The sequence below is a fragment of the Plenodomus lingam genome (assembly GCF_022343315.1).
Source record: "Plenodomus lingam strain CAN1 chromosome Unknown contig_18, whole genome shotgun sequence".
Taxonomy (NCBI): domain Eukaryota; kingdom Fungi; phylum Ascomycota; class Dothideomycetes; order Pleosporales; family Leptosphaeriaceae; genus Plenodomus; species Plenodomus lingam.
Genome location: NW_027093935.1, coordinates 48,237 through 186,283, shown reverse-complemented (window position 1 = coordinate 186,283; position 138,047 = coordinate 48,237). Strand labels below are relative to the sequence as shown.

The 138,047-nt window shown below is 44.4% G+C and overlaps 36 protein-coding genes across 36 annotated transcripts; 23 read left to right on the top strand and 13 right to left on the bottom strand.

Annotated features, from left to right (window-relative positions):
- The first annotated feature begins 20,667 nt into the window (after positions 1-20,667).
- Positions 20,668-22,947, top strand: IAQ61_003527 (uncharacterized protein). Its single transcript, XM_003836942.2, has 3 exons — positions 20,668-20,916; positions 20,975-22,574; positions 22,620-22,947. Exons 2-3 carry the CDS (start codon positions 21,561-21,563, stop codon positions 22,731-22,733), a joined length of 1,128 nt encoding a protein of 375 aa, XP_003836990.1. The 5' UTR covers positions 20,668-20,916; positions 20,975-21,560; the 3' UTR covers positions 22,734-22,947.
- Positions 22,948-23,098: 151 nt separating this feature from the next.
- Positions 23,099-26,257, bottom strand: IAQ61_003526 (uncharacterized protein; the record flags this gene model as incomplete). Its single annotated transcript, XM_066096002.1, has 5 exons — positions 23,099-23,865; positions 23,913-24,991; positions 25,119-25,972; positions 26,030-26,127; positions 26,212-26,257. 5 exons carry the CDS (start codon positions 26,255-26,257, stop codon positions 23,099-23,101), a joined length of 2,844 nt encoding a protein of 947 aa, XP_065953878.1.
- A 626-nt stretch (positions 26,258-26,883) lies between these two features.
- Positions 26,884-30,064, bottom strand: IAQ61_003525 (uncharacterized protein; the record flags this gene model as incomplete). The annotated part of the gene is made up of 8 exons (XM_003836940.1): positions 26,884-26,950; positions 27,001-27,082; positions 27,188-27,462; positions 27,522-27,858; positions 27,925-28,731; positions 28,777-29,334; positions 29,595-29,716; positions 29,790-30,064. 8 exons carry the CDS (start codon positions 30,062-30,064, stop codon positions 26,884-26,886), a joined length of 2,523 nt encoding a protein of 840 aa, XP_003836988.1.
- A 757-nt stretch (positions 30,065-30,821) lies between these two features.
- IAQ61_003524 (uncharacterized protein) lies at positions 30,822-31,552 on the bottom strand (the record flags this gene model as incomplete). Its single annotated transcript, XM_066096001.1, has 2 exons — positions 30,822-31,233; positions 31,494-31,552. 2 exons carry the CDS (start codon positions 31,550-31,552, stop codon positions 30,822-30,824), a joined length of 471 nt encoding a protein of 156 aa, XP_065953877.1.
- Positions 31,553-32,191: 639 nt separating this feature from the next.
- On the top strand, positions 32,192-33,205 carry IAQ61_003523 (uncharacterized protein; the record flags this gene model as incomplete). The annotated part of the gene is made up of 1 exon (XM_066096000.1): positions 32,192-33,205. The coding sequence occupies one exon, from the start codon at positions 32,192-32,194 to the stop codon at positions 33,203-33,205; it is 1,014 nt and encodes a 337-aa protein (XP_065953876.1).
- Positions 33,206-34,087: 882 nt separating this feature from the next.
- On the top strand, positions 34,088-37,455 carry CHO2 (phosphatidylethanolamine N-methyltransferase; the record flags this gene model as incomplete). The annotated part of the gene is made up of 7 exons (XM_003836937.1): positions 34,088-34,268; positions 34,328-34,982; positions 35,044-35,629; positions 35,792-36,165; positions 36,216-37,187; positions 37,243-37,333; positions 37,402-37,455. 7 exons carry the CDS (start codon positions 34,088-34,090, stop codon positions 37,453-37,455), a joined length of 2,913 nt encoding a protein of 970 aa, XP_003836985.1.
- Positions 37,456-39,213: 1,758 nt separating this feature from the next.
- IAQ61_003521 (uncharacterized protein) lies at positions 39,214-42,076 on the top strand (the record flags this gene model as incomplete). The annotated part of the gene is made up of 2 exons (XM_003836935.1): positions 39,214-39,703; positions 39,768-42,076. The coding sequence occupies 2 exons, from the start codon at positions 39,214-39,216 to the stop codon at positions 42,074-42,076; spliced, it is 2,799 nt and encodes a 932-aa protein (XP_003836983.1).
- A 309-nt stretch (positions 42,077-42,385) lies between these two features.
- IAQ61_003520 (uncharacterized protein) lies at positions 42,386-43,657 on the bottom strand (the record flags this gene model as incomplete). Its single annotated transcript, XM_003836934.2, has 1 exon — positions 42,386-43,657. The coding sequence occupies one exon, from the start codon at positions 43,655-43,657 to the stop codon at positions 42,386-42,388; it is 1,272 nt and encodes a 423-aa protein (XP_003836982.2).
- A 930-nt stretch (positions 43,658-44,587) lies between these two features.
- RAS1_1 (Ras GTPase) lies at positions 44,588-45,600 on the bottom strand (the record flags this gene model as incomplete). Its single annotated transcript, XM_066095999.1, has 4 exons — positions 44,588-44,826; positions 44,939-45,214; positions 45,290-45,404; positions 45,589-45,600. The coding sequence occupies 4 exons, from the start codon at positions 45,598-45,600 to the stop codon at positions 44,588-44,590; spliced, it is 642 nt and encodes a 213-aa protein (XP_065953875.1).
- Positions 45,601-47,328: 1,728 nt separating this feature from the next.
- On the top strand, positions 47,329-47,691 carry IAQ61_003518 (uncharacterized protein; the record flags this gene model as incomplete). The annotated part of the gene is made up of 1 exon (XM_066095998.1): positions 47,329-47,691. The coding sequence occupies one exon, from the start codon at positions 47,329-47,331 to the stop codon at positions 47,689-47,691; it is 363 nt and encodes a 120-aa protein (XP_065953874.1).
- Positions 47,692-48,100: 409 nt separating this feature from the next.
- On the bottom strand, positions 48,101-49,877 carry IAQ61_003517 (uncharacterized protein). Its single transcript, XM_003836932.2, has 4 exons — positions 49,571-49,877; positions 49,448-49,465; positions 49,234-49,382; positions 48,101-49,169 (listed from the first exon to the last, which is right to left on the bottom strand). Exons 1-4 carry the CDS (start codon positions 49,757-49,759, stop codon positions 48,545-48,547), a joined length of 981 nt encoding a protein of 326 aa, XP_003836980.2. The 5' UTR covers positions 49,760-49,877; the 3' UTR covers positions 48,101-48,544.
- Positions 49,878-49,894: 17 nt separating this feature from the next.
- Positions 49,895-51,319, top strand: IAQ61_003516 (uncharacterized protein; the record flags this gene model as incomplete). The annotated part of the gene is made up of 4 exons (XM_066095997.1): positions 49,895-50,201; positions 50,476-50,578; positions 50,761-50,891; positions 51,128-51,319. The coding sequence occupies exons 1-4, from the start codon at positions 50,199-50,201 to the stop codon at positions 51,317-51,319; spliced, it is 429 nt and encodes a 142-aa protein (XP_065953873.1). The 5' UTR covers positions 49,895-50,198.
- A 1-nt stretch (position 51,320) lies between these two features.
- Positions 51,321-51,674, top strand: IAQ61_003515 (uncharacterized protein; the record flags this gene model as incomplete). The annotated part of the gene is made up of 1 exon (XM_066095996.1): positions 51,321-51,674. One exon carries the CDS (start codon positions 51,321-51,323, stop codon positions 51,672-51,674), a length of 354 nt encoding a protein of 117 aa, XP_065953872.1.
- Positions 51,675-51,763: 89 nt separating this feature from the next.
- IAQ61_003514 (uncharacterized protein) lies at positions 51,764-52,210 on the bottom strand (the record flags this gene model as incomplete). Its single annotated transcript, XM_003836930.2, has 1 exon — positions 51,764-52,210. One exon carries the CDS (start codon positions 52,208-52,210, stop codon positions 51,764-51,766), a length of 447 nt encoding a protein of 148 aa, XP_003836978.2.
- A 500-nt stretch (positions 52,211-52,710) lies between these two features.
- IAQ61_003513 (uncharacterized protein) lies at positions 52,711-54,442 on the top strand (the record flags this gene model as incomplete). Its single annotated transcript, XM_003836929.2, has 5 exons — positions 52,711-52,739; positions 52,847-52,970; positions 53,042-53,132; positions 53,195-53,375; positions 53,446-54,442. The coding sequence occupies 5 exons, from the start codon at positions 52,711-52,713 to the stop codon at positions 54,440-54,442; spliced, it is 1,422 nt and encodes a 473-aa protein (XP_003836977.2).
- A 295-nt stretch (positions 54,443-54,737) lies between these two features.
- On the bottom strand, positions 54,738-56,671 carry IAQ61_003512 (uncharacterized protein). The gene is made up of 3 exons (XM_003836928.2): positions 56,154-56,671; positions 55,672-56,036; positions 54,738-55,558 (listed from the first exon to the last, which is right to left on the bottom strand). The coding sequence occupies exons 1-3, from the start codon at positions 56,363-56,365 to the stop codon at positions 54,966-54,968; spliced, it is 1,170 nt and encodes a 389-aa protein (XP_003836976.1). The 5' UTR covers positions 56,366-56,671; the 3' UTR covers positions 54,738-54,965.
- Positions 56,672-60,721: 4,050 nt separating this feature from the next.
- Positions 60,722-61,810, bottom strand: IAQ61_003511 (uncharacterized protein; the record flags this gene model as incomplete). Its single annotated transcript, XM_003836926.1, has 1 exon — positions 60,722-61,810. One exon carries the CDS (start codon positions 61,808-61,810, stop codon positions 60,722-60,724), a length of 1,089 nt encoding a protein of 362 aa, XP_003836974.1.
- Positions 61,811-61,944: 134 nt separating this feature from the next.
- On the top strand, positions 61,945-64,012 carry ESA1 (Histone acetyltransferase; the record flags this gene model as incomplete). The annotated part of the gene is made up of 3 exons (XM_003836925.2): positions 61,945-62,183; positions 62,240-62,267; positions 62,439-64,012. Coding segments are annotated over 3 exons (1,668 nt in total), but the record flags the coding sequence as incomplete, so codon positions are not given.
- A 2,690-nt stretch (positions 64,013-66,702) lies between these two features.
- Positions 66,703-67,900, top strand: ALTA1 (Major allergen Alt a 1). The gene is made up of 2 exons (XM_003836924.2): positions 66,703-67,264; positions 67,324-67,900. Exons 1-2 carry the CDS (start codon positions 66,924-66,926, stop codon positions 67,466-67,468), a joined length of 486 nt encoding a protein of 161 aa, XP_003836972.1. The 5' UTR covers positions 66,703-66,923; the 3' UTR covers positions 67,469-67,900.
- A 49-nt stretch (positions 67,901-67,949) lies between these two features.
- Positions 67,950-69,816, top strand: ALG3_1 (dolichyl-P-Man:Man(5)GlcNAc(2)-PP-dolichol alpha-1,3-mannosyltransferase; the record flags this gene model as incomplete). The annotated part of the gene is made up of 4 exons (XM_003836923.1): positions 67,950-68,334; positions 68,534-68,778; positions 68,864-69,142; positions 69,199-69,816. The coding sequence occupies 4 exons, from the start codon at positions 67,950-67,952 to the stop codon at positions 69,814-69,816; spliced, it is 1,527 nt and encodes a 508-aa protein (XP_003836971.1).
- Positions 69,817-69,825: 9 nt separating this feature from the next.
- Positions 69,826-70,315, bottom strand: IAQ61_003507 (uncharacterized protein; the record flags this gene model as incomplete). The annotated part of the gene is made up of 2 exons (XM_003836922.2): positions 69,826-69,925; positions 70,005-70,315. The coding sequence occupies 2 exons, from the start codon at positions 70,313-70,315 to the stop codon at positions 69,826-69,828; spliced, it is 411 nt and encodes a 136-aa protein (XP_003836970.2).
- Positions 70,316-70,709: 394 nt separating this feature from the next.
- Positions 70,710-72,744, top strand: IAQ61_003506 (uncharacterized protein; the record flags this gene model as incomplete). Its single annotated transcript, XM_066095995.1, has 6 exons — positions 70,710-70,761; positions 70,809-70,830; positions 70,890-71,419; positions 71,500-71,728; positions 71,776-72,277; positions 72,331-72,744. 6 exons carry the CDS (start codon positions 70,710-70,712, stop codon positions 72,742-72,744), a joined length of 1,749 nt encoding a protein of 582 aa, XP_065953871.1.
- Positions 72,745-73,236: 492 nt separating this feature from the next.
- Positions 73,237-78,730, top strand: IAQ61_003505 (uncharacterized protein; the record flags this gene model as incomplete). Its single annotated transcript, XM_066095994.1, has 9 exons — positions 73,237-73,376; positions 73,661-74,328; positions 74,380-75,419; positions 75,479-75,679; positions 75,731-76,472; positions 76,506-76,662; positions 76,985-77,369; positions 77,424-78,300; positions 78,364-78,730. Coding segments are annotated over 9 exons (4,545 nt in total), but the record flags the coding sequence as incomplete, so codon positions are not given.
- Positions 78,731-79,426: 696 nt separating this feature from the next.
- On the top strand, positions 79,427-81,694 carry IAQ61_003504 (uncharacterized protein; the record flags this gene model as incomplete). The annotated part of the gene is made up of 1 exon (XM_003836918.2): positions 79,427-81,694. The coding sequence occupies one exon, from the start codon at positions 79,427-79,429 to the stop codon at positions 81,692-81,694; it is 2,268 nt and encodes a 755-aa protein (XP_003836966.2).
- Positions 81,695-82,386: 692 nt separating this feature from the next.
- Positions 82,387-86,664, top strand: IAQ61_003503 (uncharacterized protein; the record flags this gene model as incomplete). Its single annotated transcript, XM_003836917.2, has 1 exon — positions 82,387-86,664. The coding sequence occupies one exon, from the start codon at positions 82,387-82,389 to the stop codon at positions 86,662-86,664; it is 4,278 nt and encodes a 1,425-aa protein (XP_003836965.2).
- A 42-nt stretch (positions 86,665-86,706) lies between these two features.
- IAQ61_003502 (uncharacterized protein) lies at positions 86,707-86,919 on the top strand (the record flags this gene model as incomplete). Its single annotated transcript, XM_066095993.1, has 1 exon — positions 86,707-86,919. The coding sequence occupies one exon, from the start codon at positions 86,707-86,709 to the stop codon at positions 86,917-86,919; it is 213 nt and encodes a 70-aa protein (XP_065953869.1).
- A 3,876-nt stretch (positions 86,920-90,795) lies between these two features.
- On the top strand, positions 90,796-92,622 carry IAQ61_003501 (uncharacterized protein; the record flags this gene model as incomplete). The annotated part of the gene is made up of 1 exon (XM_003836914.1): positions 90,796-92,622. The coding sequence occupies one exon, from the start codon at positions 90,796-90,798 to the stop codon at positions 92,620-92,622; it is 1,827 nt and encodes a 608-aa protein (XP_003836962.1).
- Positions 92,623-109,204: 16,582 nt separating this feature from the next.
- Positions 109,205-110,101, bottom strand: IAQ61_003500 (uncharacterized protein; the record flags this gene model as incomplete). Its single annotated transcript, XM_003836913.1, has 1 exon — positions 109,205-110,101. One exon carries the CDS (start codon positions 110,099-110,101, stop codon positions 109,205-109,207), a length of 897 nt encoding a protein of 298 aa, XP_003836961.1.
- A 2,019-nt stretch (positions 110,102-112,120) lies between these two features.
- On the top strand, positions 112,121-113,137 carry IAQ61_003499 (uncharacterized protein; the record flags this gene model as incomplete). The annotated part of the gene is made up of 4 exons (XM_003836912.2): positions 112,121-112,312; positions 112,366-112,417; positions 112,475-112,747; positions 112,812-113,137. 4 exons carry the CDS (start codon positions 112,121-112,123, stop codon positions 113,135-113,137), a joined length of 843 nt encoding a protein of 280 aa, XP_003836960.2.
- Positions 113,138-114,190: 1,053 nt separating this feature from the next.
- IAQ61_003498 (uncharacterized protein) lies at positions 114,191-114,589 on the top strand (the record flags this gene model as incomplete). Its single annotated transcript, XM_003836910.2, has 1 exon — positions 114,191-114,589. The coding sequence occupies one exon, from the start codon at positions 114,191-114,193 to the stop codon at positions 114,587-114,589; it is 399 nt and encodes a 132-aa protein (XP_003836958.2).
- Positions 114,590-114,685: 96 nt separating this feature from the next.
- On the bottom strand, positions 114,686-114,964 carry IAQ61_003497 (uncharacterized protein; the record flags this gene model as incomplete). Its single annotated transcript, XM_066095992.1, has 1 exon — positions 114,686-114,964. The coding sequence occupies one exon, from the start codon at positions 114,962-114,964 to the stop codon at positions 114,686-114,688; it is 279 nt and encodes a 92-aa protein (XP_065953868.1).
- A 281-nt stretch (positions 114,965-115,245) lies between these two features.
- IAQ61_003496 (uncharacterized protein) lies at positions 115,246-116,022 on the top strand (the record flags this gene model as incomplete). The annotated part of the gene is made up of 1 exon (XM_003836909.1): positions 115,246-116,022. The coding sequence occupies one exon, from the start codon at positions 115,246-115,248 to the stop codon at positions 116,020-116,022; it is 777 nt and encodes a 258-aa protein (XP_003836957.1).
- Positions 116,023-116,134: 112 nt separating this feature from the next.
- IAQ61_003495 (uncharacterized protein) lies at positions 116,135-117,077 on the bottom strand (the record flags this gene model as incomplete). The annotated part of the gene is made up of 2 exons (XM_066095991.1): positions 116,135-116,557; positions 117,075-117,077. The coding sequence occupies 2 exons, from the start codon at positions 117,075-117,077 to the stop codon at positions 116,135-116,137; spliced, it is 426 nt and encodes a 141-aa protein (XP_065953867.1).
- Positions 117,078-118,035: 958 nt separating this feature from the next.
- Positions 118,036-119,214, top strand: IAQ61_003494 (uncharacterized protein; the record flags this gene model as incomplete). The annotated part of the gene is made up of 2 exons (XM_066095990.1): positions 118,036-118,345; positions 118,400-119,214. The coding sequence occupies 2 exons, from the start codon at positions 118,036-118,038 to the stop codon at positions 119,212-119,214; spliced, it is 1,125 nt and encodes a 374-aa protein (XP_065953866.1).
- Positions 119,215-119,490: 276 nt separating this feature from the next.
- On the top strand, positions 119,491-120,415 carry IAQ61_003493 (uncharacterized protein; the record flags this gene model as incomplete). Its single annotated transcript, XM_066095989.1, has 2 exons — positions 119,491-120,261; positions 120,317-120,415. The coding sequence occupies 2 exons, from the start codon at positions 119,491-119,493 to the stop codon at positions 120,413-120,415; spliced, it is 870 nt and encodes a 289-aa protein (XP_065953865.1).
- A 390-nt stretch (positions 120,416-120,805) lies between these two features.
- IAQ61_003492 (uncharacterized protein) lies at positions 120,806-122,512 on the top strand (the record flags this gene model as incomplete). The annotated part of the gene is made up of 1 exon (XM_003836906.1): positions 120,806-122,512. The coding sequence occupies one exon, from the start codon at positions 120,806-120,808 to the stop codon at positions 122,510-122,512; it is 1,707 nt and encodes a 568-aa protein (XP_003836954.1).
- Positions 122,513-138,047: the final 15,535 nt, after the last annotated feature.

The window sequence follows — 138,047 nt, the reverse complement described above, 5'->3', positions numbered from 1 at the left end:
TAAAATTATTATACTAATTCTATTAGAAAGCAAGGTTTAGCATCCTTAGGGAAGGTGTAATCTTTATCTAGAGGTAGTAATACTACTCTAATTAGGGTACTTCTCCTTTAATAGTAAGACTCTAGAATTATAACTTAAAAGTAGGGAATATCTCTATATTAGTTATTTATAGGCAGTTAAATATAGTATAACTCTTAGCTATCTTATTTCTAGTAATAAAGTAAGTTTAAAGGAGAGTAATTATTTCCTTAGCTTTTTAGAACTAAAGACTTAGGGAATTAGATAGGTAACATAGCTCTAAGTATTCTCTTGCTAGTCCTAAGTAGTGTCCCTAGACTAACGCTATCTAAGCTCTAGAAGAGGGGTAGTAATTAGTGTTAATCTCTAGCCTATCCTAAATAGATACTTGCTATTATCTAAAAGTAGGATTAGCACTATTACTAAGTATAGAGATATTTAGTATCTTTTTAGATTATCTCTTAGCTTTTATAGTATATACTATAAGGTTTAATATAGAAGCTAAAGACTAGCCTAGTTAGGTAGTACCCTATATCTTCTTATAAAGGGAGGTGTTATATAACTAATTAGTAAGTTATTTAACTTGTTCCTCTAACCTCTCCTTTTTATATAGGGTTAATATATATTTATCTTTAAGGGAGGTAATACTTTAAGATTTCCTAGGAGTATAAGGTACCTTAAGAGATAGATAGGAAGCAGGTCCTTCTAGGAGGGTGTGAAGGACTTGGGCTTATGCCTAAGCCTAGGTCTAACACAAGACAGACTAAGTCTAACACCACTACTAAGCGAACACACTAGATACCTATAAAAAGGCGTAGAGGGCTTATCTCTCCTTTAAGATACTAAATACTATTATTAACGCTTATTATATTCTCCCTTAAGGCCAGTCTATAATATTTTAGTATCTTCTTCTAAACATACTATAATAGTAATAAGAGATGGACGCGCTAGATGTTTAGAATAACTAGGTACAACCTAATATAGTAGAAAGGCTAATACAACAGGTCTATAGATTAATAGAATAATAGGCTTAAGACTCTGCTATAATAGCTATACTATATTAATAGAACAAGGAAATACGCAATTAGATTCTATCCTAACCCTCCTCTAAGCCCGCTAGGTTTAATAACATGCTACCTCTGCCCTCTCCTGCCTTACGTTGTAAACCCTTCCTAGTTAGCTTACTATATAATAGCACTAAGGCAAACTTCTCCTCCTAGTAAATAACTATAGAGTTTAAACTACGTGCAGATAAGGTCTTTATTAGGGATAAGGAGGTAAGGTTTATATATATTTAGTCCTAGTTATTACCTATAGTCTAGCGCGCTATAGCACTATACTTTAAGGATAGTGCACGTAAGCGTTAGGATATAAGCAGGTTTCTTAACTACCTAGTATTCTATTATAGCAACTATTACAGGTAGGAGCGCGCCTAAGTTACGTTAGAACACTTATATTAGGGCTAAAATTAGCCTTTTATAGAGTTCTTTGTAAATTTTATATAGCTCCTTATATAGTTAGGAGGTTTATACTAGAATAATAAATAGAAGCTTTTATAACTTTAATAATCTCTTAATAGCTATATACGCTTAGTTTCCCTTAATAGGGAAGTCTCTAGGATAAACTATAACGTAGCTATAGAGGAATATAAGATAATTATAGTAGATATTAAAATAGCCTCTCTAGAACTAGGCTTTCTTTAGGCTAGTAAGTCTAAGGAACCCTAGTAGAAGTCTAACTTAGATTAGGATAGCGACACAAATATAGTAGAAGTAGCAGCCTTATTAAGTGCACCTACTAAACTACTAATATTACGCCCTAACTAGATCCTACAGGACCTATTTAATATATAGAAACTAGTAAGGGTCTACACCTAGTGTAGATATAGTAGTTATTTTATACGTGCATGCCCTAATACTCTATTACTATAACTAGTAGGTGTTAAGATAGTTGTAGTATTAGGAAGCGGCCCTAATTTAGGAAACTAGCTGCTCCTAACTTTAGGCTAAGTTAGGGGTATAAGGAGGACACTATAATAGAGGAATTATTAATAGTAGAAGCTATTAAGTATCCCCTAGATATTAAGGCTAGGTTAAATAATCCTTCTTTCTTTATTCCCCTCCTCCTAGGTAGAGTAGAGAACGTGCAAGCAATAGTTAATTTAGGGTGCTAGTATTTTAGTGCAGTTAAGGAGAAGTTAGTAAGATAGATTAGTAGGAACTTTATTAATATTCCCCCGTGACCCTTATAACATGCCTAGGGAATTACTAAGGGTATAAGAATTTTATAGTTAGTAGTATTAGACTATAATTTAGATAGTTAGTAGTCTTAGCTTTTAGCTTATATAGTACCTAGTCTCTCCTATTAACTAATACTAGGTAGACTATAGCTATGTAGAGAGGGCGTTGTTATAGATATTCTACAAGGCAAATTAATAATTAGGAAGGCAGGAAATATAGTAGTATAAGAGAGCAGGAGACGCCTATATCCTACCTATATCTCTACTATCTTAGGTTTAGTTATAGCAGGGTTACTAAATTAAGGATCCTAATAGGAAGATATATAGGTATAAATTTTTACAATAAATATACTAGATATTTTATAGGTAATATATAACTTGCGCCTAATAAAATATCTAGGAAGTAGTAATAAGGGAGGTCCTAATAATATACACACTATCTATATTGCTAGTAACACAGTTTCCTATAAACCTAAGCATAAAACTAAAAAGACAAAGTTGCTACTAGAACTTTAAGAGTTTAAGGACGTGTTTAATAAAGAGTTAGCAAGCAGTTTGCTACCTTATTAAGGTAGTATAGATTACTATATTTAGTTAATAACTCTCCTAGATAGAACCTAGCCTAACCCCCTATAGGGTCCCCTGTACCCTATATCGCGTGACTAATTACTAGAACTAAGAACACAACTTACTAGATTAATAGACAAGGGCTAGATCTAAGTAAGCTCTTCTATAGCTAGAGCTCTAGTATTACTAGTAAAGAAGCTATTAGGTAGTTAGCGCCTTTATATAGATTACTAGATACTTAATAGCATAATAATATTAGACTAATACCTACTACTACTTATTAAGGAAACTTTACGCACACTATCTAGTGCAAGTTAGTTTATAAAAGTAGATATTTACGCTACCTTTTATAAAGTTAGAATAGTAGAATATTATAAGTCCTTAATAGCTTTCTACACCTAGTTTAGGTTATATAAATAGTTAGTATATCTATTTAGTCTTAGTAGTATACTATCTACTTTCTAATAATATATTAATACTACGCTTATAGAGTTACTTAGATTATATATAATAGCCTACCTTAATAATATCCTAATTTATTTAGAAGGAGACTAGGTTAACTATATAGAAAAAGTAAAGCGTATACTTACGCTATTAAAAGAAGTAGGACTACACCTAGACTTAGAGAAATGTGCTTTTAGTGTTAAGGAGGTACGCTACCTAGGCTATATTATTAAGGCAGGCAAATTACTTAGACCTAACCCTAAAAAGCTTAGGGTAGTATAGGAATAGGAATCCCCTAGGAATATAAGAGAGGTAAGAAGTTTTCTAGGTTTTACTAACTTCTACTATAATTTTATCGCGAAGTTTTCTAAAGTAGTAGCGCCTTTAAACTAACTAACTAGGAAGGACACCCTATTTTAATAGGGAGAGGAAGAATAGAGTGTATTTAATACAGTAAAAAAGGTATTTATATCTAGACTAGTACTAATATAATAGGACCTTACTAAAGAAATATTATTAGAAGTAGACTATTTAGGATACGCTCTTAGGGGTTGCTTATTATAAAAAGTTAGGGGCGTCTGGCGCCTAGTTACTTACTACTCTATAGCACTAACGCTAGAGAGACAAAACTATACTATATATAATAAGGAATTGCTAGCTATTATTAAGTATCTTAAAAGCTAGTTAGTAGAGTTATAGAGCGTTTATAAACTATTTATAATATTTATAGACTATAAAAACCTAGAGTACTTTACTAGCCTTTAAAGCTTAAGCAAGTAATAGTGCTGCTAGGTAGAGGAACTTTTAAAATATTAGTATATCCTATAGTATAGACCTAGCTATCTTATAGGATAACCTAATACCTTAAGTAGGTAACTATAAGACTTAAACTCCTCTAAAGCAATACTATAGTTAGTAATACGCCCTAAATTAATTTAGGTTATAGTGTTAGAAGTAGAGAAGGTGTCCAAGTTACTAAAGGGCGCTAGCCTTTTTGCTAACCTGCATATATAGACACTATAGGACAAAGTAGTATTAGAAGATAAGATATACTAAGTGCGTCTTAATGCAGTTTAGAAAGGCGCTAGGTCTTTCCTAGTTCTAGCTAACACAAAGTAATAGATTAGGGACTATATAATTAGCGCACATAGTACTTTGCTTTAGAGGGGCGTTATTTAGTTACTAATATAGGAACCCCTTATAACTACTATTATATAGCAAGTATATAAATTAGGTTTAGTAGGATATCTAGGAAAGAATATAATATTTTAAATACTACGCCGCGACTATTATTAGGATAGAATATTAGGAGACGTTACGTAGTATATTTAGAACTACTATTATTATAGTGCTTATATCTCCTAGAAGCGCTAATAGGGCCTGTTATAACCTATACTAGTTGCGTTATAATACTAGTCCTAAATATCTATAGATTTTATAGTTAACCTACCTATAAAAGATAATAGCAAACCTTAGTTCCTATTAGTTATTACTAATAGATTATCTAAATATATTTAGCTTAAAGTAATAGTCTCTATAGTAGCTAATTATTGTGCAAGGATCTTCTAGGATAACTAGTAGTAGTTCTAGGGCTTCCTATCCTCTATTATTACTAACTAAGGCTCTAACTAGTTAGGATCTTTCTAGATAATATTATACTAGATAATAAAGATAAACTAGTTACTATCTACTATATACCACCCTTAGACAGACAGCAGGACAGAGCAGGCAAACCAAGAAGTATAGGTAGTGCTGCGTATAATAGTATGCTTTAAGTAGACTAACTAGCCTAGCTACCTACTAGCCTACTAACTTGTACTTAATAATAAGGACTCTAGTATAACTAGTATTAGCCTAAATTTACTTTTAAATAGGTATACTATAGACACGCTATAAAAGTTAATATTACTACTAGTAAAGCCTAAGAATCCTTATAGGGAGGCTGTAGCGTTCTTATTACACCTGTAGAGGGGTGTAGAGCTAGCGTAAGCTACTATCACGTTCTAATAGCAATAATAATAGGAAGTAATAAACTAGTCCTAACGCCTAGCTAAAAAGTTCCTAAAAGGTAATATAGTTTAGTTTATAATACGCAATATAAAGATAAACTAACTAAGTAAAAAGTTTAACTAGCTATAGGTAAAGTATAAAGTAATAGAAGTTCCTACTATACTTATAGTAGTATTAGACTTACTAGGGAGCTTGTATAAGACTATATATATAGATCTACTAGAGAGAGCTACTAATAACCTGCTAATAAGCTAGAAGCTTTAGGACTTATAACTAGGTCTAATAGTTACTCTAGAAAATAAAGATATAATACTAGATAAATAGGAAGTAGAAGAGATCCTTTGTGCAAAGAATACAAGAGGAAAAGGGAAGTATTAAGTCCTAGTAAAATAGAAGGGGTATATTAATCTAATATAGCACCTGCTAGAGGTAGTATAGGATACTAAGGCTCTAGATAGGTTTAAGGAATAGTATAGGGATGCCACGTATAATAATAGGCTAATACGCATAAAAACTAGGAAGCAAGGGCAAAAGGAAACTAGAATAATAACTTAGACCTTTATTATAATTAAGAAGTAGAAAGGTATTAAAGAAATCTTTTAATTATCCTTATAACACTCTAAGTAAGTGCCCTACTACTAAAGTTTTATAATATAGCTAATAATTAGGTAGTAGTATCTATACTATTACTATCTATAACTAACCCCCCCCTAGCCCCCCCTAAACTATTATTTATATTATTCTAACACCTCTATATCTCTTAGTAATAGTAGTAACACTTACGCGTGGCGCAGGTAGGGGACAACTTAGTTAACAAGTACAAGTAGTAGTAGTAGTAGCGTTAGGAGGAGGGTAGTACTTTAATAGCTTGCTAACGCGCAGCACCCTAGGCCTAAAGAAAATAAATATTAAAATAGACATAAAGGGAATAAAGGAAAGCTAATACTAATAATAAGAGTCTTAATACCTTAGGTAGTGCGCTTAGCAGCGCTCTTAAGCCTATTAATACAAAGGTTAGTTTAGGCCTAGGTCTTGTTTATACACTAGTTAATACGCTAGAAGGTAACACTAGTAGCAGCAGCAAGCTATATAACGTTGTTATTACTATAACTACTATATAAATATATAATAGTAGACTAAAAAGGAAATACTAGAGTATTAGTAGTAGATAGAATAATAGCACTAAGCTAATACTAATTATAGGCGCGTAAGTAAGTAGTAGGGGCAAGTAGAGTAATAGTATTATTAGTTTAAGCCCTTAATATAAGATCCTTAAAATAATAGTAGAGCTAGTAGAACTATAGTATAAACTAGTAATAGGTGCCTTTAGTAGGTTTCCCTATAAAAGTGCTAAGGGTCCCCTTCTTTATAATATAAAGGCGATCCTTCTAGTAACTATAATAAAACTAAAGCTAGTTATAGAGGGCTTAGCAAATATTAGGATTATTAGTAAGGATAGCTTCTAACTAAGTACAAGTCTTATAGCTATAATAGTAGGACTTATATAAGCGCCCTAGATATAGTTAGAACTTGCTATAAAGGAAATAAAAATTAAGGGGAACTTACTACTACCCTCCTAATAGTTATACTTGCTAAAGAGATAAAGCTAGTTAATATACTAATTATAGGGAAGCAGCTTTATAAAGCTACTATTATATTCCTTATTATCTAAGTTACTAGAAATAATAAAGCCACTAAGTAACTAGGTTTAGGGAGATGTGTGCTAAATAAAAAGTTAGTGCAGGAAACATAGGGAGAATATTAGAAGTACGCACCTTATCTTAGTAGGCCTAGCGCGGGGTCTAACCACCTTGTAGTAGATCCCTACTACTAGCACTAGCAGTGGCAGACAAGGATATAATAGGGACTAGATAGGCAGGATTAATAGGAAAAGATTAGAGAAAGGGCTAATTAGTAGGGAAAATCTGTTATACAAAAGTAAGTTTAGGAAATTTATAGTAGGGTAGGATAGCTATATTAGAACTTTTATAGTAGGGTGCTAAAATAAGCGCATAGATACTACGCGCGCGTACCGCTTAATATATAGGCCTATTATAAATTAGGAAGGAATATAAAGATATAATAATAAAACTAAAAAATATAGTAATAAAGCCTAATATAGATTATAGAGGATAAAGATATAACCCTAAACCCCTAGAAAGACAATTTCACGATAGTTTATAGGGGAAGGTTAGGGGTATATAAAGGACTTAGGCTTATACCTAAGCCTAGGTCTAACACAAGACAGACTAAGTCTAACACCACTACTAAGCAAACACACTAGACACCTATAAAAAGGCGTAGAGGGCTTATCTCTCCTTTAAGATACTAAATACTATTATTAACGCTTATTGCATTCTCCCTTAAGGCCAGTCTATAACAGAGGGCGTTGTTAATTAAGTCTTCCTTATCTAATTTCTTTCTATTAGTAAACAGGCTTTTAAAAGTAGCTAAACTAGATACCCTTCCTTTACCTTTATCTAATATTTTGTAGTTAATAAGAATAATAAATTTTTTTTTTCTTTTAGGGGGTTTAGTTATAGGAGGATATTAGCTTTGCCTCTAATTCCTCTAGGCTTTTAGTAGTCTCTAGGTCTCTACCTTAACGCAATCTAACGCGATTTTTCTAAAGGTAATCTAGCACTACCTATAGGTCTAGAAGTCTAAGCCTATAGGCTTTAGTTATTAGAAGTTCTAATAGCTATTCTAACTATAGAGTTATATAGTTAGATAGCTACTAGAACTAAATTAGTAGCTTAAAATAATAATAAGTGTAATATTCTTAAATACTATTACTTGCTAGGATAATATTCTTCTTATAATATAATAACTTAGGTAGGTAGGGGATCTAAAAGGTATCCTATATAACTTAAAAGTATATAGGAGTGCGCGTCTATATAGAAAAGGATAAGATTCCTACACCTATAGGTCTTGTACAAAAGGACAAGAAGAACATGCCTATCCTAACTATAGGCGAGCTGTTCTCTATATATATTAGTAAGTCAGGCCTTTATTAGGCCTGACTTGGCATGGAATAATAGGCAGGCAATTCTGCCTTATTATTACACCTGGTACATTTAATTTAGATACTATGCCCTAACTAAAGGGATCTAGGTAGAGGTAGACCCTAATACTCTAGATGCTAAAAACTACTTTAGGAATAGACCTATTAAGCCTAGCATGCTAACAGGTATTACAGTATCTAATACAACAAGTAAGCAGTACAAGCTCTAAATAGCCTAGTACTAAGCTCGCTTATTAGATTAGGTATTAAAGTTATTAGCAATCTAGAACCTTTTTATATAGGTTAATAACATAGTAGATTAAGGGATTGTTACCCTAGCTTATATAGGGCTCGTTAATTAAGGAAGAGTAATACTTTAAGCACTAATCTAAGTGTAACAACTTAGGTAGGTAGGGCATCTAAAAGGTATCCTATACAACTCAAAGGCATATAGGAGTGCGCGTCTGTATAGAAAAGGATAAGATTCCTACACCTATAGGTCTTGTACAAAAGGATAAGAAGAACATACCTATCCTAACTATAGGCGAGCTGTTCTCTATATATATTAGTGAGTTAGGCCTTTATTAGGCCTAACTTAGCATAGAATAATAGGCAGGCAATTCTGCCCTATTGTTATACTACCCCCTCCTATAGAGAAAGGATAGTCCCTATCCTTAGGATTAGGTTTAGATCCCTTATAAAAGAAGGGCTTTTTGCAAAATAATCTACCTTTACCTATGCCTTCACCTTTACTTCTTCTTCCTAGGGCACAGACCCCTATCCCTAGCCTGCATATAACTAGCCCTCTACCTACTAACTTTCTTATTCCTATATCCCTAATTTTTTAAATATTTAACCTAATCTATCTAAAATCTAGTAAGTATTTAATCTATATAATTAAACAGTTACTAATCTAAATTAGAACCTTTAGCTATGCTAGTACTAGTACTACTAGGAGTCCTCCCTATTGCTTATCGCGCTCTCTATATAAGGGTACTTAGGGCTCTAGCTAGGGGCAGGTTTAATAATTTTAATTTTAAGTTAAAGAATTCTAAGAAGTGCTAGTACTATATCTCCTAGAATAAGTATTACAATCTAGTAAGTATCTAAGTCTAATAGGGTTCCTTTACTAATTCTAGTAGATTCCTTCTTTTATTAGCTAAGAGTACTTTGCCCTTAGGGGTGCTCTAGATAAGTACTATAGCTTAGTAGTAAACCCTGCTAAAGGGGATAAGGATAAGGAAGCTATAGTTACTTATTAGAAGGATATTAAGTAGTTTAAGGCTACTATTTAAGAAGCCACCTAAAACCTTACTAAGTATATTACTATTACTAATACTTAGACTAAGGGTATAGAAGCTACTAAGATCCTTATAGCTATATATTATACTACTATATCTAATTTATATTAGCTTTAGAATAGTATTTATAAGATAGTCTTAGTAGTTAGGGGCTTAATAAGGGCTATTAATAAACTTAAGGAGGAATTAGCACTAAATTAGGAGGCAACCTTCCTAGTGTAGGCTAAGATAAAGGCGTTCCACAAGAAGGAGTCTAAATTAGTCCTAGCTCCTATCCCTGCTGCTGCACCTGCTCCTACACCTGCTACACTAGTTATCTAGAAGCTAGCTAAGAAAGATAGTCTAGGCGCTATCTTAGCTAATACAGAGTCTAAACTAGGTTCTAATAGAGAGATAGATATAGAATAAAGAGGTTTCCTAGGGGTAGTGTCCTAGGAACCTTAAGGGTTCTAGGTTAGTTCTAAATAGGATATAATAATAAATAGCAACAAGAATAATAGTAATAGATAGTAGTTAATAGATAATACGTAGCTAAATAGGATATAAATTAGTTCTAATATTAGGCATGATTATTGTGAAGTAATATTAGATCCTCCTTGCCCTTTTCCTAGGCTTAAATCTATTTTAGTAAGCTGCGTAAGGGACCTAGCTAACTTAGATACTATTAGTAGAATACCTATAATTTATAGGGAGCACCTATAAAGTTAGAGGTAGGATACTAAATAGGATTAGGATTATGTCTAACCTACTTAACCTTATATTTTAGCTTAGATTAATATAATTTGCTAGCTAGGATTTCTTCTACCTCCTATGCCTCTACACCTTATATAGGGGTACTAGGGGGTTTTAGAGCCTCTTATCTAGGTAATAGGTCTTAGGGATCTTTGTATAGTATATTAGGAGGGAAACGTTATAGATCTTAGAACTAGGTAGTAATTAGAGGCGATACGTGTTTCCTACTTATTCTAATACCTTAAAGGGACCTTCCTATTATTTAGATAGTTTTTAGCTAGGTTATAAAATAGCAAGATTAGTAGTAGATAGATAAATATAGTTACTAACCTTCTAGTTAACTAGATAGTAATAGTAATTAGTAGTAGAGCGTATTTAGTTAAGCTCTTTCTATATTTTCTTTAGTAATATTCTAGGCGTTATATATCTAAGTAGTAAGGGATAAGGCGTCCTTATAGTTTAGTTTCTCTAGTATAGTAGATAGGGTCTTTTCTAGTTTCTAATACTAACTTTACTTTAGTAAGAAACTAAAGAGAAGCTAATATAGAGCTATACTAATAGATAAATATAAAAGAGTACTTTAGGCACAGTCTATTATAGGTAGTAGGTTACTCTAGTTATCTTAGTAATAGGATACAAAAGGCCTTAGTCTCTAATTAATATACTTATTTATAATCTTAGTTTATCTATTAGTTTATCTATAGTAGGTAGTAGAGAGCTTAACTTTAGTACCTATAATCTAATAGAATTTAGACTAGAAACTAGATATAAACTAAGGGCCTTAATTAGAAATAATAGTATCTAGAGTGTGTCTAAATTAGTACACCTACTAAATAAATAAAGTAGCTATACCTTAGGCGTCTATAGTTTTATAGCAAGGGATAGTAATAGCTTGCTTTAATAGGCAATTAATAATAACTATAATCTAATTATAACTATATTAATTCTAGGGAAAATCCTTAAAATTAATGCACAGGTGTTTTATTAGTAGACTAGGGATAGGAAGGGGGTAGAGCATGCTAGGGAGTTAGTGCTATCTTAGGTGCCCTCTCCTACACAGGATACAATTCTAAATATAGCGTTTACAGGTAGTCTCTATACCTTTCTAGTAGTAATGTTAGGCTAGAATCTAATAGGTTTTAGTAGCTAATAGGTAGGTAGTAGACACTTAATTATAAGCCTTATAAATTAGTCTAGTATATAGGACTAATCTAGTAGGCACGTAAAGTTAATCCTAGTAGAGAAGGAGTCTATTTTCTATCTAATAGTGCTTAGGCAACTCTAATCTTTCTATTAGGAATAAGGACCTATTTTCTTAGAGAAGAGTTTTAATAAGTTCTAGGGATCTAAGAGTTATAGGGTTCTAAACTACTATAATTAAAGCAAGGATTAGTAAGGAACACTTAGCTAGGTAGTCTTACGCTAAGTTAGAGTTAATTTAGGGGTATAACCTATCTAGGGCAATTATTACTTATAAATAATTATCCCTCTAAGTAGTCTTAAGGTTAATTAGATCCTATTCCCTTCTACTTAGGATATTAGCTTAGGCATTATAAGATCTAGGAGTATACTTAATTTAGAAGTTAAAGGGACTTATAACCTCTAGCTATCTAGCTTGCCTAGTACTAAGGACTTTAGTAGATATAAAGTACTCTAGTGCTCTATAGTCTATGTATACTGTAATAAGGTGCTAAGTACTTATTAGGTTAGCACGCTATTTCTTAAAGGCGTAGATTATTGCAAACAATTCTTTATTATAGATTTCCTAGTTAAGTTTAGAACTAGTAAGGGTCTAACTAAAGAAGGATATAGGGTACTATTTCCTATTAGAATGCTCCTATAAGAGGATAGCTGCAATAACTCTATTAGAGGTGTCTATTGTAACAATAAGGCAGAATTGCCTGCCTATTATTCCATGCTGAGTTAGGCCTGATAAAGGCCTAACTTACTAATGTATATAGAGAACAGCTCGCCTATAGTTAGGATAGGCATGTTCTTCTTATCCTTTCGTACAAGACCTATAGGTGTAGGAATCTTATCCTTTTCTATACAGACGCGCACTCCTATATACCTTTAAGTTATATAGGATACCTTTTAGATACCCTACCTACCTAAGTTGTTATATTATAAGAAGAATATTATCCTAGCTAGTAATAGCATTTAAGAATATTGTATTTATTGTTATTTTAAGCTACTAATTTAGTTCTAGTAGCTATCTAACCCTGCAACTCTATAGTTAGAATAGCTATTAGAACTTCTAACAACCAAAGCCTATAGGCTTAGACTTCTAGACCTATAGGTAGTGCTAGATTACCTTTAGAAAAATCGCGTTAGATTGCGTTAAGGTAGAGACCTAGAGACTACTAAAAGCCTAGAGGAATTAGAGGTAAAGCTAATATTCTCCTATAACTAAACCCCCCTAAAGAAAAAATTTATTATTCTTATTTACTATAAAATATTAAATAAAGGCAAAGGAAGGGTATCTAGTTTAGCTACTTTTAAAAGCCTATTTACTAATAGAAAGAAATTAGATAAGGAAGACTTAATTAATAACGCCCTCCTTAAAGGACCTGCTTCCTATCTATCTCTTAAGATACCTTATACTCCTAGGAAATCTTAAAGTAACACCTCCCTTAAAGATAAATATATATTAACCCTATCTAAAAAGGAGAGGTTAGAGGAACAAGTTAAGTAACTTACTAATTAGTTATATAATACCTCCCTCTATAAGGAGATATAGGGTACTACCTAACCTAGCTAGTCTTTAGCTTCTATATTAAACCCTATAGTATATACTATAAAAGCTAAGAGATAATCTAAAAAGATACTAAATATCTCTATACTTAGTAATAGTGCTAACCCTACTTTTAGATAATAGCAAGCATCTATTTAGGATAGGCTAGAGATTAACGCTAATTACTACCCCTCTTCTAGAGCTTAGATAGCGTTAGTCTAGGGACACTACTTAGGACTAGCAAGAGAATACTTAGAGCTAAGTTACCTATCTAATTCCCTAAGTCTTTAGTTCTAAAAAGCTAAGGAAATAATTACCCTCCTTTAAACTTACTTTATTACTAGAAATAAGATAGCTAAGAGTTAGACTATATTTAACTGCCTGTACATAACTAATATAGAGACGTTCCCTACTTTTAAGTTATAATTCTAGAGTCTTGCTATTAGAGGAGAAGTACCCTAATTAGAGTAGTATTACTACCTCTAGATAAAGATTACACCTTCCCTAAGGATGCTAAACCTTGCTTTCTAATAGAATTAGCACAATAATTTTAAGACTATAGTAGATTATCTTACTACTTTTAATATAGAACGCCGCCTATACTCTACCTTATCTGCTCCTACCTAGACTACTCTATTATCTAGAAAAGGACTAATCCCCTTCTAACACTCTAGAAACTAGTCCTATTTAGACGCTAATTAGAAACCCTATAATAGACCTTTAATAGCTAAACCTTATATACCCTACTTGTAATAATAAGGCACTATCCCTTAAACTACTTAACCCCTATCTGCTACTCTAGCTACTCCTAGCGCTACTATAATAGGAACCCTAGTAACTTGCTATAATTATAGAAAGCCTAGGCACTTCTCTAGTAACTACCCTAAACCCCCTAGGATTCAGGCTATAGATATAGAACAGGTTGCTAAGAATTCTAAGGAAGAAGATACTACTAAATTAACTAATTTAGATAGCTATTAGACAGGAAACAATAACGCCTAGGAGGATCCTCCTTCTTAGGCCTAACTTAATATAACCTATTAAACCTTTCCTTAACTAAATTGTTTTTTAGTTCCTATTTACTTGCACGTATAACCCTATGCCTTAACAGATCTAGTATTTGCCTAAACGCTTTAGTAGATACTAGGGCCTAAGATTATTTATTTCTTAATTTAAAAATTACTTATAATATCTCTTCTACACTTAGGGTACCTATCTAAAAGCTACTATACAAGCTTACTATTAAAGAGTTCTAGGATTAGATTACCTCCCTAGTTGCCTACTATATTTAGCTTTATATAATAGTTAGTAGCTAAAAGGTTTATAACTACCCCTTTATAATAGTAGACTTAGGTTCTTAGGATTATATTATTAGATAATACTAGCTAAAACAGTTCTAAATCCTAATTAATATAGATAAATCTTAACTAATCTAGCTAGACAAATATCCTCTAACCTACAACCCCGCACCTCCTATTCTAGTACGACTCTACTAGCAAGTGCTGTCTACTCTAGTTACCTATAATATCTTGCAAAGAGACGCCCTTTAGGATTAAGAGGAGAACTAGAACTAAAACAGTCCTAGTTTAATTAACAGGATACGTAGTATACTTAAAATTCCAGCTACTTATAGGGCTGCTACTAAACTAATTACGCCACCTACCCTAGTCTAATCGCTAACTAATACCCTACTTGTAAAATTCTAAATTACTACTATTTCTACTAATACTTTATATTTTAATATAAAAAAATTATCTAATAAATTCTTTACTACTAGCCTGTATAAGATTAAGTGTAGGATCTAAACCCTATCTAAACAGGACACTCTTAACTATAGCTTATTAGATTAGAAGCTCCTATCTAACTATAACTCCTATTAGGATATCTTTAATAAGGCTAAGGCTAATAAACTTCTAATCTACTAGCCTTATAACTACAAGATAGTCCTAGAGGAACCCCTTCTAAACTACTAGAGTCCCCTCTATTATTAAAATACTAAGGAACTCTAGGCTACTAAGGAATATATACAAGAGCACCTATAGAAAGGTTTTATTAAGACTAGTTAGAGCCTATTTACCTCTCCTATCCTATGCGTTAAGAAGCTAAATAGAGGCCTTAGGATCTATGTAGATTACTATAAGCTTAACAGCTTAACGCGAAAGGACGCATATCTAATACCCTATATAGATAATCTATTATCCTAGCTAGCTAAAGTAAAAATCTTTACTAAGCTAGACATTTATGCTACCTTTAATAAGATCTAAATAGACCCTAACTTAGAGGAGTACACTACTTTCTACACTAGGTATAGTGCCTATAAATACAAAGTCCTACTATTTAGGCTATATAATAGACCTGTAATCTATTAGTGCTATATAAATAATATACTAATAGATTATTTAGATAACTTCTATATTACCTATCTAGATAATATCCTTATCTACTCTAAAGACCTTGCTACTTATAAGGACTATATTTAAAAAGTCCTTAAGCGTCTTTATTCTACTAGATTATAGGCTAATATTAAGAAAAGTAAATTCTATATAACCTATACCTATTACCTTAGATATATCCTTACTAATAGAGGCTTAGAGGTAGATCCTAACAAAGTTAAGGTACTCTAAAACTAGTCTGCTCCTAAGATAATAACTAGAGTAAAGTCCTTCCTAGGATTTACTAGATTCTACTAGCAATTTGTGGAAAACTTCTCTAAGATAGCTAAGCCCTTAACCGCTCTCTAGAGTCCTGCTACCCTATTTATATAGACTTTAGAATACTAACAAGCCTTTAACTAGCTTAGGAATGCCCTGCTAGCAATCCTAAGCCTAGCTTACTTCTATCCTAAGTATCCTCTAAAAGTAGAGATAGACACCTCTAATAGAGTTATTGCAGCTATCCTCTTATAGGAGCATCCTAATAGGAAATATTACCCTATATCCTTCTTTAGTTAGACCCTTACTAGTTCTAAACTTAACTAGGAAATCTATAATAAAGAATTATTTGCAATAATCTATACCTTTAAGAAATAGCGTGCTAGCCTAATAAGTACTAAGCACCTTATTAGAGTTTACACAGACTACTAGGCACTAGAGTACTTTATATCTACTAAAGTCCTTAGTGCTAGGCAAGCTAGATAGCTAGAGGTTATAAGCCCCTTTAACTTCTAAATTAAGTATACTCCTAGATCTTATAACGCCTAAGCTAATATCCTAAGTAGAAGGGAATAGGATATAATTAACCTTAAGACTACTTAAAGAGATAATTGCTTATAAGTAATAATTGCCCTAGATAGGTTATACCCCTAAATTAACTCTAACTTAGCGCAAGACTACCTAGCTAAGCGTTCCTTACTAATCCTTACCTTAATTATAGTAGTTTAGAACCCTATAACTCTTAGATCCCTAGAACTTATTAAAACTCTTCTTTAAGAAAATAGGTCCTTATTCCTAATAGAAAGATTAGAGTTGCCTAAGCACTATTAGATAGAAAATAGACTCCTTCTCTACTAGGATTAACTTTGCGTGCCTATAGGATTAGTCCTATATACTAGACTAATTTATAAAGCTTATAATTAAGTATCTACTACCTACCTATTAGCTACTAAAACCTATTAGATTCTAGCCTAATATTACTACTAGAAAGGTATAGAGACTACCTATAAACGCTACGTTTAGAACTGTATCCTATACAGGAGAGGGCACCTAAGATAGCACTAACTCCCTAGCATGCTCTACCCCCTTCCTATCCCTAGTCTACTAATACAATACCTGTGCATTAATTTTAAGGATTTTCCCTAGGATTAATATAGTTATAATTAGATTATAGTTATTATTAATTACCTATTAAAGCAAGCTATTACTATCCCTTACTATAAAACTATAGACGCCTAAGGTATAGCTACCTTATTTGTTTAGTAGGTATACTAATTTAGACACACTCTAGATACTATTATTTTTAATTAAGGCCCTTAGTTTGTATCTAGTTTCTAGTCTAAGTTCTATTAGATTATAGGTACTAAAGTTAAGCTCTCTACTACCTACTATAAACAAACTAATAGACAAACTAAAATTATAAACAAGTATATTAATTAGAGACTAAGGCCTTTTGTATCCTATTACTAGGATAACTAGAGCAAGCTACTACCTATAATAGACTGTGCCTAAAGTACTCTTCTATATTTATCTATTAGTATAGCTCTATATTAGCTCTTCTTTAGCTCCTTACTAAAGTAAAGTTAGTATTAGAAAGTAGAAAAGACCCTATCTACTATACTAGAGAAACTAATCCACAAGGACGCCTTATCCCTTGCTACTTAGATGCATAACATATAGAAGATTGCTAAAGAAAATATAGAAAGAGCTTAGGACTAAATACGCTCTACTACTAATTACTATTACTATCTAGTTAACTAGAAGGTTAGTGACTATATTTATTTATCTACTACTAATCTTGCTATTTCACGACCTAGCTAAGAACTATCTAGGTTCTATCTAGGAGGGTTATTAACTAAATATAGTAATCTGTACTACCCTAATAAGGTAGCAAGCTACTTGCTAATTCTTTGTTTAATAGGTCCCTAAACTCTTATAGCTCTAGTAGCAACTTTATCTTCCTAGTTTTATACTTAGGGCTATAGGGAAGTATATTACTAGTAATATAGATAGTGTGTATATTAATATAACTTTTAGTATTAACACTTCCTAGGTACTTTACTAGGCGGAAGTTATATATTACCTATAATATATCTAGTATATTTATTATAAAAATTTATAACTATATATCTTGCTATTAGGATTCTTACTTTAGTAACCCTGCTATAACTATACCTAAGATAATAGAGATATAGGTAGGATATAGGCGTCTCCCGCTCTCCTATACTACTATATTCCCTGCCTCCCTAATTACTAATTTGCCTTGTAGAATATCTATAATAACGCCATCTCTATATAGCTATAGTCTACCTAGTATTAATTAATAGGATAGACTAGGTACTATATAAGCTAAAAGTTAAGACTACTAGCTATCTAAATTATAGTCTAAGGCTACTAACTATAAAATCCTTATACCCTTAGTAATTCCCTAGGTATATTATAAGGGTTATAAGGGAATATTAATAAAGTTCCTACTAATCTATATTACTAACTTTTCCTTAACTATACTAAAACACTAGTACCCTAAATTAACTATTGCTTGCACATTCTCTACTCTACCTAGGAGGAGAGGAATAAAGAAAGGAGGATTATTTAACCCTACCTTAATATCTAGGGGATACTTAATAGCCTCTACTATAAATAATTCCTTAGCTATAGTATCCTTCTTATTCCCCTAACTTAGCCTAAGGTTAGGGGTAGCTAGTTTCCTAAATTAGGGCTGCTTGCTAATACTGCAACTATCTTAATACCTACTAGTTATAGTAATAGGGTATTAGGACACGCCTATATAAAATAACTACCTTATCTATACTAGGTATAGACCTTTACTAGCTTTTACGTATTAAATAGGTCCTATAGAATCTAGTTAGGACGTAATATTAGTAGTTTAGTAAGTACACTTAATAAGGCTACTACTTCTACTATATTTATATTACTATCCTAATCTAGAGTAGACTTCTACTAGGGTTCCTTAGACTTACTAGCCTAAAGAAAGCCTAGTTCTAGGGAGGCTATTTTAATATCTACTATAATTATCTTATATTCTGCTATAGCTATATTATAGTTTATCCTAGAGACTCCCCTATTAAGGGAAACTAAGTATATATAGCTATTAAGTAATTAGCGTAGTTATAAAAGCTTTTATTTATTATCCTAGTATAGACCTCCTAACTATATAAGAAGCTATACAATTTTTTTAAAGAACTTTATAAAAGGCTAATTATAGCCCTAATATAGATATTCTAATATAACTTAGGTATACTCCTGCCTATAATAATTACTATAATAGAACACTAGGTAATTAAGAAACCTACTTATATCCTAATATATATATATACTATCCTTAAAGTATAGTACTATAGTATACTAGACTATAGGTAATAACTAGGACTAAATATATATATACCTTGCCTCTTTATCCCTAATAAAAACCTTATCTACACGTAGTTTAAATTCTATAGTTAGTTACTAGAAGGAGAAGTTTACCTTAGTACTATTATATAGTAAGCTAACTAGAAAGGGTTTATAATATAAGGTAGAGGGGGGTAGAGGCAGTAGGTTATTAAAACTAGCAGGCTTAGAGGGGGGTAAGGATAGAATCTAATTGTGTATTTCCTTATTCTACTAATATAGTATAGCTAGTATAGTAGAGTCTTAAGCCTATTATTCTATTAATCTATAGACCTACTATATTAGCCTTTCTACTATATTAGGTTGCACCTAATTATTCTAAATATCTAGTATATCTATCTCTATTACTATTATAGTATATTTACTAAAAGATACTAATATATTATAAACTAGCCTTAAGGAAGAATATAATAAGCGTTAATACTAGTATTTAGTATCTTAAAGGAGAGGTAAGCCCTCTACGCCTTTTTATAGGTGTGTAGCGTGTTTACTTAGTAGTAGTGTTAGACTCTGTCTATCCTATGTTAGGCCTAGGCTTGGGCGTAAGCCTAAGCCCTTTACACCCTCTATCTATACTAAATTTTTCCCTAAGGTGCTATATATCTATCTACTATATAACCTATAATTAGGTATATTATATAAACTATATTTAAATAGACACTAAAGTTAATATATATTATACTAATAATATATAAAGTAAAAAGTAGTTTACTTTTATAGAATATTATAACAATAAGGCAGAATTGCCTGCCCATTGTTCCATGCCAAGTCAGGCCTAATAAAGGCCCGACTCACTGATGTATATAGAGAACAGCTCGCCTATAGTTAGGATAGGCATGTTCTTCTTGTCCTTTCGTACAAGACCTATAGGTGTAGGAATCTCATCCTTTTCCGTACAGACGCGCACTCCCATATGCCTTTGAGTCGTATAGGATACCTTTCGGATGCCCTACCTACCTAAGTCGTTACAAATATATAGTATAGTATACCCTATTTAGGTTTACTTTTTATACTTAAACTACTTTATAGTCTACTTTAGATAAATATAGCTACTATAAACTAGTTTTGTACTATAGTGCTAAGAGTTATTAGGTTATATTAACATACTCTAAAAGCCCTAAAAGAGCCTTATAGGAGTTATTTTAGCTATTCCTCTAGTACCTACGCTTATATAGGTAGGAGGGTAGCTAAGGTAGCTAAAGTAGAAAGTAGTAAGTGATTTTTAATATAAGTTAGGCACTTATTAGAGGGTGCTATAAAATCTAGAAGTTAGTGTATATTACATAGCTAGGGGTACTAACAACAATAAGTCACAATATAATATAGTATACCTACTTAGCGCATAAACTTGCCTGTGGCCTACTTTGCAGTAAATTAGTAATTTATACAACGTCACTAGAGAAGTGCCCGCGTAATTTATTCTAAACGACTTCAAGGTCTAGCTTTAGGTAAGAGAATAACTAAAGCAAATTTACACGATTAGAAATTGGACAAGTCTACGCAAGCTTGATGTCTTCCCTAGCTTTAATGCTCTTCCACGGCCGCTTTTCTTTCTCGTCCTCTCCAGGTTCAGAAGAGGTCAATTTTTAAGAGAAATTACTTGTTTAAATTTTCTCTATTATCTAGAGCTAGAGCTTAAAGATGTTTATAGGAAAGCATACATTTGCACTTCAACCTAATTTTTTGACGCGGTGAACACATGGTCACACAATCATGAAGTAGATACACCGTCGAAATCTTTCAATGTGGACGATTTCACATATGGAGATCCTACTGTCAAACTTCTAAATTTGCAGATGCTGAAGGTGCGTAACACTCATTCTAATACACAATCTTCTTTCACTTGTACTGAAGGGCGAGGAGTTGCCAGAATTAGCGATTGTCATGGAGCAAGTCGGAGAGGTCGACAAGATCAGAGCATGTCATGGATTTCGCGAAAGGAACGCGCTGTTGAAGCGATGTGGAAAATGCTTTACTAGAGAACCGAGCAGATTTTCCTGTCGCTGTGGCTTTCGAAACGACAAACACAGGTCTATAGTAAAGGTGAGCAGTGAATATTGTTTACAAAATGGCAGATATCAGTCAAGGAATCTATCGCCTGGTTGTCCTAACTGAAATTAGGTGACACAAATTTGCAAATTCATTATAGCTTGTGCATGCTCCAACTTACCTGGAAAATAAAGTAATAGAAGTGTCAGAGGAAGAATATTGAAAGAATGAGAAGAAAAATAGGCAATAAGAAACTCGGGTGAGTAGCACTACAGCGTTAGATGTGATAGGCGTACACAGTAGACAGAGCCTCTGCGTGCGAGGCGTTGAAGGTGAAAAAAGACGCGACGCACAGACTGCAGTTTCGCACAATCTGGCCCGACGCGACTGGCGAAACATGGCGCATTATTCTACCAACTGACCAACCGACGCGACCACTTCCACCCTCAGAAAAAGCCTCATGCCTTTACATAGCCCCTTGGGGTTGTCAGTGCGCTTAGCATGGCGTACAAGCCGATCCTGTCGCACGAGGCTGCTTCCACTTGGTGCCCACCCAGCGCCCAGTCTCGTTCAGCGGCGAAATAAGTACAATCAGCGAAGCCGACCGCTTCGTCCATATCAACCACCATCAGCACTACCCGAACTGGGCCAGAACAACTTTCAAGGGGAGATCAGCGGCGGCCCTCAGAATGTGGATTATACGGTATTGCCCAACGGCAGAGTTCGTTATTTGCGCCCTGGGTTATGGGCGTTGGCCGTTTCCACGGGCATCGTCGTCGGTTGTGCTTACTTAGAGGCAAAGAAGCAAATCAAAGAAGAGAAGAAGAAGAAGAACAACAGCTGGCCCCAGCTCCCTCAGATACTACCGACGCCGCCACAGGGACCCCCAAGGTCTCTCGCAGAAGTGGCAACGAGGGTATGGACCAAACAAAACGAAATGATGAAAGTGAGCGTGAGTCTCACAGGCGCCAACCTTTTAGTACATGCAAGCCGTTTTGTCGTACCTCGGTTTTGGGATACTCTGTGGCATTTACCAGTGCGCAATGTCAACTATACCCAATTCACATGCATCTTTGTTCATTCGGGGGCAATCCACCTTGGCTTCAATGTGTTCGCCATCAATAATTTTATCGCGGCTGCAAACCACACGCCTGTGTTCGAAAGCAGTCCCCATCATATAGTCTCGTTCTATCTTGCAGCAGGTGTCCTATCTACCTTTGTACAGCATTTAGCTACACTCATACCGCCGCCAGCTCACCGGAAGGCCGTGCCCGAAATCTTCGTACGATGTGGAGGTGCAAGTGGTGCACTGTTTGCGATCTTCGGTCTGGTCTGCACGCAATTCCCAACGGCGGGACTGAAGATTTTGATGTTACCTTTCAGGTTCGAGGCGCAGTACGTTCTGCCCGCTCTCATCCTGTTCGACTTCGTTGGTATGGTTCGGCCATACAAAATCATAAATATAGGACATGCGGTATGTAAAAAGATCGATGAGATAGAAGCTCGCTAATCATCTTAGGCGCACCTGAGTGGTACCCTAATCGGCGTTGCTTATTCTTATTTTGACGGAAAGAACAACCTGTGGAATCCTTTAGTCCGCTGCTTCAAACGCCAATTGCAAGAAAGCTCTTGAGAGACGAACATCTTAAACACCCCACAATACGATAAACGTACTTGTGAGCAAGCAGTGTGGGCACCTTTAACATCAATCAATGTGAGAAGGGACACGGGGTGGGTTCCATCCAATGCTGATAGGGAAGATGGCATGAATCGCACAACTATTGAGTTGCTGGGTAACGTGCGAGCTGATGAAAACACAATAACAAAATAATTGACAACTCTTATGTGGAACCACGCGTGCAATGTTGCGATGCTGTATCGTGCTGGCTGATGCAGTGCTAGTTCTACTTATAACTTCAGCGGAGCTTCCCCCATCAAACTTAACCAGGGATGGCAACGTTGATTCCGTCTCGATTGCCGATCAGAACCCCCTATAATCTAGAAGTTCATCCCACCCATAGTTTGCACTCGCTTCTTCACCCTCTCAAACACGTCATCAGGTATATTCATCATTTTCCTGAAGATCTGATCACGGAGCTCACAAGAGTATCGTTCCTCGGCATCATGGTCGTAGTCACCTACAGAGTGCAGAGTATTGCGTGCCAAAGCCTTCATATTCTGCGAGCACCCGCGGCAGTACCAACGGGTGACTTTCTCATGGTGTCGCTTCTTGACACAGGCATTGTGGAAGAAAGTATTTGCACAGTCTCGGTGCGAGCACTCGATGGTATCTTCTGGTTTCAGTCCTGGCACAACCTTGGTGTGGCAGTAACAGGTGTAGGTGCAGTCTTTGGGTTCAAATGTGAGCTGCATCTTGTGAAGCAGCTGACTCGAGACTGGATGCTTGAGGGTCATATTCTTTGCTGCAAGGCGCTGGTAAAGTTGCTCCTGCTGTATCAGCGGGCCAGGACCCTTATGATTGTCAAATACCTCCGTATACTCTTGAACAAGGGCCTCTGGCATATTATCGCTGATCGGATGGCCACATTGTGCGCCAGCCGTCATAAGAAGGTAGTCGTACAGTACGTCATCAACAAGCATGAGACGGCCCTGTGTCCTACTGTCATTCTTGTACATCTCCATTAACTTCTCACCGTGTAGCCGATCGATAGGCCCGAAGGAGCATTCATCGATACCAGGATAGGTCAGGTGGCACATGTCCTTGCGATAGGCGCAACATGCGCAAGTTGTGGCGTCATCGAAGACTATTCCGATTAATTCCACTCGTCTCTTGGTTTGTTGATATGCTTACATTCATCGTGAAACGGGCAGTCCGGCTCGCTATAGCGCTCAAATGCGCAATGGACAGCGTTTTCCGGTGTGCCATTGTGAGGGGTATGCCAGTTTACCATAAGAGGGGTAGTAGGCTGATCAACAATGAGGTTACGGGTAAACCTGTGCCAATGCACATGCTTACCATGTTTGGTTACAGGAATCTCGAAAGGGAATACTTTAGCACTTCGCCTGGAGCAAACAGCATCTAGCTTCATCAAGCCGAAATTGTTCTCCCCTGAATCGTCTTCAGTTTGGTATGCCCCAGCTGATTCCATAACCTCATTTTCATCATTGGGGCACTCAGAGCTGGTGCGGTGAGAGAGTTCTTTCACTGTGGTAAGATCCACTTCATCCTCCACCAAGACTTTGGTGTCGGCATCTGGCGATCGATCAAAAATTTCTCCCAGTACTAGAACCTTTCTGGCTTTGCGTCTTGCCTCACGCTCTTTCTTTGCCTTCTTCTTGTGGGACAATACAGGCTCAGTTTTGAGCGTAATCGTGATGTGATCGACGGCATGATCAATGAATGATTCCGGCATCCTGGTCAAAGATATGGCCTCGTTTGGTGGTGACTGTACAAACGGTGACTTTTCGACTTTTGTTGTATGTTGCTGCTTCACTGCCAGTGGCTGGCGGCACCGCTTTGAGCTTGAATCTCGGTCTAAAACAGGAGGATACGTCCTTCCGCCTGCGAGCAGTCTGGGTGATTCAGCACTCACTGTCGGAGTCTCGGTATGCAGCGTGGTTTTCGAACTTCCTGTCATGGTTTGCCAACCATTGAACACAGGCTGCGGCTTGCTAGTTCTGCCAATACCAGCATTAATCGTTCGTGCGCCGCATTTTGAAGCATCGTCGAGAAAGACCTTCAACGAAATGGGCTTGATATTAGGCGTTGGATTTGTTGCCAAAGTCACAAGAGGAGCGTTGTAGGGCTCGATGACAGCTTCATGGAGTCCATCCTCGCCACTTACACGTATGTGGACGGTCTCAAGATGTCTTCGATCGGGGGCATGTGTGCGTGGTAGTTGTTGCGGTGCCAAGGCCACATTCTCTTCGCTGTCGTTTCGATTAGATGAATGCATGTGGTAGAGATCCGCCCGCAAGACATTAACACCAGCTATCAAAATGTCCCAACTAAAATGGCCACTCCAGATACTGTGAATAAACATACGTGTGAACTTACCTGTATGACATTTTGATCTCGTCAAGTGGAGTGTTATATCCACTGGAATCGCTCCTATTCACATTGATCTTCTCGCCAGTCTTCCAATCCTTATCAATGTAGCGGTCTTCCACATGAGTGACTGCTGCCTTGTTTGTGTATCTCATGTAGCCAGCGCGACGCATTCGGATCTCGAGTATATCTTTCTTGACTAACACGATGTCTTCCACAACAGTGCGTTTGAGCTCCTCTACCAATGCTTCGAAATGTTTCATGTCTCGACCCTGTAGGCCACGGTTGCGGCTGTTGCGTTGGACTAGATCGGTGATGCGTAATATCTCTAGGATGCGCTCCATCTCGGCGTCAAAGTCGACATCCGCGTCGGGAAACTGTGCCATATTCCGTAGGCCACGACGATCTGGCTGGGTGTTGTAGACTTGAGCATGGTAGCGCAAATGTCGTTCAATCTCCTCAATCTCCTCCGGATTGCATGGGCCCTCACTATCGTTCACGCCATCAGCCAGGTGAAGAACAGAGTCAATATACTTGGCCTCTTCCTGGGTAATCATTCTCGATCTACTCGCTGCTCTCGCGAGGTTCTTGGCGTTTTTCTTTTCCCGTCTGGACGTCGGCGTATCGTCCGAGGTAGGGCTGGGGTCACTTTCGCCATCATTACTGACAATTTGACGCTTTCCAGGTATTCTTGCTCTTCCACGTTCGCAAGTCTCAGACGGAATGAGGGTCCAGTCTATTTCGCCACAGCTCTCATACAGGCCTCGGACTTTTTCAGCAATTTCAATGTGTCTCTTGTAATGCGCTTCTTCGATTGTCAAGCAGTATGTGCAGGTGTGACCTCGCAAACGCATGAACATGGCCTGGTCTATTGTCAACACATGCCATGCATGGTGTTCGAGGTATTGGGAAGAGCGTACTTGGTGGTAGCGCACGCATGGTTCGCTGTGCTTCCCGAAGCACGAGGCGCGCGCACCAGGATGGTTGAGGGGGCGCTTGCAGGAGCCACAGTGGTGTTCTATTGGAGGTTAACCAGCACGACCGGTGAAGCATGCTTCAGGCACCTCATTCGCTCGAATCACAAAGAACACTATAGACCTACTCAGCGCCGCCGAATCCTCCCATTTGAACAATAGACCGTGGACCATCGCGTTCGAAAAAGAGAATTCTCTGCCCCAGATCCGTGTTTGCACAATCCCAGTGTTTGTTACCAACAAAAATAGCAGTTGAAGCACGGCGGCGGAGGCGGAGATGGGAGTAGCAGCAGGCTTAGATGGTGGTTCTGAATAGGTGACGTGAAGTGCAGCGAGTAGTTGTGGTCTCGCAGGTGGGCTTTGTGGTGAAAGGTTGGGGTGGGGCGGAATATATGCTGGTGGAGGGATGCCTTCACAATTCACTGCATGGGGAGCACCGACGAGCACCGACGAGGCTGAGCAAGAAGGGAAAGAGCGACTTGCGACTGTCCATTGACGACGGCAACAACAACAACAACGACAACAAAAACAACGACAACAAAAACAACGACACCACTAGAACATATCTGTACAGAGGGCACGTTACCAAACATGGGACCAACTATGTCAATAAGATCTTAGCAGACGACGAAAGAAATCGTTTCCTCTTGCCCTAGACAGTAGGGGCTAGTGTTGACAGTCTATCGCGCTGGAGTGAAGGACCTGCGGGTAACTGCAGCGTTCCGCGTTGGGCGTTTGTCGCTCGTTCGTACTGGGAGCCCGCACCCGTGATCAGCGTCGGACAGAGTGTCTTCATAGGCTCAGACATCGGTGACAATGCGGGCGCCAGCCCACACGTATGGATAGTTGCGTTGATACCAGTTGACGCTAGGAGACGTTAGACACCCTTCGGCTACTGTTGCCCTCAGCATGCTTACAATGTCTTACGCCCAGCAATGCGTGGATGGGTTGCCCACGATCCTCCAAGGGTGACGTTGTGCTTCCCATCGAAAAAGTCGGCTGCGAATAAAAGTATCAGTCATGCATTTCACACTGTTTGTGATGAATGTGCCGATCAAGATGAAAGGGGCAACCGGCGTCACCGCAAGACGGGATGAGACGAACCTGTGTAACCAGGGTACAATTCCATCGGCTCAAAGCCGTCATGCTTCTCCAACAAGGAACTGGTCCACTCCCATACGCCACCTAGATCTGATTGACCGCAGAGTTTGCCGCCCTTCTCTACGACCGACACTGGATGCCAGTGTTTGAAGGCTACATTAGCACTCGCAAGATCAATAAAGAGATCATGTGGGTTGGGTCCAGCTGATGTGCTGGAGTGGCCGTTGGATACAGGTTTAGATGGAGGTGTCTCATCGACGCCGTTGTTGATGAGATGACTGGAGTCTTAATTTAGTACCCATTTTTCAAATTTTCAATCTGAAGCCCTATCACTTACCCGTTGACCGCAGGAATGTTATTTCCCAGCGACTGCTGGAACTCCATCTTCATACTATCGACATAGTTGTAGATGCTACGGACTTCTTCCATAGTCGGAATTCGACCGCCCATCCATTTAGCACAACCCGCGAGTTCGTCATAGGAAGCAACAACAGGCCAGCCCAGGGCAAATTTGAGTAGCACTTTTCCATATACGGTGCGAACAAACTTATCATTGGTGATTGGGTGCATCGAGCCATTGCCTTCGTGGGTGTGACCGTTGACCACACTGTCCCGCTTCGGCATGCTCATGTCTTTGGTCGGAGTTGATTTTGCGCACCACGATGCAGGTATCGCTGAAGGCGCCACGAGATTAGCACGATGATCAATGATTAGGAGACAGGAGCGTTAGATCTACACACCTGTCTTGCCAGTCTTTTCCAGGTACATTGCGTACTCTCCGTTCGTTATTGGGCGTGCCTTTGCGCGGAATGGCCTTACATGAACGGAGCGATATGGCTTCTCGTTATCCCATCCAAAGTATCGGATTGTATTGTAGTCTTTGTCATCATCACCATAGATCCCAATGTCGACATTGGACCCTGGAATAGTGACCCACTCGTTTTCGACAGCAAGAGTCTCAGACTGTTTGGCCATAGCCGAGAAGTCAGGTGTGACAGTGCCTGGTGGAGGCAAGACCTTCTCGCTCTGGATCAGCATGTAAAGGAGGGTTTCTAGATGCATTCCTTCATGTTCAAATGCAAGCCACATTGCGCGAGAAACACGGCCATTCGACTCTGCGTCTCCCGATTGATAAAGCGCAGTAGCCCTGTCCCGAACAACTTTCTGATACTCGAGAACAGTAGACAATGCTGGCCATTCCGCCGGGATCTGAGAATGAGCGTGACATTTTGTGGGATCTTCAACGTCTGGGTCAATTCCTCTTTCGAATATGGTCCAGAAGTTTGCTGGTTCTGAGGCTTTGCCATTGGCTGCGCGTGCAAGGTGAATGTCCAAGAAGGTTGGTATGTGTCCGAGGTAGAAGATGCATTCGTTCCGCAGCTTGATGGGTTTCGACAATAACTCTTCTTCTGGGATCATCCTGAGAGTGACAGCATCCCATGCTGCCCATAACTCCCTCCATTCGGCCAAGGACGGGACTGGCTTAGCTGCAAACTCTTGAGGTTTTGTAGGAAAAGAGAATACTGGCTTAGTCACAAGGTGAAGACCTTGAATTGATTAGAAGAGGTTATCCAGTTTGGTGCACTACTTACCATAATCACCGCTAGAATTCGCCCAAACTGTGTTCTCTGCCAGCTTAGCTCCGTCCCAGAGTTTCATTATCTCTTGTCTACTGTACTTGTAGCTTTCTTCGATGCGTATTCTCTCTCCCTTAACAATCGTGATGCCATCCACGATCACATCCTTGCGTGGTGACACGAATGCGTGGTGACGTCCAGCCTCCCTATCGTATTCGCCAATGGCTTCCCAGTCATCGGGATGAAAAGCTTGCTCTCCCATTACTTCGTTCGCGTGCTTGAGTCCATTCAGTATGAACTGATGTGTGATCCCTTTGCTGTCGTTGTAGGCGTGGTAGACCCGATCAGCATCTTTGCAAGAATCGATACCGATAAGCATAGTATCACCAACTTGCATGACATCTCCAAAACGGGAAAGGAACGGCGGAACTTCGTGCCGCTTGAAGTTGCCCAGACTTGAGCCGAGCCATAGAATCGTCTTTGGTTTGACCTTTGCGTCAGACGTCTTTAGCCATGCAAGCGCGTCATCATAGGTGCCGTGGAGCCCGAAACATCTGACATGCCGATATCCCTCTGTTCCAGTGGTTAGCGATTGTGGGTTCTTCCAGTGCATTTAGATCTGATCTGCCACACAGAGTCTGCGCAAGACTGAAACAAGCAGTGAGGGAACGATGAATCACAGTCTTTCACCTTTCACAGGACAGCTTGATCTGAGCTACATTTTTCGTGGGATTTTGCAAACTTTCAGAGCTTCCTGTGCGCTGCTGTACGCTCAGGCTCAGGGGTCATGTGACCAGTGAAGCTACATGGTGTTCGGCAAAGGGACAGCTTACCTGTGGGAATTTGACCAAACGTTCGTTCCAATTCTGTCAGCGAGAGATCAACGGCATAATATTCAACATCTTTGCCAAGTCGATCAATTTCCTGGAGAAGAATGTTGACTTTACGAAGATTGCTGCACGTTGATCAGCTCTCCATATTCTAGCACAATGGATCAATTCCGCTCTTCGGGGGGGCCATGGTCCTACCCGCTCCCCAATTCGACAATAACCGAGCCGGACGGGATACGTTCAGCCATTCGACTGCCATAGGTCTCCAAAGTCTCGATTTCCGCATTTGTCAAATAGTATTCCTCGAGATAGGTGATCTTTTCAAAGAGACGCAGTCCGTTCGAATCGTATAGCAACAGCGTAGGCAACTTCTTTTCGCCGCCATCCTGGGGCCGCAGACCTTTTTTGATTTCCGCGAGGATATCAGACTTGGCGGTGTCGACACGAATGTCGATGATCTTGGTGCTCACCATTGCGGCTCTTGAACTCTAGTCGCGTGGTCGGCAGTTTGAAAAGAAGAACAAAAGGGCCAGTCTGGTAGACTGAACATGTGTCGCTTGAGCAGAATATGGTACTTATACCAGTTGCAAAGGTACGTAATGTGGATACTAGCAACGCTTACTCTATGCTGAGCAGTAACTAGCGGTTTGGGCTCGGCAGATGACCTAACAGACCGACAGACGGGAGCGTAATGCGCTCGTCGATGGACAGGTACCAATGGCCTAGCGGCCGTGAAGTAGAGACGGCACCCAGCCTTTCAATTTCGAAGCGGCTACTCTCACGGCCAGGAGGGAGAGAAGGGGATGGGTACAACCAATGTGCTTGTGTATCGTACCCGGTGTGACTGTACCGCCGCGCCTCAATGCGGGTCGCAGTGTGCCTTTTCCCCCATAGGTACTACACATTGGCCTGGCGCTGATGCAAGCAGCACCAGCAATTGAAGTCTTGTCTTGATGATGACGTCGTGGACAGCTTAGCGAGATGTCGATGTGAGGGGCACGTCTTTGAAAGCCCATCCTTGCCTTCCAAGCTTTGTTCCAACCAAAGCCCCACGTTGCGGCAACATGTGGAGAACACGGGGCCGAACAAGCCGATCACGACAGACAGGCAGGCACATGCAGTACTCTACCAAGTTCATCAGTGGAAAACTCGAGTAATGAGACTGACGAATGCCTTTGCCAGATACCATTCCATATGGCCCACGACCGACGCCTGACGCCCAGTCCTGTGTTAGACCTCATCAGAGCGCGGCCACGATCTTGAGGTCTCCAGGTCCCAGAGCTGCCATTGCAATGGTACGGGAACGCATGTCATGTCGTCGTCACTGTCCACGGGAGCGGCTGGGATACCGATACCAGGGTGCCATGGTGGTGTTTGGGCGCAAGGGGGGGGGGAATGCACGTCGGAAGCCATTTCAGAAAGTGGGCAATTGGCTAGGTAAAAGTGTGTAATCAAGGACAGTAATCGGTCATCCAAAGAAGAAAGAAGGCCGGTAGCCGAGAGTATATGGCATTCGTGGACGAGTTCATGGTAGGTACCGGTACCGTAGGCACATGGATTCGTGAATGCGGAATCTTCCGCCAGAACAGAGGGAGATTTGCATTCCACCAACACCAGCAGCGCATAGAGTACGACAACGATACTCTGATACCGTCAGCGCTAGTCCACCATCATTGATGGCATGAAACACGTCTGGACTCCTGTTGAGTCTCGACCATGGCACTGCCCAAATGGTTATATAGGCAATGGACGGATGGATGGGCCGCCGTCTGCTGCTGGCTCGCACACGTTCGACAGAACGCAGACCGTTGGGTATAGCACAAGGAACCCACGAAAATGCATCTACTCTATGTATGTGGGCTATTGAATTGGCCTATTTGGTAGCCTTGCAGCCTTTCATACGGTGGACCGTCCCAGTCTGGCAACGAGCTCAATGCACATTTTTGGCCCAACTCGTGCATCTTGGCGCAAGTTTCCCATGTGCCCTCATACCTATTCAGCAGGGCATTATCGACTTTTTCTATCTCCTTCACCTCATCTCGCAATTGACTGACTTTCGGCCTCGCCGCAGCGGTTAGACGCGTGTGGCGATATGTGTGCCTGAAAGCCCGCCCACGTTTAGGATTTGCCAGTTACGGAACGAGGTTGTTTTCGATATCACTCGTCTCCACGTGGTTGGTCAGGTAGTACAATGGTTAGGCATCCAAGATTTATTGTTGAAAGAGAATGCGTCCAAGCGTGGGGAATCCTCTGTTTGACAGCTTTGTTATTCTCGCTAATAGATGTCACTACCCCTCAGCGACCATAGTTAGCAAATCCCCTGATCTTTGAGAATTCCGCCACAAGTCTGAGAAATAGTACGAGGGGTCCCCGTTGTACCCATTTGTAGGAACAGGCTGCTCAATGGTTGGTTGAAGGGGCTCTGGGCTGCCATGGGGCCCAACGTCTAGACGCTGCACCGCATCTACCATCAAAGGACATGCGCAACAGCCAGAGGCTCTTTGGGAGCGTCTGTGTTATATGGCCCTGTGAATCCTGCATTATTTCATTCCCTAGGTGTGTTCCAAGATCGCCTGTGCCCCTTATACTATTGGCTGACAATGGACTACGGAATATATGCCTTGTCGCCATACTGGAATTATAACGGATTTCCATACTGCCACGAGCCACCCGTACAACACGCACCCGTTTCGCCTCTGGAAATCAGGAAACTCTATGCAGAGCAGGATCTCCTGGAAAATAACCTTGCAGATTGTATAACCTACGTACAAGTACTGCGCAAAAAGCAAGCTCGTAATCAACGCCGTCTCACCATCATTCCTTTCGCCACGCGTAAGAAGCGAAACCAAATACAACAGACGAATCGGGACTTGAACAGGGAGATTCTCGTTCGAGAGCAAGAGCAGTGTACGTTGCTCAGCAACCTCCAGGCTTGCAAAGCTAAGTTATATATCGCGGAAACTCTTTCGCCTCCGTCCACTGGTCTCCTGTCATCAGTGCCTGCCTTTACGTCAGGTTCTACACGATGCACTCTACCAGAAGAGTCAGGGCCGGAGTCGACTGAGATCAGCTGGAATGGTTGGACCGATGACGCAGTCATGTCCCCCTTTGCAAAGCACAGCAATCATCCGTTCTCTGTTGCGGAGATTGCCCCAGAAGAATGCTCAAATAAGAACATGCTAGAACTGGTCTCTAATGGCATCGGCCCGCTGGCTCCACTCACCACTACTTTTGAAGGCTTGAGTATTACAGTACCTGCGGCATCTACCAAAACGGACTCGCCGCAGACTATACATTCGTTCTTGAGCCCGAAAGCTGAGGTCTTTGAGCCACGCACGATCTCTTCTATTTCAAGACACGAACATGTCGAGAAGCGAGCTGATCAAGCCAGCATCTGCAAAGTACTCGCACTCGGTCACCTCGAGGATGCACCAATTTGGCAGGCCACAGACAGCGAGACTGGTTCAGAGTACGAGCGTATTTCAGTTCAGAGCAAGCCCTCCTCGAGCTACGCACGCAATTATACGTGGTGCCACAATACACCACAAGTCCGTCCTTTGAAGGATAGGCAAGAGAGACATTTACTCGGAAGAAAACGAACAAAGTCAATGTAACTGGGTCATTGGGTGGGGGAGCCTTCCCGAGCGTCGTTGCTGCGATGAGTGGGTCCGGCAGATGTCGACGTTGCAAATCCTCGATCCATTGGCCGAGTTTGACGCTACCATGTCGCTCTACTTCAACACTTGATTTACTTCTGATCGTCCTGTCCTAGGTACAGCCTATTTCGGCTTGTCGGGTGGTAGTTTATCACGCGGCTCCGCGATGAATTTTCGGAGGGGAAGACAGGTGGTGGGGCATCAGCAATTGGTGTGCTCGCGATGTTGTACATGGGGGGAGTCGGAGCTGTCCGGCAAGCCATACCGGTACGGTAGCCAAATGCATTCAGTTTTGCTTTTCAATATAAATTCAGCTTGCGTCGAGTTGCCATGTTTTGGCCCATTGCTCCCTGTATTGTGATTAGTAAGCAAAGCTGTCACCACTGCTGTCAGCCCCGGTGTAGGTAGAGAGCATCAGGTGCATTGTTAGGGCCCCACGTGCTGGCGTCATTTGGGTGCGGGGAGCTTCTTCTTCTTCTTCTTCTCCTTCTGCATCCTGGAAACAAACCACTACCGGTACATTCATCACGCTTCCTCCGCCATCTGATTCAACATTGGCGCGCTTCCGTGGAGTTCAACACTCTGTGTCCTCAACGCCCCCTAATCCGTCGTCGAATACGTAGCTAGTCTGCAGTACCTATCCATCAAGGAAGCTGGCTCGCAGCGAAGCTAGGCGCATCCACTGCATCCCGGGACAGCAGACAGCGGTACCACTGCACTGTGGGTATAGCGTGACGGCACGCACGCGGCATAGCCGTGGGCAAATATCTGCTAGAAAGCCCCCCTCCCAAGCTCTGCTCAACCACAGATTCCTTGCCAATTGCTATCCTCGCGCCAATCATGGCAGACATGGACAGTGCCGACGGTAGTCAGGTGCGCGAGCGGCCGTCCGCCAAACCGCTGCATCTGCACAATTCCAGCGACGCTAAGCAAAAAGTGCTGGAACTGAATGATCGACAAGGCCGAGGCCGTAAGAATAACGATAAAAAGCGTACCTACGGACGAACGCCAGATGGTACAGGTAGGATCGAACTGCAAGACTTGCTCGCCAACGCTCACTGCTGACCGCGCCGGATACAGTCTTCATCGTGCCGCAGACGCACGATATGGTGTCTCAGTTGCTTTCGCCCTCGCAGCCCAAGAACTTATCCGATCTAGCCATCCTCGCTGTGCTTGCTAGTCTGATCTTGACCTTCTTCGTGCTGCCCAAAAGCGCCCGCAAACCCGTCTTCGCAACCGTCTTCCTGTTCTGGCGCGCTGCCTATAACGGAGGCATCGGCTGGTTACTAGATGGACAGTCCAAGCACAACCGCTTGGTGCTTTGGGCCAAGAACTCGCACGTCTTCGAGAAGCCAGAGTCGGGCAAGAACCCACATCCTGCCATATACCACTTTCTCAAGCGAGAAATGGAGACCAAGATCCCAACCGACTATAAGTTCGATGAAGCACCAATCGAGTACAATACATGGCTAGTCTTCAGGCGAGTAGTAGACCTGATCCTGATGTGTGACTTTGTCTCGTACTGCCTCTTCGCCCTGGCCTGCTTCAACCGTCCTCAAGAGAGCGGGCTACTGTGGGCTCTCCGCTGGACAACGGGTGTTGCCCTCTTCCTGTTCAACCTATGGGTCAAGCTGGACGCCCATAGAGTTGTGGGAGACTATGCATGGTATTGGGGAGACTTCCACTTCCTTATTGACCAGGATCTTACCTTCGATGGCGTCTTTGAACTCGCACCGTACGTATCTCTGGCATGTGTCGGACCTGCAGGTAACTAATCTGAGAATCTACCCTCGTAGCCATCCCATGTATTCGGTTGGCTATGCTGGCTACTATGGTATTGCTCTGATGATGGCGAGTTACAAAGTCCTTGCAATTTCCATCATCGCACACGCTGCACAATTTGCCTTCCTCATCCTCGTTGAGAATGTCCACATCGACAAGGTCTACAACCCACCTGCACCACGCCGAACGCGCCACAACTCCGGACAAGTCGCTCCCGATGATTTCCCCAAGACCGGCCAGTCTGATGGTGCAGTGGGCGACATCGCACCCGCGCATGACCCCGTGCAACAACCTGCCCCAATGCACCGTATTGTAGGACCCCAGAACACTGACTTCCATCGCCTTATCGATGTCACCGTAGCACTTGCCTACTTTTATTCATTCTGCTTCGCGGTACTAACGCCCAACACATGGTTCGTACGCACGTTGTTTCTGATCAACGCCTTTGTGTGGCGATTGTGGCACACCCTGGGCTTAGGCTATATCTTGGATCGACAGTCGAAGAAGAAGAATTGGACGCGTCACTTCATCAAGTATGGAGATAGCAAGGAGGAGGCTTGGCGTCAGTGGAAGTATCTCTGTCATCTCAGTATGAACATGGTACGTACAGGTGCCGTTTGTGCAACTAACGGCATGCCTTGGTGTCTTTCTGGTAGTTCCGCAAACTTACGGACCACGCGCGAGAGACTTCTGGGGATTTCATCACTGTCCCAGTACTCTCACCCTTCTTTTTGAAGCTATTCGGCTAACTTCCGTATCTAGTGTTACGCTAGCTTCGTATCAGCCGCTTGGAAAACATACACACTGCCACCAGATTGGTTCTCCGGGCTAACTCTTTTGAGACATGTCGTTGGTAGTGCATTGATCGCACTGCAAATTTGGGTCGCGTTCAGCATCTACGACTCTCTCGGTGAGTTTGGCTGGTTCTTTGGTGACTTCTTTTATGATCCACCTTCAAGGAATCTCACCTACTCGGGCATTTACCGTTTTCTGAACAATCCTGAGCGCATTCTTGGTCTTGCTGGCGTATGGGGCATGGCGCTCATCACATGGAACGCACCCATGTTTTACCATGCGGCTACAGCACACATGCTCAACCTTCTCTTCTTGCAATTTGTCGAAGGGCCTCATATGAAGTAAGTCCATGTGTCTGTAGTGGAATTGTACTAGAAGTCTGACTGGACAGGAAATTGTACGGTCAAAAGCTTCGTGAGACTTCTGGGGTTAGTAAAACACTTCGGCAGGCGCTCCCTAGCCCGGTTCGTCATTGGCAGTCAGCAGCCGACGTCTATGTCAACTCAGTCATCGAGATCATTGAGAGGTTCCTGGATGATGCCAAGCCCCGGTTCGCGCATAGAATTGACACTCTCATCAGCGATGCTTCGGCCTTGTTGAAGTTGCCCTCGCCACGTATCCCCGTTTCACTACTCCCAGAAGACTTTGTAGGACTGGATCCCAAGCAGTACAAGATTGAGATCAGCGGCACACTATCACCTCCCACTGTGGAACAAGAAAAGAACGGCGGCCGCGAAGGCGAGCAGGCCAGGACTCCAGCTGTGCGCACCAGCGAGTTTAAGACTCTCGTGCTCGAGTACGGCGCACCGATCCGGGTTCGCTGGCAAGCCCCTCTTAATCACAGCAAAAAAGACTGGATCGGACTGTACATGGTGGCCGACAACCAAGCTCGGGAGGTGACGCGTATAAGCTCAAACGGACGATGGATCGCGACCCATCCCGGGGTTTACGATTCTACACGGGCCGAGGATGGAATCCTTGTGTCTGACAAGCTTGAGCATGCCAGCCCATCGGATGAGGAGGCGAATGACTATTACACGGGCGAGGTTGAATTTCGCGGAGACAAGCTCTGGTGGACGACTGGTGTGTTTGAATTTAGGTACCACCACGGCGGCAAGCATCACGTCATGGCCTTGTCTCAAGCATTTGAGACTCGCATCCCTCGATTTGACGAAGATGATGTGGAGGTGGACGGCAACGGTACTGTTCACCATGCTGTAGCACAGACCCTCTTACCGCTCGTTCAGAATTGCTTTGATCGCGACCCAGAGATTGCGCCCAGCACGGTGGATGAGAGCTTTGGGAGTTTGGTGGAGAGGGACGGCAAATTCGCCAAGCGGGTTGTCTTCGCCGTGCATCAGATGTGAGTTTGGGTACCGGTTCCAGTCTGCTCGGCCATGATGACTGACCGGTCCAAGGTTCGGTATAGAGTTCGCGCCCGAAGTTGTCCAAGCCGACGGCAATGTGAGAAACCTTGCGTGGCGGATTTGCAACGCAAAGAAGGTGCTGGTACGTGTTGGCTAGCTATTGTGTGTTTTATTCTTCCTCTCGAGGACGCTGATGTTGAGCGTTACTAGGCCCCATATAGCATGTCTGCTAGCCGCGGCAGGAACACACCAACGATGCGCTGACCGGAGTGTTGGCTTGCATTGCCACCAACATGCTGGGTGCTGCCCATGCAGCTTGTCTGGGCATTGTGCCTGAGGGGCGGGAGATGATGGATTGTGTACATGGGGAAAAGGCTCACCATCATGGAAGTTGGAGTACTTGCGAGCATGGATGGGGCAATGGATAGGTATACATGTACAATACGTCAGAAGAGGACAGTGTTGCCTGTGCGCTTTCCCTTGATGTAGCGCACAGGAGATGATGGAGGTGCGCCGTCTAGCCACATGCTTTCCCCATCTGCCATGTCCAGGACAGGCCCATCCGTCTTCGGAGACACGACGGTCTTATCACGCTGATGACGGCCATGGCGGGCGTGCGGGGGGTATGATGCTATCCAATCAAAGGAACGACGTATCCAGATTGCGCATGTGAAGAGGCGTGGACATTCAACCAAGCGGGCTCGGACAGACTTGCGGTGGGTGGGGGGAAAGGCTGATCTACTCTACAATCTGATGCAAGCAAGGCTGAGCAAGTGAGTACAAGTGCAGTAAGGTGATGTGATGACAAGGAGAGTGATGAGAAAAAAAGGGCCCAGACGACGAGAAGAGAGAGGGAGAGAGAGGGAGAGAGGGAGAGAGAGGGAGAGAGGGAGAGAGAGAGAGAGAGGGAGAGAGAGAGAGAGAGGGAGAGAGAGAGAGGTGGGGGTGGAGGAGGCACATGACATGAATTGATTGCCCATGTACCGGCAGGCACTTCCACCGGCTGAATCCACTAGCCCCCACACTAGCCGCAAACACCAACCCAAAAAACAATAGCAGCAAGCACCAACCTAAAAAGCACTAGCCGCAAACACCAACCTAAAAAACACTAGCAACAAGTCTAACCCAAAAACGGTGTGTGCGCTAACCAGTGGACCTCGGCTCGGCGTGAAGAAGCGCTACGGTACTTTTGTGCTCCAACCTCCCACAGAAGAGCGTAGAGTACGGTAGGAGGATACATGCTGATCATGCATGGCCACCCGGATAGAGCTGGAGGCTTCTGGAAGCATGGTGCAAACAAGCCAGGACCGAGAGGAGAGGAACAAGATGGGGGCAAAGACTGGCCACTGTGGGTAGGCGTCTACCTAGTACCGGTACATGTGGGTGCTATACGGTAGAGAGAGTACAATATTCACATGTGGTAAGAGGGAGTTGTTGTGGATGGTTTGCAGGACCATGGGATTTTAGTAAACGGCAGGTTTACTCCATCATGCCCTTTGTTTTGGTACCAAGCGACTGTGTATGACCGGTATACCCCCCGGTATCTGAAATAGATGATTCCAGCTTTTGGTTGACGTGCCCCGAGCTGCGGCTCCGGAGCATGGACTCGATAGCGACTATACGAACGCTGCCAGCTCACCTATCAGCGCGCGCCACCGCCTCGACCCTCTTCTCCATCTCGCCGCGTGCTCGGCCAGCATCACCATTCATCCCATCCTCTCTCACACATATACATCCCATACATATACACACACATACACACACATACACACACATACACACACATACACACACACACACATACACACACACACACACACATACACACACATATACGCACACACACATACACACACACACACATACACACACATATACGCACACACACGCACACACACACGCACACACACGCACACACACACACACACACACACACAGCAACAACAACAACAATAGCATCAAGAACAATAATAGCATCAAGAACAACAACAACAAACCTTACACGCTCATCGACACAGACAAATGGGCACTTCAAAGTCCAGCCCAACCGTCCTCCCCCTAATTCCGCTTGCACCCCCCCTCGCCGTCCTTCCCGGCACCACGCTCAAGATCCCCATTACCAACCGCAGCGATGTCGCGGCCATCCTGGCCAAAATCTACAGCATCAGTCCAACCGCACGTCCAGACGCTGCCATAACCGTCGCCTGCGTGCCCTTGTGCTCAAACACCCTGTCACCCGACGGACGACTGTTGATCACCAATGCCAACGACGGCGAGGGTGGCGGCGCAAGGGCAAAGGGAAACAAGGGCAACGTCTATGAGAGCGATCCGATGTTGGCGACGAAGAAGGATGTCTTTGGCTGGGCCTGTGTGGCCAAAGTCAGCGGGGTGCAGGGCCGACGGCAGGGAGATTTGAGTTTGGTCGTCGAGGGTCTGGAGAGGGTGAGGGTGGTGGGTGTTGTCCAGGAACGGCCGTACTTTGAAGGCGAATTGGAGGCCTGTGACGAGATGAGTACGTACACCCTGTTGGCCCCTCTTCCCTTCGAACATGTCTGCTAACAAGAGGGACAAAACAGTCGACGTTGCAAGCCAAGAATTCATCCATCAATTCAATCTGCTCAAGCAATTGTCACGCGAACTCCTCGCCCTCGTCCGCCTCTCCGCAATCCTCCCACGCGCCCCCACAGTCACACTCTCGCCCATTGTCGCGCGAAGGCTCGAACTCTACATCACAAGGAAGGATCTGGTCGAAGCTGGCGCGCTCGCAGACTTCATGGCGAATGTGGTGGACTGCACCCATGAGGAGAAGCTACGGGTGCTGGCCGCGGTAGACCCCAAGGAGCGCATCGACCGCGTCATTGAGATTCTGCAGCGGCAGATTAGCAATATCCAAGGCAGCACGAGGATCACGGTGACAACCTCCCAAGGCCCCAATGGCAGTTTCGACATTGATCAGCTGCGAAGACTGCAACAGGAAGCCCTTGTCAGACGGGGCAAGGCAGGCCTGCCAGCTGGATTCCCCGTCGGCTTCCCCGGTGGAGGACAGCAGGCGGGTGAAGAGGACGGCAATGAGATGGACGAGTTGAAGAAGAAGTTGCAAGATGCCAGACTGTCGACGGACGCAGAAAAGGTGGCACAGCGCGAGTTGGCCAGACTGCAGAAGATGAACCCGGCGCAGGCCGAATACCAGGTCTGCCGGAATTACCTCGAGAATCTGGCCGAGATTCCATGGACAAAGACGACGGCGGACCAGCTCGACGCAAGCACTTTGATGCGGGCCAAGAAGCAACTGGACGACGACCATTATGGGCTGGACAAGATCAAGAAGAGGCTGTTGGAGTACCTGGCCGTCTTGAAGCTCAAGGAGCAGGCAAACAGGAGTATCGACGACCAGATCCGCGCCTTGAGCGAAGCCCCTGGCGCTGAAGAAGCAGAGTCGCCCGAACGGGCTGTGGAAGAGAAGGCGCCACGTGAACAGTCGGAGGCCGAGCTACGATTGCTAGAGAAGAAGCGCATGGTCGACAAATCCCCCATCCTGCTCCTTGCCGGCCCACCCGGTGTGGGCAAGACGTCACTTGCAAAGTCTGTCGCCACCGCCCTGGGTCGAAAGTTCCACCGCATCTCCCTCGGCGGTGTCCGTGACGAAGCCGAGATTCGTGGTCATCGACGGACCTATGTGGCTGCCATGCCTGGCCTGATTGTCAACGGGCTGAAGAAAGTGGGTGTGGCGAACCCCGTGATCCTACTCGATGAAATCGATAAACTGGCCGGAAGCAACCACAACGGCGATCCCAGTGCTGCCATGTTGGAAGTGCTGGACCCAGAGCAAAATCACACGTTTACAGACCACTATGTTGGTATCCCGATTGACCTGTCTAAAGTGCTCTTCATTGCTACAGCAAACAGCCTCGACACCATCCCGCCGCCGCTCCTAGATCGCATGGAAACCATTGAACTCAGCGGCTACACTACGATTGAAAAACGGCACATTGCTTCTCGACACCTGATCCCCAAACAAATCACCACCAACGGTCTGCGCCCAGAAAACGTCAGTATCCCGACCGAAGTCCTGGACAAGATTATTACAAACTACACGCGCGAATCCGGCGTGCGCAACCTCGAGCGCGAAATCGGAAGCATCTGCCGTGGCAAAGCGGTCGAATACGCCACGGCAAAGGATACAAACACGCTGCCTACCTACTCCCCGGTCGTCACCATGGCCGACGTGGACGCGACACTGGGCATCGAACGCTTCACGGACGAACTCACCGAGCAGACGTCCAAACCCGGCGTCATCACCGGTCTCGTGGCCTATTCCTCTGGCGGCCAGGGCAGCATCCTCTTCATTGAGATTCTGGATATGCCAGGCACCGGACGGGTGCAACTGACGGGCAAACTGGGCGATGTGCTCAAGGAAAGCGTGGAAGTGGCGTTGACGTGGGTGAAGGCGCATGCGTTTGAGCTGGGGCTCAGCGGGAGTGTGGACGAGGACATTATGAAGAATCGCAGTATCCACGTCCATTGTCCGAGCGGGGCGATTCCCAAGGACGGACCGAGTGCCGGTCTCGCCCACACGATCGCCCTCGTCAGCCTGTTCTCGAACCAGCCCGTTCCGCCCACGCTGGCCATGACGGGCGAAGTCAGTCTGAGGGGCAGGGTGTTGCCCGTGGGCGGGATCAAGGAGAAGCTGATTGGGGCGTTGAGGGCGGGGGTGGAGAGGGTCTTGTTGCCCGAGGGCAATCGCAAGGATGCGAGGGAGTTGCCGGACGAGGTGAAGAGGGGGATCAAGATTGAGTTTGTGGGTCACATTTGGGAGGCGTTGGGGTTGGTGTGGCCGGAGCGGTGGGAGGGCAAGGGGTTGGGTGCGTGGGAGAGTAGGTTGTAGGCTTGGGTGTGAATCAACGGGGAGAGAGAGTTGGGATGATGGGGAGAGGGGTGCGGATGGGTAGGATTGCATGGATTTGTCGGTTGTTTGTTTTTTGGTTCAGCGTACAGTGTTTGGCGTTGTCTCTCCTCTTGCTTCTGGGGGACTGTTTGATGTAGCGTGTGCTGCCCGTCTGTAGCCTGGATGGAGGATGAGAGCGGATTGTCTCGACATGTCAAATTCAGATGCCGCTTGCTAGTGATGGAGACGACTAGCCAGATGTATTGCTACCTGTCCATCTTGACAGCATATACCTACAACACTCTTGGCCTACCCATCCACACCCTCCCCCCTCCGCATCACCCTTTTCGCCACCCCCTCTCTAAGATGACAATTCACACTCTGCAACCCCTCCCCCTCACGCGCAAACATCCTCTCCTCATCGTAGCCCAACAAGCCCCTCTTCGCCGCCGCCATCTGCAGCATCTGGCCCCGATCCTGCAACCCCATTGTACAGACGAATTTGTGGGCGGGCCAGTCGGCCGCCTGGCAGGTGCGCGAGCAATAGGCTGCTGTGCCGCAGCGAGCGCAGCGTTGGAGGGGGGCGGGCGATGCAGACGCAGACGCAGACGCAGGAGAAAGAGGACAAGAGGAAATCACCCTGCACCACGCACACCGCCCCAAATCCACACCCTCGTACAACCACCCAGGCACCATGGGAACCCCATCCCCCCAAACATCAATCACCCCGCCGTACTCGACCCAAAACCCATGCTTCCACCCCTTGCCCGCCGCCCACACACGCCGTGCCAGACAGTCGTCGATCCAGGCTTGTGCGAGGGCGTTGACGGCCGAGGCGTCCGTCATGTCCTGCTCGTTTTGCATGCTTTCTTGGGGGTTGGGGAGCCAGGTGCCGCGGGGGTGGGGGGTGGATGTCGGGGTGGATGTCGGGGTGGATGTCGGGGTGGATGTCGGGGTGGATGTCGAGGTGGATGTCGAGGTGGATGTCGAGGTGGATGTCGAGGTGGATGTCGAGGTGGATGTCGAGGTGGATGTCGAGGTGGATGTCGAGGTGGATGTCGAGGTGGACATGTCATAGGTGAGCATGAGGGACCAGGTGGAGCCGCAGGGGGAGAGGGTGCCAAAGGTGATTTTGGGGCCGATGCGGCCGATTTCCAGGCGGGGTGTTGAAGTGCTTGTCGAGGTCGGAGTCGGAGTCGAAGGGCAAGTAGATGTCAGCGTGTTGGTTATAGCAGTACCGGACGGAATCAAACTCCACGTCACACTAAACCAAGCATCCAAATCCATAAATGCGGCCAAGGCCATGGGATGCCAGGCATACAGTATACTTGCCACCCCAATCGCCGGCGTGACTGGACTTGTTTTTGTGGTGGAGGATGGGGGTTGATCTTGGTTTTGCTCCTCCTCCTCCTCCTCCTCCTCCTCCTCCTCCTCCTTCTCCTTCTCCTTCTCCCGCCCTCCCTCTTCCCCTACATCCACAACAGCAAGCGGCCTCGCATCCAACGCCAGCGCTTCCTCCGGATAATCTGGGATGCGAAAGGAAGGCAGGGCGAGGACGCGGGGAAGCTTTGTATTTCCCATGTTTGTGATTGTGATTACACGAATATTTCCATGTCCAATCCTGTCCCTCTTTCCGTTTTCTTTCTCTTTGCGTAGATGGGAGTGCACGTGTATACGAGGATACAAGGCGTGTACATGTTATTTGTCCGACTCGAAACTTGCCTCCTTCCACATCAAGACAAAGCGCAAGAGTGGGGCCAGACTATGTAATTTGATTGGCTTGATTGCGTGGAATTCGGAAATGTTACATGCACCTCCAATGTCCACACAAAACAACCACGAAGAACCCATCAGGTCCAACACGACCCTCTCACAAAAGACCAAAACACCTCACAAAACAAGTCAAAAGACAAAGAAAGAGCAATGCAAAACACAAAAACAGACAGCAAGAGCAAGGCATACAAAGCAGCGATCAAAGGCAAATTATACGTCCAACAAGGGTATCCATCCCGTACATGTCTCATTCTCGCCGGCTCCCATGTTTCCCCCTTCCCTCCGCCCACCGTCTGCCCAGGTAATAAACGTACGTACAAGATCAAAAGAGGTTTAAAAAAAAAGATCAAAATAAAAACCATCCAGGAGGTCGGAGGGATAACATCAAGATGAACATGCGAAAGGAATACAACATAAAGTTAAAAGTGAGATAGGAAAGAAAAAAGTACAACGTGAAAACAAATGGAAAAAAATAGAGAGCCAAACTGCTAATCTGGTCAAGTGTAAGGGTGAAATGGGCGTGAAAGTAGATGGGTAAAAGTGGTATAGGTATCTTTCTCTCTTTCTCCGTCCTTCCTCCTTCTTCCTTGTCCTCTCCCTCTTTCCCCCTCTCCCGCTTCCTCTCCCTCCTCCCTCTCCCTCTTTCCCTTCTGTGGCGCGTGCATGCATACGTGCATGCGACAACAATGCAAGAGTGAGGAACATGAAAAAAAAAGTATTCCCGACGTGCCAACCTGTTTACATTACTACGCAGCCACAGCATCCCTTCTTCTCTGCTTCGCCCTCTTGGTCAAATTGCTTCATGCCCGTCGTGCCGTTCTGGCCCTGCTGGGGGGCGCCCGAGTAGGAAGACATTTCCTTGTTATATCTGCGGATTTCGCGTACAATGTCGTAGAAGGCGTTGTCGACGTTGATGCGCGACTTGGCCGATGTCTCGATGAACTTGCAGCCAAACTGTCGTGCGAGGTCCTGGCCCTCTGTGATTGGATAGACGTTAGCAGGTTGCGCAGCATACGAGCTTCACATAGATGCAATGCGACGGGTCGCAACGAGACGGTTGGGGGGCGCAAACGGAGAGCACAAACGCACCTTGTGTTGACACCTGCCTCTCTCCATCGAGATCGCACTTGTTGCCCACGACAATCATGGGGAAGTAGTCCTTGTCCTTTACGCGAAGGATTTGCTGCTGGAACGTCATGATTTCCTCGAAGCTCTGGCGGTCGGTTATCGAGTAGACGAGCAAGAAGCCCTCGCCCGTGCGCATGTACTGCTCCCGCATCGCCGAGTACTCCTCCTGACCGGCGGTGTCGAGGACATCGAGCAGGGCAACTTCGTCGTCGATGACGCACTGTTTGCGGTACGAGTCTGCGCGCACACGGTTACTCGAGCGTTCCACAAAAGGCGCCCGGTCGGGACGGGGGGGGGGGAGAAGAGACTGACCTTCAATGGTTGGATCATACTCGTCTACAAAGTGGCTCTGGATCAGCTGGATGGTCAAACACGACTTTCCTACGCCACCGCCGCCGACTACGACCAGTTTGTATTCTCGGAGAAACTGGGGCCGCGCGTGTTAGTTGAGTGAGCCAGCGAGAGGGAGAGAGGGAGAGGGATGGGATGAGAGCGAGCGAGCAAGCAGGCAAGCGGACAGAGAACGAGGGAATGGATGCAGGCCTGGATGCATGCGTGCGTAGATGGGCGCGAGGATGTGGATGGATGAAATGCAATGAGCGGTGACGCACCTTTGATGCCATTGTGGATGTGAGGGAGGATGTCGCGGAAGATTGATGATCCGGCGATTAGGAAGGGATGGAGGTGTGCGGGTATGCGGTTGTGTGTGTGTGTGTGTGTGTGTGTGTGTGTGTGTGTGTGTGTGTGTGTGTGGTTGTATATATGTGTGCGGGTGTGTGTGTGAGAGAAAGAAGGACTGATGGGGCGGGTGTCGAGGGTGGTTGCAGCGGTGCAGTGCAGTGCAGTGCGGTGCGGTGTGGTGAGGTGTGGTGTGGTGTGTGTGTGTGTGTGTGTGTGTGTGCAAAGGGTCCAGCGCTCGCGCCAGTCTCGGACAATTGAGGAGGCGGGAAGGGTTCGCTCGTCTTCCTTGGGGGGCAGCGGCGATCAAGGGAGGGAGGCAGGCAGACAGGCAGGCAGGCAGGCAGGCAGGCAAGAACACGAGGACAAGCAGCAGGCTCTCGTGACAAATGCGATGTCGCAGCAGGGCCGGCAAATCAATGCACCCGTCAATGAATGAACCAAAGGAAGGAGTGAGTGTGTGGTGATCGGGGGGGTGGATGGTGGATGGAGGATGGCGATGGGTGATGGGTGACGGGTGGTAGGCCAGTCGGTAGGTAGTAGGTAGGGTTAGGTCGGTTGGTAGGTAGAGGAGAAAGAGAGTAGTCCCGAGGCGACTACGACGACGACGACGACAACAGCGACAACCGCGACGACGACAGCGGCGGCGACGACGACGATGACAACGACAGACGCTGGCTGGCTGGCTGACTGGCTGGCTGGCTGGCTTGAGACGAGAAAGCGACAGATGTGCCAGGAGAAAGCGCGTAAGAAGGCGGATTGGAGAGAGGCAAAAGACAAGGCCAACTCCTCACGAGCCAGACGGGAAAGCAGGTTCACGACACGGTCCACGACAAGCAAAAAAAAAAACGAGCTTGGAGCTCGTCTACAGCGACGGGGGGTGGGAGAGGAGGAGGGGGGGCACCCACTGGTTTGTTTAGCGCTGTGCAGGAGGCGGCCTGCGCTCCCAGCAAGCCAGGAAGGGAAGAGGAGGAGGAGGAGGAGGAGGAAGAGGAGGAGGAGGAGGAGGAGGAGGAGGAGGAGGAGAAAGAACAGGGCCCAAGCAAAGCAGTGAGCGTGATGGTTGCATGTCCCTCTCTATATCTACACTGTCCAGACTCTACCTACACACACATGTATATATATTTATATATATATCCATATATATATCCATGACTGTATACAGTGCTGTGTAGGTAGATACAATCACAGCCAGCATGGACCCGGCTGGCAATGGCGATGCAGGTCAAGACTCGGCCCGTCGACAGAGGCAGCTTTGGAATCTACTACTAGATGGTGGTATAGAGTCTATCCGTCTCCCATCATCGAACTGCTGGGGTACCATACTCCCTATGTGGTGCTCTCCTCCACTCTAGAGTAGAGTGCTAGATACAAGACAAGCAATGTGCAAGACAGGACAAGGACATGGCCACTACCCTCCCTCTACTAGTGCCTGGCAGCCCGCCGCTCCAACGGACTCTGCAGCGATCCCAGCGCCCGAGACGGGGGGCCATGTGGCACGGGGTGCAGGAATGCCATTGCGCAAACCACTGCCTTTGCCCCGTTTGCCGTTTGCCCCTTCACAAGGGGGGTTGAACGATGTTTTGTTTACCGAGTGCGTGAGTAAGTGAGGCCCTACCCAAGTAGAGACTCTGGACTACTTGGACTGAAGAGGAGAGAAAGAGAAGAGAAACATGACATGTGGGAGACTGAGTCGTGGTGGTGTTGACAACCCCATTCTGCATTCTTGGCCATTCCCCCATCCCAACCCATGCCGTCCAAACCCCTGGCCCCATCCAGTCATCCAGGTGACATGTGACCGTCTGCACATGCGGGCGCCAAAGCAGGCAAGGAAGGCAGTCCACCCACAGCTCTCCACCACTCTGCCACTCTACTCCACCACTCTGCCACTCTACTCCACCACTCTGCCACTCTACTCTACCACCATTACTCTGCCACCATTACTCTACCACCATTACTCTGCCACCATCACGCTACCACCATTACTCTGCCACCATCACGCTACCACACTCCCACTTGTAACTCTACCCCTCTAACCACTTCTCCTAGCGGCCCCCCCCCCCTTTCCCCTACTTCCCGCAACACACACCAGCATACACAATACGTTGTAACCCAAGCAGGACTAGCCTACCTGCAGGCCCATTGTATGCACCAATCCCTTAACACACACACACACACACGCACACGCACAGACAGTACCTGTATGGCCTGGATTGTAATGTATCATCATGTAGCCCCCCTCTCCTCTGGCCAATCCCCAATCTTCCCTCCCCTCCTCCCGTCCACCCCTTTGCCAGCTGCCTCATCCTCCGTACTCGCACCTGCCCTCGCACACACACACACACACACAACTTACATAAACACACACACACACACAACTTACATAAACACACACACACAACTTACATAAACACACACACACACAACTTACATAAACACACACACACACAACTTACATAAACACACACACACAACTTACATAAACACACACCCACACTTGCACCTGCACAAACATGCACATGCACTCTGCTTCGGGGGCCTAAGCGGGCGATGAATGCAAATTAGCCACGGCTTGGGCTGGCCTTGGCCTAGCAAGAAACAAAAGCCCAATTCAAATCTTCTACCGAGATTCGAGAAGCCCCTGACCCAACCCAACCCAACCCAACCTTCCAAGGTTGGAGGGGAAGCTCATACTGTATCGGGATCCAAGCCCTTTTGCCCTCTTTCTCGGTCTTTGTCTCTCTCTCTCTCTCTCTCTCTCTCCTTCCACCACATCAGGCTGACACTACATCTTCAAAAGGCTACCAATCAACACCTCCCATCCCAACCCGCATCACATGGCTTGATCTTCATCTTCTTTCATTCTTCCCTTCTTTTCCTTCCTACTCGCTACGACTCCTTGTCAGACGTATCCGCATCGTCTTCCCCCTCCACCGCTACCCGCCGCCCCTGAACCGCCTTCGCAACCTCGGGCACAAGACTCTCCATGTACTCGACATCGCGACCAACAAGCGTCACCGTGTTGTGATCCTTGCCCCACCGTGGATAACTCCCCACCTTGACCCCCCGCCCTTCCACCTTGGCTGCCAGCTCCGTCAGATAACCAGCCACCGCACTCTCCGCCATCGGGGTCGAGATGAGGATCCGCAGCACCCCTTTGCCCTCGGGATCCGTCAGGCGAGGCAAGATGCGGGGTTTCAGTCCCTCCATCATGGCCTCAAACAGCCGAGGCACGCCCGGTAAGATGTGAACATTGCCATTCACACAGCTCACAGGCACCCACAGCGATTCGTCTACAAAAATCACCTGGTCCTCGTCCGCTACCTTGTCGTCAATCGGCAACTCCACCATGCGCCTCTTGGCCTTGAGCGCAGCCGACTCGACATTCCAGTCAAAGTCTGGCTGCGACTTGTGCGGCTTCGAGAGCGCCTTCATTCGCTCAAAGGCGGCCTTGTGCAGTTTCAACGGCAGGCCAAACGCCTTGGCTATCGATTGGTACGTAATATCGTCATGCCTGAGCGCCACAAAGTCAGCAACTACAAACTGCAGGGCATGGCCAACGGGCCGTAGCAACCCACGTAGGACCAATGCCACCAGACGTGACCACCATGTCGTAATGGGTCGACATGCGTCGCACAGCCTCGATGATTTCGCCTTCGTCGTCGGCTATGACTTCTATTCTGCGTAGATTGATCCCAAGTGAAAAACACCATTTTGCAAAGTAGGCCTGGATACTTTAGTCGTCTTGCTGTTGTTGATGTCTGGTGCGTGCACAGTGGATGGGCTACTGACCGAATTGGTGTCGACCGTCTATGATTTGCTCGTCAGCCATTCTCTTCCATAACCAGACATGCTGCCGTTCTATAGGAATTGCAATTGGAATGCAACCGAATAGGGAACCAACTTCAAACTCACCTTTCCTCCCAAAACCTCATCTCCAATGATCAAACACGCGGCCGTGTGAATCAAACTCTTCTGCTGCGATGCCGCCATGCTTAATGACGTAAACGATCCTGGACGGAATCGCGCCGCTGCCGATGTATGCGTGTGACCTGGGGCTGGACGTGACAGATGTCTCACAACCTGATGGAGCCGCGCAAACATCTAACCCCAAGGCTTGAAAAAAGGAAACGTGATATTTCCAGACACGTGGAATTTCGCCGAATTGGCAAAGAAGAAAAAGAAGAATGCCAGGACAAGAGCTAATACAGGAGAGGAGGGGGGGGGGGGGAAAGGAAGGGAACACATGACACTTCCACTAGCGTCTGTGTTAGCGGGATCCGATCGTGCAGGCGGCACGCAACATTGAATCTCAGCCCCGCGCTTACCCAGCCACACACACACTGTGCTAAGAGTATGTCTGCCTCAGGCTTCAGCCCTAGCCAGGTGACAACCCCATCCCCACCACAACCACCTTTTCCCGCCTCCTATGAAAGACTGGGAAAACAGCGGCGCCGAACCTTGGACCACCATCTTCTTGTAACTGTTGTAGAGTACTAGGTAGAGTGCTCTATCCAGGTAGCGACCTTGTTTGCCTGTCACCATGGTATGTTTCCCTACTCCTTCACCCCTCTCCATAGCAAATCTACCCCTCATTCGCGCATGCACTTTGTCTTGTTGCTGGCTGTAGAGTTGGCATAGGGAGGGAGAGAGAGAGAAAACACCCCGAACATGCTAGCTGTAGAGTTGGCATAGGGAGAGAGAGAGAGAGAGAAAACACCCCGAACATGCTAGCTGTAGAGTTGGCATAGGGAGAGAGAGAGAGAAAACACCCCGAACATGCGAGCTGAACAGTCAAGCCAACAATACAAAACACCTAGTCATCCGAAGCCCGCCTCTACACCTTCTCCGACGAAACAAAGACCAAGCTACGGAAATTTCGCCTGGGCACCAGTCGCGCGCAGGACCCCCAGGCTGTCATATGTACGCTCCTTCACCCATGCACCCCCATGACCCGCGTCCGCACCCACAGTCGGGCTTGTTATCCACCACCATAAGCCCCGGCTGAGCACGCCCTCTTGTTTGTTTCCCAGTTCAAGCCGTGGTGGATAGGAGAGGGAAATCGAATGCGCGCTGATGTGATGCCCCCCTTGCGCGGCCCCCAGACGAAATCGACAAGAAGACGCTGGAGATACGGGCGGTGGACGATGAGGTCTACGCCGATGTAGAGAGTCTGGCAGATGAGCTGCCAGATCATGCGCCGCGCTTTGTGCTACTGAGTTATCCGCTCACCCTCGTAGGTCTTTTTTTTTTTTGGTTCTTATCATCCTCCCTCCAAACACTCTACCCTCCCTCCAAACACTCTACCCTCCCTCCAAACACTCTACCCTCCCTCCAAACACTCTACCCTCCCTCCAAACACTCTACCCTCCCTCCAAACTTTGCCTTTCTTCGCCTTGACACTTCAAAATACACTCCACCCAACCCACCACAACAGCGCCACTAACAATCTCTCTCCCACCCTACAAACAGGACTCTGGACGCCTCTCCGTCCCCTACGTCATGCTCTACTACCTCCCCATCACATGCAACAGCGAAGTCAAGATGCTCTACGCCGGCGCAAAGGAACTCATGCGCAACACGAGCGAAGTAGGCCGCATCATTGAGATTGACAGCCCAGACGACCTCGAGGATATTGAGAGATTATTAAAAAATCACGTCTGAGATGGGGGGGGGGGAAGTTATACAGTCGTACTCTTGGGTTTGGGCATGGGGAGACGAGGGCTATGGTCATGTTGTAGACTTGGGCAAGGGAGACGAGGGCCATGGTCATGTTGTAGACTTGGGCAAGGGAGACGAGGGCCATGGTCATGTTGTAGACTTGGGCAAGGGAGACGAGGGCCATGGTCATGTTGTAGACTTGGGCAAGGGAGACGAGGGCCATGGTCATGTTGTAGACTTGGGCAAGGGAGACGAGGGCTACGGTCATGAAGAAAAGGGAAAATTCAGGTTCAATAGAGACGAGAAACATGATAGACACAGGGTTGTAATCAATTCTTGTGCATTGGAAGAGTCTTGATTTCTTCCTCTTATTGTGTAATTTCAGTGTGTTGGATACCTCTTGCGTTCTTCCTCGTATTGTGTATAACCATCTCATGTCCCGTCATGTCATGGATCATCGCCCTTGCCCCAAGACCTACACACCACCTTCTCCACCCTCTGCATAATCCCCAATCTCTCCTTCTCCTCCTCTTCCTCCTCCTTCCCTCGCTCCTCCCCGACCCCCAACACCGTACCAATCAGCCCACCAGGTTTTGGCACCGGACACTCCCTCCGTGCGCTCAGCTTCTCCTCCAACGCCCATCTCTGTCTCTGCCTCTGCTCGTCACTTTGTCCATCCGTACACCCCTCCCTCTCTTCCGTTTCTACAATCCGTCGTCTCCGCCGCCGCCGCCGCCGGTTCTCGCCCGTGGGATCTGCAGAGTCGGCAAGTGTGCGCGGGTCCACAGGGCAGGGTATGAGATGGGGCGCCGCGACGACGAGGAAGGAGACCATGAGTGTGGTTGTGAAGAGGGAAGTCGTCATGCGAGAGCGCGGATGCAGGTGTGGAGGCATTGTGTCGTGTGTGTCGAGTCCTGTGGCATGGAATGGTGTGATGATTGGGTCTGGGAGAATTGCAGGCGCATCCCTTGACCTGGTGATGGAGTGAACTGTCAGTCATGCGAGTAGGAGATACAAGGACATGAAAAGTCCCCAGAACAAGATCAGAATTACACATACCATGCCAATTGGGAAGTCTCGAACAGTGTGTACGTTACGTCCGGTGGTGGACGGGGCGCGGGGGTTTACGAGGTGGTGGCCACTGAGCAGACTTTTGGTGGAGTGAAGTAGGAGTAGAGGGACGTGTGATCCCGGCACCGCCGCCCGAGCACCGCCTCAGATGCCTCGGAGCTTTGTTTCGCGACCACCAACACCCGACGACTTGCGCATTCAACCTTCCCCCACAACATCCACCCAAACCACCTTTTAGACACCTTTTAGACGGGCTCCCATTGCCCAACAGACGGCTCCGTGTTGCCTTGTCCGCCCACCGGTCGACATCGCAACCCGCCGTCATGAGCATTGGCGGTAGCGACCTCGACAAGTCCGTCTTACCCCATCTATCTACCCACCTATCCACCCAGCCACCCGCCTATCCCACGACCGTCCTCCCCACCCCGACATCTTGTACTAACAACCTATTGCTTACAGGGCGATCCAGCAGCTGCGCGCATGTCGGCCCATCCCCGAGAACCAGGTCCGCGAGCTGTGTTACAAGGCACGAGAGCTGCTGATAGAGGAGGGCAACGTGGTGGGTGTAGATGCCCCCGTGACGGTATGTACAGCCTGATCAGGGTCGTGGTGTTGGTCGTAGACCCAGCTGATCAAGATTGACACTCTACTCAGATATGCGGGGATATCCATGGCCAGTTTCATGATCTCATGGAACTATTTCGGGTCGGGGGAGACGTTCCAGACACAAACTATCTGTTCATGGGTGGGCAAATCATCCGAGCCCATGAGTCCAACCCCTTTTCCACTGACTGCCGTATACCATAGGCGACTTTGTTGACCGTGGCTTCTACTCGCTCGAGTCCTTTCTCCTCCTCCTCTGCCTCAAAGTCCGATACCCAGACCGCATAACGCTCATCAGAGGCAATCACGAGTCACGGCAGATTACGACAGTCTATGGATTCTACGACGAATGTTTGCGGAAATATGGCAGCGCCAATGTCTGGAGGTAGCTACTCCCCACGTTTCCATCCATGCGCCCAAGTCAGACAGCTAACCTCTCACCTCCTCCATCACAGACACTGCTGCGACGTCTTCGACTACCTCGCCCTCGGTGCACTCGTCCAAGGCGCCGCCACTTCTCTCCAGCCCACCGATGGCCCCATTGCCGAATCTAGCAATCTCGAAAGCATGCCCGACAGCGACCAAGACATTGAAATCGAAACGCTCAACGCAAATGGCGAAATCATGTACCGCTACGCCCGAAATTCAGACTCGCAGTCCAGCGCCGCCTCCCAAGTAAGCGCAAACATGGGCTCGTCGTCTCCCGTCGCGCCCACTCCTTCCCACGTCGGCCCCGCCGGCACAGCCGCCACCTCATCCTCCAACGGCTCCAGCCGCAACGACACAGGCGCCATTCTCTGCGTCCACGGCGGCCTCTCGCCGCTCGTCGACAGCGTCGACAAGATTCGCCTGCTCGACCGCAAACAAGAAGTCCCCCACGAAGGCGCCATGTGCGACCTCCTCTGGTCCGACCCCGACGAAATCGACGGCTGGGGCCTGTCCCCGCGCGGCGCAGGCTTCCTCTTTGGCGCCGACATTGTCAAGACGTTCAACCACAGAAACGACCTCAGTCTCATTGCGCGCGCCCACCAGCTGGTCATGGAGGGCTTCAAGGAAATGTTCGACTCGACCATTGTCACTGTGTGGTCGGCACCCAACTACTGCTACCGCTGCGGCAATGTAGCCGCCATCCTTGAACTCGGCGAGGATGGTTCCAACGCGGGCTTCCAGCGCAGAAGTAATGGCGATCGAGGCGGCGGTGGTGGCGGCTGGATCTTGGGTTCCAATGCCGGCCCACCGAATGGTGGTGGTGGTGCCGGTGGCGGCGGCGGCGGCGGCAGCGACAGGAGGCTGAGTTCTCTGGTCGGCGCTACGTCTGGCTATGGCGGCGAAGGGGGGTTTCAACAGAGGAATCGCGATGGGCCGGGGCGGAGGTACAGGGTGTTTGAGGCGGCGCCGCAGGATTCTAGAGGCATGCCGGCTAAGAAGCCTGTGGCGGATTATTTCTTGTAAGGAGAGGTTTCTTGTGCTTGGCGTGGTAATGCGGTTGATTGGTGTTTGTACGGCACTGTTTGGCATTGGAGTGAAGGGTGCTGGCTTGATTGAACTGAGCGGGGAATAGCGCGGATGATTGATGCGAATGTGAATATGGATATGGGTATGGATATGAATAGTATTGGTATGAATATGCATGTGGATGGATTCGGGCGTGGATATATGGCAAAAGACTGTGATGCTCAATGATGTCGAGATTATGCTTCTAGTCTTCTTTTCTATTGTGCACTGTCTGCTGTCTGCTGTCTACTGTCCTCACGCATAGGATATAGGCATCACAAGCTGACAGAGGGCAAGTTCACCTATTTCATATACAATTCTCATGTTTCTTGGAATCCATCAAAGGGGAAAGGTTGTAAGTGATTGTTTTTCCTCATTCATTGCTCAATCATTCTTGCACGCGAACTTTTCTACACTTGAACCTCTCCCCTCTCCCTCTTTCTTGTTCCACATCATCACTCACCCACCCACACATCCACACTTAATTCCCCCCAAACCCATGCAACCCATGCGGTCTCGGACCCTGCGCATGCGGCACACTATCCAACGAGCCCGCAAGCCTCAACAGGCCCACATCCGAACTCGTCATGTCGCTACGATACCGGGCCCCGCCAAACTCGAACAAAAAGTTCATGGGAAAGCCAATCTCAAACGGGACCGCGGCCTCGATTTCCTCAATGTCCTCATCCGTTAGCGTCAACGCGAGGGCCTCAATGTTACCCTGGAGGTGTTCAATCTTGCGCCCGCCCACAATCGGGTAGACATGGGGATACTTGTGGCGAACGTAGGCGAGTGCGACACTGGTGATTTGCGTGGCTTTGGACTTGGCCAGGCTCTCGAGCACCTTGGACACGGCAATGTGTTTTTGCGAGGCGGGGCCAAAGTTGCGGCCGCGCTCGTTGGCCGCCCGCTTGGCTTCGGTGGTGAAGTTGCCGCCGCCGAGACTGCCCCAGGGGCAGAGGGCCATTTCTTCTGATCGCGCCATGGGTAGGATTTCTCGCTCAAAATCACGTTCCGCGGCTGACCAGCGTCCTTGGTAGACGGAGAAGGGGCGGAGGCCGTGGTCGCGGGCGTCTGTGTTCATGGGGCATGCATGTCAGTAAAAGAGGGTAGAAGTTCTCCTTGGGGATATAAGGGTGGGTGGGGAGGAGGTTGGGAATAGGTAGGTAGAACAAGGGGCTACGTACATTGGTTTGCCTTGCTGACTACCCAGGCTGGTGTGTCGCTGATACCAAGGTAGAGTACTTTGCCAGCCTTGACCACGGCGTCGAGACTCTGCATGAGCTCTGGAATGGACGTGGTAAAGTCCCACCAGTGGACATACAACAGGTCAATGTAGTCGGTCTGGAGCTTCTTGAGCGACGCCTCGAGCGACATGCGGAGCGACTTTGTGCTGTTTCCTGCGTAGTTGATGCGTTGACGAGGTGAGTTGTTCGGGTTGGGGTAGCAAGTTGTGAACTTTGTAGCAAGCACGATCTCGTCACGGACACCGCGTTCTTTCATCCATTCACCGATCCAGGTCTCGGACTCCTCGTTTTGGTAGTTGTTGGCCCTGTGTTTCTCGTCCGTCAGTCTGCCTGGTCTCAAGGAAGATGGGACATGCATTGCAGAAGCGGGCTGAGCCCATGCATACCAAAAGCAATGACGGGTCAGTGTGAAAGAGACTTACGTATCGATGAAGTTTCCACCCATCTTGTGAAAGTAGTCCAGGATCTCAAACGTCGTCTTCTTGTCGCACTTGCCCATCGACTCCTCCCACGCATCACCAAAGTTCATGGCGCCGAGGCATAGCGGGGAGACGCGCACGCCGGCTGTTGGCGAGAGTACGCGGTGGAAGTCGAGGAGAGATGCCGCCTTGGGGGGAGCGCCGAATGGAGACATGATGGCTTCTGGACAGGCCGATTGTGTTGCAAGGTCGTGCAATTGGCGTTGGGAAAAGTTGGGGAAAGTGTGGAGTAGTTATTAGTCGTCCTTGTGTTGGCTTATATACACACTCTAAGCCGTGGACCGGGAATTGACGTATCAGAGTCGAGTGATGTGTAGACTAGGTACGATATCTCCGTTGACGCCGGCATGCGAATCTATTGCCGAAGGGTCTCGGTTGGCTTTGAGGCTGTGGAAAGGGAGGGGGAGGGGGAGGATTGCGGGGGAACTGTTGGTGGGGTCACGTCGCCACAATGGTGCCTTACGGTAGTACCGGTATATCAAGTGTTTGTGGTGCTGTATTTGAAAGGAATTGTATGTTACTACAAGTGGAGGACAATGTTAGCAATAGCAAGAGAATTAGTGACTGTGCGTAAGATATGGTAGTAGCAAATAGTTTAGTATATGTATATACCGTAGCTGCTAGGATAACAGCCTATGGAGCGGCTATACCTAAGAGCTAGTGTCCAGCAGATCTGCTCTCGGTGCAGGAAGGGGATAGCAAGCGTCTCGCTGGTGGCGAGTGCCAATCGTGATACAATGAGTATATAAGTAGATCCCGTCTCGCCAAGTCCAAGGGCAGCCTGGATGCCTTGGATTGTTCGAACCAGGGGTACACAACAACTGCTTTAAGCCACCATCTGCCTGCGCACGTCCTAAGTGTGCCCAACATCGTTGATATTTATCTCGTACTTTACCGGTAAAAGGATCGAATTGCGCGTAGTGACACTCGCAGTAACTACCAGGACCACAGTATTTAAGTTTTGGTTCAGCCACTTGACCATAAGTAACTGCGGCAGTGATGGCAAGGACGATTCTATGAATCGAGAGGTTAGCAGAGCTTTGATAGTTTTTGAATCCATCTTCTTACACAAGCTTCATGTCGATAATGTACACGAAGAACGTATGCGGCTTGCGTTGAGGTAGATGTTATACGAGGAGAGATGTTAAAACCTATAATAGATCAGACTATCGGAAGTATGGAGAAAGAGAATTGCAGAGGCGAAACAATGCGAGCGAGGAGATAAAGAGGAGAAGCGGTCTCCATATGTAAATCCTTATAGATCTATAATCCATATATATACGCTCTTAAATAGTTTATCAGCGCTACTAGAATTTGCAACACTAGTAGTCTGCTTATGTGGGACGTAGAGGACCTTGCATACGAACGATAAAATGTGTGCTGTCAAAATCCTAGCAAACATTGTAAGCATACCTCCACAGATGAAGGTAAGCAGCACTGATTATAATTGTGGTCACATGCGCGGGAATATAGTACATTATAAGAGCAGTAAATTGTCACGTTTTTGGTGAACAGACCCTACCATATAGAAGAACCGTGTTCCTCCCTGGCCGCTGTAGCTACCCGGTACTAATACCTTGGAGTTACCTGCGCACAATTTCCAACTAAAACTTGTCATGGGTTAGAGTAGACGCAGTAGCTGTTGCATTTTGTGGGCGTGAGGACGCCTGTGCTGTTAAAAGCAATTTGAAGAATAGAGAAAAAGCACCGGACACGGTTCTAGCCATTGGAGCTATACAGGGACAAGGATGCTAGCACATATTAAGCATGGGAGGTCATGGCAGTAGATGTTGATGAATTTGCACTCAAGCGGAAGAAGCATACATGGAAGAGACCTGGATATCGGCCTACACACTGGCAGCAGGAAGCATAGGAAGCGTTGGCCTGACAGTTAGAATGGGGGTTACAGCGGGAAGAGGCAGACGAAGAAGATAAAATAAACGAGAAGCTGAGGAAGAGCAGAGTTATGTAAAAGGTACTGAGCATATAAAGCCTAAGAAGTTGTTAAGAATTCACAAGGCGTGTTTAGGGGTTTGCAACATGTTGTTGAACTAGTCTATGAAGCGCAAGGAGTAGTTGTAATAGGCCGTTAGTGTGTGCGTTAGTAGTATTAGATGTTGAAGAAGTATAAGCAGTGAGAAGGGTCCTATGCAGTATCCACCAACATTTTTAGCAGTCATCAAGGCGGCCCGGCTTATGGTGGTGAATTTATTAGTTTCTACTAGCTTCCGTTCCGTCTAAAATCAGAATGTATCAGCCGGGTCTTCCACGTTGTCTTAGGACAAACAGCAAACCCTATTTGCTACCTTGGGTATTCGTACATGTAGCAAAGAAGGTAGCAAAGTTAGATTATTATCGCTTTTATAATCTCATCTGCCATGCAATACATTCAACAGCAGCAGGCATTAAAGTGCTTAGGGCTGTTGGTGTAGTTTTGGGGCATACCGGTAGTGCTCCATAAGAATTGATATATAGTAGGCAAGAGTAAAGCCGCCGAGCGGCAACGTTCGTCAAATGCTATATGCACTAGGTATTCTTGCAAAAGAGCACAACAACACTGTATTCTGTGCTCCCTTGAGTTAATAAACTAGAAAAGTCTTATTAGAGCTTACCGCTATCTCGTGATTGGCACAACAGCACGTCATGCAGAGCTTGATTTACTAAAAGACATACATGTACTTATCGTAAGCCTCTATATATTCAGGCTCTATCTTGATAATCATAGTTTATCAAATTGACTTTATTACCAAGCTTAGTGATTACGCATCTCTACAGCTGTTTTACTTGTCTGTAACACTGTCCTGCATTACTAAATCTATACTTGGCTTTTGTAACACTACAGTACAAAATTGTTTACAGTAGAATAATGTCCTAGGGATTTACTATATAGGTGTAAATACCTTGTTTTAAACTAGTATATATATCTAAAGTAGTAGTTTACTTTTATAGTAGGGGTTTAATTTAGGATAAAAAGTAGTTTTATTTCTTTTATACGCTATAATACCTAACTAAGACTAAAAGGGGTAGAGAGGATTAGCTTTACGCTATACGCATATATAACATAATAATAAGTTGTAATATTTCTACTAATAGGAGGCAGTGATAACGGAGGTGGTGGTGGTGCTAGAGGTGGTGGTAGAGGTTGTTATGGACTGGCCTCAAGGGAGAATGCAATGAGCGTTGATAATAGTATTCAGTATCTTAAAGGAGAGGTAAGCCCTCCACGCCTTTTTATGGGTGTGTAGCGTGTTCGCTTAGCAGTAGTGTTAGACTCTGTCCATCTTGTGTTAGACCTAGGCTTGGGCGTAAGCCCAAGCCCTTCACAGAGGTGGTGAAGAAGATTAAAGAAAGGAGGGGTAAAAATACTTGAATAGTTAGTAGGAAACTACTAGTAGTTATTCCTACGTAAAACTAGTAAATTAATAGAAGTAGAAATAAAAGTTGTTTACTTTTGTGTAATATATAGTATAGTAAACCCTATTTAGGTTTACTTCTTCTACCTAAACCACTTCTTAGTCTACTTTAGATAAATATGGCTACTGTAAACCGGTTCTGTACTGTAGTGTAAATACCTCAATATTGTACACATCTTCTACTTTGCTACCTAGAGCTAGTCTCTTGTCATGATAAAGCTCCCGTAAGAGGATAACGTTTACAGATTATTTGAATTAAGCTAGCCTAGCCCTTGATAGATCCCTTCTTGCGATGGCTGCGACAACTAGCTATTGCCAAAAGGCCTGTGGAACACTTGCCTACTGCGAATGTCCTTACAAAAACCCTTTCAATGCCGTTATTCAACGCTGTGTTTCAAGCAAAGGAGCACTAGTTCACAACAGGGGCTATATAGAGCTTTATTGTGACCCTAAATATAATTTCGTGCCAGGAAACGGCTGCCCTACAACATGGGGAGGCGGGAACTACTATTCTACCCATTGTATCAACTTTGTCACGACAATGAGGCGACATAGTTGCGATTAAAAGCTGTAAGCGGTGCAGGTTCGGTATCAATTCTGGCATAATGCAGCGATTCCAAGTCTATCTTGCACAATAAAATGCACGACATTGATTCTTCAAATAATTGTCACGTGTAGACATTCGAGTGCGGAACACGTCTCAAACAAGTCTTACATCAGCTGAAACTGTGTGGTATTACTATTGATATGGGCCTCATCTTTGTCGAACTTGGGTGGGAAGCATGCCCTCAGCAATATGCATCATGGCGGCTGGCCCAATTGTGTGTCACGACGTTTAGAAACCTTGGTAAAGGCTTCACCATGTCCTACTCTAAATCTGTCGACCTTCTCATAATAACTCACTCACATTGAGCCAAAGGTTTCGACGGCAGAAATAGAAGCAATGAAAGATATTTCAGGCTTGGTTCAGTAACATATACCATGCAGAGTAGATAGTAATAGATGTTATGTACCAACTTTTGAGGGTATCCATACCATAAAACTCCATACAAACACCATTAAAAGCACATCAGAATCGAGACGGAAAGTCGTGCATGACTATCTCTTGTTCTTCTTCTTCGACTTCTTCCTATTCCTCTTCTTCTTGACCTCATCATCGTCAGCAGCCTCCACAGCAAGAGCAGTGGCATCAAGACGAGCATTTCCATACTTCTGCCGTATCTCTTGTTCAAAGTCTGCCTTCTCCAGTCTGTACAATGCCATGGTGGCCCTCGCATCTTCGACCGAGCTATGCGCACCGACTTGAATCTGCACACCCAGGAGCTTGTCTGCCAGCATCTTCAGTCCTGGCGTCCAGCCTGGCTTCGCTGCTAGGGCGCGAAACTTGGTGAATTTGGAAGTATCGCGTATGAAGCGACTATCGTGCTTGAGTATGAGCACGTCAAGATCGTTCTTGACCGCATGACCAACGAGGATGCGTCCGGCGAGGAGGATTTTGAGGTCCTTTCGCACTTGATCAAAAGTTCGTGCGACGTCCGGTCGTAGGTGTTTGGGCTCGATGCCTGACACGGCTGTGCGGTAGTCTGTGACTTCCATCTTGTGCGGTACCTGGACGTATGAATCGTAGACTTGATGGCCATGGAAATTCACCAATGACACTCTGGCCAACGCCGAGTCGCGATTGGGCTCTGGCCCTACGCCAACCATCTCGCAGTCCAATGCGACATATTTGCCAGGAAGCGCCGTCTCAGATACACCTTCGTTCTCAATGTCGGGGAAGTCTGGATGGGGATCAAGGACAGAAGAGGCTTCGGCGACATCCTCTACGGCGGCCAGTAGAGGCTTCTTCTTGAGCGAAGGCATCGAAACACTTCTCGAAAGTGCTTTGCTGTCATGATGCTTCACCGACGCACCCACCGAAGTCGGCTCGTCCATTTTCTGTCGTTTTCTCGATGAAGGTGATTTTCGGGGTGTTCCTTTTTGTGAACCATGTGCACTCTTTCCTGTACCACCTGGCTGCTTCGATATCTCGCCCTGTGGTCTCTTGCGCTTCAGAGAGGGCTGTTCTTCTTTTTCTTCCCGCCTTTGGTGTTTCGGTGGTGCGGTTGGGGTCGCAGGCTTCAATCGCGCCTGTAGAATCTTCCAATTGCTAGACAAGCTATCGAGGTCTACTGGGATGGGGACCATGTTGAATCACCAGCAAAATAGCATAGCGGTGTGCCCGTCGTCCTAGGAGTGTTTGGTAGCCTGTAGCAGGTGTTGACCGCGTTTGCCTGCTGGCCTCCAATCCCTCGGTGAGCAAAAGTTCGAGAAGGCGCTAGCGTTGTCGGCGATTCAACGCGAAAAAGTGCCGACGGACAGGCGACAAACACGCGAACAGCGACAAAGGCGTGGCAGGTTCCAACAACATCACGACAGCAACAGGCACACTCGACCTGCACCGTCTCCAAGAGTCGCGTTATAGGTGTCGCATCATCATGGCACCTCGGGAAAATTCTCACGAGCCTTCCGGGACGCCTGTGCCCGTAGAAACAGGCTTTTCCACATTGGCACAGCTGAGGTAGGTGCGACACCATGCCCAAAACCTGGAGATGCATACTGATGCGCTGCGTTCAGGGTTGGTGTAAAGGCATGGGTTGAAAAGGTACGTAGATCTTGTGGTAGGCTATGAGGCGACGTGCCGTGCATGAACATCAATATGTAGCAACACGACTCTGCTTATCATTTCAATCGAGCGACATGCTCCTAATGCATTGCACTCCTCTAATCCTATTGAACTATGTATAGACCTTTGCATCTCACTGACGCTTGACAGGATGGCGAGAAACGCAAAGCTGAAATTCTGTCGGTAGCAGTTCGCAAAGGCGGTACAAAGTTCTATGTGCACTACGAAGAGTTCAACAAACGTCTTGATGAATGGATTGATGCGAATCGTATCGATCTCTCGAGAGAAGTCGAATGGCCAGCTCCAGAAAAGCCAGACAAGAAGAAGAGCTCTGCTGCTAAGAACGACAAAGCGCCTTCCAAGTCTGATCAGAAGAGTCTCAAACGATCCCGCAGTAAACTCGACCGAGAAATATCAGGAACGCCAGAATCTACTTCCAGCAATGTCCCAGGTAAGGCCCAGCGGCCGTCCAAAGCAGGAGGTAAAGAGAACCAAGAGCTGCTTGTCACGAGCGAAGTCACAGATGGCACGCCCAAGCCCGAAGATGAGGAAATGGACCTCGTCGACGTGCAAGACGCTGCGGCTGCTGCAAAAGCCATGCCAGACACAAACTACACGCGCGAAGACGAAATTGAGAAATTGCGCACCTCAGGCTCCATGACGCAGAATCAAACTGAAATATCCCGCGTACGTAACTTGGAGAAGATCCAAATGGGCAAGTTCGAAGTCGAACCCTGGTACTTTTCTCCCTACCCCATCGACTTTGTAGACTCGGAGGTGGTCTATATTTGCGAATTCTGCTTAAGCTATTACGGCGAAGTCACCCAATTTGAGCGCCACCGCACAAAGTGCACTCTCCTGCATCCTCCTGGCAATGAGATCTACCGCGATGACTATGTGTCTTTCTTCGAGATCGATGGGCGGCGCCAACGCACATGGTGTCGGAACCTCTGTCTCCTCTCCAAGTTATTCCTGGACCACAAGACACTGTACTACGATGTCGACCCCTTCCTCTTCTACTGCATGTGCACCCGTGACGAACACGGCTGTCACTTCGTCGGTTACTTCTCCAAGGAAAAGGAATCAGCCGAAGGCTACAACGTAGCCTGTATCCTCACGCTCCCACAATACCAACGCAAAGGTTTTGGCAAACTCCTCATCGACTTCTCCTACCTCCTATCCAAACGGGAGGGCCGTCTCGGCTCGCCTGAGAAACCCCTCTCTGATCTCGGGCTCCTAGGCTACCGCGCCTATTGGCAAGAGATCTTGGTCGATTTGTTAATGGAACCTGGGCGCCAGGAAGCGAATATCGAGGACTTGGGCGCTGCGACTGCCATGACGACAAACGATGTGTTGCATACACTGCAGAATCTGAATATGCTGCGGTACAGCAAGAATCAACATGTAATCGTGCTTACGGATCAGGTGATTGCCCAGAGGGAGCGGCAGAAGAAGAAAGAGGCGCTCAAGGGCAAGAGGAGCATTGATCCCGACAGACTCATTTGGAAACCCCCAGTCTTTTCGGCTGCGAGTCGGACGTGGAATTGGTGAGGTGGAAGTGGGGAGGTGGAGAAGTGGTTATACGATGTGCTGTGTATATTCGCGTTGTTGGCTGATTCTCGGGGTATGTCTGTGTTGGCATTCGGAGGATGGGTCATGGCGTTCATGTTGTTTGTAATTTAGTATACCCTGTGCTTTGAATGCATGTATATTTTTATCACTGGTCTGTTCGTTCTTCAGAGTACGTGGTCGGCTTGAGTGGGTGCAAACGGTCTCGATGTCTCTTGCCAACGCAACACAGGTATGGCGAAGAATTGACTGTCCCAGTCTTCATCCATGCATTCTCACCAGACGTTTCGTTCTATTGCCCCCATCCAGCCCGGAATTGATCTACAGAGCACTATGTCTACAAGATTCTTAGCTAGTGATGCAGTGAGAATCGAATATAGAGCTGTCTCACTGTCTCCGGCCCGAAGTCTGACTGCATATCTTCGTATTGTGTACGACTGGACCATCGTCTGGAAAGACATGGACAATCGTACCGGGAATATATTGTGTGGGTCTGAAATGTCACGTTGTCGTTCAGGACGGAGTGAAGGCATCCGAAGCATAGTCTGCCAAAGGGCACGTTCTGTAAGTCTATCGCAGATGGCAGAATGAGGAGGAGCGGCCTGCACATGTTCACTCCTCGCACAATCATCGTGCTTTGCCAACAGTCTGAAAACAAATCATCTTCCCCTCTCCAACTCTCCACTGTTGAGCGTTTGTTCTCAACTATCGTGAGAAGCCCAACAATCCCATCCTGGGCTTCGCCACAACTTTGCCTCCGGTCTTCTCATTCTCAACCGGTATCTAGCTGGCAAATAGAAACAAAACACGCACTCTCAGTGAGAGCTAAGTACAACGTGAGTCGTCACTGCAATGAATGATTGAATGTCTGCTTTGCATGTCTGAACCGTAGCTTCCGGTAGGCTTTCGGTCAAACTGTGCTGCGAGCTTGCCAGTACTCAAGCCTCAAATCCCAGTGTTGCTCCTTCACTCACCCAATTGACCGAGCGCGAGACTTTGCCGCGGCGCAGTACCGGAGATCCGCCTGTGACAACATCGATTGAAGCCTGTACTCTGGGCAGTATAGTGGCATGATGTCCAGTCCCAGTTCCAGTGTTCTGTCAAAATGGGTATACGGGTCCTGTGTACTCTACTGACGACCGTGTACAGTGGGCCTTTGGACCTTTACTTTCCATTTTCTCATTCCATTGCATTCCGTTGATAGCGTGTACGATGGGTCGAGTTTCCAGGTCTCATTCGTGGGATGCATGTACCGCCATGGTACCCACGGAATGACAACTCACTCACTGACTCGATGGCTCACTGTCAGACTGACTGACTCAGGAAACACGAGATTTCCATCCTTGCCTGACCCAGGAAAAAGAAATTTGGTAGAGATACGAGGCTGGATCGTACAATAAATAGTAACGTGACGATCATCCTGGACAATGGACGGTGATGGGCGGAAGAAGCAATCCATGACCATGGGCCATGGACAATGACGGGTTGAACCCTGCATTGCCAGCGATCAACATCGGCAAGCCACAACCGAGATGTAGCCAGTCATGATCCCTAGAAACCGATGACCTCATGTGCGACGAGAAGCTCTGATCAGAAAAAGGCTGCCGCCACTCTCTCGGAGGAAAATTGTCGCGATGCAAACCGTGCGGGTGCAGTGTGATGTAACTTGTACCGCCATCTTTCTGACTAGGGGGGTGAAGTCGAGATTGCAACAAGGACCCATCCATGGAACCAGAAAGTTTCATGAGACTTCTCGAACCCTCATTCTTGTAGGATGGCGTGTTTGCAGGGAGATAATGCAATACGCTGGCGGAAGGGGCCTGGGTATGGGCGTTGGTGCTGGGCCGAGAAATCATGTGATGGTGGATGGCAGATCCATGGGAGCAGCATGGTCTTGGCAAATTTCCCGTTGGCTATTTGTGGATTACACCCAGTACTACTAGGAGGACCATGCTGTGTATGTAGAGTAGGTATAGTTGATTTGGTAATTTGCTTGTCGTTGGTTTCGTGATGCTGGGTCACCTGTTCAGAATCATGCCCTTCGGTTTGCCCTGGTGAACTGCACGTACTCTACCAACAAGCTACATACTATAGCAAGTAGGCAAGTTACCTGCCTGCCGCGATCATCTCTTGACGAGCAAGGCCATGGATTTAGAGTACAGTGCTGCCAACCTCACAGACCATCTCCAATCAAAGGCTCTGTTTTGCCCCTCGTCACTATATGCTCAATTGAAATGAAAGGGCATCGGTGTCCGGATATGGTTTCGACGTCATTCCCTTGCAATCGGACCTCTCTCCGCATCTGCTACCTATCCGCTTCAACCGAGCCATTGTGCCAACGAGCGCTACGGTAACCTCCGTGGTAGATCTCTCCCCCAACGCGATGCTACCAATACATCGCTGCGCCCAAAAATAACAGCAGCCAACGTCGTTTTCTGGTCTGCTTCTGCGCGGTTGGCTCAAGGGAGCCCAGTGGTGTTGTGACATCCTTCGTACCAGTACCGCCGTACGATGGTATAGCCGAATCTTGGGCAGCGGTAGCCTTCTGTGCCGACAATACGGCAACCCACACTCACTTGTGCTTCCCGATTTGCTCTTCGCAAGCTGTGAGGATGATCGCATTGAGTAATCGTGGGGCAGATGATGACAAGGGTGCAAGGTTGCACTCCTTTTTTTGGCCATGTTTTGTTCAGCCTCATGACAGGCCAAGGGCAAAGGTTATTCTGGGGTACATTGTATTGGCCCAAGGTGGAGTGGGTGCCGGTAGCATTTCGGCTAGGATGTGGGCTATGGCGGATGGTCTACGGGAACGCTTAACGTCAACCTACTCGTGTTGAACCTCACAGTGGGGATAGGCTTTTGTCATGGTGGCGAGCTGGGTGGAACTTCATCATAGCTGATGGGCAATACGGTAGCTACCATGGTGGACTTTTCTGTGTATATAAAGACTCAGGTGTTCCACCCTTCCGATCATCATCCAACAAACAACCAACTCTACCACACAACCAGCACTTCCATCATTCTCAACTACTCCCACCACTACTCCAAAAACCCATCATCACCAAAATGCAATTCACCACCATCGCCGCCTCCCTCCTTGCCATCACCGGCCTCTCGGCCGCTGCACCTCTCGAGGCCCGCGCAGAGGACTGCCCTGTCGCGAAGACGGGCGACTCGGTCTGGAAGATCTCCGAGTTGTCTTTCCGCAAGCCTGATGGCAAGAACATCAACCAGATTCAATTCAACATCAAAGCCACCAACAACGGCACACTCGACTTCAACTGCGGTACCCAGGCCGACAATGTGGAGGACAAGAAGTTCTACGAATGCGGCGAGAACAGCTTCATGTGGTTCACCTTCAACCAGGAGGAGAACATATTGTTGCTGCAGCACAGTGTCAGCGACGAGTACGTTGCCCACCTCTGATCCCTCACCCACACAAGATTTTTGCTAACAACTTCAACAGCATCCAGTACGTGGGCGCTGTCACTCTTCCCAACTACTGCCGTGCCGGCGGTAACGGCATGAACGACTTCATCTGCACTGGAGTCGCCGATGCCTACATGACGCTTGCCCAGTACCCCGGTCTTGACAGGCCTGATGACAACTAAATCATCGAGTCCGGGATAGCATAATTCTACTGTACTCTTAGCGTGGATTTCGCATGGTTATTAATTGATGGAACGACTTTCCTTAATAGTGAATCTTAAATTCTTAACTGCTTACTTTTGATTTCTCTCTACTGTTGATATTATGTGACATGGTCGTTACAACGGGTAGCCCAAAGTTACAGCGCTTCAACTGCTCTTCGACTTGCGTATATCCTGACAACGCAGAACATACTTAGTTGCTTTTAACTTTCGCACTCGTCCAATTACACTGGCCTCTTAGGATAGTGGCTCTTGCAGGATACCTTTCAGCATGTTCGATGAAGCCAGGGCTGTTCAAGTTTGGGCGCGATATATCTATCGGGTGAAATAACATGGAAGGCGTAAACAATTCCATGTATTATGCTGAATCGCAAATGATCTGTTCTAGATAGGCTGTGTCGTGACTGTAGCGAAGACGAGAACAAGACACGCCCAGTGAAGCATGCAAAAGAAGGGCTTCAACCACAGTCGCCAACCACCAACCACCAACCACTCTTCCCCTTCCCCCACCAAAACCTCAAACCAACCACCTCAGCTCCCACCCCCTCGTACGAGGCTCGCAGCATCTGAAACACATCGTAAGCCTGCAAAACACGACTTGAAAACATCACGACCCCGTATTCACGTGACCTTGTCGCAAAACGCCGACCCAGAATGCGACGCGATCTCCATTGCCTCAACCATCAACCACCTTAATATTCCAGCCATGTCTCTTCTCTCGTACGCAAAAGACCTCGCATACAACCCCTCGCACACACAATGGCTCCTACCTCTTCTTCTCGTCGCCGACGCAGCCCTGTGCGGCGTTATCATCGATAGAATTCCATGTTCGTCAGCCCCTTCCATCTGTCCTGAACGAGAGGAAGATACCTGGGTAGTCGCGCAAAACCTCGGGGCCCATTCATCTCATATATCCCCTATCTTACACGCGCATCCAATGCATCGTGATGCATACATATATGCCTTGCCATTAAAGAAAAAAGTGGCAAATCTCATATGCTAACTAGACATGAAAATGCATTACAGACACGGAAATCGACTGGTCAACGTACATGCAGCAAATTGCCGTTTACCTCAAAGGAGAACGCGATTATGCCAAGATTACTGGGTCGACGGGCCCGCTGGTGTATCCTGGCGCGCATGTGTGGATCTACAAGCACCTGTATGCGTGGACAGACGAGGGACGCGATATCCAGCGCGCGCAGTACATTTTTGCGGTTGTGTATTTGGTGACGCTGGGAGTCGTGGGCTTGTGTTATAGACGGGCCAAGGTATGCATCAGACTGCCCAGACCAAAAGTTGTACAACTGCGTACATGCTTTCCCACGTGATGCTGATGGATTTCTTCTGCCACAGGTACCGCCATATGTTTTTCCGCTACTGGTCATCTCGAAGCGATTACATAGCATCTTCATGCTGCGGTGCTTCAACGACTGTTTCGCGGTCTTGGGACTCTGGCTCGCGGTTTACTGTTACCAGCGGAACCAGTGGCATCTGGGAAGCTTCTTCTACAGCACGGGTCTGAATGTAAAAATGAGCCTACTTCTCCCGCTACCAGCCATGGGCATCTTGATGGTGCAGAAGTTGGGTGGACGCGAGGCTCTCACGCAAGCTATGATCATTTTTCAGATGACGGTATGAAAGACCGAAAACATCTCATGTGAAGACTGTAGACTCATTGACTCGGGCAGGTTCTCTATGGGTACCCCTTCCGCAAGCGTGCGCCTTCCTACTTCTCCAAAGCATTTGAGCTTAGTAGAGTGTTCATGTACAAATGGACCGTGAACTGGCGCTTCGTGTCGGAGTCGACGTTTCTCTCCAAGCCATTTGCCCTGGGCCTCCTCGCGGTCCATGCCGTGCTGCTCCTCTGGTTCGCTACAACACGCTGGATAAAACCATCTAAGCGCAGCTTCCGCGACTTCCTCAAACTAGCCATTCCAGCAAAGGAACCCAGAGACCAAGACGACATGGCGCGAAGAATCACGCCAGACTTCATCACGACGACTATCCTTACGGCAACCCTGATCGGCATGCTCTGCGCAAGATCGCTGCACTACCAGTTCTTCGCCTATATAGCATGGGCCACGCCATTCTTGCTGTGGAAAGCAGGCTTTCACCCAGTCGTACAGTATGTGCTGTGGGGTGCACAGGAGTGGGCGTGGAACGTGTATCCAAGTTCACCACTCAGCTCAGCAACAGCCGTCGGCGTGCTCGCAATCACGGTAGTGGGCACATGGTGGGGTACGCGCAACGAATACGCAGGTCCGATAAACGGCATCATCGACGACAACCACGAGCATAAGGAGTGATTGAGCAGCTCAATCTTCATCCGAATCAGCTGGTGGCAGCTTGCCAACGGTTGATTCCTCCTCGTCGCTGTCTTCCATGTACGTTGACTTCTTGACGAACTCCTTGGGCCTGTGGGGAGAAGCGATTAGCATCTTGTACTATACCTAGACCGAGCGATACCCAGTGCTAGATTATAACATCGGCGTACCAATAGGGCATCTTCCTCCACTCCTTTTCCTCTCTGACCACATTGACAATCTCCCCATCCAGCTTGTTGTTCCGGTCGGCCATGGCGGACATGTCGACCACCACGAAGCCACCACGCCTGATCCACACAGTAGACCGAAACTTGGGCTCAAGCTCGGCAAGAACCTCTTTGCCGTCTGGTAGCTGGGCGCTATAGAGGTTCTTGCCTTCTGCCTTGATGACACGGGCGATGTGGTGCGATTCGGGGAGGGTGTCGGGCGGGGTAATGGTAGCCTCGATCGTCTCCATGACGGCGCGCTTTGGGCGAGGCATATCTGGTGATGTGTGGGGGGTTGGTTGCGAGTGTGACGTGTTGTTGGCTGGTGTCTTGGGTCTACACGTTCTAGACTACGAAGGTTGGTGGAGGGCTGGAGCACTGGAGTCTTGCATGTGAGTGCAGTTGGCACGTGACCTTTGACGCGTATCACGTGACGTTGGGTGGGACTGCGTTCCCTGTTCCAGGTCCGTGCTTGACTTGACTAAGCACACGTGCAACCCAAATCTACTCTAGAGTAGTAGGACTGCTAGGACTGGAGTACCAGAGGGCCCGATAAAGCCTGTCCACAAATTGACGCACATGGCTTTGAGGGGTTGCAGGTCCAAGGACTTGACAGGCTCACTGTCGGACCTTGCAATTCTTTCGTTCGCAAGCTGTACTCCTAACAGTATGCGGCTCTTCATGTATGACAACTACGCGGAATTCCAGGCCATCGATGACTGTTGAGGGTGTCATAAATTGGCTTAGTCACGTTACCGTACCCTACAGTAGGCATCTCGTCCAGCTTATCGTGGAAAGACTTCCATGCTCCCCACATTGACCGCTCAACAATTCTGACTTTCTTGCAAGGATTCTGCGAGCTGCTTTGTCTTTTACACATCTACAGGCAGGCACTCAATCGCCAGAGAAGGCTGAGCCAGGCTACCGACTAATTACTGATGCATCGTCTCCATCACAACACGACCTGAAAATTCAGCCACCAAAAGTCAAGATGACACCATCAACCTTCCATAATATCTTCGACATCCATCCCGCATCCAAAGTCGCCAGCCCACAGCCTACCTACCAAAAAAGCAAGAATAAGGCACCTGAGAATGAGCGCGACATCGGACTTCTTCCCGATATTGAACTGAACCACTTTGCCTCTGTTGCACGGCACAATGATACCAAATCAGCTGATCCAAGTACGCCAGAGCACCAAAACCCAAACGGTGCTCAGACCCCCAATACGCCTAATGAGTTGGAGATGAGTCGTCCACCAACACCACGGATGGAGGAGGCTGTCAGCCAGATCAGGACATGGAACGCTGACCCAATGACGAAATGGAGGATTCTGTGCTGTTGCATGATTTACCTTTCCAACGGAATCAACGACTCAGGTACGTCTGTCATCGAGGTGCAAAAGTGTGCACGACGTCGGGGTCGGGATCGGGGAGTGAAGACACTGACCTAAACACAGTGGTTGGTGCCCTAATTCCCTACATGGAGTCATGGTATCACATCTCCTACTCAATCATGTCACTAGTCTTCGTCGGAAACGCCGCTGGCTTCATCACTGCTGCCTTCTTCACCAATACTTTGTTGGGGAAATTGGGTCGGGCAAAGACTTTGATTCTCGCAGAGTTGATTCAGCTTTCTGCATACGTTATCCTGGTCTGCACGCCCCCGTACCCGCTGGTAGTAGTCTCGTAAGCTCCCTACCAATCTACAATCACCTTGATGCTGACTTTGACAGTTTCTTCCTTCTAGGCTATGGAGCAGCTATCAACCTGGCGCTCAACAACGTCTACTGCGCGCACACCCATCCACCTAGTGTCATCCTTGGTCTTGCTCACGGCTCCTATGGTGTCGGAGGCATCGTAGCGCCCGTCATTGGAACAGCGATTGTTTCTCAAGGCGTACTTTGGTCTCGCTTCTACTTCCTCACTGTCGGGCTTCGTCTGTGTTGTATTGCTTTCTCCGCATGGGCCTTTTGGTCCTACAAAGAAGAATCTGAGCATACACTCCTCACTACTCTCGAGATGACGGCTAGTAGGCAGACGGCTGCTGGAGAAGCAGTGTCCAAGTTCAAGGATCTGAAGCTCGCGCTGAAAAACAGGGTCACCGTCTTTGGAGCGCTCTTCATCTTTGCGTATCAAGGGGCTGAAGTCAGCATTTCAGGCTGGTTCATCTCGTACCTAATCAAGTACCGGAATGGTGATCCTACAAAGGTCGGATACGTCACAGCGGGCTTCTGGGTATGTCGCATCTCGCTTGAGTCGCAATGATGAGTGGCTAAACATCAGTACAGGGAGGCATCACACTTGGTCGCTTCGTCCTAACACACGCCGCACCTAGGATAGGCGAGAAGAATTTCGTCGTCATGCTCACACTTGGGACTGTGGTCCTCCAGCTCCTAGCATGGCTGACGCCCAATCTCATCGGCAATGCGGTGGCCGTCTGCCTGCTGGGCTTGCTGCTTGGACCGGTGTACCCATGTGCGCAGACCATTTTCTCGAGACTCATGCCCCGACACGTCCAGACAACGGCGATTGGCTTCATTGGCGGTGCAGGCAGTAGTGGAGGAGCCGTGGCGCCCTTCACCACTGGTATTCTTGCACAAGCTGCTGGAACCTGGGTGCTGCATCCCGTGTGTCTTGGGCTGTATGCAGCCATGTTGGCCTGCTGGTTTGCACTGCCTAGGCTGCATAAGAGGAAGGATTGATTGGATCAATGTAGATTATTGACTTTTCAGCCTTTCAACGCGGTTTGGAATCTGACACTGACAGTTTAGCTACCGGTAATGATTGGTGGTTGGTGAACGGATCTCGCACATCTATCGTTGCGACCACCGGTTCATTTCACAGGTAAAGAGACTAGTTACACGAGTAGATCGCCCGGAAATTCCACATTCGCAATATCGTACGTGGCTTGCGCATTGCGTACTGTATGTACTATCCTATCGGTTTTGCAGTGTAATGAGGGACTCCCGAGGACGGGACGGGAGATGGCCGGCGGTGGGCACGTGTGGCTTGGCAATACGCCCAATGCGCATGCAACTTTAAGCTCAGCCTTGAGGAACCACCAGACACTTCACATTCCCACGCCACACGGGACGGCTTTGTTATCACACTCGGGCTGTATTTACCTAATCCGTCGACACTTGTGATGCTTGTGAGCGTGAGATACCCGACGCCACCAGGCCATCTTGGAATAGGCAGCGCTACAGACGGAAACAACCAGTTCGTGCTACGGAAGCCAATACGCTGTTTCGTTCTTTAAACGAAACTTTGCTATAGTCATGTCGACTACTCTATCCCGACAGAAACCCGATGCCGCAACCTGTGGTGAGCAAAAGTAGGAGGGGGGCCAAGTTTTTGTTTGCCTATCGTGAATGGTCTTTTGGTCTGTTGCAAAGAGTTGGCATTCCCTCGCCTTTCTCAGATTGGCTGACCGGCACACAATGAGGCTCCAGGGGCCGGTTTGGGAGCGTTCCGCGAACCCGTGCTGTACAGTAGGTGTGCATGTATTTGATGTGCCACACCACAGGCAGCCACCGCAAGAAATGCGAATTTCCGCCCCCAATCGTGCCTGATAAAAGCCGAGGCACCCACTACATGCCTAATACCTAGTCCATCCAGTCACTGCGGCCTTTATTATATTGTCCTTTTGGTGGCGATGTTCGACCGCATCGATCTCGATGAATGCCATTCAAAATTTTCCGCAAACACTTCTCTGCACGAGTTGTGGGGTTGGCGTGGACTGACCGTTGGTTTTGCACACAATTACTCAACACTGATCTCCCGAGAAGGATGCAAGGCAGTGTGTGGCACAGGCACAGAATACTACTCATGGAATGATGTATCTAGTACGATCACAACATGGATCTTGCCTGTGATTGGAACATTGCTACAGGCTCCGTTCGAAAGCAATGCAGCTCGGCGTACTTTGCTGGCCATTGCACGCTGGGTCGGCTCGCCTATTGCATCGTTATCCTATGTTCTGTGGAATATCAAGGTTTCTGCGAAAGCAGCCGTCATGGTTGATATGGCGGTCAAGTATGACCAGACGCCGGATCGCAGAACCGACTTTGGCAGCATGAGAGATTCCATGTACCTATTACTTGTCATGAATCAGTACTCCATCAAGTCCACAGCAGCATTAAGCGGAAAAGAGGCAGAGGGGCTCTTACGCATCGTACTGTTCAGCAAAGATCTCAAATTAACAGACACGGACAAAACTTTGCGCCAGATGAGACGTATCCTGGCCCGAGAGCTGCGTGATATGAGACGGCGGGGAGTAGTGCCAGGTGAGTAATCGTGTTCAGGAAGGGCTGCAGCATCAATGCTAACTTACACAGTCTTTGTCTCAATTCTGTGGTTTGTCTTTGCTTTTGCGCTGTCAATCCAAGCGGCATTTGGTGACCTGGGCGGGAACACTACTGCCCACGATCTAGCACTGGGCTGCTTGCTAGCTTGGTTCCCCATCCTGATAATGGGCTCCATAGTCGACCGGAATCCCATTGCTGCAGAAGCGATTCGGAAAAAGCTGAACGCTATCGTGGATCACGTACGGCATGCGTTGCGCGATAATGAACATCGCAAAGAGTTCATAAATACATTTCAAGACCAGGACGATTTTGAACAACTTCGGTCCTGGGTCAATAAGGTCACATCCAAGGGCGAGCACATGGACGACTTTTTTGTCGAATTTGCAGGCCAAGCACGTATACGTTGGCATTACGGTGTCGCACACCCTATTCTTTCCGACATCGAAAATTGCTACATTGCGGAAAAAGGCCGCAACTGGCTAGCGAAAGAACAAGAAGCCAGATCGAAGCTCGTGTTGGGACCAGTGAATGACGAGGGGCTTATATGGTTCGATGTGCGTGAGTTCTGGCAAGTCATGAGCGCCATCATCATTGTTGGGGGAAGCTGCGGAGGTGCTTTCGTCATCAGCTACTTCACACCCACAGTTGGGCTTGGATGCCGAAGCGGTGGATACACTATCTTCTTTTCTGTCGCGTTGGGTCTTCTGATCATGGAGATGGCCGTTTGGCTGGCACTCTCACCATACCATGTCGAGGCACAATGGCTGAGGCATACGGGGACTCGCTTGCATACCATTGACACTTTCAACCGCTTAGAAGACGATGCTCACAACCGATGGAGAACGTTCAAGAGACGGGTATCAGGGCTGGTCACAACTACTAAGAGGGGCCTACTCCGCCTCGTTGTCCGCATGGCAATGAGCATACCATGCGGAAACATGAAAGCTCGAAAGCAGCGCGTGGAAAGCGCGATAACGGACTTTTTTGTGGACATATGCTCAATGAGCCCGCAAAGAAAGTGGGGAGTCTTCTTCTTTCGGCCTGCTGAGGGTTTCAGCACCATTTGGCTGGTAGGTACATTCAGCGGCAAGCGTCTACATGTTGCTAAGCTAACCTGCGCATGCAATAGATCTACATAGTACTTGCCCAAGTATTTGGAGTGTACACGACCTGTGATTGTCTCACCAGTAACTGGGCTGGTGGTGGTGGCTATCTCGACTTTGTCGTCCAGGACACATCAAACCCCAAATGGGTGTTATGGTACTGGACTGCTGGAACGCAGTTGACTGCACTTGTCATGATCTTTTCGATGTTTTACATTACGGTTGAAGTGAGTACTGTCTATGCTATACCTTTGCGATGCTAACACACACTTTCAAAGTGGTGTCAGCAATCCTTTCTATCGACCGAAGACTACGAGGACGCAATGGATGGACTGCGTATGACACGCAAATACAGGCACTGGACCTACATCTTTCGCCTCTTGTCTCGGTTGCTCTCAAGCATCACTCTCACACCTCTAGAGAAGCTGGCAATATCCATTGGCCTGGTAAGGAAACCGCAAAAGACGCTGTTGTGGACCAAGGATCATAGCTGGAGTCCTGAGGTTCCCCTGGCACACTCAGAACCTGCAGTCGCGACCAGCTACGCAAGCCCATCGCCTTCCTTCGAGCTCACCGATAAGTCAGGTGTCGCGGCAAGGGATGGGACCCAGGTTGCAAAGACACCCGCGATGGCGCATTCACTGTTCCGGTCTGCTTTTACCACATGGCCCCGCAACGAAAGTGACGCCTCTATACAACCTATATCAATCCATGCTCAACACCAGGCGAGTGGCGAATCACACCAGCCATTGATACGACGACCGACAGAGGCCCATCATACTCGTGGCGAGATGGGAAGCCGAAGTAGTGGCGATGGACGTGTGAGTCTCGAGGACAGCTACCTCTCTGCATCGCCGCCCGAGAGGAGCAGTTTGCTTGGTCCCAATGTGGCATTGCATAGTAGACAGGGGTACCGGCGGGCCAGCTCGGATCCTGGGATGCCGCCGAGCGATCTGATGGACACGAGCCAAAATGCTCGGGAGATTGGGGTGCAAGATGTAGATTTGGAGAGCGGGTTATGTTAATGTGTGATGGTTGTAGAAGTACCGGTAGCGTTATCTGATTGTCATCCATCTTATCTACTTTGTCATTCAAGCATACCGGTACATGAGGAGGTTGATAATACCACCGTTTGGCAAGCAGCCCGATGGAGTGCCCCTGAAATCTTGAAGACGCCTGGTAAAGTACCTGGCATTTCAATCATGTTTTCGTAAGCAATGTCGTCAAGACCAGGCCCAAGCTACCTTCTCTGGCCCGTGCGGAACCTTGCTCGCGTCACGTGCACATGCACGGAACCGGAAGCCTTTCACCTTGCGTCACAGCCTATCACGTCTCCACTCATCGATCCGTTCCGCCTTGTTATGCTAATTCCGCAATCCAAGACGCAACGACACCCCGCAACAGTCGGAATGGGTTGCAGGCACGCCTGGAGAGTCCGGGGTCGAGCGTGTATAACATGAGAGTGGGCGTTTGTGGGATGCGATGAAAAGAGTCATGAGGGCCCGCTCTCCTTGACAATGTTACCGGTATAGTCCCGCACGACCAGGCACGATGATTTCCACAATTCTGCCCCTTCTCTTGCAGCAATCTGCAGATCATCCTGTTCTCTCGCTGCTACTCCTCCTCATCGCAGTTCCCATTGCATACATTGTCGGTAACGAGTACGTTCGCTACGCAAGACGCATCAAAGACTTTTCTGGACCACCCAATTGGCCGCTGGTGGGTAACATCCCCGATATCAAGTACAACGCGGCAGAAAAGTACAGGGAGTGGAGCAAGAAGTATGGCGCGGTCTATCAAATCCAACTGGGCAATGAACCAGTGATTGTGGTGAACAGTGCGGAGAGCGCAAGGAAGATCTTTGGAGGAAACAGCCAGGCGTTGAGCTCGAGGCCAGTGTTCTGGACGTTCCACAAGGTAGGTTCGATCACAGTCTTCTATTCTGGTGGCTTGCTGATGACGGTATGGTAGGTCCTCTCGAACACAGCAGGCACAACAATTGGCACATCACCTTACAACGAAAGTCTGAAGCGTCGTAGAAAGGGCGCAGCGTCTGCACTGAACAAGCCGTCCATTGCAATGTATATCGACCACCTAGATCTAGAGACCAAAGACTTTATCAAAGAGGGCTTCGAAGATGGCAAGGCGGGTACGGTCGGCGTGAATCCCATGCCCATGGTCGAACGCCTCTCGCTCTCCCTCGCTCTCACACTTAATTGGGGAACTCGAATGGGCAGCCGCCACGACCCCATGTTCCACGAGATCTGCGAGGTTGAAGCAGCAATCTCCAAGTTTCGCAGCACCACGGGCAACCTGCAAGATTACATTCCCATCCTACGTCTCAATCCATTTAGTTTCGGTACGAAGAGCGCAAAAGAGCATAGGAATCGTCGAGACGTTTACCTGACTCGTTTGAACTGCGATCTGGACGACAGAATGGAAAAAGGCATCCATAAGCCCTGTATCCAAGCCAACATCATCCAAGACAAGGAAGCCGCGCTGAACAAGGAGGAACTGACCAGTATCAGTCTGACCATGTTGTCTGGTGGCCTAGACACAATCACAACGCTTGTGCAGTGGAGTGTAGCGCTCCTAGCCCAACGGCCAGATATCCAGAGAAAGGCGGTTCAGGAGATTCGAAAGTACTACTCTGAGAACGAGCCTCTGGCAGACGCATATGATGACCAGAAGTGTCACTACGTGAATGCGTTGGTGAAGGAATGTTTGAGGTACTATACCGTGCTGCGGTTGGCGTTGCCGAGAGCGACAGTCAAGGATGTCATGTATGAAGGAAAGTTGATTCCTGCGGGAAGCACCATCTATCTCAACGCATGGGCGTGCAACATGGGTAAGCTGTCCCCGTCCCCTCGTCTTTCTTCACCACCAACTAACCCGCCACTCAACCCCACAGACCCAGAGGTTTGGGCCGACCCCGAAACCTTCCGCCCCTCGCGCTGGCTCGAACAACCCGAGGCCCCGCTCTTCACCTATGGTCTTGGTTACCGCATGTGTGCCGGCTCGCTCCTGGCCAATCGCGAACTATATCTCGTATTCCTGCGCATGTTGAATAGCTTCGAAATCGTGCAGGACTCGGAGGTGGATGTGCATCCTGTGAGGGGCAGCAGCGATCCGACGAGTCTGGTCACCATGTGTAGGCCGTACAAGGTGCTGTTCAAGCCGAGGAATGAGGGGGCGTTGAGGGAGGCGTTGAGGAGGGCGGATGAGCGGTTGGATGGGAAGGCTTGAGGGAGGGAGGGAGGGTTGAAGTAGTACGATTTGGGAATGTTCATTCAGCACAATGCCATGGAAGAATATAACATTGAACATTTCAGGTCATAGTAAGACCTGCAGACAAACATGTAGAGTAGTAGGCCAGCAGATGTGAACATATACCCATGCGACGCGTCCAAATTGCCACCATGTGTTGGAGTCAACCAAGGGATCATGTAGATGGATCTGTCTTTTTGAATGGCGGATACCGTACTGGATACTAGAGGCAGGCTTTGTCTATTGCATCTGTACTCTATGCAATGCCTACCTGAAGTGTGATGCCACTAGCATTGACTTAGTTGCACGCCAGACGAGCGGGAAGGGCGGGCTGCAGGGATCTCTTGACCCGTTCAAGTTCCGAGATGATCTCGACAGGGTTGATGATTACTGTGGCCCCAACTCCCACATGATCCGGCAAGTATCCTCGTTTGACAAACAATGTGTCGCATAGTCTCACCCGCTGCTCAGCGTGGCCAGTCTTTGCCATCGACTTCTCCTTTCCTTCCTGTAAAGTACCTCTCCCCTCGAAGGTCGAAGTGTCCGCCCTCCCCACTCCCAAGACCACGCATGCCCCGAGTCTCCCTTACTTATCGCAAATGACGGCGCATAGCGCGCCGTGCAATGCGTAATCTGACCGCATGGTAGCAGCAAGAGGCCGCTCCACCAGTCGCGGGTGGTTGCAACAAGGCCTGATACGGAGCAACATGCTGGGAAAGACGCTTCTGCCCGGTGACGAAGAGTTGGGCAAAAAAGACGACGACCACAGATTTCTGCCTGTGCGGCGTTCCGCATGGTCAGGCTGGAACCACACGTTTCGCTGGAGACGGCGGAGGAACGTGCTGTTGGCCATTGCCGCCTTGTTGCTGTGGTTCCTCTATCGCAGCACAGGAGCCACGCTGAGCGTTGGGGAATTGGGCGGTGCGAGTGAGTATGCCGACTTGGATTTTCGCCCGAGGAAGCCGCATACGCCGTCTATCGTGGCATTCGAGAAACCGGCGCACGACAAGGACGAACCCAACGGTGCGCCCCCGGGCATGGTCAAACCCCAGGCTGGAGAAGCCGTGCCACACACATATGATGGCAAGGTCCGCTTCTTCCGACTTGCGCCCTCCCTTCGGTCCGCGTCTTTACAAACAGCCGGGGAGGATGAAAAGAATCGCAACATCCTGTTCGCCATGTCAAGCCTGCAGAGCGCGGCGAGGCTGATACCGATGCTATGCGAGATGAGCATGGGGAAAGACGTTCATGTACATGCTGCCCTGATGGGGCGGGAGGACATGGGGCTCGAAGACTTGCTCGAGTTGAATGGTGTCAACGAGGAGCACTGCACGGCAATATGGCATGATGCGCGGGCAGACTACTCAGAGTATAGCAGCGATAGGAGAGCGGAGGGCGTGGTGACGGGGGCCATGGGACATATCAACACATTTCTACACCCACAGGCCGTCATCACAGATGATTCTCAATCAGAGGATGCCTTCTTCGTCAGGGGCATGAGGAGCAAGACGAGTTTGCTGAAGATGCCGTTGATCGAGGTGCCAAAAGATCGGTTGGCAGACCTCATGTGGCTCACGCGCCTCGATGCTAGGTCCCTGAAGCACTGGCATACGCCCAAGCTGGATATCCTGATCCAAGTCCCGCCCGCATCCTCAAGCGTACTGCGACTTTTGAAATCCCTCGAGGACGCCGACTACAGTGGTCTCACACCGCCGCGCATCATCCTCGAACTCCCTGCCAACCTCGATGCGTCTGTCAAGAGGCGCCTAGAGAAGTTCGAGTGGCCACCCCACAAAGATGCAGACAGCCCGTCTGCGCCCCGAGGTCTCATCATCAGGCGTCGCATCACGAAGCTCTACAGCACACAGGAAGATGCTGCCATCCGCTTCCTCGAGCTATTCTATCCCCACAACGACGACTCTCATGTGCTCCTGCTATCTCCCCAAGCACAACTTTCGTCCCAATACTTGCACTATGTCAAGTACACTTTGCTCAAATATCAATACTCCACCTACGAGCAAGGCGGGAGTACCGACACCACATTGATGGGTATCAGTCTCCATCTTCCCACCACTCTTCTCGACGGTCAATCGCCCTTGACGCGGCCGGGGCTGGGTGACATGCACACTGAGCGGTACATGAGGCGGTTTCCAAACGTCAAAAAGGTACCATTCTTATGGCAAGCACCAGAAAGCCACGCGACGCTCTTCTTTGGTGAAAAGTGGGCAGCTTGGTACGACTTCCTTGGAAACCGTGTGCTCAAGCATCAGTCTGATGCGAAAGCCAAAGCGCGGAAAAAGGAAGTCAGCGAGACGATGCCGAGCTGGGCAGAGTATATGCTCGAGTTTATGCGTGCAAGGGGCTACGCGATTCTGTATCCAGCCACTACCTCACAGGCATTGGTCACGGTGCATAATGAGCTCTATCATGCACCGGATGAATATACGCCGCATCCAAAGGAGGAATCCACTGAGCCACCATCAGATGTCCAAGAACCATTCCTGAAGGGTGATACACAGCCACCTGCTCCATCTTACCAGGAACCACCCTCCCTCGCCCCATCCACCCCGCTCCTCGATGCCCTCCCCTTTTCAGGAGAATTACCGGAAATCCTAGACTTGCCCTATCTCCTGCACACAGGCCAACATCTCGTACACGACCAAGTTTATAAGACAGCAGAAGACTACGCAAATGTATTCCGCGCAGAGGTTGGTGGATGCCCGAAGTTGAAAGAGGGCAAAAAACCAAACGTCTTCTTGGGCAAATCGGCAGACTTGTTTTGTTTCGGCGACGAAGAGGAGGAGGATTGGGAGCAGAGTGAGGACGAGCTTGGGGAGTTGAAAGAGGAGTTGGACGGATTAATGGCCGAGGAGGCTGGGCTGCATTCGACGAGTGCGACTGTGTCGAGTTCGACGAGTACGAGGATGCCGGATGTGGGCAAGGCAACTGGCCCAGCCGTTGCTGATGTGTATTGAGACCTAAACGGCGCTGATGAAGAAGAGCATTGCTCAACATGTAGAATTATGGGGCTCATTGCACGTGGTTTCATGGTGCCTAGGGGATGGGAGGTTTAGTTTATTCGTTGTGTCGGATGGACACATTGTAAGGGCGCATAGCGTATTGTATTTCTTCTTATGGAGAGAGCATGGAACTGTACATTTTTAAATCCATGGCCAGCTGCAAGGTGATATACTGGATTTGCTTTGGAGATGCAAGCATTCATGTCTTGCTGCTGTCAGAGTCACGTGTTCGAATCGTCTCTTTTTTCCAGTGATTGGGTGGCGGCGGCCATTGAAGTCTTGGCGACCGAGGCTGCTTCACGCTAACCACGAATGACGGAAACGAACTTTTGCATTCGCCGCGTACGAAACATTTCACATTTCACCTTCTGGACAACAACACGACGACGAGAGGCCTGTTCCGGTCAGTCAGCCAGCTATACTCGCCAACAGGACTGTTCTGCTCAATCGTCCTCGAGCTGTCTGTTGTGGCGTAGCGTATTATTTCATTTCGAGGAGTTTGGCCTGGATTGGGGATTTTTTTTTCTTGATACCCCCAATTAGACAGACTATCCCACACACGTCGTGAACATCCAGACGACGGTCATAGCCTCCCTTTCGACTATCGTTAGCCCGGCGGCAGTCCACGCATCCCCACCACTCGCACCATGATGCTCACGCGAGCAGCCGGACGGAGGCTACGAAGAGATGCCTTTAGAACATCCGCGACAGTAACAGACCAATGGATGCTGTCACGGCTACGGCCATCACAGCTGCGGAGGAGCTCCAATTTCCCCTCCTTGGCCACACAGACAACCGAATCCAGACGGCAGCGGCGACCGTCCCTTTCGTCGAGGAATGAATTACGACGGCTGGCGACAACCGCCGAACTCCAGCCAAACCCCTCGTCACCCGCCTTTCATTCCTTTCCTCAACAGGCATGGACAGCTCACAACAACCCTGCTGTCCTCTCACAGCTACCTTCCTGGGAGAACATGACACCCATCGTCATTCACGACTCTGTGGCTGCTGCGCCACCCGTGCGAGATTTACACGGATACGGTGCCAATCCGCTCGAACTGCACCAAAACCTTTACGCTTGCTTACGAATCGGTCGGATGGAACGGGCGTCAGTGATACTCGAACGTCTAACGGGACTTTATAATATATCTGCGGCCGAGGTCACGGACGCACACAATGTCTATCTCATGGCTCTGCTCGAGACGGTCCTGCAGGAGCCCAAGGAAGATTCCATGACCGCTGTCGAGAAGTGGTACCGCAAACGCATCCTCGGCAAAGGCGTAATTCCCAATGCACAAACCTACGTCAGCTTGATACGAGCGGCCATGAACCTACTTGACGGGGGTGCCAAAGAGGACAAGATTCGGGAGATATTACAGGCAGCCGAACAGCAGGGTCCCGAAGTGGTGGATGGGATCAATGGGTCGCCCGAATTCACCGATGAGGAATGGGACGCGTTGATCCGCCTACAGCCTGAAGCTTACGAAGACCCCCCGGCAGTGGAAGAGGTCCAGCATCTCAACACCAGCACCCCATCTGCACGTGACAATATGCGCGACCATGGCCTGGAAGAGGCCGCTACTCCCTATATCAATCCAGTTGCACAGAAGGGGCTTGGTCTAGAGTCGCTCAAGCACGCGCTTGGCATGTTTGAAACGTTTGAAAGCGCCGTCCCATATCCACACGACATGGAAGGAACAGAAGAAGAAAAAGATCGGGCACATGCCTATGCGCGGCAATTGCGCATGGAGCAGGATTCTCTGGACGCCGCTGTGGACCGATGGAAGCGAGAGGACGAGAAGATGCAAGAAATGGGCATCCATGGCGTACTCAAGAGCAAGCCTATTCAGGCCATCATGCATAACTGGTATCAGGCTCTCGTACCACTCTTCCGCCAACGCATATCTCATGCCACAAAAGTCTTAGCCGCAGGCCCCAAGGACTTCGTCCGCGAGGATGCCTCTGCATACGGACCCTGGTTGACACAAAGCAAACCGGAAAAGCTCGCTGCCATCACTGTCGCACGCGGTATCAATTCGTGCATGCGCGGCCACAAGGAGGACGGGACAGCTATGAAAATCTCCGCCCTGTCCGTCTCACTCGGGACGGACATCCAAGACGCTCTCAATTCCGAGGTTGCGGTTCGAAGAGCTGCCTTTATCCGGAAACAGCGCAAACAGACAAGAAAACAGCTTGTCGAGAAACTATCTAAAAATTCACCCGAAGAAGCATCCACAATCTCTGCCACACAGTCGACTACAGTCCCCGAAGTTTTGCCTGATTTCGCCAAGCGTGAGATTCCCCTGTCTATACGAACGAAACTCGGGGCCATGTGTTTGGAACTACTCCTTCGGGCAGCAACCATGACAGTTGTCGCGGTAGACCCAAAGACAGGAGAAGAGGTCTCAACCAACATTGCTGCATTCCATCACCAAGTCAGTTTTCACCAGGGCAAGAAGGTAGGATACATTGTCCCACACCACGATCTTATGGCGAAATTGCGAAACGACTCGGTTCGCGCCATTGCCAATGTCAAACTGCCCATGGTTGTAGAACCAAAGAAGTGGACGAGTTACGAAGACGGTGGATACTATACGACACCGCAAAAGGTTGTGCGTCAAAAGCTTGGCGACAGTGCACAACGGGCCTATGCTCAGTCGGCGATTGACAATGGCGACATGCAAAAGGTTCTCTCTGGGCTGGACGTGCTCGGCAAAGTCCCATGGCAGATCAACAATGCCGTTTTCGACGTCATGGCTCAAGCTTGGAATAACGGTGAATCTATCGCTGGGCTTGTATCAGAAGAACTACGCGTTCAACGCCCCCCGGAGCCACCTGCCGACGCCCCTTACCGGGATCGAGCAGAGTGGAGCAAGAAGCTACAAGAGTATGAGAACGAGAAGGGCGGTCTGCATTCGCAAAGATGTTTCCAGAATTTCCAGCTGGAGACGGCGAGAGCATTTGCCAGGGAAAAAGCAATATACTTCCCGCACAGTGTAGACTTCCGTGGTCGCGCGTACCCGATACCCCCCATTCTCAACCACATTGGCTCGGACATTTCCCGTGGCTTGCTGAAATTTGCTCATGGTAAAGAGTTGGGGCCAGTTGGCTTGCAGTGGCTCAAGATTCATCTGGCCAACTTGTATGGATTTGACAAGGCTAGTCTGCGGGAGCGGGAGCAATTCGCCCTGGACAAAATGGACGAGATCCGTGATTCCGCCACTAATCCCTTGACCGGCCGACGGTGGTGGGCTAGTGCAGAGGATCCGTGGCAATGTCTGGCCTGCTGCATGGAGCTGAAGAGTGCTTTTGATCTTCCTGACCCAACTCGATATGTGTCTCAACTACCGGTTCATCAAGATGGAACTTGCAATGGACTACAACATTACGCCGCTCTAGGAGGTGATCACGCCGGTGCCCGTCAAGTCAACCTTGAACCGTCCGATCGTCCTCAAGATATCTACACGGGTGTTGCTGAGCTCGTCAAGGAGGAGGTGGCAGAGGATGCTGCTAAAGGGAAGTCCCACGCCAAGTTTATCGAGGGCTACATCACCCGCAAGGTTGTGAAGCGGACGGTGATGACCAATGTGTATGGTGTGACCTTCATGGGAGCCAAGGCGCAGGTCTATGACGAGCTCAAGAACATATTTCCCAACTTTGTGCCAACCGGAAAAGTCTTTACCCTGCAATCAGTCGCCATCTACATTGCAGCAAAAATCTTCAGTGCATTAGGCAAGATTTTCAACGGTGCACAAGAGATTCAGTACTGGCTCGGCGAATGCGGTGATCGTATCACGACCTCCATCTCCCCCGATCAGGTTCAAATGATCAAGGCCCGTGTTGAAGGAGACGAGAGTATTTTCTACGATGCGAAATACAAACCGCCAAAGAAGATTAATGATTCCATGAAGAAGAGGCTGTCGAAGAATATGGAGGCGTTCAAGACCAGTATCATTTGGACAACGCCGCTCAAGATGCCAATCGTACAGCCGTACAGAAAGGACAGCGTCCAGATCATCCGGACCAAGGTTCAAGATATCACAGTCCAAAAGCGAACCATGGCTGACCAAGTCGACAAACGGAAGCAGCTCCAGGCTTTTCCACCAAACTTTATCCACTCCCTCGATGCCACCCACATGATTCTCTCAGCACTCAAGTGCAGCGAAATGGGCCTCGATTTTGCCGCCGTGCACGACAGTTTCTGGACTCACGCCTCCGACATCCCCACCCTCAATGTCATCCTCCGCGATGCCTTTGTACGCATGCACTCGGAGAATATCGTCGACCGACTCGCTGCCGAGTTCGCAACACGCTACGCTGGCCACATGCACCGCGCCTCGCTCCTCGCCAGCGCACCTGTCAGTAGGCAGATCACAGCCTGGCGCGCCAGGCATCGTAAGATGACTGGTACAACTATCAAAGCAAATGAATCCCGCCCAGGCGCTGCATCTTTTGATGAGGTCGCGCTCGAAGCCAAACGCCAGGAGCTTCTCAACAGCAAAGACCCGGCAGAACGGGCAAAGGGCGAAGAGATGGTAACTCCAACGTCTATATGGCTCGCGAACCCAGATACCAAGGCCTTTGCCTCCTTCCGCATGGCTTTATTGGGTGAGACCAAGGGCAGTAGTTCCACCCGCACAGACGAAGTCCGCGACAAAGTTCGCACTGCGGAAGCAGAAGCCACTACCGATGATTCCGCTACGTGGACGTCTGATGTAGAATTTTCGCCCGAGGAAGACCTGGAGCAGGAAGAACTCGACGCTGATGCCAGCCTCGATGAACCAGTACCCAAAAAGGCCGCCTCCAAAACCGCAGCCGAGCGCCAGCAAATCCAAGTCTGGATCCCTCTGACTTTCCCGCCTGTTCCGCAAAGGGGAACCTGGGACGTCAGCCGTTTACGAGATAGTAAATACTTCTTCTCATGACTCAGTCCGGCTATTCGTGGGGGTGACAAGGAGAGGGACTACATGGCTCCGGATGATACCGACTGGCCGATTAGGACAAATAAAAAGGTACGCCAGGCTAGTCTGCGTGGAAAAATGGAGCCCTGGGGTGGGGTGGATGTGGAGGGATACCGCATGTGGAGGGCAAGCAAAGGGGATGAAGGGACTACAGTGGAAGGAAGGAAGAGGAAGGCCGGGGAGACGAGAGGACGCAAGACCAAGGGATATGGGGATTAGGAAGAGCAAAAGGCCGGAATTTTAAGGTTGGAATCTTGATCGCATTGCGTTGGTGTTTTCTGGGCAAAAAGGTGCATTTGTTTTGGTGGCGGCTATGTGTGGAGACGTGATGTTGACGTACGTCTGTCATGTTTTTCCAACGCCATGTGATGATGCATTTATTTCTTCTCATTTCATGTACGACTATTTGCTTAGGTGCAGTGTGATGTACTTGTCGCTTGTAGATATACATGTATACTGTGTACCAAGACAAAATACAAAATACAACCAACCCCTCGGTCAGTGCGTATGATGGTCTAGGCCGCGTGATTTGCAAATTCTACATTCGCATTTTGCTGGCGCGGCTCATCTTGCTCTAGGAGGTGTTTGGAGAGAGGAGAGAGGAGAGAGGAAAAGAGAGGAGGAAAGAAATGGCAAGAGTAACCCGGCGCATTGCTAGGTCTCGAAAGTCGACGTTTAAAAACCAACTTGTGCTCTTGATATCCCCTCTCCTGCCTCTAAGCCTCTAATGTGGATTTTCTCATGCATACATATGTACATATATACCTTGGGCCGACTTTGATCCTAGATTTTGCAGTGACTTTAGCATATCATGAGCGCAAAATCTGGGGCTACAAGTTGTGAATGGTAATGAAAAACCTTCATCCCTAGATCAAAGTCATGCTTTGTCTGGCGCGAGAATCAAGACCGAGATGTGAATCAAGGCTGTTTGTGGTTCTGTTGGGAAGTCTTTCTGACAAGTCAAGAAGAAGAGTCTTACTTGTCGGATAAATACCATGGCAGATATGCGTGACGTGGAGGCCTATTGGGGACTTGTGGTGTCTTGTGTATCTTTATTAGAATTTCCAGCTATACTGTATATAATCCAAGTCCACAATATGCCCTTGAAAGATGATACCAGCTGTATGACGTCTTTATAACGCCACCAAGGTGTTTTTTCTAGATCTCATACAGCCGTCAGGCTTGCAACATGGCCCGGGTGGTCATTCCCATGACGCAGTACTGGATAACTACTCCGTCAGAAGAACAGTTGGTAGAGATTGAACAGCGCACAAACCCCAGTCGGCATGTGCTTTGAGTATGAGATGCAAACCTAGAGCCCTACTACACTGCAGTACACGACAAAGCAGGCCTGATGGTCCTCCGTAGCGCCAGGTATGACTTGTGATACCGTGAATTTGCATTCCATTGTACTCTTGCCTTCCAGCTCAAGGCTTCATTTCCTAGCTGTCGCGTTCGAGTCGCCACGTTGTACCGTCGTCGAAGCTTGGATTTAGGATTATAGGGAGTCGAGCACGATACTCATGCATGGCTGCCTGGAGAAGTAGCATGGTATGCTATCATTTTGGTATATCCCGCTGCATTGCAAGTTTGTGGAGATGTTGATACTGTATAGGATAGTGTCGTTTTGATTGTACGGGTTAGTGCAAAGCAGTTGTGGAGCAGTTTGGTTTGTCACGTTTGGTGGTTTGATTATTTGACCCTCAGATTTTGATGATAAGAGTCCGGTATCATAGTGTAGTTATTTTTTGTTTCTCTCATTCTGCATACACTACGGTACAAAACCGGTTTACAGTAGCCATATTTATCTAAAGGAGACTAAGAAGTGGTTTAGGTAGAAGAAGTAAACCTAAATAGGGTTTATTATACTATATATTCTATAAAAGTAAACTACTTTTATTTCTACTTCTATTAATCTACTAGTATTACGTAGTAATAACTAGTTTCCTACTAACTATTTAAGTATTTTACCCCTCCTTTCTTTAATCTTCTTCACGACCTCTATCACCACCTCTACTACTACCTCTACCACCACCTCTACCACCACCTCTATCACCACCTCCACCACCTCCACCACCTCTATTATTACTACCTCCACCACCTCCACCACCTCTACTACCTCCACTACCTTCACTACCTCCACCACCTCCACCACCTCTATCACCACCTCCTATTAGTAAAAATATCATGACTTATTATTATATTATATGTGCGTATAGTATAAAGCTAATCTTCTCTACCCCTTTTAGTCTTAGCTAGGTATTATAGCGTAGTAGAAATAAAACTACTTTTTATATTTAATTTAAACCCCTACTATAAAAGTAAACCACCACTTTAAACCTATTTATAGGTATACACGAGGTTAGTTTACACCTATATAGTAAACCCCTAGCGTACCATTCTACACTAAACAATTTTTTACCGTAGTGGTAGTCTATGGAGTCGTTACCTTTTTCCCTGAGTGCAGATACTGATCTACTTCCTAAAAGCCCTTATTATTCTTGGTGGTATCCCTGTTATTCTTATTTTGTATTATGGAGCTTTAAATGTTGCCACCATTACATGGCCTTGCGCTGTAGTGTTTGCAGTTTGGGGCGCTGTTTAATGTTGATTACAGTTACTGATTAGTGATTGTTTCTGATGCTCGCTGCGCTCGTAAAAGTCCAGCAGAATGGTTATTTATTAGTTTGATACATATAACACTCGCTGAAACCTTCCGCTCCTTATTTGAGAGCATCCATGGTGCGTTGATTTGCCTTTGAAAGCAGTGTTGTCAGGGCCCGGCGCGAAAGCTGCGGGATCTGCCATCGCTTAAGCCTATCATGCTTAGATATCGCCCTCATCTACGTAGAGGCATCTCGCAGTGCTGAGGGTGCTTCCTTTCGTTATACGTGTGGCTATCATAGTATCGGTGGTGATCGTCTTAGGAACGTGATCCTTATGGTCTTTTTAGCTTGGAACTTAACACCTTGAAATTGGCAGAAGCCCTCTATACTTTCCATCTTCTCGCCTCATCGGGCCCCAAAGAGAGTGGCCGTGGGGTGTATTGTCTCTTATGATGTACAACGTGAAGTCCGCCGCGGTAGTCACTGGCCACTTGTTGGAACCTAGCGCGAGGCTCAAGCAGTTTCCTTGCGGTTTTTGTGTGTCCTCGATCTCTTCGCAAACTGCCTTTAGTCATTTAAAAGCCTTTCTATCTGTGATTTGGCGTACTTAGATCTCCAAAGCCTCGAGTACCACAGTGACGACGACGATGCTTCACCTCGTCAACATCAAGAATTCAGCACCAAATCGACAGGGTTTCGCCGCGACTATTTGCCCTCAACCTTCTCAACATTGTGGAAATCCCTAAGATGTACCTATATATAAAAGATTGCTTGAGACGCGATTCGTGTGGTTTCTGATGTGTTGTTGCCTGCTGGACGTCAGAGCTCGATGCAAGACCTCCGGGTTGCGTTCTGACAGTCGCAATGTTTCCAGTGGTAGGTGTAGCAGACCCATCCGTCTCTTGACCAGGAAGGACTAGTATGAATTTCCAAGGACGATGAAGAGCACGTAATAATTGTCGGGTCAGACGCTGGACACTGAGGTGTCATTGGCGAATGGCGAGGGCGGAGGTAAGGAAGCCTGCCAAAAATAGCTTGACAAGATCACGGGCTGTACAGTTGGTAAACATGCATTGGGGCATACCAGGCTTCGAAAGCGTGACTAGGGGCAACATGACCACTGAGGCAAACGAAACGTACTAACTCGAGGCTACGACAGCGAACGCGGGTGCTGACCTCCAAGGACCCCCTCATCTTGCTGTACACCATTGGCCGCAGGTTAGGCGGCACGATCGTATGAGGCTCAATATCTACAGCAATTGCAGTTTTTTGTGACGGATATGGTGTGTTAGCTGTGAATATAAAGTGTCGTGAATCTCTACAATGAATGGCCTGTCACCAGGGACCATCTCGTGCAATTCACATCGCTCTTCACCACTTCCACGACGAGCAGCTATCAAAGTCAACACCAGTATTTCTTCAGCCACCCTGACCTTCAAACCGCACACCAACATACAATCCTTACCACACAAGCAGCACTGGCGACCGAATGGATCAATCTCCCCGCCCGACGGAGCGCGGTCTCTGCCACGACGGTTACAACTTCAGTAACCCCTCAGTCGATTCCCACGATGCTCCAAGGCCTATTGGCAAGCTCCAAAAATCAACCATACAGAGAATAGCGGCCTTTGAACCCCTGCATAACCCTGCCTTCGGCCAGCACTGCGGGTACGCAAACGACTACAGTCACCCCTATAGACCAAACGTGATCCTAGACGTTCAAGGAAAACCCAAGAATGACCCATACTTTCCAGAAAACAACTTGCGATTCGCTGATCGGAATGACAGCAATTTCAGGTGCGCTGTCGAGAATCATGCAGTCGCTTCTAGCCCAGGCGGGTGGAACCGCAGCGCAAGAAGAGAGATCCAGCACCTGCACGAACCTCCAGCGGAACCACATAACTCGCATCACAGGTCCTTCTCCTTTCCGCTGCCTACCATTGCCCCTATGCATTCATCAACTCACCCTGAATCTCGACACAGTAGCGCACCCCCCCAAGCCGCGGGATACTCCAAATATGATTGCTTCCGCAATCGCTTTGAAAGCTCCGAAACGGCAAAGGAGTTCCGGCACACTTCGATGCGATTCGATAGGACGCCGTGCAAGGCCCCACAGGATGACCCAACGATAGAGGAGGTGGAGAGCGACCGAAGAAGGAACGTTGAGCGCATCTACAACGCCATGACCCGTGGTGACATCGCCAAGGATAACGAGGGTTCTACAGCCATGAAGAGGTGGGTGTACGACGCAAATTACCCATCAGCTCTTGTGGAGGCGTATGCCCACAAGGTTTTCGATGCGATGTTGGAGCAAGTCAAGCTGGGATTCCGTGGCTGGAATCAAAATGACTATGTCGTGGACGAGCGCAAGGGCGAGGACGACGATCGCGATGTTGACTGTGCAGGTCGTCTGGACAACATCATCAGCGCTCTCGAGCATGAGAAATCCATCTGCGAGAATGTGATGAGCTCGTCCAACCAGATCCGGATGTTTGTTAATGCACCAAAGGCATACTCCAAGCGCAAAGATCAGAATCGAGTTGGTAATGGGAAGAGGCCGAATGCAAAGGGCTTAGTCGCCGGCAGCTCAGAATCCCCAGCGAAGAAACGAAGAACAGGAGGACACACCAGAAACCGCTCTTCCACGCTCTCCGACCTACCATCGTCACGAGGCACAACTCCACGGGAATCATACGATAAATTAGGGCTGCCCTTCTGTGCACCCCAGTTCCAAGGGAGAGGCAATGTCAGCTCCTCTCCACCATTTTCCTTCGCGCCGCTGGCGCCTGCCTTCCACCGGCGAATGGGTCTTGCACACAGCACTTCTTTCGGCCAGCTTCTCAGCAACACAAGGCCGCCCTCGATGATGTCGCACATGGCCCCTGTCACCCGCATGGCTTCGGTGCCTGCTACTCTTCAATCCCCTTTCATGTCGCCGTCTAATCAGTCGCACAGTCACTTCTCAACACCCGTCATGCCTGACGCACCAAAGCGCTCAAACAGCTGGCAAAATACTGATATCTTCGATCCACCAATACAAATCGATGTTTCATGCCCTGAGAGGAACGACAGCCCTCTCTTCAACGACATGACCGATTGGGATTCGCGAGACGTGGTCTACACACAGAGCTTACAGGACGCCAATCTTTTTGTTCAGCACCCGGAAGCCGGCGTGTGTATGGCCGACCTGGAGAGGGTAGATTCACACCAGGATGGTGACATGGCCAGTGGTGAAGACTTTACGACTTTCTGGAACCAACAGCGAGGTGTCCAACAATTCCCGTTCGACGACCCGCCATCCAACCAGCAACAGTGAAGATATGATGGGCGCCTTCCTGTAGCCTTTTGGGAGGACTTCTGCCTACCTTACTTGCTTGGAGTTTATCGTCCAGTAGTTCATTGGGCACTCTGAGTATTTTCTTGGCCACCCATTTTTACGCTGCACATTGTCGTTGTCGTCTATCTGGAAAGTGTGACGACTAGACTCACGTCTTCCTTATTTCGTGCATGTTTTTGGAATTTAAACTGGGACAATTGTAACTCCATGCGAGCGTTTGATCTGCATTTCTTTCAGCGCAGGGCTTGTAGAGTGGTAATGGCATGCGATTGGAAACTGCTTGGAAGGAGATCATAACTTAACTGCGAATATGATGAGGAGAGAAGCGTTCGTTATGTGGAGTCTGTATCTCTAAACAATGCATTAGAGTCTAATCACTGGCATCATGTGCAAAACTTTGTGATGGGATACTACTGATAGTGGTACTGGAAGGACGTGGGCTTGCTGGTACGCGGAGTCAAAACAAGCCGAGGCGCTAGTTAGTCATCGCGGGGGGCCAATAAGGTCTTAACGTGATCCACCACCGAGCGCCCACCCCCACCGAGCGCCCACCAACACCAAAATCACCAAATTTTCAACACCAAATTTCTTAACAACTATAGCACCTATTAATAACGCGCTTGCAGCAATTAAATCCTTAACTCTTAGAGAAGATTTTACATACTTAGAAATAGTAGAAAAGTATAGTTACTTGCAGTTAACCTTATCTAAACGCTACTAGAAAATTTAGTAGGCACACACTACTACTCTACTAAATAGTTAAATACTTAATACCACGTAAGAAAGCAAGCTTATAGAGTATATTAAAGAGCTTTATAGGTAAGGATTACCCCCTATATAGACTATTATTTAAAATTTTGCAACTAAAATAATAGGGAATCTAGTAGGTAAAAATTAGGTGTAGCGCTTTATTAACTGCTATAATATTAATCTTATCTTCTATTAGGCTACTAGGCTTAATCGCAACTACTTTAAAGCTAATTCTACCTTTAAGTATAGCTTATACTTTAAGCTTTTACACTAAAAAATAGAGTAATATAATATTAAGAGTTAGTATATCTATAATATATATAACAATAGGGTAGAATTGCCTGCCTATTATTCTATGCTAAGTTAGGCCTAATAAAGGCCTAACTTACTAATATATATAGAGAACAGCTCGCCTATAGTTAGGATAGGCATATTCTTCTTATCCTTTTGTATAAGACCTATAGGTATAGGAATCTTATCCTTTTCTATATAGACGCGCACTCCTATATACCTTTAAGTTATATAGGATACCTTTTAGATGCCCTACCTACCTAAGTTATTATATTATAAGAAGAATATTATCCTAGCTAGTAATAGTATTTAAGAATATTGCACTTATTGTTATTTTAAGCTACTAATTTAGTTCTAGTAGCTATCTAACCCTGCAACTCTATAGTTAGAATAGCTATTAGAACTTCTAATAACTAAAGCCTATAGGCTTAGACTTCTAGACCTATAGGTGGTGCTAGATTACCTTTAGAAAAATCGCGTTAGATTGCGTTAAGGTAGAGACCTAGAGACTACTAAAAGCCTAGAGGAATTAGAGGCAAAGCTAATATTCTCCTATAACTAAACCCCCCTAAAGAAAAAATTTATTATTCTTATTTACTATAAAATATTAAATAAAGGCAAAGGAAGGGTATCTAGTTTAGCTACTTTTAAAAGCCTATTTACTAATAGAAAGAAATTAGATAAGGAAGACTTAATTAATAACGCCCTCCTTAAAGGACCTGCTTCCTATCTATCTCTTAAGATACCTTATACTCCTAGGAAATCTTAAAGTAACACCTCCCTTAAAGATAAATATATATTAACCCTATCTAAAAAGGAGAGGTTAGAGGAACAAGTTAAGTAACTTACTAATTAGTTATATAATACCTCCCTCTATAAGGAGATATAGGGTACTACCTAACCTAGCTAGTCTTTAGCTTCTATATTAAACCCTATAGTATATACTATAAAAGCTAAGAGATAATCTAAAAAGACGCTAAATATCTCTACACTTAGTAATAGTGCTAATCCTACTTTTAGATAATAGCAAGCATCTATTTAGGATAGGCTAGAGATTAACGCTAATTACTACCCCTTTTCTAGAGCTTAGATAGCGTTAGTCTAGGGACACTACTTAGGACTAGCAAGAGAATACTTAGAGCTATATTACCTATCTAATTCCCTAAGTCTTTAATTCTAAAAAGCTAAGGAAATAATTACCCTCCTTTAAACTTACTTTATTACTAGAAATAAGATAGCTAAGAGTTAGACTATATTTAACTACCTATATATAACTAATATAGAGACGTTCCCTACTTTTAAGTTATAATTCTAGAGTCTTACTATTAGAGGAGAAGTACCCTAATTAGAGTAGTATTACTACCTCTAGATAAAGATTACACCTTCCCTAAGGATGCTAAACCTTGCTTTCTAATAGAATTAGCATAATAATTTTAAGACTATAGTAGATTATCTTACTACTTTTAATATAGAACACTGCCTATACCCTACCTTATCTACTCCTACCTAGACTACTTTATTATCTAGAAAAGGACTAACCCCCTTCTAACACTCTAGAAACTAGTCCTATTTAGACGCTAATTAGAAACCCTATAATAGACCTTTAATAGCTAAACCTTATATACCCTACTTATAATAATAAGGCACTACCCCTTAAAATAATTAACCCCTATCTACTACGCTAGCTACTCCTAGCGCTACTACAATAGGAACCCTAGTAACTTGCTATAATTATAGAAAGCCTAGGCACTTCTCTAGTAACTACCCTAAACCCCCTAGGATTTAGGCTATAGATATAGAATAGGTTATTAAGAATTCTAAGGAAGAAGAAACTACTAAATTAACTAATTTAGATAGCTATTAGACAGGAAATAATAACGCCTATAAGGATCCTCCTTCCTAGGCCTAACTTAATATAACCTGTTAAACCTTTCCTTAACTAAATTATTTATTAGTTCCTATTTACTTATATATATAACCCTATACCTTAATAGATCTAGTGTTTGCCTAAACGCTTTAGTAGATACTAGGGCCTAAGGTTACTTATTTCTAAATTTAAAAATTACTTATAATATCTCTTCTACACTTAGGGTACCTATCTAAAAGCTACTATATAAGCTTACTATTAAAGGGTTCTAGGATTAGATTACCTCCCTAGTTACCTACTATATTTAGCTTTATATAATAGTTAGTAGCTAAAAGGTTTATAACTGCCCCTTTATAATAGTAGACTTAGGTTCTTAGGATTATATTATTAGATAATACTAGCTAAAATAGTTCTAAATCCTAATTAATACAGATAAATCTTAACTAATCTAGCTAGAGAAATATCCTCTAACCTATAACCCCGCACCTCCTATTCTAGTATAACTCTACTAGCAAGTGCTATCTACTCTAGTTACTTATAATATCTTGCGAAGAGACGCCCTTTAGGATTAAGAGGAGAACTAGAACTAAAACAGTCCTAGTTTAATTAATAGAATACGTAGTATACTTAAAATCCTAGCTACTTATAGGGCTGCTACTAAACCTATTACACTACCTACCCTAGTCTAATTACTAACTATTACCCTACCTATAAAATTTTAAATTGCTACTATTTCTACTAATACTTTCTATTTTAATATAAAAAAATCTTCTAATAAATTCTTTACTACTAGCCTGTATAAGATTAAGTGTAGGATCCAAACCCTATCTAAATAGGATACTCTTAACTATAGCTTATTAGATTAGAAGCTCCTATCTAACTATAACTCCTATTAGGAGGTCTTTAATAAGGCTAAGGCTAACAAACTTCTAATCTACTAGCCTTATAACTATAAGATAGTCCTAGAGGAACCCCTTCTAAACTACTAGAGTCCCCTCTATTATTAAAATACTAAGGAACTCTAGGCTACTAAGGAATATATATAAGAGCACCTATAGAAAGGTTTTATTAAGACTAGTTAGAGCCTATTTGCCTCTCCTATCCTATGTGTTAAAAAGCTAAATAGAGGCCTTAGGATCTGTGTGGATTACTATAAGCTTAATAGCTTAACGCGAAAGGACGCGTATCTAATACCCTATATAGATAATCTATTATCCTAGCTAGCTAAAGCAAAAATCTTTACTAAGCTAGATATTTATACTACCTTTAATAAGATCTAAATAGACCCTAACTTAGAGGAGTATACTACTTTCTACACTAGGTATAGTGCCTATAAATACAAAGTCCTACTATTTAGGCTATATAATAGACCTATAACCTATTAGCGCTATATAAATAATATACTAATAGATTATTTAGATAACTTCTATATCGCCTATCTAGATAATATCCTTATCTACTCTAAAAACCTTGCTACTTACAAGGACTATGTTTAAAAAGTCCTTAAGTGTCTTTATTCTACTAGATTATAGGCTAATATTAAGAAAAGCAAATTCTATACAACCTGTACCTGTTACCTTAGATATATCCTAACTAACAAAGGCTTAGAGGTAGACCCTAACAAAGTTAAAGTACTCTAAAACTAGTCCGCTCCTAAGACAATAACTAGAGTAAAGTCCTTCCTAGGATTTACTAGATTCTACTAGTAATTTGTGGAAAACTTCTCTAAGATAGCTAAGCCCTTAACCACTCTCTAGAGCCCTGCTACCCTATTTGTATAGACTTTAGAATACTAACAAGCCTTTAACTAGCTTAGGAATGCCCTACTAGCAATCCTAAGCTTAGCTTACTTCTATCCTAAGTACCCTCTAAAACTAGAGACAGACGCCTCTAATAGAGTTATTATAGCTATCCTCTTACAGGAGCATCCTAATAGGAAATAGTACCCTATATCCTTCTTTAGTTAGACCCTTACTAGTTCTAAACTTAACTAGGAAATCTATAATAAAGAATTATTTGCAATAATCTACGCCTTTAAGAAATAGCGTGCTAACCTAATAAGTACTTAGCACCTTATTAGAGTATACATAGACTATAGAGCACTAGAGTACTTTATATCTACTAAAGTCCTTAGTGCTAGGCAAGCTAGATAGCTAGAGGTTATAAGTCCCTTTAACTTCTAAATTAAGTATACTCCTAGATCTTATAACGCCTAAGCTAATATCCTAAGTAGAAGGGAATAGGATATAATTAACCTTAAGACTACTTAAAGGGATAATTATTCACAAGTAATAATCGCCCTAGATAGGTTACACCCCTAAATCAACTCTAACTTAGCGCGAGACTACCTAGCTAAGTGTTCCTTACTAATCCTTGCTTTAATTATAGCAGTTTAGAACCCTATAACTCTTAGATCCTGTTATAGACTAGCCTTAAGGGAGAATGCAATAAGCGTTAATAATAGTATTTAGTATCTTAAAGGAGAGATAAGCCCTCTACGCCTTTTTATAGGTGTCTAGTGTGTTCGCTTAGTAGTGGTGTTAGACTTAGTCTATCTTGTGTTAGACCTAGGCTTAGGTATAAGCCTAAGTCCTTTATATACCCCTAACCTTCCCCTATAAACTATTATAAAATTTTCTTTCTAGGGGTCTAGGGTTATATCTCTGTCCTCTATAATCTATATTAGGCTTTATTATTATATTTTTTAGTTTTATTATTATATCTTTGTGTTCCTTCCTAATTTATAATAGGCCTATATATTAAGTAGTACGCGCGCGTAGCGTCTATACGCTTATTTTAGCACCCTACTATAAAAGTTCTAATATAGCTATCCTACCCTACTATAAATTTCTTTAACTTACTTTATTATATAACAGATTTCCCCTACTAATTAGCCCTCTCTCTACTCTTTTTCTATTAATCCTGCCTATCTAGCCCCTATTATATCCTTATCTATAGCTACTAGTGCTAGTAGTAGGGATCTACTACAAGGCAGTTAGACCCTGCGCTAGGCCTACTAAGATAAGGTGCGTACTTCTAATATTCTCCCTATATTTCCTGCACTAACTTTTTATTTAGCACATATCTCCCTAAACCTAGTTACTTAGTAGCTTTATTATTTCTAGTAACTTAGATAATAAGGAATATAATAGTAGCTTTATAAAGCTACTTCCCTATAATTAGTATATTAACTAGCTTTATCTCTTTAGTAAGTGTAACTATTAGGAGGGTAGTAGTAAGTTCCCCTTAATTTTTATTTTCTTTATAGCAAGTTCTAACTATATCTAGGGCGCTTATATAAGTCCTGCTATTATAGCTATAAGACTTGTACTTAGTTAGAAGCTATCCTTACTAATAATCCTAATATTTGCTAAGCCCTCTATAACTAGCTTTAGTTTTATTATAGTTACTAGGAGGATTACCTTTATATTGTAAAGAGGGGGACCCTTAGCACTTTTATAGGGAAACCTACTAAAGGCACCTATTACTAGTTTATACTATAGTTCTACTAGCTCTACTATTATTTTAAGGATCTTATATTAAGGGCTTAAACTAATAACACTATTACTCTACTTGCCCCTACTACCTATTTGCGCGCCTATAATTAGTATTAGCTTAGTGCTATTATTCTATCTACTACTAGTACTCTAGTATTTCTACTTTAGTCTACTATTACGCCTTTATATAGTAGTTATAGCAATAATAACGTTATATAGCTTGCTGCTGCTACTAGTGTTACCTTCTAGCGTATTAACTAGCGTATAAATAAGACCTAGGCCTAAACTAACCTTTATATTAATAAGCTTAAGAGCGCTACTAAGCGCACTACCTATAGTATTAAGACTCTTATTATTAGTATTAATTTTCCCTTATTCCCTTTATATTTATTCTAATATTTACTTTCTTTAGGCCTAGAGTGCTACGCGTTATTATGGACTGGCCTTAAGGGGGAATGTAATAAGCGTTAATAATAGTATTTAGTATCTTAAAGGAGAGATAAGCCCTCTACGCCTTTTTATAGGTGTCTAGTGTGTTCGCTTAGTAGTAGTGTTAGACTTGGTCTGTCTTGTGTTAGACCTAGGCTTAGGCATAAGCCTAAGTCCTTCACATACCCCTAACCTTCCCCCACAAACTATTGTAAAATTATCTTTCTAGGGGTCTAGGGTTATATCTTTGTCCTCTATAATCTATATTAGGCTTTATTACTATATTTTTTAGTTTTGTTATTATATCTTTGTATTCCTTCCTAATTTATAACAGGCCTATATATTAAGCAGTACGCGCGTATAGCGTCTATGCGCTTGTTTTAGCACCCTACTATAAAAGTTCTAATATAGCTATCCTACCCTACTATAAATTTCCTAAACTTACTTAGTTATATAGTAGGCTTTCCTAACTAATTAGTCTTATCTCTACTCTTTTTCTATTAATCTAGCCTATATAGCCTCTATTATATCTCTGTCTACTACTACTAGTACTAGTAGTAGGGATCTACTATAAGGTAGTTAGACCCTACACTAGGCCTACTAAGATAAGGTGCGTACTTCTAATATTCTCCCTATATTTCCTATACTAACTTTTGCTTAGCACACGTCTCCCTAAATATAGCTACTTAGTAGCTTTATTATTTCTAGTAACTTAGATAATAAGGAGTATAATAGTAGCTTTATAAAGCCGCTTCCCTATAATTAGTATATTAACTAGCTTTGTCTTTTTAGTAAGTGTAACTATTAGGAGGGTAGTAGTAAGTTCCCCTTAATTTTTATTTTCTTTATAGCAAGTTCTAACTATGTCTAGGGCGCTTATACAAGTCCTATTGTTGTAGCTATAAGACTTGCACTTAGTTAGAAGCTATCCTTACTAATAACCCTAACGTTTACTAAGCCCTCTATAACTAGCTTTAGTTTTATTATAGTTACTAGGAGGATTACCTTTATATTATAAAGAAGGGGACCCTTAGCACTTTTATAGGGAAACCTACTAAAGGCACCTATTACTAGTTTGTGCTATAGTTCTACTAGCTCTACTATTATTTTAAGGATCTTATATTAAGGGCTTAAACTAATAACGCTGTTACTCTACTTGCCCCTACTACACACTTACGCGCCTATAATTAGTATTAGCTTAGTGCTATTATTTTATCTACTACTAGTACTCTAGTATTTCTACTTTAGTCTACTATTACGCCCTTATATAGTAGTTATAGCAACGACAATGTTATATAGCTTACTACTACTACTAGTATTACCTTCTAGCGCATTAACTAGCGTATAAACAAGACCTAGGCCTAAACTAACCTTTATATTAATAGGCTTAAGAGCGCTACTAAGCGTACTACCTAAGGTATTAAGACTCTTATTATTAGTATTAAATTTCCCTTGTTTCCTTTATATCTATTCTAATATTTATTTTCTTTAGGCCTAGAGTGCTACGCGTTAGCAAGCTATTAAAGCACTACCCTCCTCCTACTACTACCACTACTATTATTTATACTTATTAACTAAGTTATCCCCTACCTACGCCACGCGTAAGCGTTACTACTATTACTAAGAGATATAGAGGCGTTAGAATAATATAAATAATAGTTTAGGGGGGGCTAAGGGGGGGTTAGTTATAGATAGTAATAGTATAGACACTACTACCTAATTATTAGCTATATTATAAAACTTTAGTAGTAGGGCACTTACTTAGAGTGTTATTAGGATAAATAAAAGATATCTCTAATACCTTTCTACTTCTTAATTATAATAAAGGTCTAAGTTATTATTCTAGTCTCCTTTTACCCTTGCTTCCTAGCTTTTATACGTATTAGGCTATTATTGTGCGCAGTATCCCTATACTATTCCTTAAACCTATCTAGAGCCTTAGTATCCTATACTACCTCTAGCAGGTGCTATATTAGATTAATATACCCCCTCTATTTTACTAGGACTTAACGCTTTCCTTTTCCTCTTGTATTCTTTGTATAAAGAATCTCTTCTACTTCCTATTTATCTAGCGTTATATCTTTATTTTCTAGAGTAACTATTAAACCTAGTTATAAGTCCTAAAGCTTCTAGCTTAGTAGTAGGTTATTAGTAGCTCTCTCTAGTAGATCTATATACACAGTCTTATATAAGCTCCCTAGTAAGTCTAATACTACTATAAGTAGAGTAGGAACTTATATTACTTTATACTTTACCTATAGCTAGTTAAACCTTTTACTTAGTTAGTTTATCTTTATATTACGTATTATAAACTAAACTATATTACCTTTTAGGAACTTTTTAGCTAGGTATTAGGACTAGTTTATTACTTCCTATTATTATTACTATTAGAATATAATAGTAGCTTGCGCTAGCTCTACACCCCTCTGTAGGTGTGATAAGAACGCTACAGCCTCTCTATAAGGATTCTTAGGCTTTACTAGTAGTAATATTGTCTTTTATAGCATGTCTATAGTATACCTATTTAAAAGTAGATTTAGGCTAACACTAGTTATGCTAGAGTCCCTATTATTAAGTGTAAGTTAGTAGGCTAGAAGGCAGTTAGGCTAGTTAGTCTGCTTAAAGCATACTATTATACGCAGCACTACCTGCACTTCTTAGTTTGCCTGCTCTGTCCTGCTATCTATCTAGGGGTGGTATATAGTAGATAGTAACTAGTTTATCTTTATTATCTAGTATAATATTATCTAGAAGGATCCTAACTAGTCTAAGCCTTAGTTAGTAATAATAGAGGATAGGAAGCCCTAGAACTACTACTAGTTATCCTAGAAGATTCTTGCACAATAATTAGCTATTATAGAGACTATTACTTTAAGCCAAATATATTTAGATAATCTATTAGTAATAACTAATAGGTACTAGGGTTTGCTATCCTCTTTTACTAGTAGGTTAACTATAAAATCTATAGATATTTAGGACTAGTATTGTAACGCGACTAGTATAGGTTACAACAGACCCTATTAGCGCTTCTAGGAGATATAAGCACTATAATAATAGTAGTTTTAAATATACCACATAACATCTCCTAATATTCTATCCTAATAATAGTTGCGGCGTAGTATTTAAAATATTATATTCTTTCCTAGGTATCCTACTAAACCTAATTTATATACTTACTATATAATAGTAGTTATAAGGGGTTCCTATATTAGTAACTAAATAACACCCCTCTAGAGCAAAGTACCATATGCACTAATTATATAGTCCCTAATCTATTGCCTTATATTAGCTAAAACTAGAAAAGACCTAGCGCCTTTCTAAACCGCATTAAGACGTACTTAGTATATCTTATCTTCTAGTACCGCTTTGTCCTATAGTGTCTACATATACAGGTTAGCAAAGAGGCTAGCGCCCTTTAGTAACTTAGACGCCTCCTCTACTTCTAACACTGCAACCTAAATTAATTTAGGGCGCATTACTAACTATAGTATTACTTTAGAGGAGTTTAAATCTTGTGGTTATCTACTTAAGGTATTAGGTTATCCTATAAGATAGCTAGGTCTATACTATAGGATATACTAATATTTTAAAAGTTCCTCTACCTAGTAGCACTATTATTTGCTTAAGCTTTAAAGGCTAGTAAAGTACTCTAAGTTTTTATAGTCTGTAAATATTGTAAATAGCTTATAAATACTCTATAACTCTACTAACTAACTTTTAAGATACTTAATAATAGCGAGTAATTCCTTGTTATATATAGTATAGTTTTATCTCTCTAGCGTTAGTGCTATAGAGTAGTAAGTAACTAGGCGCTAGACGCCCCTAACTTTTTGCAATAAGCAACCCCTAAGAGCGTATCCTAAATAGTCTACTTCTAATAATATTTCTTTAGCTAGGTCCTATTGTGTTAATACTAGTCCTAATATAAACGCCTTTTTTAGCGCATTAAATATACTTTGTTCTTCCTCTCCCTATTAGAATAGGGTATTCTTCCTAGTTAGTTAGTTTAAAGGTGCTACTATTTTAGAAAACTTTACGATAAAATTATAGTAGAAGTTAGTAAAACCTAGAAAACTCCTTACCTCTCTTATATTCCTAGGGGATTCCTATTCCTATACTGCCCTAAGCTTTTTAGGGTTAGGTCTAAGTAATTTGCCCGCCTTAATAATATAGCCTAGGTAGCGTACCTCCTTAATACTAAAAGCACATTTCTCTAAGTCTAGGTGTAGTCCTACTTCTTTTAATAGTGTAAGTACACGCTTTACTTTTTCTATATAGTTAAACTAGTCTCCTCTTAAATAAATTAGGATATTATTAAGGTAGGCTATTATATATAATCTAAGTAACTCTACAAGCGTAGTATTAATATATTGTTAGAAAGTAGATAGCGCACTACTAAGACTAAATAGATATACTAACTATTTATATAACCTAAACTAGGTATAGAAAGTAGTTAAGGACTTATAACCTTCTACTATTCTAACTTTGTAAAAGGTAGCGCAAATATCTACTTTTGTAAACTAATTTACGCTAGATAGTATACGTAAAGTTTCCTTAATAAGTAGTAGTAGGTATTAGTCTAAGGTTATTATACTATTAAGCATCTAGTAGTCTACACATAGACGCTAACTGCCTAATAGCTTCTTTACTAGCAACACTAGAGCTCTAGCTATAGAGGAGCTTGCTTAGATCTAGCCCTTATCTATTAATCTAGTAAGTTATATTCTTAGTTCTAGTAATTAGTTACGCAATATAGGGTACAGGGGACCCTATAGGGGGTTAGGCTAGGTTCTATCTAGGAGAGTTATTAACTAAATATAGTAATCTATACTACCTTAATAAGGTAGTAAACTGCTTGCTAACTCTTTGTTAAACAGGTCCTTAAACTCTTAAAGTTCTAGTAGCAACTTTATCTTTCTAGTTTTATGCTTAGGTTTATAGGAAACTATATTACTAGTAATATAGATAGTGTGTATATTAATAGGACTTCCCTTATTAACACTTCCTAGATATTTTATTAGGCGTAAGTTATATATTGCCTATAATATATCTAGTATATTTATTGTAAAAATTTATACCTATATATCTTCCTATTAGGGTTCTTAATTTAGTAACCCTGCTATAACTAAACCTAAGATAATAGAGATATAGGTAGGATATAGGCGTCTCCTGCTCTCTTATACTACTATATTTCCTGCCTTCCTAATTATTAATTCGCCTTGTAGAATGTCTATAATAACGCCCTCTCTGTAAAGCTATAGTCTACCTAGTATTAGTTAATAGGAAAGATAAGGTACTACATAAGCTAAAAGCTAAGACTACTAACTATCTAAATTATAGTCTAATACTACTAACTATGTAATTCTTGTACCCTTAGTAATTCCCTAGGTATATTGCAAGAGTCGCGGGGGAATATTAATAAAGGTCCTACTAATCTATCTTGCTAACTTTTCCTTAACTGCACTAAAATACTAGCACCCTAAATTAACTATCGCTTACACGTTCTCTACTCTACCTAGGAGAAGGGGAATAAAGAAGGGAGGATTATTTAACCCTGCCTTAATATCTAGGGGATACTTAATAGCCTTTACTATTAATAATTCCTCTGTTACAGTGTCCTCCTTATACCCCTAACTTAGCCTAGGGTTAGGGGTAGCTAGTTTCCTAAATTAGGGCTACTTACTAATACTATAACTATCTTAACACCTACTAGTTATAGCAATAGGGTATTAGGATATGCACGCATAAAATAACTACCCTATCTACACTAGGTGCAGACCTTTGCTAGTTTCTATGTATTAAATAGGTCCTATAGGATCTAGTTAGGACGTAATATTAGTAGTTTAGTAGGTGCACTTAATAAGGCTGCCACTTCTACTATATTTGTGTCGCTGTCCTAATCTAAGGTAGACCTCTACTAGGGTTCCTTAGACTTACTAGCCTAAAGAAACCCTAGTTCTAGAGAGGCTATTTTAATATCTACTATAATTGTCTTATATTCCTCTATAGCTATATTATAGTTTGTCCTAAAGACTCCCCTATTAAGGGAAACTAAGCGCATGTAGCTATTAAGAGATTGCTAAAGTTATAAAAGCTTCTATTTATTATTCTAGTATAAACCTCCTAACTATATAAGAAGCTACACAAAATTTATAAAGAACTCTATAAAAGGCTAATTTTAGCCCTAATATAAGTGTTCTAACGCAACTTAGGCGCGCTCCTGCCTATAGTAGTTACTATAATAGAACGCTAGGTAGTTAAGAAACCTGCTTATATCCTAACGCTTGCGTGTACTATCCTTAAAGTATAGTGCTATAGCGCGCTAGACTATAGGTAATAACTAGGACTAAATATATATAAACCTTGCCTCCTTATCCCTAATAAAGACCTTGTCTGCACGCAGTTTAAACTCTATAGTTATTTACTAGGAGGAGAAGTTTGCCTTAGTGCTATTATATAGTAAGCTAACTAGGAAAGGTTTGCAATATAAGGCGGGAGAGGGTAGAGGCAGCATGTTATTAAACCTAGCAGGCTTAGAGGAGGGTTAGGATAGAATCTAATTGCGTATTTCTTTGTTCTATTAACGTAGTATAGCTATTATAGCAGAGTCTTAAGCCTATTATTCTATTAATCTATAGACCTGTTATATTAGCCTTTCTACTATATTAGGTTGCACCTAGTTATTCTAAATATCTAGCGCATCTATCTCTTATTACTATTATAGTATATTTAGAAGAAGATACTAAAATATTATAGACTAGCCTTAAGGGGGAATATAATAAGCGTTGATAATAGTATTTAGTATCTTAAAGGAGAGATAAGCCCTCCACGCCTTTTTATAGGTGTCTAGTGTGTTTGCTTAGTAGTGGTGTTAGACTTAGTCTATCTTGTGTTAGACCTAGGCTTAGGTATAAGCCTAAGCCCTTTACACTAACTTACTAATATATATAGAGAACAGCTCGCCTATAGTTAGGATAGGCATATTCTTCTTGTCCTTTTGTACAAGACCTATAGGTATAGGAATCTTATCCTTTTCTATACAGACGCGCACTCCTATATGCCTTTAAGTTGTATAGGATACCTTTTGGATGCCCTACCTACCTAAGTCGTTACAATATAGATAAGAAGGGTTTTCTTATTAGAGTACTATTAAAAACTAAACGTGTGTTTAATAAGAGCGCCTATAAGTAGAGAAAGATTAGAGCTATACTCTAGGATAGTAATAGGGAGTGGATTACTACTATAGCTTGCATATGCGCTAATAGTACTACTCTTACCCCTACCCTTATTTATTAGTCCTAATCTAGAGCTCTATAGGATACCTAGTTACAAGATTTTAACCTATTACAATACTAAGCTTTCTTTGCAGGATTACTAAGTAGGTGGATAAGCCACACCCTAGGGGTATCCTAGCTTAAGGAGGTGTTTAATCGCAAGACAAAAGCTAAAGCTTATACTTTATACTAGCTCCTTATCCTTAATAGCTATAGATCTTACGTAATAATAGAGTTTATTAAGTACTATAATAAATATAAGATCCTACTTATAATATATCCCCCTTATAGCACTTACACCCTTTAGCTACTTAATATTATAGTATTTGCTCCCTTTGCAGCTTTATATAAAGCTTAACTATCTAGTTTTCTAGATAGCTCCTAAGGGCTTATAAGTATTATGTCGCAATATAATATCTTATCAATATCCCACCATATATATCAACTTATCGGGGTGGGGTAACAGTGTTCACTTTTGCCCTATTCTTGGTTTGCGACATATTACTAAGAGGGATTTCTACTAGTTATTTAATACTGTATAGAGTAATACCTTTAAGGAAAAGCTAATATTAATAGCTTTTAAAGTGATAGGTATCTTACTACTTAACCCTAATATTATCCTTTTAAGGTTTAAAGCACCTATAAATAATAGCAACTAGCCTTCTTTAAGTAATAGTATAACCTTAATATTAAGTATAAGTAATTAGAGAAAGATAGAGTAGTTACTCTATAATACTATAATTAATATCTATAATAAATAGTTAAAGAAGCTTAGCTAGATAATCTATACTATATTAGTAAGAAATACTCTACTTAACTACAAAAATAAACACCTAAGGGCTGCCCTAGCTAATAAGAAGAAGCGTAGGAAGCGTGGTAAACCTCTATTATTACCCCCTAATAATAATTATAGTAGTAGTGCCTAATTTATTTTACTATTAAAGGTAGAGTAAGTATTTAAGCTCTAGGAGTAAAAGAACCTTAAAGAATAGGAGCTATAACACTAAAAAAGTAAGGTAATTAAGCTTTATAAGTAATAGAAGCTTACTAAAGCTTAACTTATAGAGGAGCGTTGCCTAAATTAAGTAATTACTAAGAAGGAGCAGGAGGAGAAAGCTACCTAAAAAGCTACTGCACGTAATAAGCAGAAAACTACTAAGCAACTAGAAAAGTAACTCTAAAATAATATTAAAACGTCCTAAATAGGCAAGAGGCAAATCCTTAAGCCTCCTACTATTATACTAGCTAAGGTGGTTAATAAGGAGCTAGTAGAAGAGGATATAGTAGTAGAGGCAACTTCACAGCGTGGGCGCCTAATTAGACCCCCTAAAAAGCTGCTTACATAATCTAAAATATTTAATCTACTCTAATAGATCTAATAATCGCGACTCTAAGAAATCTCGTAATAATAGCTATTGTGGGTGGCGCAATATCCTCATTTAGTGGGTGGTGGATTTTGGTGTTGGTGGGCGCTCGGTGGGGGTGGGCGCTCGGTGGTGGATCACGTTACAATCTAACTCCACACCCGGACCCTGGCTTTGTGTAACCATGCGGCGCACCCTCACTTGTCGCGGCAAGACTATACTCTACTACTTGATCGGCATTGCCTGTGTAACTTCACAAGTCTGAAGCCTCACCGCCTTCTAGGCTTTCTCGGTTACGCAGCTGCAATTGAAGGCAGTGACTTAGTGCAACAGCCAGTCTCCCAGCTCTGCCATACTGACAGATTTATGATGTAGGGTGTAGGATATGTGCACTCCTTCTCACTCTTCGCTTGGACCATTTAGAACAGTGATACCGACTATTCACCTCGTAGTCTTAGGATTGTGTTGATTAGCACATGTACATGTAGCTGCAAAGTCTGGCGCTTTTGTATGTCGCCGCTTTGTACGATTAAGCAAGTGTTACAGACAGGTGGGATCTCGTCACAGAAAGACAATCCTTCGTGTATGTTCGTCCTAACTGTGTATCATGAGTAAACCTATTATCCTGGTGACAGTGAGTACTCGCTATTTTACCCTATTACAGAACATGCATCGTCTTCACGTTCAGCATCCAGGTACCAATGTATCAGATGCTGTCAGCATAGTTATTGGTTCCCACCAGTTCGTGTCACTTGAGCAAGCTAATGCTCAAGTAGATGCTATGCAAGAGTCCTCGGGTAGTCCTGGACTGTGTGAGATGTTCATCTACTGGTATATCAACACATTCATCTTGAAAGGCTGCGTTTCTTTCTCAGTCAGTCATAACGGTCAAATCATGCATTGCTGAGAGTCACCATGGCTAGCAAAAAGAAAGCGTTGCGATGTCTCTGCAAAAAGCAGGTGATAATATATATGCATCATTGAATTGTATATCTACAACAGAATTGAATAGCTATTCGACTTGCCAGCAACACCTCGAAGTTATTTTTGCCAGGTCTAGCAGGCTCCACTCCTGATCATGTGAGTAGCTTAGACCTGGAAAGCACGGGGGTGAGGGCGCGTAAGAGCTACCATGCGGCGGACCTTGTTGGCAACATCAGAGCCAGCGTTGGTCTTGAGCCAGCTGATCAAGGTGTCCATTGTGAAGGTCTCGGGGACATTGGAGCTAGACTTGAGCCAGCTGACGAAGCTGTCCACGGTGAAGCTCTTAGGAACGGTAGAGCCAGATCCTCCAGACTCAGTAGACGGGGCAGCGGCAGTGGCAGGCTTGGCTGGGGCAGGACTGGGCGTAGCAGCGGGTGTGGAAGAGGCCGGAGGGGCAGAGCTGGCGGGAGCGGGAGAAGTACCGGAGCCGGAGCCACCGCCCATTGTGAAATCGATGCAGGCCTCGTATGTCTGATTGATCGTAGGGGCGTCCCAGAACCACTGAATGACACATTCACCGGGGGTGGTGCATTCGCTGCTGACATCAGGCATAGTGATGTCAAAGGAGAGCCATTCGGGACGGGAGGAGAGTGGGACCGAGGTGAGCCCATACTCGTCCCAGCTGATCAAGGGAGAGCCGATGACCGTGTCGGAGCTGGTCTTGACAATCGAGACGTTGGCGTGACCGTCGTGAGGCGCACGGATTTCAACCTTCATGGGGATGACTTGGCCGGCTGTGTAGGAGAACACCTCGGCAGAGTCAGAGAAGGGAATACCCTTGCACTGCCACATCCTGCAGTTTGGCTGGCTGCCCTGCATGTTCTGGAGAGCAGCTTGGACATTGCCGAAGTGGTCGGAGAACTGGTTATTGTAGACCTGTTCACCGCAGGCTTCCTTGAGACCATTACCGGGCATACGAGGTTTAGGGGAGCTGATGTAGCCATGGGCGGCAACCGAGGAGACGAAGCTAGCAAGAGCAACGGCGGCGGAGTAGGACTTCATGGTAACGTGTTGATGCGCTGTCTGGGAAAAGCTAGGCGTGCTGGTAGGGGTTGAAACAGAAGTCTGGCTTCTTAAAAAGAACGTGTAGAGTGAGTGACGATAGAACGAATGTGAGGTCTCAGACCTGAAAGTGGCAGAAAAAGCTGTAGTCGAAGTGAAGGAACTGTTGTTTGGTAAGAAGCAAGAGAAAAAAGGCACCGAGAGCCTATATACCACTGTTCTCACCACCCGAGTACTCACTTTTCTCGTCATATTGTGGGCCAATTCATTAAACATTCGAAACGAAGTTCGGATGGGATTGCAATCAAAATGGCGCTTACCCTTTGTTCTCGACTCTAGCAAATCCCACGCTTTGCCTGTTCCTGGGATCTCGAACAGAGAGTGGAACTTCTTAGTTTTGCTTGTGCGGAGTCATTGGCCACTTAGGGAACAACTGCCGTCTCCAAGATCGGAGGTCGGTGGATTAAGGCGGCGGGTTCAGCATAGGCAAGTCCGGGACGATGGCCATCAAGCATTTTGACAGGAAACCATCCGAACATCGTAGTTCTCTAACTACAGATGGCAGTGCAAACGATTTGTTTCATATCGACGAAGCGCCCAGATCCCGGGTTGAAACGGTGGCGGAGCGCGCGATGGGTTTCATGTCGTCCGAGAACTTATGCGAAGAGCGGAAACGGGAGGTGTGGCGCGCTCCACCAACCTGGTCGGACATTGGCAGGAGCCTCAACTGCGTCATGGGCTGCTGGTATTCCTCTTTTGCACGAGGAAGATATAATCTATTGAAATGGATCTTTGCCGTGGAAGGTCCCAAATGGAGAACAAGGGAATGAAGGAAGAGATGGAGACTGAAGATGGGAAAAAGTCGGTGGGGGAGATGAAGGAGGTCTCAGGTACCTGATTAGTGGTCGACGTCGGGGAGATTGGACAGTTGCATGTGGTAGGGATCGTAACAACATCACTTGATTCACGTGGACAACTCCACTCCAGCATCAATTTGCAATGGCTTACGGTACCTACTATTATCTACACTTGGCCTCCATACACCTTTTTCGGCATCTGATGCTATCACATGATGGTATAGATCGAAATCGACCGACAAACTGTACCGGTATGACTAGACTATTAACAGACGAACGGTGACATCAGGGGGCAGGGTAGAGCAACTCTCGTTCGACAAAAGCAAAGTCGTCGACCGAAACAATGCACCAATGGCGACGTGTATTGCTGCCAGCAACTCGGCGATTATCCTAAGGCCGCATGCATGGTACGAGCGGAGATTTCATGCGAGTCCGCTATATTGCTATTTGCTCTTGGCACACCATGTCGAAACATCACATGATTGGCTAGCATGAACAGAGGAGGCTGTTACTCATTCTTGGTGCGTATATGCTGTGGTCATCTGTGGCAGAGTAGGTATAGCAGAGTCTAACAAGGCTCAATTCCTGCTTCTTGCGGGGTAGTGGTCATAGAGGTTGCGGGGAAGACGCAGGTACTAAGGTTGAGTCGGCTATGAGCAAACTGTTGTAGCCGCGCTCCCGCATCCCACATTGGGTCAGCATGGATAAAGCCTGCTCGTCATGAAGCTCTTATTACCGCGGTATTCCAGCCACTCGGGCGGAACCAAAAGGCACTTCGACACGAACTTAGCACACAAGTGGCTACACAGCGGTCATGGAAAGGTCCAATGGACACAAATAGCGCGGTTTGTGTGATTGGTATGGTGATTCTCATGGCTCGCATCTGAGTCTACATGGAGTCAGGATCACCTGGCCGACATCCAAACGCTACTCGACTACTGGCTTAATAGTAGCTTCACACTACTTCTGCGGACTATGCAGCGAATGCCATCTGCTAGACTGGACGGATGGAGTTTTGCAGTGAAAGAGTTTCAGAGGCGGAATCAAGCCGTTGCTACATAAGAAACCCCAGAGTACCCCGTACCTGGAGTTTATCGAGCTTTGTGGTGTTGCGTCTTGTAACAAAACCTCATCTACCATCACATATCCTTCATCAGCTACAATGGCTTCTCGGGATCATTTCAACACTAATGAGAACCGCTCCCATGAGACACACTTTGACAGCGAAGAGAAGTTCCGATACGAGCTTGCAAAGACCGTCACCTTGGCACCAGAACTCTACGAGAGACTCTTCATCTCCCCAAAGACCCAAGTCTCGGGGTCTCTGCGAAAGACCTTTGGGAATCCGACGCCTGTAGGTTGTCGCATTGTAGGAGCCATGACATGAGCTACTAATCGAAACACTAGGTTGGCGTATTAGGCTTCTCTGTAGCAGTGTTGCCACTCTCTGCAGCTTACAGTACGTGGCTTCTTCCATGTTTGATTCCCTGAGATTCCATCACTGACGTGCAATCAGTGGGCTGGCATGGCGCAGGAGGCCTATCCGCAGCAACCCTCACGGTTAACATCTGGTTCGGTGGCTTGCTTCTCATCCTCGCTGGCATAGGCGAATTCCTTCTCGGCAACACATTTCCCATGATTGTGTTCCTTGCTTACGGCGCACATCTCCTGTCGTACGCGACAACCTTCATCCCATGGTTCAACGCCATTGGTTTCTTCAATCCAGACGGCAGTGGCTTGGGTGGCCCAGGAGCTGCCAATCAGACACCCTTATTTTTGTCCAGCTACGGTAAATTATATGCTCCCTATCATATTCATCGACGACTGCCATAGCGACTAACAATAGTTCCTAGCATTTTACCTCGTCGCCATGTGTCTGCTCTCCTTCATCTTCCTCCTGGGCTCGCTCCGAGTAAACGGCGTCTTCGTTCTCATCTTCGCCACCGTTACAATTGGCTTCGGCCTGGGTGCAGGTGCATTCTTCCACCTCGGTCAGGGCAACGTTGCTTTGGGCAACAAACTGGCAGTCGGAACAGGTGGATGTTTTTTTGCTGCTTCTGTCCTGGGCTTCTATTTTTTGACTGCGCTTACGATTGCAATCATGGAATTGCCGCTTCCTGATCTGCCAGTTTTCGACCTTAGCACGATCATCAAGGCCAAGTCGAGAGCCGTACCCTAGGAAGCGTAAGCTGCGTATGGTATCAGGGGCCTGTCTCAGAATGATGGATCTGACTATATGTATGCTTTGAGACCACGTTCACAGCAATAACATTCAGTCTTTTATGGACTTCGACGATTGTGCCCACAATCCCATCACCGAGTACTTGCGGATGCGTCACCAGTAGGTCGCCGTCATTCAGGTGCAGGCCAAGTGCTATCGATGCTGTCCACTGCACATGTACATGTATATGGGCTTGCTCGCCTTTTAGAATGGACGGCTGGGACTTGACTGATTCGAAAAGGGACCTTGACGCCCCTACCGGTACTCTTCGATGGCTGCATGGGTTGGCATGGTAAAAAAGATACCAAGCATCATGTCGCTTGTATGCCATGCACATTCTAGCCCCCCTCTCTTCCTAATTACCAATTCTCTTTCATAGGCCATTCATTCCATCTTTCAACATCGGATTCCAGATCTGGTTAGAGCAGCTCCTTGTTCTAATGTGGTGAGAGCCCGGGAGCAACTCAATTCTTAAAGTGCGGCATGACGACGACACAGTGTTTCCAAGGCAACAAATGATGTCAGACTCACAGGTTGGGCTATTTGCAGCTTTTAGTGAGGCAAGGTCTACTCTGCTACGTGTGTAGAGTTCCAACAGCCAGTCGCGAGGACGCCACGTGATGGCGGGTCACCCATCCACTTCAAGCTTGCACCATTGTCGCTCCCTCCTGTCCTTTCCTTGTCCTCACAGTTCAGAGAATCTTATATTCAAAAGTTTTTAAACATCGCGCGAAAGAGTCCGTCAAAGGTCCAGTGGGCGGCGTCGCAACCCGACATGCTTGACCTAGCAAGTACAAACCTTGTCCGCTAGGTACATCCCAGAACCTAGTAGTTAATATGAGCAATGATAACACACAACAATCCCAGTGCGTGCCCTCTCATGATACAAAACAGGCCCAACTCACCCCACTTCCTGAAGCCATGCGCACAGCAGCACAGCGATCAAGACGGAGTCAGTTCTATGTTTGACTGATGGCACACTGCATACTGTACAAGCCAGTGAACCCACTGATGGCCCAACAACACAATGCATCAATAAACACCGCCGCGAAACCTGATTCACTGCTACTGAAAGATGATCTACCATCTCAAAGCGACGAAAAGGCGGGCAACTCGATGGTCTCCAATCGCGTACCTCCCGGCGTCATCGTAGCTAAGAGCTTCGACGAAGAAGGGCAACCGGCAGTCGAAGAATTGTTTGACTGTCGCACCAGGAGAGTTATCAAGGCGAAGAAGACTCGAGCTCCCACTAAAATGCAGGAAAAGGCGGAGTGTGGTTATGAAGGGATGAGAGTGCGATATCTCGATGTATATAACCGCGCTGATGGTATGATTCGACATCAATTCCCACCATCAGAGGGGCCGAGACAACGTCAAAGTCCCTCATGCAAGAATGAGCTGGTCGGTTAGGTTCATGCGGACTGTGCCGTGGTAAAGAAATCCTCCACTTTGCAAGCGCATTTGAACAGGCGGGAGTGGCGTATATGTACCGAGCTGACTACGGAGCTAGACCACAGCAACACCGCTTCTGGCCAGCTGAAAGCCAACAGAGCTGGGATCGGCCAATTCAGGCACCAGAGTCCTCCTAAATGATATTCTTCTCAATCCAGAAGCGAAGATTCCATCGCCACCTCCGCCGCTCTTGTTGGGGCAGACCCTCTTGTCATCACCATCAGTATCACCACCCAATGCCCTAAACTTTCCCTCGAGACGACCTGATTCACTTTCGTTGTGTACATGCCACAAGAGAATAACGGAGAATCTTTCCTGCGTAGATTTCAGCATCTCATCCCCATAGTATTGGAAAATGAGTGGCTATCATCAGGGGGTCGGAGCTAGTGAATGGCTTTTTCTCGACCAAATTAGGACTAGCTCCCTGACCCATTAATATAGTCTGGGCTCCTCTTCAAAGAACACTGTGTGCCGATTTTTTGATGGACTGTTGAACCTTGGGTCTCTCACTCGATCAAGAATTCCAATATCTGCAAGTTCCCCATGGTGGCAGCGCCGTTCACGATTCTGCAGCAGCATGCGCTATTTGTTCCCTTTGAACCACAATAACAAGCATGTATCCTCGAGGCACAGTACATAACCGGACCCAGAGCGCAATTTATCACGACATCAAGTATGAACTCGACAACCTTCCAGCAGTCGCGTGTGCATTGTCGGACGCGAACACTACCTGGTCCTCTTACTACTACAAGCGTTTCACCACGAGTATGCGTCCATTTCGCAGACGCAATGAAGACGCAGAATTCTACACGTATCAGGAACTCCGCAATCATGACCAGGAGATAGGTGTGGGCTCGAAATCACCCACCATGACCGGATCCCCCCTTGACTTGACACCGCAAGATGCAGTGCAATTCAACAGCAGTCTTTCGGAACGTAGGCCAACGGTGCCCTTGCCACAAGTATACCATCAATCATCGTTTGCAACGCATACGCCTCTCTACACCGACCATGGAACACAGACTTCAAGCACACCGTCGCCATGCTACTCCACCATCAAAACTTCGTCACAGAGTTCCGACTTTGCCGTCCCAGAACACCGCTGGTACAATGGCGATGATGTTGAGCTACAAGCTATTGCGTACGACGATGGACATCGATATCCGCCAGGTGTTGTTGTAATCAAGACGATTGACGATGAAGGCAAGGAGATTATCGACGAGTTCAGCTTTAACAAGGACAAGAGAGACAAGATGCCACTTAGACGTGAGTGGGATAGGTTAGACGGTACTGGGGTGAAAGAAGGCGCCGTGGTAAAAATCGCAGGCAAATTTGTCAATACCCTGACACGGGTGATGTATGAGTGGAAAGGTCATGGCTCACGGTACTGATTCAGAATTGGAATCTTTACTTTCCAGCAGCACAACAAACACATCTATCCGCTTGATGCAAGCCGTGGGCCCATGTCCCTCTCAGCAAAACTTTCCACGCAATCCTCTTAATTCAGGTATGCATCTCCAACACCACACCATGCGGCCCACCATCCTGCTTCGGGTAATCCAGCTCAAACCAATAATACTCAAAATCCCTCTCCTCATCAGCAGGCAACAACAGGAACTGCGCAATTTGACCTTTTGGGCACGGAAACCACTTGGAAAATGCCGTGCTTACGCTACCCGCCTGGGTCAGCAGATACGTCGCCATATAATCTGTGACATTGGGCCGGCTGTTCCAGGTATCGGTGTCCTTGTTGATGGTGGGCTGCAGGCGCGAAATGTTCAATGCATAAGGAGGCATGCCGGAAAGGGAGTAAGGAGCGTTCTTTTGAGGCGACGTGTTGATAAGGAAGTTTAGGCGGCAAATGGCTGCTTCGTTGTCTGGGACATCGAAAGAGATTTCGACATGTTTCGAGAGCCCTGTGGCGTTCTACGGGTGTGGAGGGCGATGTTAGTGGAAGGGGCGCGGGGCATGGGGTATGGGGAGCAAGGAGGCAAGAAGGTGGAGACGAACGAAGTAGCTGACGGTTGCATCGAATTGGGTGTCGAAATGGGTGTCGGGCTGTGATTGCTTTAGGGCAATGAGGAGGTGGGGAAACTCGGTGTGGATCAGAGTAGCTGTTGATGAGGCTCCGAAGAGCACTGCTAGAAGAGTGAGAGCGCGCATCTTTCAGAGGTTGACAAGGCAAGAGCTGAAGTCAACGTTCTCGGCAATGTTTCTTCCTTGAACTGTACAGACACAACGGCGTATGTATCGTGTTCTTATATCCACGCATCTACGGCGGTGCAAATAGTCATTGCAATGGTGCCGTCTGAAAAAGACAAGAAAATGCAACCAAGGAGGTGGTACCCTTGCGCCATGTCGGTGCAACAAACATGTGCAATGCCCTGTCGCGTGTCGTTGGACCCACGCTCCTTTAGTCCAACGTGCAACGAACCCACAATACCATTTGTGAGAGTTGGTGGGAAAGCTACCCAATGATGGCGCCCGGGCGAACAATCTAGTCAGGCCTGTGTTGAGCGAATTACTGCAAGGTACAAACTTTGTCCTCACGCTCTTTGCTTTCGACCTGGCCTTTTGACGCGGAGTTACAGTTACCGGCCAGTTGCTAGGAGAGGATGTCAGGGTCGGGAAATAGAGGAGATCTGATGTGTAGATTGGCGGTGCTAGTTGGTTGGGGAGGCTGTACTCCTACAATGTGGTCTGGGTACCTGCATGGGCCTGGAGGTAGTATGTCTGTGTGAGGGATGGAACCATTCGGTCTCACATGGTACGCTGGCTAGAATCTGGGGATGGTAGCATGGGACACAAAGCAAGCTTAATATTGCTTGAGGGTACTACACGGGACGTGGTACATCGGCTAGGTACAGTGACTGAGCTGAGAGCCAAGCGTGTAGTAGAGAGAGTGCTGTGCCACGGGGTTTCCCGGCTCCTCGGTCATGAGAACTGGGAAGAATTGAGAGATCATCTTGCAGATGGCCGATTTGATGGCAGCCTAGGCCTGTTGATACGGCGAGATGAGAGCTACTGAGTATCGCCATGGCGTTGTGATGCACGGAAGCGGCGTACCTATGTCTTTCGCCGCGTCCCACATGTGCAAGTGGGGAGGAACAAACACAATCAGCAATTGGCCCTAGCATCAGTTTCTATGGTTTCTCATGCGGCCACATGATATGATTCTTCCGAGCCTAAGCAGGTGATGGTCGTGATTGTGCTGGAGAGGAGTTGAGGCTGACATTGGGGGTGTTCGCGATTGGGCCGTGGGTCTCGGCATGTTCGCGACGTCACTTCCAACGTTCCTCGTCCCAGTCCTCTCGCCATCGAGATCATCTACGCACACAAAGTAACCTCGCACATCCATCTGCACCGTTATATTGCAAATCAATGTACGCGCCCGATGTGATGATATGGCGTCGCTTCCAAGCTCGCGATCCGCCTTGAGGATATCGTCGCGGGCCATCGGCCAACTTCGCATTCCTCAGACGCGTCGAAGTTTGTACCTTGCACCGCCATTTCTCCTTGATGACTACATTCCGCGCTATCAACTCTTGTCCTCGGTAGATGCGTCGAAAAAGCGATCCCTCGCATACGGCCATCTGCGTAACTGTAATCTGTGCCCGAGGCGGTGCGGGGTGAACCGCTACGAGAAAACAGGAGTTTGCTTGATAGGCGCTGAGACGGTCAAGGTCAACACTATTGCTCCGCACTTTGGAGAAGGTAAGACGACCTATATCTCGTGGCCAATAGAAGTGACTGACAAGACCCATGTAGAGCCATGTTTTCAGGGCCACAACGGGTCAGGATCGGTCTTCTTTAGTGGCTGCTCTCTTCGATGCGTGTTCTGCCAGAATTTCGACATATCCCATCAGCGCAAAGGCTTTGATCTGACGCCCGAGGCATTGGGGGAGTGGTATATCAAGCTGCAAGATGTGGGCCGTGTGCACAATATCAATCTCGTTACACCCGAGCACGTTGTCCCGCAAGTGGTGCTGTCCATTCTCCATGCGCGCGAGATTGGCCTCCGCATACCGATCCTTTACAACACATCGTCCTATGATTCACTGGAAAGTATCGAGCTGCTTGACGGATTGGTGGACATGTATCTGCCAGACTTCAAGGTGTGGAACAACGAGACCGGAAAGAGGTTGCTCAAGGCAGATGATTATGTCAAGACTGCCATGGAGAGCGTCAAGGCCATGCACGAGCAAGTTGGTGATCTCTGCTTCACGGGAGACGGTATTGCCAAGAAGGGTGTCTTGGTCCGGCATCTGGTCATGCCAGGTCTGGCAGACGAAAGCAAAGAGATCATGAGATGGCTTGCCAATCACGTTAGCAAAGATATGATGGTGCACATCATGGAGCAGTATTTTCCTCGCGCACACGTTGGCAAAGCGCGTCGAGGACGGCGGGACACGGCAGAAGCAGGCGGCGACCAAGCCTCGTCTGCCCCGCAGAAAGACGTGCGGTATGCGGACATCAATCGCGCGGTCGAGCTGAGTGAAGTGGCGGAAGTGAAGAAGGCTGCAGGGGATGCGGGCTTGTGGAGGTTTGTTGAAGTGGCCAGACACGGTGGTTTCAACATCTGAGGAAGCGACGATGATGCTCCGAGGAAGCGACCACAGGGCTCTGAGGAAGCTACGATGAATCTCTGGGAAGCTACGATGAATCTCTGGGAAGCTACGATGAATCTCTGGGAAGCTACGATGAATCTCTGGGAAGCGGTAATCGAACAAAATCAATCCATCCCCTTCACTCCCTACACAATCCAACCCTTCGACACGCACACGCATACCAAACACTGCAGAATGCCTATTGATTCGCACATCCCTACCCCACACACACCAGTGCCCACACCCACAACCATGGACTTTGTCACAGACATAGAGCGTGCCATTCACGGCCTCAAGGTGGATCGTGACACCTGGGCAGCCCTTGCCCTGCAGTACAAAGCAGCCTTCGAAGCGCAAACACGTCGCCTGCAAGAGCTCCAGGGCGTGTGCTTTGCCACTCAGGCCGAGTTGGAGAACGAGCGAGCGCAACAACGATTACCTCACGCCGCCATAGATGAAGCCGAAAAGGATGACCTAGAAAGCCTGGATGGCAATAAAAGCCCTGGACATGAGTCTTCCTATGGTACCGCAGTCATCTACTCACCACAGAAGCTCCAGCTGTCAAACGACTGTGCGAACCCGCTATTCGATGCAGTTCAGCATTGCGTTCGACAGCGCAACTACAACACTGCCCTTGCGGAAGTCGAGCGACTACTGCGTGGTCCGCTCAGTCCAAAAGCGCGTACCGAGGGACTGCTACTCAAAAGCGACATCTTGCGACCTATGGGACCCAATGAGCTCTACAATGCCTTGGCAGCTTGTAGCGAAGCACTGGAGCTCTGTGATCGTGTCTCAGGACTCGAGGCGTTTTTGTCCAGAATTCACCACCAGCGTGGCCTGCTTTACTATGATCTACACATGTACCGTTCAACTCTTGGTGCTACCAGCGCTGCTTCCAGCATCAGCCCCGATTACGGACAAGGCGCTGAGAGGACTCGTTCTACCACACGTCGCTCTGGCTTTGACGAGGACCGTACGATCAACGAAGAGTTGCTAGCCAAGATCGAAGTGATGGGAACACGGGTAGATTTACCACAGTCTGTTTCCAGTGACCTCGTGATACTGACATGGAACTTAGACACGTCGTCAGACGAGCGCTCAATTCAGACAGCACGCCGCTGCCAAGGCGAAGCGCATGTCCCTGCCACATCGTTGGACGTCACCCAGAATCGAGTGAGAAGGAAATCATCTTTCTTGGCTAATCATGGAGAACATTTGTCTGTAATGAGCTGAGCTATACCAAGTCCCTAATGCTCGTCCTGTAACAAGTGTAATGGCCGATCTGTCGATTACAGTGTAGCATATTTGTAAGTTTATTGACACAATGAGATCGCTTAATCCAACGTAAAGAATGCTTCAATGCCGTCTTTTCATTGTTCTATCAGCGCTACTTCAGAGGTGCACAAAGAAACAACAGCCATTCAGCTCAGACAAAGCAAGGACTTTGCCCACCAACATTGTCCACATGGTCTAATCGAAGTAGAAGTAGTCAAGGCATGGGAATGTCTTCTAGAAATTGAGTTCCGTGCACCCAAACACTCCCAAATATTCTAATAGAAGTTTCGTCATGTCCGACAAGTCCACCCCTACCAGCAACTCACCTCGTCAGGCCCATAGCCGATCCGTTTCGGTGAGCGCAGAACCTTCTTTTGCAAACCTACGGGCCCCCACTTCCCCACGTCGACCTGAACCATCTTCATTGTATCCAAAAACATGGGAATACAACAGAGAGCCTGTTAACAAGCTTCCTGAAGACGTCAAACCTGCCTGGGGACGCGATGAAACCCACAACAAAGTATCTGTCGTAGCGCCGCGGCAGGGTCATGAGGGCTCTAGGAATATTATCTCACCCAGGCTTCAACCCAGGCTTGCACGCCTAAGTCTATCAGAGATAAAAACAATCACTTTCGATCCAATTCAGGAAACACCTCCGTCGCCTTATCATGAAGCGCCTCCCAAGGAAAAATCGAGTTACGAATATGCAATCAACGATCTGTTGACCCGGACCGACCACGCTGATCAGAGCCGTGTTACAGAGACGGACTACTATGACCTACTGTCAAAACTGAAGGCATCCAACATGATACAGCCAATACTACCACTCCCGGAGGATCGAATCTCCTGCGTTGGAAGCGACATTCCTGACGAGGATGAAGAGGGGGACGTCCCTGAGGATAGTATTCCTACCTACTTGAAGAAGCATGATGCCTATGAAACAAAGATGCGCTTGATTCAGCTCCGGACAATTCTGATGCGCTGTCAAGTCCTCCAAAGCGCTGTGATTAACATTGAGCGCAAACCATGGATACCATCCGTAGAGAATCAGGCTAACACTTACTACTCGAAGATGCGGAAGCTTGCCTACAGGGCCCGCGAGCTTGCTGAACGTCTTGAGAGTCGCGAGTTGCAAGCCCGCTGCGAATACTGGGCCGGCCGTGGCCATGGTGGAACACATGACTTCGAATCTGCTAAGGAATGCTTTGCTCTTGCGATGAATCTTGACGTGGAAAATGGTACTTTGCCCAACGGTGAACCGAGACTGAGAGGACTGAGACCGAATGAGAAGGAGGACGTTCGCTTCCTCTTCGGTTATGCATCGCAGCACGAGGAGGAGTGGCGGCGGAGAATTAAAGATGTACACGAAGCTGCACCAGTGCAAGTTGGGCAAAGCAACCTGCGAGATGAAAAGTGCTTGGATTGGAGCAACATATCAAAACTGGCATGGCGCCCGGAACGCGATCGCATCATGGGTCATGTCAACTTGCCAAAGGTTGTACCCAATCTAAAAGCCATGAAGCCCGAATTCAGCAACGACTCTTTCGAGCCACAACAGATACAACTCAAAGCCATTCATGATGTGGAACTGAGAAGAAGACCACTAAGCGATGCAGAGCAGAGATACATAAAAAAGGATGGCAAAAGGCAAAGCCAACGGCGAGACCATACAACCCGAGTCGGCATCAGACCCACCCCGAGGACATATTCCATTCAAAGCCGTCGACCTGAGATGTCCCACGCTTCTTCTCTAAGGTCTGTCAATAGTTCGGCGTCTTACGCAAGTTTCAGGAAACCTCTACGACTACAAGACGAACTGGCAGACTTGGGGGATTGGCATGCCAGAACCCCATCATCATCAGGAAGTTGCAAGACATATACACCGAAAAGTGAACTACAGCAGCGTCGAAACGTAAACCTCGATTCGATCGATACTAGCGACTTTGAACATCGCATGAATTTAGGGAAGGCCGTGCATGGGGAAGATCCAGAGGTGTAGCAGGGTATATTGCGTATTATTAATCAGATCTAATAGGTATATCAAGGCCACGCGCGTGATGGCCGTGTTCGTGTAAACTGCCATCCTAACTATGAAATATTGGTGATCACGAGCTTAGGAATAACTTAGCAAATTAATTATTAGATTATAACTATTAGGATAGAGCATAAATATAGCTCTCAAGACTAGTAATTTACTTAATCTAGAGAAGTATACCAAACTTAATATTAACATAAGCTCCTATTAAGGTACTATTGTAGAAAAGAGAATAAAAGCTTAATCTTTATCTCTTTCTACTTACCTAATCTATATAAGGATCTATGTTCTCCTATATATTATAGGAAGGTTGTTTCCTGCTAGGAAATAACTCTTAAGAGGACTATGCGCTACTAGCGTCTCGCAGGAAATAACTATGCGAGGAAAATTAAAACCTAAAACCTATTTCCTGTGACCCCTACTACCTAAAACCTGTTTCCTGCAACCCCTACCTAAAACCTATTTCCTACAAACCTAGACCTAAAACCTGTTTCCTGTAAACCTAGACCTAAAACCTATTTCCTGCGACCCCTACTACACAAAACCTATTTCCTGTAAACCTAGACCTAGAACCTGTTTCCTATAAACCTAGACCTAGAACCTATTTCCTATAACCCCTACCTAAAACCTATTTACTATAAACCTAGACCTAGAACCTATCTCCTATAACCCCTACCACCTATTTCCTTATAAAAGTCCTACCTTTAGTAAAGAATTCTACATATTATAGACAAGTTATTTCCTACTAGAAAATAACTCTAAAAAGGACTATGTATTACTAGCGTGTGGCAGGAAATAACTATACAAGGAAAATTAAAACCTAAAACCTATTTCCTATAACCCCTACTACCTAAAACCTGTTTCCTGCGACCCCTGCCTAAAACCTGTTTCCTGCAAACCTAGACCTAAAACCTATTTCCTGTAAACCTAGACCTAAAACCTGTTTCCTACAAACCTAGACCTAAAACCTATTTCCTATAAACCTAGACCTAAAACCTATTTCCTATAAACCTAGACCTAAAACCTATTACCTATAACCCCTACTACCTATTTCCTTATAAAGGTCCTACCTTTAGTAAAGAATTCTTCTTATATAGACTATTATTTAAGGGTATAGTATTTATAAAAATTATTTCTATTACTAATAGAGTAATATAGAGGTCTTAATATAGATAGAGGGTTTACTTAAGGGTAATAGGGTTAGTAGCTATATTATAAATACACCCTATTACCCTTACTAAAATATCCCCCTTTTATACCTTACTATACCTGCACTTACATAACTAATTATATGTGTTAATAATAACTATTATCTATATACTTAACTATAGGATAGTAATACTACTATATATAGTGCCTATCTCTAAGGTAGTCTTAGCCCTAAACGCCCCCTTAATAGTTAATTTAAGGGCCTTATCTTTGTTAACTTGCACCTCCTCTACTCTCCTTATTACTAGGGGGGTGCCCTAGTAACTATATAACTATTAGCTTTACAGTAAATTATCTTAATATATATATACCTATTAAGTATTAGTAGTAGTCGCTCCCCTAAATACTAATTAACCTACTCTAAGAAAAGAAACTCTTATAGTAGTAGACGCTCTTTAATAAATACTATAAAAAGTAGCTTAATATATTACGCTAGGGATATTATATCCTTATTATACTCTACTACTATCTCTAACTACTGCGTAACTTATGTCTAGGTTACCTATTTAAACTAGACGTTTACTCTAATACTCTTTAGAAGAAGCCTAAAGATCCTAACTATACTAAAGCATTTCTTTATAGTGTTCTACTTCTTACCCTAATCTAGTAAACCCCTAAATAGCTTATATAGTTCTAGGTTATCTCTCTTATTAGGTATATAACTATTATTAGACGCCTATATAACCTTAAAGAGGTAGTCCTTTACTATAGATTTATATCCTATACCTCTTACACCTATACTACAGGCTATACTATAAATTATCTTCTTAAGAGAAAGATATTCCTTATAGAGGATATCTAGCTTCTATCTTTACTATATCTCCTCTATAAAGCTCTTAATCCTGCTCTTTTATGCGTCTATAAGATAGTACTAGAACGTCTCCTACTATAGTATAGTAAGCCCTATTTTATCTACTATATTATATCCCTCCTACTAAGAGTAGATAAGTTATAAGTTTATTAGATTAGGACCTAAATTATCTATCTAGAATGCGTGCGCTACTAGGGTTATATAGGCTATTATTACTTATTTAAACTACTTCTTTGCCTTATAATGCTGCCTCTTCTACCTAATAATAAATGCCTGCTAATCTAGAAAGGCCTTTCTAGACCTAACTACCTCTATATTTAATATTATCTAGGCCACAATATTAACCCCTATACCTAGGAGGCTCCTTATAAAATTCTAATAATATTACTACTTATTTATAAGGGTTACCTCTGCCTTTATAGACTTCTAATCCTATTTACTAGTAATAGTTTAGACTAATATAGGGTTTATTATTTTAACTAGGGCCTTATTTACTTACTTTATACTTTTTTCTTTTATACTACGTTTCCTTTTATACCTACCTATATTTGCTACCTTACTCTCTTTAGGTACTATTACTAGAATAACTAACTAGCTACAACCCTATATACCTTAACTATTACTATCTCTTTCTTTAGCTTTAGTTTCTAGGTTGTTATAGATATTATTAATTACCTTAATTAACTTCTAGCGGTTTATATTGCAATATATCTAAACTAAGGCGTAGTATAGATCTCTAGTAATTAAAGCCTTAGTAGGATTAAAATTATTAGCAACCTAGCTATATATAACTAGACTAGCACATAATAGCACACTATCTACGCCTAAGATTGCGTTTACCTGCTTAATATTATTTAATAGGTTAACTAGTATAAATAGTAGTTTACTTATTATAAAGAGAGTATAGTATTATATACTAAGTAGAAGGTTATAGTGTGTAAGGAAGGAGAAAGGTTTAAAGTTACAAGGTGCAAGTGTTCTACTACTACCCTAACGCTAAAACAGTTAGATCTAGTAGGTTAGACGTTTTATAGTAATTTAGGGTCTAATTCTTAGTTAAAATAAGTAGTATCCTATCTTTACCCTCCTTTTTAAAATATTTTCACCTTACTTATATACTACTACCTATTAGCTTCTATCTCTTCCTCTATTATAAGCATTGCTAATTATCTTACTATTTATCATAAACTAGGATTTAGGATTATAGTATGCAAATATTATTATTATTGCCTTATCCTATCTTATATCTTTTAGCACTTTTCTAGCAAGCATGCTAATTATATGGATCGCCTTAAGCGTAAAATACTTTAGGACTTTATTAATAGCTAGATAGATAATCTTTATAAAGATATTACTAATATCCTGCTACCTCCTTAGCTATATACTATTATTAAGTCCTTCTAACTTTATTATAATTCCCTTAAATATAATAATTATAGCTATATTATAATAGAGTAGAGTATAGAGGGAAATATAAAAACCTACATATTATAGGAAAGTCGTTTCCTGCTAGGAAATAACTCTAAAGAGGACTATGCGCTACTAGCGTCTTGCAGGAAATAACCGTGCGAGGAAAATTAAAACCCAAAACCTGTTTCCTGCGACCCCTACTACCTAAAACCTATTTCCTGCAACCCCTACCTAAAACCTGTTTCCTGCAAACCTAGACCTAAAACCTGTTTCCTGTAAACCTAGACCTAAAACCTGTTTCCTGCAAACCTAGACCTAAAACCTGTTTCCTGCAAACCTAGACCTAAAACCTGTTTCCTGTAAACCTAGACCTAAAACCTATTTCCTGTTAACCTAGACCTAAAACCTATTTCCTGCAAACCTAGACCTAAAACCTGTTTCCTGCAAACCTAGACCTAAAACCTATTTCCTACGACCCCTACTACCTAAAACCCGTTTCCTACAAACCTAGACCTAAAACCCGTCTTCTACAACCCCTACTACCTATTTCCTTATAAAAGTCCTACCTTTAGTAAAGAATTCTTCTTACATAGACTATTATTTAAGGGTGCAGTATTTATTAAAATTATTTCTATTACTAATAGAGTAATATAGAGGTCTTAATATAGATAGAGGGTTTACTTAAGGGTAATAGGGTTAGTAGCTACGTTATAAATACACCCTATTACCCTTACTAAAATATCCCCCTCCTATACCTTACTACACCTGCACTTGCACAACTAATTATATGTGTTAATAATAACTATTATCTATATACTTAACTATAGGATAGTAATACTACTATATATAGTGCCTATCTCTAAGGTAGTCTTAGCCCTAAACGCCCCCTTAATAGTTAATTTAAGGGCCTTATCTTTGTTGACTTGCACCTCCTCTACTCTCCTTATTACTAGGGGGGTGCCCTAGTAACTATATAACTATTAGCTTTATAGTAAATTATCTTAATATATATATACCTATTAAGTATTAGTAGTAGTTGCTCCCCTAAATACTAATTAACCTACTCTAAGAAAAGAAACTCTTATAGTAGTAGACGCTCTTTAATAAATACTATAAAAAGTAGCTTAATATATTACGCTAGGGATATTATATCCTTATTATACTCTACTACTATCTCTAACTACTGCGTAACTTATGTCTAGGTTACCTATTTAAACTAGACGTTTACTTTAATACTCTTTAGAAGAAGCCTAAAGATCCTAACTATACTAAAGCATTTCTTTATAGTGTTCTACTTCTTACCCTAATCTAGTAAACCCCTAAATAGCTTATATAGTTCTAGGTTATCTCTCTTATTAGGTATATAACTATTATTAGACGCCTATATAACCTTAAAGAGGTAGTCCTTTACTATAGATTTATATCCTATACCTCTTACACCTATACTACAGGCTATACTATAAATTATCTTCTTAAGAGAAAGATATTCCTTATAGAGGATATCTAGCTTCTATCTTTACTATATCTCCTCTATAAAGCTCTTAATCCTGCTCTTTTATGCGTCTATAAGATAGTACTAGAACGTCTCCTACTATAGTATAGTAAGCCCTATTTTATCTACTATATTATATCCCTCCTACTAAGAGTAGATAAGTTATAAGTTTATTAGATTAGGACCTAAATTATCTATCTAGAATGCGTGCGCTACTAGGGTTATATAGGCTATTATTACTTATTTAAACTGCTTCTTTGCCTTATAATACTGCCTCTTCTACCTAATAATAATTGCCTACTAATCTAGAAAGTCCTCTCTAGACCTAACTACCTCTATATTTAATATTATCTAGGCTATAATATTAACCCCTATACCTAGGAGGCTCCTTGTAAAATTCTAATAATGTTGCTGCTTATTTATAAGGGTTACCTCTGCCTTTATAGACTCCTAATCCTATTTGCTAGTAATAGTTTAGACTAATACAAGGTTTATATTTTTAACTAGGGCCTTATTTACTTACTTTGTACTTTTTTCTTTTGTGCTATGTTTCCTTTTACGCCTACTTGTATTTGCTACCTTACTCTCCTTAGGTACTATTGCTAGAATAACTAACTAGCTGCAACCTTATATGCCTTAACTATTACTATCTCTTTCTTTAGCTTTAGTTACTAGGTTATTATAGATATTATTAATTACCTTAATTAACTTCTAGCAGTTTGTGTTGCAATATATCTAAACTAAGGTGTAGTATAGATCTCTAGTAATTAAAGCCTTAGTAGGATTAAAATTATTAGCAACTTAGCTATATATAACTAGACTAGCACGTAATAGCATACTATCTACACCTAAGATTATGTTTACCTACTTAATATTATTTAATAGGTTAACTAGTACAAATAGTAGTTTACTTATTACAAAGAGAGTATAGTATTATTTACTAAGTAGAAGGTTATAGTGTGTAAGGAAGGAGAAAGGTTTAAAGTTATAAGGTGCAAGTGTTCTGCCACTACCCTAACGCTAAAATAGTTAGATTAGCTAAGTTAGACGTTTTATAGCAATTTAGGGTCTAATTCTTAGTTAAAATAAGTAGTGTCCTATCTTTACCCTGCTTTTTAAAATCTTTTTACCTTACTTGCATACTACTGCCTATTAGCTTCTATCTCTTCCTCTATTATAAGTATTGCTAATTATCTTACTATTTATCCTAAACTAGGATTTAGGATTATAGTATACAAATATTATTATTATTACCTTATCCTATCTTATATCTTTTAGCACTTTTCTAGCAAGCATGCTAATTATATAGATCGCCTTAAGCGCGAAATGCTTTAGGAATTTATTAATAGCTAGATAGATAATCTTTATAAAGATATTACTAATATCCTACTACCTCCTTAGCTATATACTATTATTAAGTCCCTCTAACTTTATTATAATTCCCTTAAATACAATAATTATAGCTATATTATAATAGAGTAGAGTATAGAGGGAAATATAAAAACCTATCTACGCTCCTATAGTGTCTTTATATCTAATATTAGGACTCTAGCTAGGAAAATATAGGCTACCTACTAGACTATTATTACTACCTAATAAATATTCTAGAGACATAGCCTGCCTACCTAAGCTACTAAGCATTTTAAGGTGTATAACCTAGTTACCCCTACTATAATCCTAACCCTAGAGCCTACGCTCTATACGCTAATTAACCTAGCTCTACTTACTATAGACTCTAGACCTATAACCCTACCTACTAAACTAATATAATATAATAGAATTAACAACTTAATGGTATAGCTAGAGGCTGCATAAACTTAGGTAGATATAGAAGAGGCAATAGCTACTACTATTATCCTACTAGCCTTACTACGCTAGACTAACCTATACCTTAAGCACACAAAATTTTAGCTCTACCTAGGGGGGCTAGACTAGGCAGAAATTTAGGAATATATTATCCCTACTACTACCCTAGCCCTTAATTACCTTAAAAAGTCTATTTAGAGCACTACGCTTGTATACTAGTATATAATAGCATCTATACTACGTTAGGTACGTATCTAGGTTATATAAGAGTATCTCTAATATATTCCTATAGCACCCCTTATCCTATACTTAGCTTTTAATAATAAGTATAGTAATATACTTATCTATATATTTATATTCTTTTACTAGGTTCTCTCTTAATAGCTTCCCTCCCTAATAACCCTTTCCCTTACTAAAAGACAAGTAGTAGCTTAGACTACTATTTAGACACACTTAGATAGCCTAAATAATAAATACCCTACTATTAATACCTACTATAAGTAACAAGTATTTACACTATTTAAAGAGCTCTATTATAACTTCTAGATGTCTCTTACTAAGTAAACTAGTATATATAGCAACTTTAACCTTACCCTTATTATACCCTTAGCTTTTATAGCTATAGATATCTAGCAAGACTAATTTTAAGAGGTATACAACTTTGCTATAGACTGCTTAGCTATTAAGAAATATGCACGCATAGTAGGGTGCTACAAATTCTATAGAGTAGATAATAATAAGGATACTTCTACCTATATAAAGGTAGATAGCCTACTTAGTAGCAAGGAGCCCCCTATAAGTTAAGTAGAAGCTACCTTTCTTATCTAATAATAAGATGCTATAAAGCTAGAATATACCTATAATAAGGAGAACGCCTAGGTAAAAAACACTAACTTTAAAGCTTAGGTTCACTTTTACCTTACTAGTGAATTTTTAACCTCTATTAGCTAGGTTATTACTACTATATATTATATTGCTAAATTTAGATATAGATAAATAGTAGACTCCTTTACTTAATAGAATAGCTTAACTATAACTATTTAATATATTACTACCTTATTTAAGTAATACTATAGTATAGTATAGGCTATATATAACTAGGCTATAGATACTCTACTAGATATTACCTTTATAGCAGAGGAATCCTTACTACTAGTAATTCTATAGGAGGACCTATCTTGCAATCCCTTTAATAATTAACCTAGCTACACCCTATTTTTAGTGAAAAGTTTAGCTCTTACTTACTACTCTAGTTTTACTAGCTAATAAATACTCTAAGCAATGCAGGCTATCTATCCCTCTAAGGTTCTTATTATAGACCTGCAAGATTTTAACTAAGTAAAGCGATATTACGCCTAGGTATAAGAGTTTCTAGATCTTCTTTTCCTACTTGTGCATTTTACTAGTAGATAGCCTAGATATTTAACTAAGGTTCTTAGCATTTAAACCTAGAATACTATTAGTAATAGGAGCTAAAACCTATTTATATTTAATAGATTAGTAGCTCTAGTTCCTTAATACTATAAGGGATATAATAGGGATAAGTCTTTAAAGGTAGTATATTACTTCCTCCCTTAGAAGATTAGATTATTACTTATATAGTATCTTTAGCTTATAAAGCTATTTTATATTACTATTACTATAAACTAGGCTAAAGGAGATAAGACACTACTATAGTACTAGGCAAGAAGCGCCTTTCTTTAGCCTAATAAGAAAGGTGAACACTACTAGTCCTCTACTAGGTTTAGATCTAGAATAAAAGATGCTACCTTGTTACACCTTAGACAAGAGATTAGCCCTAGTATTATATAGCATCTACTTATTATATTTAGGCGTAATTAAGACTAGACTAAGTAAGGAAAGCTAGTTGCGCTCTTACTAGAAGAAGTTAGGGAGGCCTTAGATAGCTAAGAAGATAAGGTTGTAGAGCGTTAAGCAGCGCATAAACCTAACACTAGCCTTTAAATTTATAGCTAAATAATAGCCCTATAGTTTTAATTAGTAGATAGGGATACCTAGGTATTCTTCTCTATATTAGCTAAATTGCATAGTACGCTTGCCTTTAAGCTACTAAGAGCAAGCAAGCAGTATATAGAGGATAATTAAGTATAGTAGTTTATAAAAAGGATAGATATTAACCTTAAGTAAGTCCTAAGAGCTAATATATCTTAGTTAGCAACCTTCTATAGTTAGTAAAGGGTTATACTTAAAAGTATTATAGTAGGTAAGCTAGCAGTATCCTATATTACTAGCATAGGCAGCAGGAAGAGTCTTATATTCCTACTACCCGCACTTTATAAGGGTTATAGCTAAGCTATTATTATTACACTATTAGTAGCCCTGCGCTCTAATTAAATGTAACAATACTATACATTAGAGGTTACTATTTTAGTCTTTAGTAGTAAGAGCTTTACTAACACTACTTAAATTATCTTTGCTATGCTAGAATACCTTAGTAACAAGAAGTTTGTAGACTTAGTTAACTAATTACGCGATACTAGTAGCCTAGATAGGATAGTAATTAATAAATATTACTATATCCTACTACTAGACTATAAATATTAGCCTAGTTTACTAGACATGCACGATATTGCTATCTATAGTATTAGAATTACTCTACTATTAGCAATAATACTAAAACAGCGAGAAAAGGAAGCATTTTAACTACTAGGAATTAACTATAGTATCTAGTCCTTCTAGGAACCTACTAGCTAGTCTAATATCTAGTATAAGGTAGAAAGGTTTCTATACAAGGAACTAGTTATAATAGAATATATAGTAAAGTATATAGAATAATTAGAGCTAGAGGCTAATAAGGTAATTATCTATATTACTATAGCCCGCGATACCTAAGACCTTAGTAAGGTATTAGGATATATATATTACTATAGAAAACTAGAGGAGGCTAAACATAATAAGATTTAATAAACCTTTTTAATACAAACTAATAGAGTCTTAATTATAATAATAGCATTTAACGTAGGAGTTAATATAGCTAATATTAATATTATAATTAGATTTAGGATGCCTAACTATCCTATTACCTACTATTAAGAAGTAGGGCAAGTAGGACGTAATAGGAGAAAATGCATTACAAGAATTATTCTTAGGAAGAGTATCCTATCCTTTATATATAAGCTGCAAGGTATAGAAAAAATTATAATAGAAGAGTATATTTACTAAGGAGAAAAGGACACAAGATATATAAGGATTCTACTTAATAATTACTTTTATAGACTATAAAGCTAAATATATTACTAGGAGAACAAGGCTTAGTATAGTGCCTACTAGAGGCTATATAGATATTAGATAGAAAGTTAAAATACTATAGCGTAAATATATTCTACTATTATAGCTACACTAATAAGGGAAGTAACTTGCAACACATAATAATTAAAGCAATCCTTCTAGGCTATAGCTATAGTATTAGACTCTAATCTTTTATTATCCCTACTAGGCTTATAATTTATAACTACTATATTAGCCTAATAATAAGTAGAAAGTTCTAAGGTAGTAGTAGGCTATTACGTTCCTATTACGCTATTTACAGCGCTTAATATAATAGAACCTAGTAGCGTTAAGCGTAGGTCTCTAGTATTACAGCCTACTCTACTATAATTATTACCTTTAGGTTTAAGAGGATATAAGAGAACTATAAGTAAGTAGGCCTAGTTATCTCCTGCTACCCTAGAGACTATAGACTTAATAATAATAGTAATAATTAAGAAAGTAAGAGTTAATTAGATATTAAAGTAGAACTAGTAAAGTATTATAGTATAGAATAAAGAAGGCGCTAGGATTAAACAAGAGGAGCTTAAGGAAACTAGATAGTAGTAGATAGATAATTGCGTAAAGTGCTTTATAGATAGAGAAGATTTTAACTATCTATAAAGCAAGTGCACACTATATCTTAGTAACCTAGTAGGAGAGTACTAAAGGCAGTAGATAAAGGGCAAGCTTCCTATAGGGTCCTGCTTTTATTACGCTTTGCTATTTGCTATATATATAAAGTAGTTAAATCTAGAGATAGGGAAAACGCTAACTTAGCCTAAGCGCAATAAACCCTACACGTATCTACAAGCGTTCCTTAATATATAGGCTTATCTATAGGAGTTCTCTAGTAAGATAAAATTATAATAGTTAGACTAGATTAGGGAGTAGAGTAATAGACTTCTTAATAGGGAAGAGGAAGCTACCTTTATAGCGTACTTTTAATAATCTATAAGCATAGGCTTTATATAACCTATCTTATATATTATTATAGATATAAATTAGATTATATAGATATACCTATTAACTATAAAGGTAGGTAGGGAAGTAACTACGTAGGAATGTAGGTAAAAGGCATAGGGGGGCTATTTCTATAAGGGTAACTAGTTGCCCTTGTGCAATTGCCCCCTTAGCTAAGGATAGTGTCTTTGCAAGTAATATCTATAGGCGTTAATATCTAAACTCTACAACCTATATTTTTTATAACCTAAAGTCTTAATTTAAGTATTAAGAGTTATTTATATTATTAAGGTCTAACTATCGCGTAAAAGCTAATTAGTGTCTAGATTACTAATAGGTAGTTAATTTATTAAGTCTATATTCTTTACCCTATAGTATAGGAGCGTTAGTTAATAGAAATTAAAAGGGGGAGGAGGGGGGGGGCAGTGTTTTCGCGTGGGCAACAACGTTACCTAACGCTAGCGCTAGTGAACGGCGCTAGTCGTAATCTTAGCAAAAATATTTAATCTAAATCTTTTTTAAAAACCTTCTCCTCTACTACAATAATAACCTAACCACGCTAACTACCCACTACTACCTACCTACTACTACCTACCTACCTACCTACCTACCTACTATACCTACTACCACAAATATAATATTAGCAATTAGTACAAGCAATAGGTAAGTCTATTTGCGCGTTAATTGCGCGCGCAAAGCTAATAGTTTAGTAGTATTTATAGCTAGCAGCAAACTTAGCTAAGCTACTACTTATACCCTATTACTACCCTACCTATTACTACTAATCCTTAATACTAGTAGTTAGATACTAATACTAGTAATAGGCAAGTCTATTAGCGCGTTAATTGCGCGCGCAAAGCTAATTAGTTAGTAGTCCTTTAAGCTAGTAGCAGACTTAACCTAGCCACTACCTACTGCCCACCCACCGCCCTAATATTAGATATTTATTGCCCTTAGCAAAAGCCCCCCCCCCTAGTAATTCCCTTATATAGGACCTATTAGATATAAGTAACCTACTTACCTATAACTTATATTAAGCCTGCACTACTACCCTTAAGTAGGAATTAGGAAGAACGCCTTAGTTTTAGGGCAATAACTAAAACTTAAACTAGCTAGCACGAATTAATTAACAATAACGCTTTTTATAAGGGTAGCAAAAATACTTATAAGGATAGGTCTTTTCCTAAGGGCAACACTATAGGGTCTAGTAGGGGCCTTTCTATAAGGGCAATAGTTGCCCTTATAAAAACAACCCCCTTACCTATAGGGACCTAGTTACCCTTATAAAAATAACCCCCTTCCCTGTACCTAGTTACCCTTATAAAAATAGCCCTATTCTCTATACCTAGTTACCCTTATAAAAATAGCCCTATGCTATTATACTATACACGTTACTAACAATACTTATAGATTAGCTTAACTATAACTACTACGCTACCTAACAACATTAATATTAAAATAGACCTGCTAAGTAATATAGAAGATAAGGCCTTTAAAGATAATACTACCTTAGCTACTTAGGTAAAAGAGTATAAGGATACCCTTATTACGTAAGTATTATCCTATAAAGATTAATACAAGGAAATTCTATATATTAATAGTGTCTTCTCTAAACTAAAGACTCTATACGTATCTTATATGCGCTTAGCTAATAATATTTATTAAAGCTTTAGCTATTCTAATCCTACTAACCTTATCTACTTCCTTAAACGCACGCGTATTATAATAGATATTACTAAGTTTAATAAGACCTATCTAGAGTTCTACAAGAAGTAGAAACTTAATAAACTACCACGCCCTAAGCTACTATATATACTTACCGCTATTACTTATCTTAATACTACTAGTAGAGACTCCTTTAACATATCCGCGCAAGATATACACAGTAATCTACTATCTAACCTTAATAATATTTACGCTATTATATACAATTACTTTACTAGTAACTAGTTCTAGGCTAGTAACACTCCCCTATATAGCTATCTAATCCTGCTAGCCCTATATATAGACTGTGTTAATGCATTATTAAAATTCTATAATAGAAAGAAGGGTAGGATATATACTATTAACGCAAAACGCTAGTTAAAGCATATTACTAGAAGGAGCAGGACTATTAAAGCTATATAACAGTTAGCTAAAGATATAGAAGTAACGCCCTTATTACCCTTATAAAAATAAGCTAGCTATAATAAGGCTTATATTATAGCTATAGCAAAGTGCTATTATAAAACTTAATATCTTTAATATAAGTATACTAAACTTAAGAAAGCCTAACTTAAGACTATATTAGAAATAGAGGCGTTAGATATAGAGGGTAAGCACGCTTATACTAAGGAACAAGACAATATTAACGTAAAGAAGAAGAAGAGGCTCTTAATAGCGCTTAAATAATAATATAATACTACTGCTAGCACCCTTACTAATATTAAGTAATTAAGTCCTTATAGCAATTTAGATCTAGGTATAATTAAGCTAGTACACCCTCCTAACGTTAGCCTTAGTAATATAATAGCTAAGTCTAAAGCTACAGCTCTAGTAGATTATATAGCCTCTTAGTATACTAAGGATAAAAGTAACCTACGTGCGTTATAGTTCTTCTAAGGATTACTAATTAGAATTACTAAGGCCTATATAGACAAACTTCTAGACTTTAACTTAACCTATTTTAAGTGTAAGACTTATAAGCTTACGCCCCTTAGCAATCCTACGTTTACTATTAGTAGTTATAATACCTAGAGTAAAGATCCTATTATTACTAGTAGATAAAGCGCTACTAAAATTACTAAAACCCTTAGCGCTACTTTACTTAAATAAGCTACTAATAATAGAGACGTGGACGTAGAGAAGCTATTAGTAGAAATTACTAAGGCTAACCTAGTAGCTATAGAACTTAGTAAATCTACTATAGCCTAGTATATATCTTATCTAACTAATATACGTAAAGTAACTAGCTAGGAAAAGGTAAAGACTTAGGCGATAATTAAAGTAGTAGAGGAACTGTTATTTTTAACATAGATCCTAATAGATAAGGCTTATAAGGGAATTAAGCTAAGTGCTAATAGTAAGGAGTAGTTAGATAAAGCTAGAGATACTACTAACGCGCTATCTTCTAATATTAACAACCCTAGCCTACGCCTTAATATTAAAACTGCTATCTATTTAATAGATAACGCTACCTACTAGCCTAAGGACTATAAAAAGGCCTTAAACGTTTATTAAATTACGCACTATAAGACCCTAAGGATCCCTAGATAGAACTCTAATAGCTATTCTATGCTATAGTAGTAGACTATAGGCGCTGCTAAGGGTATAAGGAGAAGGGAGGTAGTAGATGCCTTACGTGCTTCGCAACTAATAAAGCTAATTAAAGCTAATAACCTAAACGCGCTTGCTAAGTTAGAGAAAGGTATACCTTAAGGTATTATCTATACTAATAAAGTTAGTATTAGGAAGACTAATATATATGCTACCTAGTACCTAATTATAAGTATTTTAGTTGCCTAAGGATATTGGTTTACGAACTTTTGCTATTAAAGTACCAAAAAATTAGCTTGTGCGTTAGGACGCTAGATAGCAAAAGCTAGCTTAGCAAGGAATATTAAAACTTTTAAACAAACTTTGCTGCCAAAACTAGCAAAAGGACGCTAGATAGCAAAAGTACGCTAGACAGCAAAAGCTAGCTTGGCAAGGAACATTAAAACTTTTACACAAACTTTGCTACTAAAACTAGTAAAAGGACGCTAGATAGTAAAAGTACGCTAGATAGCAAAAGCTAGCTTAGCAAGGAATATTAAAACTTTTATATAAACTTTGCTGCTAAAACTAGCAAAAGGACGCTAGATAGCAAAAGTACGCTAGATAGCAAAAGCTAGCTTAGCAAGGAATGCTAAAACCTAGATGCAAACTTAGTTATTAAAACTAGGGAAAGCTGTATAGTAGCTATTAATACTATAGTTTCCTATACTTATAGTAATTTAGCAACGTCTATTTAATCCCTTAAGTAGCTAGAAATTATAGAAGAGGTACAAAATTGTGGACATGCAAACACTATAATAGTATTAATAGGGGATAATAGTAGTATAGTAAGTGCTAGCAACTACAATAGGCAAAGCTAGCAATTATAGGGATCCTTAGGAATTTTCTACCTACACTACGCCTAAAATACTAGGCATAAGAGGACTAATAACCTACTAGGCATTTCTACGCTCTAAGGTAACCTAGAATAGACTAGTTAGCTATAGGGCATTTGCTACTTGCGCTGTTATATTAGGTAAACTAGGGACTTTCTAGCTAAGTAATTTCCTGCTATTAGAATTAAGTATTAGTTATATAGAATAGCATAGTTTACTAATAGGTGCTTTGCTATGTCCCTACGTTATATTAATAGCTAGGAGGCTACTAACTAAGAGTTAGGAACGTCTATATTATCTAATACTACCTTAAAGTTTCTCTACGTGTCTACTATAGGTAGAAGCAAATCTAGCAAGTTATACTCTCTAAGTTCTCTACTATCTACTATTTCTAATAATAGCTCCTCTAGT

What these genes read in the sequence shown, in the direction of transcription:
- IAQ61_003527 (XM_003836942.2), top strand. Translation starts at nt 21,561, where the DNA reads ATGCCTTTACATAGCCCCTTGGGGTTGTCAGTGCGCTTAGCATGGCGT. An exon ending in TCATAAATATAGGACATGCG is followed by an intron (nt 22,575 to 22,619) that starts GTATGTAAAAAG and finishes TAATCATCTTAG; the next exon opens with GCGCACCTGAGTGGTACCCT.
- IAQ61_003517 (XM_003836932.2), bottom strand. Translation starts at nt 49,759, where the DNA reads ATGTTTGCGCGGCTCCATCAGGTTGTGAGACATCTGTCACGTCCAGCC. An exon ending in TCTGGTGGCATTGGTCCTAC is followed by an intron (nt 49,170 to 49,233) that starts GTGGGTTGCTAC and finishes TGTGGCGCTCAG; the next exon opens with GCATGACGATATTACGTACC.
- IAQ61_003512 (XM_003836928.2), bottom strand. Translation starts at nt 56,365, where the DNA reads ATGTCTCCATTCGGCGCTCCCCCCAAGGCGGCATCTCTCCTCGACTTC. An exon ending in GGTGGAAACTTCATCGATAC is followed by an intron (nt 56,037 to 56,153) that starts GTAAGTCTCTTT and finishes CGAGAAACACAG; the next exon opens with GGCCAACAACTACCAAAACG. An exon ending in AGTCAGCAAGGCAAACCAAT is followed by an intron (nt 55,559 to 55,671) that starts GTACGTAGCCCC and finishes CCATGAACACAG; the next exon opens with ACGCCCGCGACCACGGCCTC.
- ALTA1 (XM_003836924.2), top strand. Translation starts at nt 66,924, where the DNA reads ATGCAATTCACCACCATCGCCGCCTCCCTCCTTGCCATCACCGGCCTC. An exon ending in CAGCACAGTGTCAGCGACGA is followed by an intron (nt 67,265 to 67,323) that starts GTACGTTGCCCA and finishes CAACTTCAACAG; the next exon opens with CATCCAGTACGTGGGCGCTG.